Genomic DNA, 136,862 nt, shown 5'->3' with positions numbered 1-136,862 from the left:
CATTTACAGTACAGCTGGCCCCTGGCCCTGCCTACACAGCACTCAAGCTATTTGGTGTTGTTTTTCATACACTAAGTGCCAATTAGGAATGTGCTTGTATAATACTGTGGTGGCTGGATTCATGCTGAATTAATACATCATATTCTTAGGTTTTATATATATATGTACTGTATCTGTATTTATTTTCCACCCCGATTCTGTTAATTTTATTGCTCTTGTACCACTTTTTACATGATATAATGTAATATTATTGTCTTTCTCACAAGAGATTGGTTATTTGAATGTTGAATTGTTTTATACAAAATTTTAGTTTGAATGTAATTCTATATTATGTGGTACCTGGCAGATAATAATGACAAATCACTCCAATATTTCATCTTTTTATAGTGCCATCCAAAACCAGAGGTTCGAAAGTAATCAAATACATTTACTCAAGTATTGTACTTAAATACAGCCTTGACATACTTGTACTTAGGAGTGGAAATAATGAATTGCATTTACTCTCGTTACTGAAACAGTCATTTTTTTGTGTACTTGTACTTTTTTGAGTATTTTTAAATATTTGTAATTTTACTTTTCCTTAAGTAGGCTACTTTCTGTCTTAAGAATTGTACTTCAGAGTAAAATTCACGTGAAAAAGTAATGACAATAGTGTAAGATTAGATTTATTTTTCATAAACTTTGAAATGAGGACGTTTCATCCGAAGAGGGGGAAGAATGTAAGATTGGATTTATTTTTTTAAAGACTTATTTTGCAGATAACCTTAGATTATTATTTAGAATTTATGTAAATTAATTAATGGCAATCACACATTGTTTACAGAATACACATTATTGTATTCTGCTCCTTAATTTAGATCTGGAACTATATCATATGGCGCACCTTACTTGCTTGTAATGTGAGTGATGATGAAGATTAGCGGAGTGATATGATGTAAGAAGTAAGGTGCCACTTTTTTTGGTTATTGGTGTTCAGTTGTCCTACGCTGGAGGTCATTAAAGTGGATCCTGTTGCACAGACTAAGCTGTCCCCGTGCTCTTGCTTTACCCACAGCCCTACAGTAGTTTAATTGAGTAATAAATTTATAGTTAACGCAACGGGAAGTCTGCCTTACAATAGTGTGAAAATGGACAATAGGAAGGAAGAGGCCCCGGAGCTGTTGATGTCTTACACAGAAGGTTTATTGAAGCTTGATCAAGGAGCAATTGTCAGGTCTCCATCATTGAGGTGCTCTCTGCGTGAAGGCCTCACAACTCTGCCCTTCTTCCCTGGTGCTGAGTGTTTTAACCTTATCATGTTTTGACGGTTCCTCTGGCATCTCTGACCCTGGTTGCCCCAGCGACAGGCTCTATGGTCCCTACTACAGACACAGCTGTACAGATAACGGTGGCTCCCCTAGACAGGACTCCAACCCAATAATGTCAACAGAGGGACACTCTGAGAAACACTCTGACCTCCCGACCAAGGAGAGAGGAATTGACAGAAAAGTCCATCACAGTATGTACCTTAATTAATCACCACTTTAATGCACCACCCGGAACTTCCACCTTCAGTGAGGTGTTTGAGGACTCTCTGTTGTTATTATTTTCACCTCAAAATGTTTGAAAACGTTTGAGATCAGTGTGACAGAGAGTCTGGGACTATAGTGAGGTTGAGTGGACTGGATCAGCAGAGAAGTTGAACATGGAGCAGAGGAGGACTTCGCGGTGCACAAGACAGGTGAGTACAACGAACTTACCATGATGGTTGTAACTCTCTCCATTGTGTGCCCGTGTGTGCACTAAGCCATGTGTAAAAACTACAGTTCTCTGTTATCTTTAATGTGTGTTTGTGGCTGCAGCTGTTGTGGAGTTTGTTTAGACATCTCTGTGCTGTCTGCCTTGGGGATGTTTTATTCTACTGTTGATTGTATAAGAAGTGTTAGGTTATTTAATTTATGTTGCTTAATAATGCTCGCTGCACCCGCTGCGGTGTCCACAGCTTTTTTTTTTTTTTGGAGTTTTGTCTCCTTTCTGGTTAATTCTATTAAGGCTCTTACCTTTTTAAAAACGTAACAAAATAACATTTACTCTGACTACATTTTTACAAAAGGACATTACTTTTACTTGAGTACAGTATTCTAGCACTCTTCCATCCCTGCTTATACTTGCACTTGAGTATTTCCATTTAATGCTACTTATTTCTACTCCACTACATTGTAGAGGGAAATATTGTACTTCTTATTGTACTACATTTATTTTTTCATTTGTCATCTATAGATTGTAGTTCTTTTCAAATTACAATTAAGATTGCATACAATTTTAGATTACAAAAACACAAGATCATAAAATATGATAAAGATTCACAGATGTCTATGCTTTGCTAGCAGTTTGACTAAAGATGGATTTCCCCTCTAAGCCTGGTTTCATTTAAATAACTGTTCAAAAAGGTCAAAATATTATTATTTATTCGGATTCGGAACGACTGGACTGTATACCTATAACTGTATATAAAGAGTAAGATACTGCGAAGAATGTAATACATAATAATATATCAGTCAAGGGACATTTTCTGCAGAATACATACTTTTACGTAGATTTATTTTTGCTAATACTAATATTTTTTACTTAAGTAGGATTTGAATGCATGACGTTTTCTTGTAACTTCTGCGTTTACATTGTTGTATTGGTACTTTTGCGTAAGTAAAAGATCTGGGTACTTCTTTCACCATTGATCCAAACATCCATCTTTCCATCTTTAGTGAAGATTATGAGAATTTTTGACAAAAACGCCCAAATTTTCTGACCATGCAGCAAATACTTTCTGTTCATTATTGTCTAAACTGACTGAACATATTCTCTGAATCATTTACATGTGTCTCAGTTTGATACTGATCTGATTTTCAGACAGTCAGTTTGTGTTTTTACTGAGAAAAATGTCCCGTTGCCCGGCCTTTCTACTCATAAGTTATAAAGATGTGTATAAAGTCTTAAACCACCGTTACCATCAATATTACAGTAGTCTATCATCAAAGGTAAAATTAGACAGTCATGAGCAAAGGGAGCTCAGCAGAAACCTCAGATATAAAAGCCTCAGGGCCTCATTCATAAAAAATGTACTGTGAATAGACCTTATATCAACAACTGTCAACCTGCAGTCTTAATTGATCAAAAACACCATCATGGCTACAGACGAAGGGATTTGTTTTGTTTAGTTTATAAATAACACCACTGATTTGTTTTTTCATTTTTGGCAAAAACATATTTTGAAGGACATATTTTCTAATTTGTTGTAGAGATTAATTTGCTCATAATTGACAAATGAAATGTCACGGATTTTATAAATAAGGCAATTAATTGAAAAATGATCTTAGTATTTAGTTACAGATGAAAGCGATGGATATTTTTATAAACGAGACAGCATCTGACAGTCAGAGTGAGTCACGCTCAAGTCTCTGTCTGGACCGACGATCCACCGTCCAAATAAAAACACAAGTGCGAACAGGTTTGACACATTCTTGGGCACAAACAGCCACTGTTAAAGAAGCACATCTGCTCCTTCTTCATTCTTAGGTTGACAAAAACACACAACATCTTCATTTTGTAACGACAAAATTTAAATAAATTAAAATAAACCGAATATAAATGTATCTGATTTGTGAATAAGGTGGTTATTTAAATTTTTTCCTAGTCCACTTTTGAGTTGTTATGCTTTCACTTCTCTCTAGTCTTTCTCATAATGTACAGTACAGTATGTACTTATCATCTTCATATCTATGCATGTCTGTACAGCTATAATAATATGCAAAATATCTCGAAGTGTCTTGCATAATAATGAATGAGCAAAATGTGTGTGTGTGTGTGTGTGTGTGTGTGTGTGCGTGTGTGTGTGTGTGTGTGTGTGTGTGTGTATGTGTCCGCATGCATGCACCTCTGGGTGTGCGTGCACTTGCCAATTGTGTATGCCAATCGTGACGTTTCAGGCCCATCAGTTGTAGCCAGTTTCCATGGTAACATCTCTCTGAGAGCACAGACGTAGGAGAGAGGGGAAAGGAGTTGAGACAATTATGGTGGTGGAGGGTGCAGAAAAAGGAAGAGCCCGGGATGATGAGTGTGAAACAGTGTGAGCTGTGAGATGAGACAGAAACAGATGCATGTGTTGTGAGTGTGTGTGCGTGCGTGCATGTTGCTGTGTGTGTGTGTATCCTGGGATAAGCAGGTGTCATGCATAGAAGCGTTGGGGTTGTGGTTGTCATGACAACATACATGAACCTGTTATATATACGTACCGGATGGAATATTAATTTAAAAAAAAAAGTGTTGTCGCAGAAAAGCAGTGCTTCCAGGCATGTGAACCAACTTGAATTGGATTTTTCTGTGTTTTGAGTGAGAGCCTCATAGTGAGTCAACAGGAATCTCTAATACAATTTAGTTTCTATGGTGACAGCGACTGGACAGGGAATGATATGTCCTTTTCAAACAGAGGGAAAACGCCAGCTTGAAGCCTCGTTGTTGCTCTGTTTTCTGTCTGAATCATTATTTAGACAAGTGATAACCTGGCAAACCTTACAGCCCTTACAAATGACTCCCTGAGGCGACTTAGAGACATACTCAGCATTTTCTGCTGTGTCTCTTTCTTTTCTTCCTTATGAAACCAGAAGAAAGAAAATGTTGCTGAGCATGAAAATGTCAGAAAGTGTTCAATGTAATACAGCTGCAGTGACATTTTCATCAGTAATCTCTTGCTGTGGAGATGTACTTGTGTCAACTCGGTGTTGTTACGCAATCCAATAGGCATCCAGTGCTCTATAATTTGAGATGTTAGTATTCTGGAGGTGCAGACATTAATGAAAGGCTATCATCCTCTCTTTGCCGCCTCTCCAGTAGAAGCTCTTTTCACATCAGCGAGGCATTTTCAGGGAATTCAGTTATTTTGGTGCATTTTAAGAGCTTGTGCGAACGTCTCTGAAACCACTTCTAAATGCAGCTGTTTTTCAACAGCTTTCCATGTGGCAGTTCGTCTCCTATACTCCATCTAATGCACCACTCAGTATCCTCGCTCATAAAATCCCCTCATCCTCCTCAGAGTTTTATTTTTTCTTCTCCAGTACATCTCTGGTGTTGGCAGAGCGTCGCGTCTGCAAAGCTCCTCACAGATGGCCAAAACACTGACCCTCAACAGACAGGAAGTAAGAAGCTTGGAGATAATCTTTTTTGGCATTACTGTTTTATTAGAATACGGCATGAGAATCATCGCTGTTTATTAACTGTACATCATAGTGTAACCTAATAAATTTAAAGTAATCCACCAAATTTACTGTAGCGTACATTGATGATAAATGTATAAAAGACAGATACAAATAGATATATTTAAATACAATTTTCTAAAATGCTTTGTTTAGAGCAGAGGTTTTCAAAGTGGGAGGCGGGCCTCCGCAGGGGGGTTCCAAACTGTGTCAGGGGAGGCTCAGTGAATGCAAGTGAAACAATATTACATTAGATATAACATTAGTTATCACAAGACGATCATATAGAATAGCCTAAATGTGTGTGATTTGCTTAAAGAGATACAGTAGTTTTTTCCACTTTCCCAGAAACGAATAAAGTGCTGCATGAATGAGTCCTAAAACACGGAACTGAGTTAACATTTTAACACTTCCGGTTCCCTCGTCTGGAAGTCAATGGGTTTTTTAAATGGGTTTTTAGTTGGATGCCTGAAATAAGGTCTGTGGTTAACACAAGCTTAAGATATTTTAACGTTTTGTTCTATGATATAAAATAAATATCCCACTCAGGAATTCGTTTATGGCCTTTAACGTTAGCTTTTTACTTCTGGCGATTGCATTCACACTTTCAAAAATCATAAAAGTGGTGTTCATTCGTGGAGATTATTTTGCTGAACAAAACGTTAAAGTATCATAAATGTTTGTTTGCCACGGTGCTTATTTTCTGCAATAATCCAAAACCCAACGGAAAAATCCCATTGGCTTTTTGACGAGGGAACCCAGGGCGATGCTAAATTCCTGGTTAACCTACAAAATGACGTCATCCACTCTATGAATGCCTTGGGACAGACCTTTTTTATGTATTTGGTGTAGTCTGAAGTTATGTCAAACAGCAATATTAGGCTATCTTGGCTCAATTGTTGGGTGTCTATAGGATCAAATAACATAATCATGACCCCATAGGCATCCAGGAATTGAGTGAAACTAAGCAAGTAAATTAAGGCTGGGTGAGGGGGCGTCTTCTTCCAAGCTTTGTCTGAGGGGAGGCCCACAGTCTCACAATTTGAAAACCCCTGAATTCAGAGCATCTACATAATGACATTCAACCGAGCTGTATTTCTCCTCCTTCCCTCGTGTTCCTGTGCTTTAATAGTGATTGTCCAGACTCAACACGCTCACATTTGTTGGCAGAGTTTTGAGGTCTCAGGGTCCTGTGATTACTTTCGTGAGAACATCATTTGGCACAGCATGTACTGTCTATCTACGGCGTGTCTCCAAGAACACTGACAGATTAAAGTTGCTTCAGTCAAGTAAATGTTGCAATTTGGCTGAGATTGAAATCGGTTCAAGTTGCTCCCTCCAAACCCTTCATTAGTACCAAAGTGACATGAAACAGACTGTGATTGACACAAGAAGTGTGTGTGGTGAAGCTCTGCCACAGAGCTTTTTTAATTGGTGGCACTTGATTTCTAGCGATCAAGAATGTTCTGTCACATATGGTAAGACATATGATACAGAACGACTGCTGCAGCAGCACTGAGGACAAAATGTTATTTAAAGTCACTTCAAATACATTTTGAAAATCATTTGACAGTGATGTATGAATCACTTTTTAAAACATTTTTTGACTGTGAATGAAACTCGTGTTTAAAAGATAAGACTGGTGATATCCATTATTTTTCTTGCTGTCAACAAATCCTATGAAAAGATCAAAACCAACAATGCCTGTGTAGCAAATTATTGATCTAGCTTATTCCTCTTTGACATAGAGCAGTTAACTATTAAAACTAGGGCTGTCAATCGATTACAAATATTTAATTGCGATTAATTGCATGATTGTCCATAGTTAATCGCAGTTAATCGCAAATTAATCACCCATTTTTTATCTATTCAAAATGTACCTTTAAGCAAGTATTTTATACTCTTATCAGCATGCTGCTTTATGCAATTTATGTATATTTTTATTATTGGAAATCAATTATTAACACAAAACAATGACAAATATTGTCTATAAACCCTCACCCTCAACATGAGCACTGTAGTTTATTTTAAATCCAACCCACATACATCGTCCTACAGCTGTAGCAAATATGTATTAATCCGCTGCTGAAAATAGTCCCCTAGAAATGCTCCATTTACTCTTCTTTGAGTGACATTTCCTAAAAACTACAGTGCCCCGCTGTTTTAGGACATTCAGCCTTTAAGATTACAATACAATATATTTGTAACCTGTTTTTAAAGATTTAGAAACAAATAGGCATGGGGCTGAGTGCCACTGACAGGATAGGTAAGATAGAAAAGATATTAACACATTGTTGGTTTTAGTCCTTTCATGGGATTTATTGACACTAACTAAAAAATAGAACTTTGCCAGGTTTATCCTATTGCTTAAATAATTTTGGTATCCATAGTTGCTCCCAATTGAACTATAGTTAAACCTGTCATAAATATACTAACATACACAAAATGTACAGCAAAATGATTTGTGTAGCAAAAGCAATAATATGTAATATTCTGTTTTCTGTATTTAAGTTTTCAGAAGTCATTTTGCCAGTTTAAAGGGCCAGTGTGTAGGATTTAGGGGGATCTATTAGCAGAGATGGAATATAATATTCATGACTATGTTTTCATTAGTGTATAATTACCTGAAACTAAGAATCACTGTGTTTTCATTAGCTTAGAATAAGCCCTTCATATCTACATAGGGAGCGGGTCCTCTTTACGGAGTCCTCCATGTTGCTCCGCCATGTTTCTACAGTAGCTCAGTATACCAAACACTGGCTCTAGAGAGAGCCTTTTGAATTTTAACATTACCTGAAGGCCACCGTAGTTCTCTGACACGCTTGGAAAGGGAGGAGTGAGCGAAGGGTTTTCAGTTGGTTGCAATCTGCAACCACACCACTAGATGCCACTAAATCCTTCACACTGCTCCTTTAACAATGAAAAAAAAATCCTGAATATCAGTAACACAACTACTGTTGAAACTTCATCAAAGCTGTTGTTGAGGTGTAAATTTTAGTAGTAAATCTTTTGACAGAATTAGAAACTACTTCTAGGGCTTCAATATGCTGTTATTTTCCTGTATTGAGTCCCACAGTTTACATACCAGACGTGTCATCACCATCATTTACTACATTTGGAGCCGGCGTATTACAAACATCACAGTTTGTTCTCAAGCTCCAGAGATTCTGTTTTTCTACTGCTGTTAAAATCACACATTTGTACCACCACTTATCTACTAACAGATCAAACTAATGAACACATGATAGCAAAGGCAGCGCCAGCTGAGGAAAGGCTTCGCTGTTTGCCGGACGTCAGCAGCATTAATGTCTGTCCCTTCGGAAACTGCATGATTGTAGACGTATTTATTGAGATGACTTTAATGTCTTTACACTTCTGAAATAACCGAAACATTGTCATTATTGTCTCATCTGCCACTTTTGTCCCACTCACTGTTATTACATACACTGAATAACACGGCATCGATATGTCTCATGAACCATATCACATTGCTGTTTTTAATTGCTTTTTCGTACATGAGATTTCTATATTCTACCTCAGATCAGAGAAAAGTTACTGTGCTAAAATGACTATAGTATAGATGCAGATGAGTAAGAGCAAACTGGAAATAGGAATAAGGCGCTCCCTGCACACTAAAAAATACAACAAAACTACATTTTTTGTCTATTTTTTTTTTTTCAAAACATTGTGCCAAAATGAAATGCGTGTTACAGAAAGTGAAAATACAGACAAATGCACATCGGTGCATGTAGATGAAGATACTGCCCCATCATTTTTCTTTTCACTTGATTTCACTAATTGACTTTTAAATTGGCACAATGTTTTTCCATATATAAACTTTTGGCATTAAATGTCTGAGCACGAAGCTCTTTGGAAAGCATGAACCTAGCATGTAGCATTAAAATACCTCCTTACAGCTATGGACATACTTATTTTGAATGCACATTACAAACACTGACCCTTGAAGTCAAACTCTTGATTAACCCCTTATTGTTTTTGTTACAGTGTGAAACTGGCGTCAAGGAGATGCTGAGTTGGTCTATGCTCTACTCCATCCTGGTTAAAAGTGCACACACACCTATCTGTTATTTCCCTGACAGGCCTTTTCCATTTCTTACAGTGCTTTAAATATGTCCCGTACAATTTAACCTGCTTCTTAAGCTTTTATGTTCCTGTTAACACAATCAAAGCAGTGGCTTGATATTAGAGGTGCCTATCATCTTAAATACATGGAATGATTCCAAAACAATCCTGCTTTTAGTACATTGTCAAAGTCAAAGAATACAGACATATTATTTTGTCTTCCAGCCCCTAAGTGTTTGGAGATTCACAGTGAGTTGAGCGACTCTATCAGTAAGAGCAGCATGGGAAAACTCCAGCCCTTCAGAAATATATTGTTAATTCGTAGAGTGGGTCAAAGGCAACACACCTGCTGCGTGCTCTTTCTGTTTCGTTTCAGTCCTTCAAAACTTTGTCCAGTTGTCCGACAGCAGTATCTGGGTCAAAGCAATATAATTGAGTGGAGGCTTTTACATTCACATTATCAGTCAGATTGGCCTTCTCGTTTTGTCCAAGGTTAGATTGTTCAAAAACCCAAGTCAGTGATGGGAAGGATACATGGAGAGAGGAAGAGTTGATGTGTCCATTTGTTCCTCTGTGTCATTATTACAGATACAGATACTTCCTCTTATTTCTCCAGATATCCTGTCTGTTAGAAGCTCACCAAGGCGTAGACCATACTTCAGCGGCAAATAGACCGTGGCAGCAGATGGAGAACAAGGGAGTAAAACAGTAATTGTGCTGCCGAGTTCACACAACATCGCAACAAATCTGAAAGGCGTCGCTGAAACCTAATCAAACGACATTGAATTGAAAAGATTGTGAATTTGTACTGACCTGTAGAGATAATAGAAGAAAGAGAGCAGATAAAAGCCGAGTTTACACCAGGACTCCTTCTGGCAGTAATTGAGAATGTCGGCGTTCATCACACTGACGGGATCATACATGACCTCTGACCCGTCAGCTGGCCGATGAAAAAACCTGAAAAAAAAGCAGAGAGGTTTGGCTCACGCTCGCACCGGATCAACAGAAGCGTGTCAGACATCTGTTATGGGACTGTACCTCCACAGATGGTAGAAGAACAGCGGGGTATTTAGGCCAAGTGTGACCCACTCTCCAGCACACATGAACATCAGACAGAAGAGCCCATGGATGGAGTACTCCGGCACCACCAACTAACCAGAACAGACACAGGGAGTCAGGTTATGGGTCTGCGTATAACCACAGTAATCGGTAATCACACTTCAACAGCTGCTGGGAAAACACTAAAACGCTCATGGGTTGCATATTGTGATATAACTACAATCTACGAAACCAAAATCACACTGTCTGCAAGGCAAACACTTTCACGCAGAGGGTGTTAATGTTACTCATGGCTCGCTGCTGTTACTAGTGCAAATATAGTTTCATATACATGACTGGGTTTTAGATGTTAGTAGAAACTGATGTAGTTTGACATTGCTCAGATAACTAGCTTGCTTCCTGACCTCTGAATCGACAAGCTGTGAACACAACAGTGACATATTATCACCTTTTAAAGCTGATGTCGCAAACTTGTTAGCAAACAGTCGCTTATTTGCACATCCAGCTATACAGAACAACATTAGCATTCATTTGAAGTCGGCCATCTGGCCACCTGATGTAAATGGAAGTCCGATATTCACTCTTCTTTTGGCTCTGGCTTTTGGTCTCCACCAACTCCTTTAACAGCCCGGTCTCACCAAATGGCATATGAATGACACAGCGATTTAAGTCATTTTGCGTGCAATAACAATGCTGTTCTTGGCGCGTCATTTCACGCTATGTAGTCTGTAGGCTATTGACTGCAATGTAAACGCATCCATGTAAATATGCTACACTCAGAGCTAATAATGTAGAATAAATAGTGAGAAAGACTGCTTATGGTGGACGGGAGGGGAAGTGCATGGGTCAAACAAACACAGGACTTTCAACCAAGGGAGCGGTGTCCCAAGGTGTTCTTGACTTTTGAATTATGTAAGTGACGTTTGTGACATGTTTTCCGTAGGCTACTTATGTTATGTTGTTTCCATACGTATTTTACTTAGTTTACATACTTATTTTAAGCCTGTTGTTGACTTATTTTGGAGACGTGTGTTCCGTACTCATGTTAGGTGTACGTTGTTTACGTATGTTTTTTACGTAGTTTACATACTTATTTTAAGCCTGTTGACTTATTTTGGAGACGTGTTTTCCGTACTTACATTATGTTACACCTACATTGTTTACAGACATATTTTACTTGGTCTACATACTTATTTTAAGCCCGTTGTTGAGTTAATTTGGAGACGTGTTTTCCGTATTTACAGTATGTTACGTCTACGTTGTTTACAGACGTATTTTACTTAGTTTACATACTTATTTTAAGCACGTTGTTGAGTTAATTTGGAGACGTGTTTTCCGTACTAATGTTAGGTCTTTGTTGTTTACCTACATATTTTACTTAGTCTACATACTTATTTTAAGCCCATTGTTGAGTTACTTTGGAGATGTGTTTTCCGTACTAAGTTTATATACTTATTTTAAGTCCAACCATGATGTTTTTCCTAAACTTAACCAAGCTGTTTTGTCGCCTAAACCTAACTGCTGCCATAGTTTTGTTGCCTAAACATAACTGCGACTGTTTCACTGTAACAACGTGTCGTGAAATGACACGCAAAAAGCCTAAAATGCGTTAACATGACATGTGGAATGTCCTTAAAATGACGTGCTATTTATACGCCTTCCCATGAGAACAGGTTGGCTTTAAACAGCAACTTTTAAATCGGCATAATTATTTTGTTGACCCTTTAACCCTTTAATTGCTCCAATCAACAGCTTCTCTTTGACTGACAACATTATTGAATAGACAGATACATATGTCACCACCTGGATGTGGCAAAACAACCCTCCGGGCTGGTTTGGCATGAACACGATGTCAGACTGAATAATGGAGTGAAAACTAAATATTAAATTAGTTGAATTAGCAGGTTAGATTGATCACCTTTCTAATAGAAAATGGATTAGGAAACAGATTTTCTACTGCATCATGCTCTGCATTGGTGAACATTCTCATGGTACCTCTCTTACAGTTAAAGGTAATTGAAATATTTGCCCTATTAAACAAAGACGTGACATCTAATTTCTTTTTCAATTATGGAGTAGTGGAGTGGGTGAGTAATCAGTGGCACTTAAGTTCCTTTCACTGCACCACTGTGGAAAATAATGATTTAATAAATCAAACCATAAGTCAATAGAAAACATCTGTGAATCACTAGCTAAATACAGGTAAACCTTCAATAACCATTTTCCTCCTTTTGAACCTAATAAACTGACTCATTCAATCATAAAGATTTAAATATAGATTAAAATACATTATGGTTCAAATTGTGATCCCAGAGCTAACCTTGTAAGACAATACTGTACTCTGCATAAACAGTATGGGCCCCAATAGTGCAGTTAACATGCTACCGTCCCTAAAGCTCCCGTTGTATTATGTTTCTTTATCAATATAATAGCTTGAGCTCATTTGAAATCCTCTGTTGTACCTAATGGTGTTTCTAACACATGCACGTTCAAAATGGCCTGGACAGCATGTCGCATTTCTTTTCAGGGACAATGCGTTCTCTTTCTGAAAGCCTTGAAATGGGAAGAAATAACTACTTGACGGTGTAACTGTTCTCCATCTCTGTGTGACTGCAGAGCGGCGATGATGGGTTGTGAGGACGGACATGTGAAATGAATCACTGTGTGTCACAGCCCTCACAATGGTTAGAGAGACAAATTGGTCATGGTTGTCTGAAGCCCCTCTGTTGAGTCATTCACCATCAGCAGGTAAAAAAACAATTTTTTACTCACTCTGCGGAGCAGGTTGCAGATCCTTTCAATGTTGAGAATCCTTTCCCTCTGTGGATGTAAAGAAAGTCTGAGTAACAGTCTGCGTATTTCTTCATCATTCATCATTCACTAATTGTGTCTGTCCGTTAAAATGAATCTCAAGGCAGAAACAATACATGCTTTCAAAGCTTCAGAGAATTCTGTTTTTCAGCTGACACACTTCAGTGAAATGCAAAAACTTTGAGTGCTTTCAATTACAGAGATTCCTGCTTAAATATAAACATTATGGCCATGGCAAAAGATGCGTCTGTACAATATAAATTGATTCTGTCTGCCCTATAAGACCTTACAACTCCACCTTAGCCACTAAAAAAGTTATCGCTATTGGGATTGAAAAAGTTGGATCGGTGCATCCCTAATAATTGACTTACTAACCAACTTAATTTTCTATCTCTTAAGTTATTTTCCAATATATACCTAAAATATATATTTTACATGCAACCAAGCACAAAAAAATAAAATGTGGGTTGTTGATTTAAGCCAAACTGATGGAAACTGTTCAAGACATCAGCCACATTCGAAGCAATAAGGACAGTGATGCTTTTTGCACTAAAGACAGTTTGGTGTCCCCTGTGAGCCATGAGAGAAGGCTCAATGATCCGTTTTAGAAATGAAAGCCATCCATCTTCTACTAGCCAGCAGGTAGTGGCCTCTCAGGGTGATCTTTTATTTGGTTGTCCATTGATTAGCTAGCAAGGCAAATGATATGTTTTGCTGCATTTCATCCACCTGGATTAATCTGTGTCCATGGCCAAACAAAAGTACTAATAGTCAGGTAATTAACAGATGGACTGTTAATTTGTTTTGCTTCATTTATTCTGCGAAACAAAAATATATCAAGTAGTTAATTAGCATGGATATGCCATACTGGTGTTTGTTTCTTCTGTATTTAATGAAGCCTCAGCTGGAAAGACTCTCTCACTCATTTTGTGACATATTGAAGCATCTGTCTTAGTTACAGGGTGGTGGCTTCCAGTATTGAGGCCCCTGCCGTTCCTTTTAGCCCGAGCCACAGGCTGCACCTTTTATGAATCTGTGGACATAAATTCAAACTCCCCGGGTGACGTGAAAGTGGATGTTGCCCTGAATCTACAACATCCAGCCTCCGAGCCAGACACAGCATCACTGTCTATTTACAGTTTTGGTCTCTGTCATTTTCTTCTTTTCTATCTCTGTGTGACTCATGCACCGCATCCTTCCACGACACTGAGCTTTAAAATGCAAAGAGTAGGGATGCACTGATTTATCGCCCAAACATCGGTATCGGTCAATTTTTCGCTCATTGACTGCAATAGGGCATATCGGCAAATGAGATGACATTCACCGATGGCAGTGGCCGATGTTTGTGTGTTGTGTTGCATTCATTTTGTGCCAGCTAAATGTTGTGAGCTGCTGATATAATTACATTTAATTTATGTTTCACAAAATGTTTTTGTTGGGTCAGATAATAAATTCCTCTCATAGAGGTAGGTAGTTGTATGCAAGCTTAGGGGCTTTTGAAGCAGGTATTTTTAATATGAAAGAAGGTCATTTTATGGGTCGTTTCATAAATTTGTACAATTTGTGCTCATTCAAGATATGAATGAAGGGCTGAAGAGAGAAGACTGTTCAATTATTTTTTTCGAATGAAGATGTCTTTGTTTCCCTGGCACCAAAGAGGGAATAAACTGGTATTGGTATCGCCCATAATTTTGCAATCGGTGCATCCTTAGTAAAGAGGACAGCGCTGGACCTGCCAGCTAAGCTACTGTACAATTAATGGTTTCTAATTGCACTTATAAATTGCTGTCCTGCAGTAACGCCGCTTAGATTTTACAGCCTGGAGCCTCTGTTCGATGCCCTAATTAGTGTCAGATCATCCACTTCACTATGAATTTTTAATTGTTCCAACAAGGGAAACACGACCGAAGACATTAATCAAAGGCAGCAGTGAGGCTACTTTCACAATATAGTGAACAAATAAAAGAAACGCAGGGCGATGATTGCTGTCAAGTATGTAGAATAAGTAGTCTTATCAGGTAGCAGGAATAAAAGGATTGATTTCACTGATAAACAGCCTTGTGTTTTTCTATACAGCCACTAATATTAAAGAAGGCTTGTAATGAAGGAAAAGTCAAGAGCTTGACTTTTGTTTTATTTGTTATTTTATTAATAGAGATGTAATACTGCGGCCATATGGCACTGCTCTTTTCAAGGCATTTCAAGAGGAAATAATTCTACATATCAGTCACATTTTGTCAACCAGCCAATCACAGTGTTGCGTTCAATGACAGACTGTCACTGTGATTAATGGCTGTGCTCATAAACCTGATTTGGAAACACGTGTTTGTGTCTCTTCCGTTATATTCTTTTATAATTTCTCTCTCACTGACAAATATTTACAGCTTTTGTGTTCTTTGCAGATAATTGCAGTTGCGTGAACACGTGTTGCTCTCTGCTAACATCAGAAATGATTGCTGTTTATTTCCCAAGGCTGTTGCCATGTGTATATCTTCTTCTGTTTGTGCAGTTTATTGATTTTGGTAGAGACTGGCAGCATCACATTCTAGCAGATCATGTTCTTTCTTAACACATCTGCTGACAAGTATAGGTTGTTAGTTATAGATTGAAAAAACACCTCTTCAATGTACTGCAATCCAAGGATACAAATCCTGCTGCAGGTAAGCTTGTAATTTTCAATATTTGTTAGCTCTCCATCTTTGTCTGAAAAACGACACATTCCGCTTTAAACCGATTATTCGCATCAGTATTTATTTCGGAGCTACTGACTTCAGTTGCATTATACTTTACAGGTGTTGCAGTTATTGTGTCCACCCCCCCTTAGCTGGCGGGCCTCCACACTCCCACAGTCTGCTTTCACAGTTTCCTCTCCCACTCCTCATCACTCTCGCTTTGCAGTTCAGATGCAGGTTCACATGATTGCTAGAACATTAGCTAACTTGTGAAAAAGACATTCACAGCTGCTGGTAACTTGCTAAATGAATAATGGCCGTCGTTACTGACTCACGGTGATGTTGTTTTATGTTTCTGCAAAAAAACGATTGAGAGAGAGATTTTCGAATGTGACTCGAGTGAATAAGTTCTTGTTACTGTGAGGTGAAACCTCGTATTTGCACTTTTATTGTGGCGACAGCACAGTATCTCACTGTATAAACAGCGGCTTCATTTGGCATCAATCTCTTTAATTGATTAGGCCAACAAGCCTCCGGCTTTAAGGAAGGTTGATTGCTTAATCTGCATACAAATGAGTGTTCAAGGCAAATGCTGCCATGAATGCTTGGATGAATTGTTTAGTACAAATATTTGATGTCAACTAAATGTAGCTGAATAAAACATTCCAAAATCACAAAAACTTTCATTTACATAAAATAATAGCTTGTTTTTTCAGTATGATTACAGGCATAAATGGCTATGGGATTCCTCATGAAATTCCATTCTTCATAAATTCAGTCTGTTTCTGTACTCTGTTTTTGGAAATTTCTAATATTGACTGAGGAATTCAAGGCAATTTTTGGAGCGAAATCCTCAATTTGTTCTGTGTAGATCACTGAAGGCTCTTCTTGGAGCTGAAAAGAAGGGATTTTCTGTGTGCACGCGAGGGTTTGATCATTCTTGAAAGAAGGGAAACAGCAGGGTTCTTACCGCTCTGGTGGGATTGCTCTGATCAATGGGGTTTTTGAAGTCTGTGCGAAGCTCATCAAACGCAATGATCTGAAAAAAATAACAGACGTGAGTTTGTTTTCAATTAGTTACCTTTGGAGAGCACTAACGAATGCACATACTGTAACTGTAAGGTGTCAAATAAAGACATAGTTGGTATCTTTTCAACGCTACACTCTTAAGAAAGTGACTTGTCTTAAGTCTCAGCCTGTTCAATACTGTTTCAACTCTGCTAGAGCAGCTTACTGTGCTGCACACCCGCTGCATCTTATACAGCTGCAGCCACATCGCTCACTTTGCCCGAGCACACGTGGTAATTAAATGGTGAATGAGTACATATATAATTACTTACAGCCTTTCTCTTTTCCTTCACACTGTGTGTGAGCTCCGACATGCGTCATGTGTCATTATGTCGTTTTTTACTATTTAAGGTGCAAAAATTCTGATTTAAATTCTCCCTGTATTGTGTGTTGGATTTTACCCTTTCTGTTCTGTTTTTCATCTCCTCTAACATAATATAACAGTCTCCTTAAATTAAGCCTGATAATAAAGTTCACATTAGAAACATAGAATATCTATTGAGACATAGTCTGCTGTCAAATTAACTAATAACAGCATTTATTTACTCATAATATGGCAGGATTAAAACAATCACCACATTCAAAGTTATGTTTGGCAAAAATGTGTTATATTTAAGGAGGCTCTATCATGTTCACTTTTTGCATACTTGTATTTTGGGTTTCTACTAGAAACACTAGCTCTATTTGAGCCCCCCCGTAAAGCCCAGTCTGCTCTGATTGGTCAGCTGGCCCACTCTGTTGTGATTGGTTGACCGAACCAAACTCTTTGGACTCAACTCCAGGTCTGCCCATATCTAGCTGTGTTTGAGGGCGTGCCAAACTAGCCTCGAGGCAGGTTTTATGCAAATGTATTACTTGGTGACATCACTACGTTACGGACAAAAAGGCGGGACTTCAATCAAGGCGTTTCAGGCAGTTCAGGAGCAGTGTTTCTGTGGGGGAGAGTAACTCCCTTTGGCGTGGACTTTGGGGCTTTGTAACTTTGCACACCTTTTACATGCACAAAAAATCTATATAACACACTAAAGGAAAGTGATAAGCACAAAACTATAATAGATCCTCTTTAAAATGCAAGACTTAAACAATATGCGTTGTTGAGTTTGTGTTTTGAGGATTATGGTCTACTGGATGTCTGTATAATATCTTGCCCAATTTTACCCCTCTTTAGTATAACATCATAATATAATAAATTGAGGTCACTGTGGAGAAAGTAATGTCATTGTTTGGATAGACTACGCTGATAGCTCTCTAACTGCTCCCTGTGAGGTGAGTATAAGTGATAATTTTTCTCGCCAGCTTCCTGATTAATAGCTCTATAAAAATACAAACAATTCTCGGTGTAAAGGCCACCCGCTGTGCCTATCATCAGTTCGGCTTTTAAACAGCGGAGCTTATCTTTGACGGCTCATTGAAAAGCAATAAAAAGGCAGACATTATTTGCAGATAAGTGAGCATCTGATTTGCGTCAACAATGACTGACAATGTGAAAACACTGTGTGTTCGAAATAGAAACAGTCCTGGTGGTAATTTCCCCACACGAGTCTGTACGGCTCTCCCTCGTCTTCCTTCACACTTAGCTCTGTTGTAAACAGATGCAGTTTCCATGGCGACATGGTGAGCCCCTCAGTGGGCACCATGGTTACTATAGCTGTGAACTGATTGGTTGAGAGCCACATAGAATTGGGGTGCTGTGCCCGTGGGTGGAGGCAGACTGGGGGGAAGGGGTGATCATAGTTTGATAAGCGTTTCAATCACATGGCTGAATGCTGAGCCAGACGCACGCTTCTCCCCGTCTCTTTCACACACAGACACGCTGACTGACTCATATGTAGTCTCACCCACTTAGTCAATTGGTACGTTAGTCATTTCAAGTCTTATGTTCGTTATGATGTGTTTTGTATTTCACGTTATTCCTGCTTCCGTGGGTCTGATGTTAAAGGTGAGGGATCAAAGTATTTGTTCAGTCTGCACTGGTGTAAACCAGCAAGCCGAGCTCACCGGTGTCCGGCAATAGCTGTGTAAATTCCACTCAAAATGCCGCGGGCAGACAGATTCACAACAGTCTGGCGGTGGGATTTATGATCATTGTGTTTTGTCGCCTCCCTGTACTCATTTTGTGCAGTTTGCTGAAGCCTGAACACCTTGTTTGAAGAACTGTTTATTGTTAGTTACTCTGGGATCCTACGTTGCTTTACTGTGGAGAGATGGAGCCGGTTGGTCTTTTTGTTGAGTGTGTCAGAGGTCAGACAAGCTTCAGTTAATTAGTGATAAACCAGCATGTAAGCAGGTCACTGTAGGGAAATAGATGAAAAACAGACAAATAAACTTCTGTGTTTTTCAGGCTTATGCGTCTCCTCTGTTGTCTGTTTCAACCAATTATTCCTTCGCAGCGAGGTGTTTGACATTAAAGGGAACAAAGTGTCACTTGGTGGCTTTTAAAGAGGCAATTCAAGATGTCAGTCACAAATAGTAGGTGCAAATTCAGCTGACACCTTTATGCATGCCATTACCTCCAGAGTACCTGAGCGAGGTGTGCGTATGCCGTGTTCCTGTCAGTGTTCTACAAGCGTGTGTAGGTGGATGTGTTTGTCTGCCTGCGTGGGATGGAGCGTGGACCTTCACAGGGCCCTACTGTACATGCGCCTTATTTTAGTTTCTGTTCTGTGTGTGCAGTGGCTCCAGTGTGCTCAGTGCTACTCACCTGCCATATGACAAAGAAGATGAGAGCGGCGCACAGCACCAAGGTGAGCATGTAGCAGAAGGCCGCAAAGGTGAATGCCATGGCTGGGCCCGCCATCCTGACGACGGGATGGGTTGAGAAAGGGAACTTGTCCCGTTCTCTCTGTCTCTGTCTGTGGCTATTGCCCTCCCTCCTTTCAGTGGAGGTTATTTCCCGCTCCGATGCGAGCGGAGTCTGTGTCCTCCAGGCAGGTAGAGCGCTCAGTTTTAGTAACAATCAATAATCAGCTCTGCTTCACTGCTTCCACTCATGTCTTTGTCTCTTTTTGTGTATGTGACAGCAGGGCGACCCCTGTCTCGCCGTGATTTTAAGGAAGCACTCATATGCAGCCACAGTTGTCTGTCGTTGGCCTGATGCTCCTTTTTTTTTCAGTCTCTGACAGGCAAGATGTCTGTCTCCTCCTCCTCCTTCTCCATGTAGTTTCTCTTTAGAAAAAGCCTACACATTTCCCCCCCCCCCCCCCCCCCCCCCTCACAGTAAGTGTCTGACTGACGCGCTGACAACAGAAGCACAGGATTCTTGTCGATACTAAGCACAGCACTGCGTTGTAAAAAAAGGATTTGTCGTCTTAAGATGGTTATGGCTTGTGATAGTTCAGCAGTTTGTTGTATGGCTTTTCAGTTCATCTGTTGCTCTGAATCAAGAACACCATTAATGACGCATATTTCTAAAACACAGTTGTAAACAACCATAGTTTGCAGATTATCTGTGATAATTTGCAGAGACAGTCTCTTGGTATATTACTTATTACATTTTTGGGGAAATGATTTACCCCCACATGAATCTGATCCAAGCTATTGCTTTGCACATTTAGACAGTTATATTCTGACAAATTTCTAGTGATTTTGCAATAAAATAATGACGTATAAAATAATAAGTATAAATCAGTGAGGCAGCTAATATTGGAATTCAAATGAAACAACTATTTAACATTACAGTGCCAACATCACACAGCCAATAGGACTTACAAATACAAGATCAGAGTACAATATTAATGATAGTTTGAGTTAGCATGGATCAACATCTTGACCGGTCTTAATATCGAGTAGAGAATACCTGTGTCTGGTTGGAGACGTGTCTGCCACTGAACAGTCCACTCTTTCCTCGTCTCTGTCAATTTGGGTCGGCACCATGTCACAATTCTCTGCTCTGCATCTTTCCCTCAGACGCATCCCTCAGATTGCTCCAAAAACATTCAGATTTGTCTTTTGCTGACGTGCAGGGTAAAGTATTAAATTCTGAGGGGAGGAAAAAGGGGGGAAATTTAACCAGAAAGATGGAGAACATCTACATGTTGAGCCGCATTTATTCTGATTTAGAAATCTCTTCTGTTCTTAAGCAAAAATCTCCACAGCCCTCAGAAGTCATAAGTTAATTAGTCCACCTTTCTTTTCTTATTTGCCTTTCTTTCTTTCTAAAGTGCTCTTTCTTTTTATCTCTCCCAGAGACCTGAATGTGTTTCCTGAGTCTACCGTCTCTGTCTGTCTCTTCCTCTATTTCTTAGACTGCGAGAGAAATATTTCTATCACGCTTGATGTTATAACGGTCAACCAATAGCATCGCTCTGTCTCCCTCCCTCTCTTATTTGCTCTCTCCTCTCCTCTCCTCTCTCTCTCCCTCTCTCCTCCTCCTCTCTGTCTGTCAGTCGCCCTCTCTCTTGCATTTATACATTTCCATAATCCCTTGTTCCCCAGGGAGTGATGAGGGGGCAGGGCAGGCTGCAAATGTGTTTCCTTTTGTCTGCATCTCTCTCTCTCTCTCTCTCTCTTTCCATTTCTCTCCCTCCCTCTGTCATTCCCTTTCACCAGAGCCTTCAGTCAGCCGTCATTTCATGAAATGTACTGCGAGTCTGTTTCTTAGAGGGTGTCATTTCTTTCATTTCTCTGCTCTATTAGCGATTCACTCAACATCTATTAAATTGCTCAATTTCACTTTTTCTTCATTCTCTTTTTCCCCCCCAATCTCAGTTTATTGTTGAACAGATTTTAGAAACCACTTGTGCCATCTAAAGCACATAACTGCCACATCTTTTGTTACTGTAAGAATCACCTGCTTGACCACCCATTATGTTCCAAATATCTTCTCATGAATGGATTATAATCTGGTTATTTGACACTATTAGTTATAGAAAAGTGGTTACATTGTTACAATACTTTTTGAATTGTCAAAGTTTGGTCAAGCTTGAATTTGTACTATACTACCACCTGGAGTGGCAGAAGCTGGATGCCATTCATTACCTATTTCAACCGTTAATCCATTTTTTTCCGCCAACTATTTCAACTGTTTATCCAATACTTTTACCAATTTCAACCATTTATCCCTTACTTTTAGCTATCTATTTTAACTTTTAATTTATTACTTAAGGTGTTTCAACATTTATCCATTTTAGCTATAAGTATTTCCTCTTCTCTTTTGGCGTGCTAACTATTTTAACACACATTAAGTGGCATTAATGATTAACGTCACCACGATTCAGGCTGATGGACAGCTTACTAGCTATTCAAAAATTGTCTTAAGAGCATCACTCTAATTTGTAATCCTATTTGGCTGTTTATTTTCTTCCTTTAACACAAATATGTGAATAATCCTTTAATCAAATCACCATTTCTCTATTTTTAGTTGAGTGTAGCTGAGCTTTCCACCTACACCATGCGACTGCAGAAGGACCCTGATTGGGAATCACTTATGTGCTGGATCGAGATGAGGAGAAGCATTTGATCAGTACTTTGTGGGCGACAGGAAACAGATCATCTCCAGATCCTGTCAGCTCCTGCATTTCTCCTCCTTCCCTATTGCAATATAACAGCGTGTTAACCAGCAGCTGCCGACACTTGGAGTGTCATCCACATAATCATAACCCAGATTGCATAGATTATAGGAAATATTCAATCCCTGATCAGCATAGTGACCCCATATACTATATTTTTTATGACTTTTTTTTACGACATATTATACTATCACTTTTATATGACATTTGTATGGCACACTATACTATGACTTTTATGACTTTTTTATGACATACTAAGCTATGACATGTTTTTATAATATTTTTATGACGTAGGCCTGCTATGACATTTTTTTTGACATACTATACAAAGAGTTGTATAGTAGTAGTATTTTTATGACCTACTATGTGGTTCTCAACCAGGGGTCCAGGGATCCCACCGGGGTCTTTGAGGGAATTCCAGGGGTCCAACTATTTTTGGCCACTGGGAGCAGTGGAAACAAGCTGTAAACATGACACTGACATATCATAACCTTATTTTATATTAAACGTGTTAGCAAACAGTTGCCTCTGCACACAACCAGCAGATACAGAGCAACATCATTCATTTAGAGTCATGTTTCTGTCCACTTAATGACTGTAAGTCAATTATTCTCTCTGCTTTTAGCTCTGTTTTCTATTCCACTAACTCTTGAAAAATATATCTGTCTCTTTAGCTGCTAAATGCTATGTTCACCAGCTAGTCTTTAACTTTGTCTGTTTGCCATTTGGTGCTGAGCAGGTAGTAGTTAGAGTTGGTTTGTTATAGCTTTTTCACTGTTTTCTGCAGGGGGGTCTATGGGGATTGACAGGATGGCAGCAGGTTCCTCAAAGTTGGGAAATAGATCTTTATGGTGTTCATAAGAACAAAGAAATTAGATTATATCAACTTCCTTGTGTCAAATGTTTAGGAATCTGCGGTAGCTTGCTACATAAACATTTGCCTTGGCTGTTGTCAAAAATTCATTGACTCATCTTGTCAGATTTGATTTAACTGTATATACTGTATAAGGTTTGTTAGATAGCTCGAGTTTATTAGTGTGCATGACTTATCAGTAATTGTTTTTGGACATTCAGGATTCTTAGACACTGATCAACAGAAAAAGTATTGAAAGAAAGAATGTTATGCTGCATGTGTCCTAGTGGATACATTGCTGATCTGACTGTATACACATGGGGCATGGTTCCATACCTCTGAATCGCTGGCCTCATCTTAAAGTGAAAAGACCTGGAAATTCAGTCAGGTTATCAGGTTCATATGGACACAGCAGTATATATGGCTTGTCATTAAAATATGGTGTGAAAAATGCAATCTGGGTTACAGCACACAGCAGTGAATGGGTGGTATTCAGCAATCTGGGTTAGTGTGTTAGCCATCTAATGGTTAAGCAGAGGTTGTTGGTCTATTTTGGTTTACTGTGTTGTCAGTGGTCGGGGATTCCCTGCAGTCTGTTCAAACTGTGTCGAGATGTTATTTAAAAAAAAAATTACTTTCTCACTTATCATTACGAAAGCAATTTGGGTTGTTAAACTGGCTAAACCATAAGATAACAGTTATGATAAACACACAATTTGGTTGTAGATATTCACCTTCAGTTGCTACAGTAGCAAGTTTCCTCTCTGTGTCAAAGTGAGACACCAAGCGTAGTGTGCTTATGAGTTTCTTAGATTAGTAATATAGTTATATTAGCTGCAGTTAAATGCCAAAGGTGCTGAAGACTGCCAGACAGCCCTGGGCTTAGAGCTTTTGGCTCCCTCTTGAGCCAGTATTTTGGACCAAAACCACCGGAATAAGTCCAAGAACGTTAGTCCTCTGGCCTTCAGAGTGAACACTTTAACTACTGATCTTGCTCTCATTAAAACTACCTTACTTGATGTTTAGCCATGTAATATTATTAACTATAGTAAAGCACCTTAAATGCATTCTGCAAGTGTATGCTGCTTTGTCTAGCAAGTTATTGTCAAATTTGACTCAGGCTTTGACATTGGTTTGCCTGAGCAGCCTGTTACAGGGAAACCAAAAGAAAATCCAAAATTGCTAATATCAATATGGAATATGCTTATAGGGAGTGTATAAAGATGGGCCGTCTCCACTCTACATTATTTAAACTTAAAAAAAAAATAATACTTTGCCCCACTTGGGTTTTTTCATGTTTTATTGATGGAAAAGGATTAAAAAGTTGTATTTTGAAAAAAGGCATAGGAGGGTATGTAGAAAAAATCTGAAAAGAGTCATAGTATAGTAAGTTGATAAAAGTCATTATATAGTGTGTCGAAAAATGTCAAAGTATAGTGCATTATAAAGTCATAAAAAGTAATAGTATGGTGTGTCATATTAAGTTATAAAAAAGTCATAGTATACGTAGTATGTCGAAAAAAGTCAGAATAGTATGTAAAAAAAAAAGTCAAACCAAAATATGACAAAGAAAGTCATAAAGTCATAATATAGTATGTCGAACAAAGTCACAAAAAAGTAATATAGTATGTCGAATAAAGTCATAGTATAAATTGTCAAAAAAAGTCAATAAAAGTCATAGAATAGTGTGTAGAAAAATGTCATGGTATAGTATGTTGAAAAAAAATCATAAAATAGTATGTCGAAAAATAAAAAAGGCATTGAATACTATATCAAAAAAATTAAAAAGTCATAGTAAAGTATGTCCAATGACCTTTTTATCACTTCTTTCGACATAATATACTGTGACTTTTTATCACTTTTTTCAACATACTATACTGTGACTTTTTTTTGAAAAACTATACTATGACTTTTTTATCACTTATTTCGACATACTATACTACAACTTATTTATTTTTTCGACATACTATACTATGATTGTTTTCGACATACTATACTATGACCTTTTTATCACTTTTTTCGACATACTATACTATGACCTTTTTCGACATACTATACTATGACGTTTTTATCACTTATTTCAACATACTATACTATGACTTTTTAATTTTTTCGACACACTGTAATATGTTTTTTTTTCAACAGAGTATACTACAACTTCTTTATTTTTTCAACATACTATACTATGACTTTTTATGACATTCATATACCATGACCTTTTTATCACTTTTTTCGACACACTATACTATGACCTTTTATCACTTTTTGGACATCCTATACTATGACTTTTTTCGACATACTATACTATGACCTTTTATCATTGTTTTCGACATACTATACTATGACCTTTTATCATTGTTTTCAACATACTATACTATGACCTTTCGATGACTTTTTTCAACATACTATACTATGACTTTTTAATCACTTTTTTCGACATACTATTCTATGACTTTTTTCGACATAGTATAGTACGTAGAAAAAAGTCGTATGTTGAAAAAAAGTCATAGGATAGTTTGTCATAAAATTGTCATAGTATAACATGCGATACAAAGTCACAGTAAATGTCATAAAAAATTTCATAGTTTACTATTTAATAAAAAGTCATAAAACGTCATAATATAGTATGTCATGAAAAATCTCGCAAATGGTCATTGTTTAGTGTGCCATAAGAAATGTCACATAAAAAGTCATTGCACAGTGCAGTATTGTTTTATATTTAGGTTTGTTTCTAAATGAGGTTCAAAGAATACAGAATTAGCCGCTTTCTGTTTAAAAATTGTGATCAGCCTTTTAACCCATCGATGGTTGAAGATGGATTTGGATATCCTTCTGAAAAGTTGGCTGTATGGTTTGTGTTTATGGTCAATTTTAATTCTCTTTTAAGTTTCTATGTCCACTATGAATGAATATGCTATTTTGTAAAAAAGAAAGATGGTACGGTAAATATATATGGGTTATCTATTGGTCACATGATTGATCAATAGACTGCGAATAAGTAGAGTGGAAATAACGTCAGATACCCAGATAAAAGCAAGATAACTGAAAAGTGAACATTGATCATCGCTGTCAGTGCAGTGCATCATGTACTATGCAACTCACAGTATGTGGACTTGCTGTTGTTCCATTGCCGGCATTAGGCTTCCCACTAGTGGTGATAATAAGTGACTGCAGCTCTGGTATTTCCACATTCCTGTCGCACTGCAAAGACATAACATGAAACCTCTTGAGTGAAACCCCAATACTTTAACTAGATGCCAGGATAACTTACTTAACACATATGCAATATTTGTGGTTCATTTATAGTTAAAAAAAAAAAGAAGTTAAAGTCGAGGTACACACTGTCGATAATTTCATTTTCCATATTTCAGTGATGAGAATACTTTTTAAAATGACTTTTTTTGTAAATGAATTCCTTTTTTATTTTATTCAAAGAAGCTGGTAACTACATGAGACAGATGGTAGAATAAAAAGTTTTGAAATAAATGTGAGTAAAAGTACTAAATGAAATGTTACTGTCCCTCTTTATGATAATGTAAATGCTAACACCACCACTGACCACAGCTTTTTAGCCTTTAAGCCAATTATGCAGATCTCAAAATCCTGATAATGTACATGGCAAAGTGAGATTATTTATCTTATTATCACAAGTCTAACAGTAGTCTGGTGTGTTCACTGATGCATCACTGAAAAACTGCTGGTTTAATATAGTTAACACCAAAAAGCTCATATGCATTACTGCAGAATAAAAGCATTCTTATTTTTTAAATCAGTTTACAGTTGGACTCTTGACATGCCGGTTGTGTTGACTGCTACCGCTTCTACAGCAATGAAGACTGACGCTGTAATTCATTTAACGCACCTGGTTCAAATCTGTATATCTGAGAGCATTTTAATTGGTGGATTAGTGCAAAATGAAGACTGACAGATTTTAAATTGTCCACAAGATGGCAACATACGAGCAGCAGAGGCAGCAACAGATGGCCACATTAGGTGTCTAACAGCAGTATTGATTTACAAATGACTCACTCTCACAACAGAATTCTAAATTCCTCCAATGGTTTTATTTGCTGTACATTCAGGCTTTGAGGCATCCATACAAGCGCAGTTGATGGAGAGAGCATCCTTATTGATAATTCAGATGGCGGTGTTTGGTGGGATATTGCAGCACTTTCTTGACCATTCTGAGGTTGCAAAGAAGTCATCAGCTATGCTACCAATACATTAAGAAACAAGATGAGATCAATTTAATGTCTCCTGACAGGCTGCCCCTTGGGCCTAAATGAAATGTTTTTCTAACAGCTTTATTGATCATTTTAACAATGAAGACAAAAATAATCTAATTAAACTAACAGAGCACCCAAAGGGAACAGTGTGGCATAGACAGGGCCGGCTCTAGCCCCAGAAACCTAACTCTAGCCTTGTAAACCGCAACACACGTCAGACCTCGCAATGGTTTCAAGACAAAAATTAAGAATTTCATCAATTATTTATTTATTATTATTATTTGTATTTATTATAATATAAAGAAACAATTGGTCCCCAAAATTGTTGGCTTAAAAGTGTTAAGTCAGTTTCACCACAACAAGAGTTACAGGGGTGAAAAGTGTATTTCTTTTTTTATTTATTTCTTCATTTGTTACCTCAATGGAGAAAATGAGGAAGGTCAGCATTTTTTAAATTTCTTTTTAATTATTATTTATTTATTTTATTTTTTTAGAGGGCAACTAGCAACCCCCCCAGAAGGTGGCGCCCTAGGCGACCGCCTATTGGGCTTATGCCTTAAGCCGGCCCTGGGCATAGAGGTATTAAAACAAAATGCATAAATTTCAGCGCACAGCACATCACTGACAAGTTTACAATATCACACCTTTATATTTTGGTTAAGAAGCTGTTGGATACAGGATTTAATTGTGCCCAGATGCTGTCAGTCAAGAACAACAACAGGAAACAGTATTTCCTGACAACTAAATCACTGTGATACAGTGATGCTTTTTCTAGCTGCCCTTCATGCCATACAAACAAACATCTATAAAATAAATTACATAAACAGCTCACAGGTTTGCAGATGACGGCCCTTTTGGATTGTTGATGGACAAATAAAACGCAAACGAGTATGAGTGTGTTAATGGCGTGTTTATCGTGACCTCATGGCAACAAAGAGATTGCAGACATTTTTATTGACCTTGATGCTGGAAGGCAGCAGAGACTACACACAGAATGATGTAGAGCAACAATACGACAAGCGGTTCACTGAACATTATCCCATTTTTAATGAATTTATTCCAAGCTAAAAATAAATATACAAGTGTCTGCCAAAAAAAAAGCTCAGCAGGCCCACAACCGTAAAAACGTCCTCAACATCCACGGGTACTCAGTAGCGGAACAGTTACCATAGCAACAAAAACAAATCCAGTGAGGTAGCTTTTCAGCCTTTAACCAGAAATCTTGTGCCCTTTAAATACTGTTTAGATCATGCTTCAAGACCTTTCCATGTTTTCATAGAGGTTAGCTGTTGCTTTGCAATAACTTCTCTTTGGCAGAAGGTATGAAAAACTGAGAATAAAGCATGAAACATGAGCACACAGCAAACTGTACCGAGACAGCAGGAATTCAGATACCATGTATATTATAGCAATGAGTTATGTGTGTTTTACTAAATATATTCCAGTACCTGTCCCTCTCTAAACCACAGTGAACCTCATTACACCTGGCAAAGAAAAGAACAACTTCTTTTCACCGATAATGCAGCTACTGTACCTTCCATCCCACCTAATACCACCTATACCACCTGTTGCCATCAAGATTCTGAAAATTGTGCTTTAAAGCAGCAGTGCATAGAAATGGAGCAAATATGATTTAAAAAATATATATATTTTTATAAAACAGTCACTATATCCTGACAGTAGTACATGAGACAGGTAATCTGAAAAAAAATCATGTGCCTCCAGTGTCCTCCGGTGCTCCTAATGGCATCTGCAGGATTTTACAGACCGGAGGAAAACAACCAATCAGAGCTGATCTGGAGTCTGCCGTCCAGCTTCCATCTATGAGAGCCACGAGTCAATCACTTGCGAACTCCGATTAAACGGTCAAACTAGGCAGCGCTGATCAAATATGAATCAATAGTCTGTTACTGTAATGCCTACTGTGTACAGTGTACTGTTTAGCAGTTGTTACAACCCGGAGTTGGTGTAGGGGTAAAGGGAGTAACATAGAGCCGATGTTATCAGGCAATCACTTGTTTATTTGTGAGTGATTGAAATTAAAGCAAAATAAACCATACAATGGATGGAATTACTACTAAATGAAAACGAGGGTTTAGGGTGGCCGAAAAGGAGAAAACAAGGCACACACCCTAGCCCTGCACAATCCTAACACACAGACAAATTACACAACTACCTCAATGCACCATTAAGTATAAACAAACACGAGTACCTCAAACTAGTTAACATTCAATATCACAATCTAAAGTCCACTGACTCCAGTGGGACTTATACACAATTTCTGGTTAACAATGTCAACACACAATCGAGAGGCACGGGGAACAGATCGATGATAATCACTGCCCCCCTTGGTCTGGTCACAGCTGGCCTTTAATTATTTCCCCCTCGGCCCAGCCGGCTGGTGATTGGCTAATCACTTGTGTCGTGGCAGAGGCAGGACCACAAACGGCGGGAAACAAAGGGCATCCCCCTGAGAGCGTTCCGGAGGCGTGGCCCCGAAGGGAATCTCCAAGACGTGACGTCGTCTTGGAGCGACGGGACAGCTGGACGCACCAAGAGAAAAAGAACACAGGGAACAGCGCCGCACAGCAACATACCACAATACAATACTAACAATACCGAACGGTCACCTCGGCGACCGTAACACCCCCCCACATAAATACAAACCCACCGGAGTTGTCACAACCTCACATCCAACCAATACTCCTTACCCTCTGGACAAGGCGTCGGCCACAATATTTTCTGAACCCTTTTTATGTTTAATCACAAGGTTGCGTTCCTGTACCAGCAGGGCCCAGCGCATGAGCCGCTGGTTGTGGTTATACATCCGCGACAAGAACACGAGCGGATTGTGATCTGTGTAAATCACCAGGGGCAGAGTACAGGAACCGAGGTATACATCAAAGTGTTGCAACGACCACAACAACGCTAACGTCTCTTTCTCAATCGTGGAATAGTTGAACTGATGCTGGTTAAATTTTCTCGAAAAATAACTGACAGGGTGCTCTATCCCATCTGCATCCTCCTGCATTAACACAGCCCCTGCGCCCACGGCGCTTGCGTCTACCTCCAACTTAAAAGGTCGGGCAAAATCGGGGGCAGCGAGGACCGGCGCGTGACACAAAAGGGATTTTACACTTTCAAATGCACGCTGGCACTCCGGAGTCCATTTAAACTCTACCTTGGGACTCGTGAGACTAGTCAGTGGGTGGACCACGGCAGAAAAGTTCCTACAGAAGCTTCTGTAGTACCCTGCCATGCCGAGGAAACGCCGCAATGCACGTCGGGTGCTTGGAACGGGGAACTCGGCTATCGCACTAACTTTAGCCTCGATGGGCCGGACCTCACCCTGACCCACTTGACGACCCAAATACGTGACGGTGCCTTTCCCGAACTCACATTTGGCTAAGTTCAGCGTGAGAGAGGCCCGCGCAAGACGACTGAGCACTTCAGTTAAGCTGAGCAAGTGTTCAGACCAGGAAGAAGAGTAAACTATCAGGTCATCGAGATATGCGTTGCAGTTGGCCACACCAGCCAGAACAGTGTTTACTAACCGCTGGAAAGTGGCAGGAGCGTTGCACATACCAAACGCCATGACAGTGTACTGAAGAAAGTGGTCTGGTGTTACAAAGGCGGAGATTTCTGACGCGCGCTTAGTCAGCGGCACCTGCCAGTAACCTTTAAGTAAATCCAATTTTGTGACAAATTTAGCAGTGCCTAAATTATCCACGCAATCCTCCATCCGCGGCAACGGATATGAGTCGGGTACGGTGACGGCGTTTACTTTACGAAAATCAGTAATGAACCTGGGTGAACCATCTGATTTAGCCTCCAGCAAACAGGGGGAGCTCCACGAACTAGTGCTGGGCTTGGCCAGGCCATTTTCCAACAGATATCTTACCTCTTTTTTCATCAGCTCTCTTTTAATCTGGTTAACACGATAAGAGTGCTGCTTAATTGATCGGGCATCTTTTACATCTATGTCATGTTCTAGTACCGTGGTACGAGTGGGAACATCACCAAAAAGACACGGATACTCAGCTACTAAGTTAACAATGTCCTGCTGCTGTTCTGCGTTCAGATGATTAAGCAGATGTGGTAACTCTTTCAGCATCTCTGAATTTGGTAACCGCGCACTGTGCTGTGAGGAGGGGCGTACAGCCAAGCCATCCTCGTCACCAGGACTTTTTTCGGCTACAATGAGCGCGGAGCAACCCCTTACTGGAGAGGGGTCATGTCTTGGGGAGCGAGTTTTCACGTCACGAGAGTGATACATTTTGGCAAACACGAGTTTTGCGCTTTCGGTCAGGAGTATTTATCACGTAGTCTGTCTCACTAAGTTTCTTTTGGATACTATACGGTCCGGAAAAACGCGCAGAGAGGGAAGAGCCCGGAATGGGTAACAGAGCCAACACTTGGTCACCCACTTCAAAGTGTCTGGCAACAGCGGATCGGTCGAACTGTTTTTTCATCTCCACCTGGGAGCTGGCGAGTGCGTCTCTCGCCAAACTACGAGCGTGATGCAAACGGTCACGGAATCTACTTACGTAGTCAAGCACATTACTCTCCTCGGACAACTCAGCCACGAGGAATCTATCTTTCAGCACCTTTAAAGGGCCGCGAACGGCGTGCCCAAAAACAAGCTCCCCTGGGCTGAATCCTAGAGATTCCTGTACGGATTCACGGGCGGCAAACAACGCAAACGGAATACCCTCATCCCAGCTTTTGTCTGACTCCAGACAGTATTTACGCAGCATGGATTTCAAGGTCTGATGCCAACGCTCCAGCGCGCCCTGTGACTCTGGGTGGTAGGCACTGGAGATCACATGTTTTACCCCTAAGGACTGAAGAATCTGTCCGAAGAGCTTGGATTTAAAATTGGTGCCTTGATCAGTCTGTACTACTTTTGGTAGACCAAAGGTAGTGAAAAACTTGGTCAGCGCTTTAACTATGGAACTGGATGTTATTTGGCGCAGCGGCACTGCTTCAGGGAACCGAGTGGAGGCGCACATAATGGTAAGTAGATACTGATTACCTGACTTCGACTTCGGTAGTGGCCCAACACAGTCTACTATGACTCTCTCAAATGGTTCACCGATAGCAGGTATCGGGCGCAGCGGTGCCGGCGGGATGGTCTGGCTTGGCTTACCTGCTAATTGACAAACATGACAAGTGCGACAATGGTTAACGACCTCAGATTTTAACCCTGGCCAGAAGAAGTGTTTCAGAATGAGGTTGTACGTCTTGTTAACTCCCAAATGCCCAGCCCACGGGCTTTCGTGTGCTAGAGTTAAAACATGCCCACGATAACTAACAGGAACAACAATTTGGTGGATGACATTCCACTCCACTCCAGCAGTTATCGTGGGAGACCATTTACGCATGAGAATGTCATCGTCCATATAATACTGGGCATCAGGGTTACTGGATGCATCACTTACCGTGGCAGACAAACATTTCCTCAGGCTTTTGTCTGCCCTTTGAGCAGCGATGAGCCGCTCCCGAGTTACAGGCAGCCGGAGCTCAGGAGATGCGGTGCTAATATTTACCTGTTCTTTTACCTCCTTGGGAGGAGAATGGGACGTCACAATGGCGTCTAGTTCGGTCTCACCTGCAAGGACTTTCAACAGCACACTGTCGGTTAGATCAACATCATTACTCCTGTCACTCTCTGCAGCACGCTTCTGTTTTTGAGCGCGCGTAATTACGCACGACGGGAACAAAGCCAGCAGCTCCGACTCATCACTGTTAGCGGCGAGTCTTGGGCTGACAGAGAGTATCGGTGCCCTGTCTAACACCTCAAGCGTAGGCGTCACCTTACCCCCGGCAATGTCATTCCCCATTAACATTACGATGCCACGGATTGGCAACGCCGGGCAGACCGCTACCGGGAAGAAACCGCTTATTAATTTGGACTGCACATGCACCCGGTGCACTGGCCGCGGAACACAACCCATTTCGATTCCACTGAGCATCGTACTGTAGCCACACGCCGATTGCTCTGAAAATGGTAACGATTTTGCAATTATAACAGACTGGGAACCCCCGGTGTCGCGCAAAATCTGTATGGGACGCTGATCACCTGGCGCGCCGGTTAGCGACACTAAGCCCTCCATAATAAACGGCCTGAAGCAGGGATCAGGACTATCATCATCACACGGGTCTGTGGGATTTCCAATACGCCCTGATTTAATTAAGCCGATGCCTTTAGGCTGGCGCACAGCCGGAGACGGCTGCTGCTCCTCCTTACGTTTCAATAACAAACAATTTGCAATGACGTGTCCGGCCTTGTGGCAGTAGTAACACTCCCTCTCCTCTCTGCGCACGAGAGGAGCTCTGCTAGGACCTCTATCAACAGAGGCAGCGGGAACGAAACGAGGCCTGTCAGAAAAAGAGGACGAAGTGAACGTAACCTTGTGTGTAAGCATATACTCATCCGCCATAACAGCTGCAGCAGACAGAGTGTTTACTTTCTGCTCATTCAAATGCACAACCATGCGCTCAGGCAAACAATTTTTAAACTCTTCCAACAACATTAATTCACGAAGGGCAGAAAAATCATTACATTCCTTAGCGGAACACCATTTGTCAAAGAGACTTCCCTTATCCCTCGCAAACTCCACATAAGTTTGGGTGGCGGACTTTTTCTGGGCTCTAAATTTTTGCCTATAAGCCTCTGGCACCAATTCATAGGCGCGCAGAATGGCGGCTTTCACAGTGTCATAATCTTTACTAGCCTCAAGAGGGAGCGCTGCTACTACCTCTTGGGCTTTACCAGATAACCTACATTGTAGTAGTAGGGACCACATCTCAACAGGCCATTTAAGAGCCAGCGCAATGCGCTCAAAGGCGCTAAAGTAACAGTCCACTTCGGTTTCTCGGAACTGTGGGACTAAAGTGATGTTTTTACTAATGTCAAAAGCTCTTGGTGAATAACTAGCGAGCATTGAGGGTGAGCCAGCTGACGCAGAAGCTGCCTCTGCCGTAAGAGTTTCCCTCTGTAAATCAATCTCCATCTGACGTAACCTTACGTCTTTATCTGCCTCTATCTCCAGTTTTTTAACTTGCAGGCGGAAGTCAAGCTCTGCCTGACGTTCCTGCGCATGAGTCTGAGCCTCGAGGTGGAGACGAGCAAGGCGTACTTTTAAACGTGCCTCGTCTCGAGATCCTGCAGAACCAGGCGATAGGGGATCGTATCGAGGGAGAGTAACCGGCGTCTTAACCCGGCCCTCCGCCTCGAAGGCAATACCCGGGGCTGGTTTCGGCTCTCGCTCAGCCACAGTACTGGGAGTTCCACCCTCAGCCAGAGCGACTTCCTCCTGCATACTGGACTCTGCAGGCGCCAACATCTCAATCACCCTCAGCTCAACAAGTTTATTCACCACTAACTGCTTTAGTTCTTTCTTAATTAGCTGCCTCGATGCCGAGAAACAGAAGTGGCTGGCTATGCTTAACAGGTCGTCCTTTCTACACAGCGCAAGTTGATCACGGGTGGGGGTTTGAAGAAAACGCTCTAAATTGAACGCCATAGCACCCCCGGTGCAAACAATCAATCAATTAATTTAAACAAGTAATTCTCGGGAATAATTAATATCCCGGGACGAGCCCCCATTTATGTTACAACCCGGAGTTGGTGTAGGGGTAAAGGGAGTAACATAGAGCCGATGTTATCAGGCAATCACTTGTTTATTTGTGAGTGATTGAAATTAAAGCAAAATAAACCATACAATGGATGGAATTACTACTAAATGAAAACGAGGGTTTAGGGTGGCCGAAAAGGAGAAAACAAGGCACACACCCTAGCCCTGCACAATCCTAACACACAGACAAATTACACAACTACCTCAATGCACCATTAAGTATAAACAAACACGAGTACCTCAAACTAGTTAACATTCAATATCACAATCTAAAGTCCACTGACTCCAGTGGGACTTATACACAATTTCTGGTTAACAATGTCAACACACAATCGAGAGGCACGGGGAACAGATCGATGATAATCACTGCCCCCCTTGGTCTGGTCACAGCTGGCCTTTAATTATTTCCCCCTCGGCCCAGCCGGCTGGTGATTGGCTAATCACTTGTGTCGTGGCAGAGGCAGGACCACAAACGGCGGGAAACAAAGGGCATCCCCCTGAGAGCGTTCCGGAGGCGTGGCCCCGAAGGGAATCTCCAAGACGTGACGTCGTCTTGGAGCGACGGGACAGCTGGACGCACCAAGAGAAAAAGAACACAGGGAACAGCGCCGCACAGCAACATACCACAATACAATACTAACAATACCGAACGGTCACCTCGGCGACCGTAACAGCAGTAAAATGAGAAAGTTTGTGACAAGGCAGCCATGTTAAGATCTCTTGAGGAAATACCAAGCACCGCCCACCAGCCGGAGAACAGCCATAAGAACGCTCTCTCTTTCTCTGAAATGACCTGTGATTGGCTTGAACTTGAAGTTGTCTGTTAACATAATATCAATAAGTAAAAATGTATAAAAGCCGGAATCAAACTGGGAACCTTCAGATTACCAGATGACTGCTTTACCTCCTGAGCCACTGCCACCCCAACAAAAACATTAGAATACAAGGAACAAAATGCAAAAGATACAAGATACAAGTCAGCGATAAATGCTCACTGCTGCACTCTTAAGACCTTTTCATTTTACAGAGGCTTCACTCAACAGTTTTTCTCCTGAAAATGAAGCAGGAAGAAAACAGGATGTTTATATTCTCACCAGTGTTGCTACTGCAGCTGTACTGTCTTCATCAGATGAGTCATCATCACGGTCACCAGCTGTCTCTTCAAGGTCCAGTTCCATCTGCTGGGCCGGGGTCATTTCACCTTCATTCTGTATTCAATAGATTATGGTAGTCATAGACATTAATGGAAACACAATGGAAAAGTAAAAGATTACCAATAGCAATAGACAACTGTTGTGAGGTCCTACTCATCAGCTCCTCCTCTCGTCTGGTCATCGGCCACTTTCGACTTTTCTGTTCCCTCCTCTAACTGCCTGATGCTCTTATCCTGCGAGTAAAAAACAATATAGCAGTCAGGTCTCTGAGTATATTTAATGAAAACAACTGAGAAAAATCAATAGTATCATTCATTCATTTTGGGTGTGCCGTCTTTCTAATTACGTATTTTCACAGTTTTATACTTCAACAGTTTTACAAACTGAGACTTTCTTGACTTGCAAAATTATCTTTTAAATTGACAAACATCATAAGTGTGATTCATGGCGCAATTCAAACGAAATCCCAAAAATTGTGACACTTTACAATAAGGTACACAAAAATGTGAGTAGTTATTGGGGAACAAATGAGGAACTGAATGAGAAACTCCCTATCAAATGTGTTGGAGTAGGTAATGATTAGTCAAAGATTAGTTAATGATTACTTAATCAAAAAACAAATTAGGATCTAAATGCCAGGGAACCATTCCTTTACTGAGTAACTCCCAATAATTTTTTTAAGAGTAGGTAATGATTAGTTAATGATTAGACCGAAAGAAATTTGTAAAATAATATAGTACGTTCTGTTAAATTATATTTTTTGATTGTCTTTTAACAGTAATTTACTTTTGTGTCTGAACAAATACTACCCATGCAAACATAGAATCACTTTTTAACCACACATGCTTACCGACCTGCAACTGATTTCTATAATTTTACATGCATTTCTTCATTATCATGAACAGAAAAAATCTGTAAAATATTATCCCACATTTTATGTAAAATTACATTTACAAGCCTGTACAAATACAATAAACTTTAATTAAAAAGAAAATATAGATGTAATCTTAAACTATGGTTGATTCTAAAAATAAAAATACAGAATATTTCCGATAAAATTGCATTTTTTACATGGCGGGGAAATCACAGAACTCACAAATGGTTCGGCTGCAGCAACATGAATTTCTCTAATATTACATCAGAAAACTGAGGTCCACATATTCCAAGTTATTGGATGCTCATGCATAAGACAGTCACTTATAATGGCATTATAAGTGACAAGCTTATTGTTCCCCTAATGACACCTAAGGCAGTTCCATTTGCCGTGAAATGCAGTTGAAGGCTCTTAAGTGGACCTTGAGTTGACTTTTTTTGTTGAAGAATCTCCTACCAAGTCACAATTTTCATACAGGTCTGGGCTTAGCACCAATAATAATAATAATTACAATTACAATAAGTTCATTTATATAGCACCTTTTAAGAGCAGATGTCACAAAGTGCTTCCAAACAAAAGACAAAATAGCAAGTAAAAGAAAAAAAACAACAGATGTGAAATGCAAACATCAAGCTAAAAACATAAAAGCCACTAAACAAATGGGTCTTGTGCTGCTTTTTAAACATGTCCACCAATCTTAAGTCCAATGGAAGAGTGTTCCAAATTAGGAACTACAACCTCAAAAGCGTAGTCTGCTTTTGTGTTGAGCCTGGAGCGAGGAACAACCAACAGACCCCGATCAGAGGACCTCAGAGACCTGCTGCTGATGTAGTGCTGCAGTAGCTCTTTAATGTAGGCAGGCGCCTGACCACGCAAGGCTCTGAACGTGATCACAAGAATCTTGAACTGGATTCTAAATTTGAACGGAAGCCAGTGTGAAGAAATCAAAATGGGAGTAGCATGACACCTTTTGGAGGACTTGTACAAAAGCTTGGCAGCAGCATTTTGGACCACGTGTGGGCGATTTAGGGAAGTGTTGCTAAGGCAGGTGAAAAGAGAATTGCAGTAGTCAAGATGGGAGGAAATGAAGGCATGACTAATCATTTCCAACTCAGCTGGGGACACAATGGGCCTGAGTTTAGCAATGTTCCTCAGCTGGTAGAAACAGGAGCGAACCAAACAATTAACATGCTGGTCAAGGCTCAAAGCCTGGTCCATAGAAACACCTGGATCACTGAGGGTAAATGGCCTCCAACTTTCTACTTCAGTCACAGAAACACACACAGTTTTTGTTGACACTGTCGTAGAGGATTTAAATTATATGTTTTAGTTATATGTTAGTTATTAAACTGCATTACATTCAGATGTGTTTTTAAAGGAACAGTGTGTAACATCTGGTGCCATCTAGTGGTAAAGTTGCAGATTGCCTCTCCCGTGTGCCAAGCGTGTAGGAAAACTACGGTGGCCGACGTGAAAACACAAATGGCCCTTTCAAGAGCCATTTAGCGTAGGTCATTTGGAGAATAGCAGAACCAGTACGGAGAGTGTGTGTGTGTAGGTGAGAGGTGAGTGGTGAAGCAAGAGAGAGAGAGAGAGAGAGCGGTGGCGACTGTTTGCAAGCGAACAAGAGAGCCAGTGGAGCAGAAGACAGAGTTAGTTTAGCTCAGAAGTTGCAGTTGGTGCAGAAATAAATGCTGCTGCTCCTCAAGACCAACAGAGGTTTCCCGTGTCTTGTTTAACGGCAACTGAGTGGAATAACGGGGGTTAAAGCTGCAATAGGTAGAACTGGAGCAAATATGATTAAAAAAAGTTGTTTTTATAAAACGGTCACTATATCCTGACAGTAGTTCATGAGACAGGGAATCTGTCCTCCGGTGCTCCTAATGGTATCTTCAAGATTTCACAGACCAAAGGAAAACAACCAGAGTCGAGCTGGAGCCTTGCCGTCTTTGAGCCGGCTGTCAATAACTCGCAAACTCCGATCAAACGGTTAAAACTAGGCAGCGCTGATCAAATATGAATCAATATTCTGTTACTGTAATGTCTATTTCTCGCCTCAAATGTTTTCAGAAACATCTTGTAGTGTACTGTTTAGCTGTAAAATGAGAAAGTTTGTGACCTGGCAGCCATGTTGAGATCAGCTGAGGAAATACCAAGCACCACCCGCCATATTTGATCAGCGCTCCCTAGTTTGTCCATTTGATCAGAGTTCACGAGTGATTTACAGCTGCCTCCGTTGAATGAACAGCCAATAAGAACGCTTAATAGGACGATCTCTGTCAAAGTTAACAGTGTTTGGTTTGTCCGTTCTGGGCTACTGTAGAAACATGGCGGCCAGCTCCGTGAAGAGGAATCGCTCTGTATGTAAATAAAAACGGCTCATTCTAAGGTAACAAAAACACGATTCTTAATTTCAGGTGATTATACACTAAAGAAAACATACTTATCAATATTATATTCCATTTCTGCCAATAGATCCCCTAAGTGCTACACACTAGTCCTTTAATATTCTGCCACTCTATGTAGGACAAATCATTAGAGCTGCCTCACATAATAATACAATTCAGTACAACACCATCTTTAACCTCAATAATAAACATTGCATTTACACATTTCCGGCAATGTCACCAAAAACTGAACATTATAAACTAAATAAAGTGGCTACTGAGTGTATATTATACGTACTGTGCACTGGTTTTGAATGATTGTGTTGCTGCCCTATTGCTTATTTTCTCTCAGTGTTAAAGGAGGTCTGAGGTGCTGTCCAAGGTGCTGAATGACAGTGACTGAAATATGAAAGCCAGACACTGACATTGTTGGAGCTGACTGGCGTGTGACAGACACATCTGCTAATTTGAACACATTGGAGAATGTGATAGTTTGTGTGAGTGCATCTGGAGAAGGACCCGTCAGTATCACAGGTTACATCTCCTCCTCTCATGAGCTATGCATCACAATCTGCTCCCATTTAGTAGGTCAAGTAACTGTCATTTAAAAAGATTGCATTTTTCATACTCATACACATATATAATCTGATTAAATGAGTTTGAGTATGTCTCTCTGTGTTTATTGTGTGTGGAATTTCATTAAAGCTTTTGGCTGCAACCCATACATTTACAACACAAATGAGAGGGTCAATCATTTGACATTAATGAGCGTGAGTTATGTTAAGAGGCTCTCTCTCTTCTTTTAATACAACAGGGTGTTTCAATGTTGCAGGAAATATGTGCACAGAGTCAAAAGGAGAGACTACTCATGAGTGACTGTATTATCTCTTGCATGAGATGTGTTGGAATGAGCACAGTGTGGTAAGGGACTCGCTCAAATGAAGCAGTTCAAACCTTTCCATATGTTTCATTGTATGATTTTAAACTGCAGGAACAGAAGATTCCAGTAAGCTGCTCCTCCTGATGGTGTTTGGGTGTGTTTCCCCTCCCCCTGGCGCTTTCTGTCCTCCAGATCTCAGTCTAATCTCTTTTATTTCTCTCCCAGGCTTGCCATAATCATCTCTTCAGGTGGGTAATCTACAGCATCCATTCCACCAATATTACAGGCAATCATCCGCCAATAAAAAGTAAATTAATTTTATCCAAATGAAAGGTATATTTTTAGCTTTCCTAGCAGTGTAGCTCTGGGGATGACAATGTTGCACTGTCAGTCAGTGGTTCGACACTTCCAGAGTCAACAACTAGTGGATACAGACATTCATAGTACCCAGAGGATTAATCCTAATGATGGCGGTGATCACCTGACAGCATGGAAACTCCACATTTAATATTTCAGTTAATGACTGAACATTTGATAGGACTGTAAACATAGCATGCTGATTCTAATATGCTACATGCTGAATGTCAGCATGTTAAAGGGCCAGTGTGTAGGGGTTGGCGGCCTCTAGCGGTGAGGTATCAGATTGCAACCAACTGCAATTTTTACCGTGTGCCAAGCATGTAGGAGAACTACGGTGGCCGCGAATGGCCCTATCTAGAGCCAGCATTTGGTTTGTCCGTTCTGGGCTACTGTAGAAACATGGCGGCCAGCTCCGTGAAGAGAAATCGCTCCGGATGTGGATATAAACGGCTCATTCTAAAGTAACAAAAACACAATGATTCATATTTTCAGGTGATTATAAACTAAACGAAAACATACTTATGAATATTATATTACATTTCTGCCAATAGATCCTCCTAAACGTTACACAGCCAGTACAGCCAGTACAGCATACATTAATGAAGGTTTAGCCAATTCTGACAATATCAATACTTTTTTGGATTACTAGAGTGCTGCAGGAATGAGTCCTTAAACCCGCAAAATTAGTTAGTATTTTAGCACTTCCGGGTTCCCATGTCTCGATGTCACTCGGTTTTTTGAATGGGTTTATAGTTAGATGCCCGAAATAAGGTCTGTGGTTAACACAAGCTGAAGAGATTTTAACGTTTTGTTCTACGACATAAAATACGTCAGTAAATATCCCACTCGTGAATTTTGAAGCGTTTGTGTCTTAAAAAAGGCGGTTGCTAACAAGTGGCTAAAAGAGACTACTAAATGTCAGCACACCGACTCGTCCGCCTCTACAGTCTTGTTGTGTACTCACGTTGATGCGACCGTGGTGTAGTTCATTTATAGCCTATAATGGGAAATTACTATGTATGTAGCGATGTCTCTTTATGCAACAGTGGAAAGTTACTGTCTACTCTGTTTAATGTGTGCTCTTTGTCTCATGTATTGGGAAAGTACTGAGTGTTGACTCTTACTGGGACACTGTGTGAAAACAACTCCTTTTCCCACACTCCCCGTTGTAGATTTCTATATAATCACATTGTAATATTCTCCTGCAGTGAACTCTTCTGCAGACTCTGTGTGACTCTGTATAACCAGTGCCTCTTCTTTCAAGAATAAAATACAACAAAGACATTACATCTGTTTGAGATCTTTATTTCAACGTTCATTAGGACTCATCTAGGGAAATTGACAGAATTTCCATTACAAGCCTAACGTATAGCTTTTTACTTCAGGCGATTGCATTCACACTTCAAAACTCATAAAAGTGGTGTTCATTTGTGAAGATCATCTTGCTGAACAAAACGTGTAAGTATCATAAACATGTGTTTGCCACAGAGCTTATTTTCTGCAGTAATCCAAAACCCAATTGAAAAATCCCATTGGCTCTTTGTTGAGGGAACCAGGGCGATGCTAACGTCCTGGTTGGCCTACAAAAATACATAATCCCTGGAGCACTCTATCAAAGGGCAATCCAGAAATTTAGTATTGAACTTCCATAAAGTTAGGGGACTCATAAGACACAGATTTTAAAAAGAATGGTCAACATCTGTGCAGCACGGGCTGAGAAATCCTGACTTTTAGCTCTTAACTCCCAAAACACTGAATCCTACAATTCCCATAATGCAACTCAATCTCATCTTTTACACCTTCGCTGCCAATTAAATGTGCTCATCTTTTAAATTCCATGCCTACAGATTATAACTAGGGCTGTCAATCAATCCAAATATTTAATTGATTAATATTAAATATTTAATATTATTGATGAATGTCTATAGTTAATTGGGATTAATTGCACTTTTTTTTTTATCTGTTCAAAATAAACCTTAAAGGGAGAATTGTCAAGTATTTAATACTCTTATCAACATGGGAGTGGGCAAATATGCTTACTTTATGCAAATGTATGTATATATTTATTATTGGGGGTCAATTACCACAAAACAATGACAAATATTGTCCAGAAACCCTCACAGGTACTGCATTTAGCATAACAAATATGCTCAAATCATAACATGGCAAACTGAAGCCCAACAGGCAACAACAGCTGTCAGTGTGTCAGTTTGCTGACTTGACTATGACTTGCCCGAAACTGCAAGTGATTATCATAAAGTGGGCATGTCTGTAAAGGTACCATCTTCACTCTAGCTTTAAAACTGAGCCCGCTACAACCTAAGTTGTGTTAATGCGTTAAAGAAATTAGTGGCGTTAAAACGAATTTGCGTTAATGCGTTATTGCGTTAACTTTGACGGCCCTAATTATAACGCTGTTTTTTCTGTCAAATATTTGAAGTGAAACTCAAGAAGACCCTGGTGACATCATGATGACGTCACCAGGGTTCATTTTTCTGACTTTGGAAAGCCCCTCTAGGGCTACAGAAGATATGATACAACTGTTTGCATAGGCTGAGTAGTACTCCTCATGACAAGTAGACTGACCTTTATGTTTAAAATTGGTGGGGTTTTTATCTATGTCACCACCCCCTAAGGCCAAACTTTACATCTAATTGAACCCCACTAATGGTAAAGATCAGAATGGCAAAGTTGTCTGACCCGTGCAGATATCTTATTTGCTGGTGTGTAATGAACAATGTGGATTGCTATAGCTGCTATAGACTTTTAGCCACTTCCTACTCTCCCTCTTTTCTTTAAAGTCAAGTTTAGTTTGTTTTGTTTCCCCCCAAATAATAGATGCTGTTCCAACTTCTACATGTTTTATAGTAATGTATCATGAATTCAGGGAAAAAATATGTGTTTTTTTTCCTCTACTACATCTCTGTGTATGACCATCCAGACTACAATAATATCCAGCAACCCACAACAGACATATGCAGCAACATCTGGGATTTCTGAGTCTTTGCTGGAATAATATCAGATCTTAAGCTTTTAGCCACTTCCTACTCTCCCTCTTTTCTTTAAGGTCAAGTTTAGTTAGTTTTGTTTACCCCCAAATAATAGATCTTGTTCCAACTTTTACATGTTTTATAGTTATTAATTAAAAATATGTGGGGTTTTTTCTACTACATCTCTATGACCATACATATATGGTACAATAATATCCAGCAACCCATAACAGACCTACAGGCAGCAACATCTGGGATTATCTTTGACTGGAATAATATCAGATCTGTAGCTTTTTATCCCACAGCGGGTTTATGGTAATGAGCAAGTAATGAGGATTTCGGAGTGAAATGATCATTCATCCTGGACTCCTGATGCGCAGTCAGGAGGACCAGCCGTGCGTGTAGCTCTGTTACTGTTAGTGAACGTCTCCTCCCCTGTTTCTGCAGCAGTGTTACTGCTTCTTCTCCTTCTCGCTCATCGCTTTCTTGTGCCAATGCTGCCCACCGCAAGAAGAGTAAGACCAAGACTTCCATTTGCACATTAGCACCACACTCTCTCCTCTTTCTGTCTTTCTTTCTTGTCTGCTTCCACCATCCCTCTCATGCTTGATATCCATCTTTGTCCTGATCCGTTTACTGTGTGTTTGGTGTTTGCGTCCTCTCAATCTCAATCCTTCACCATTCATTCACGCCTACTCTTCATGTGCAGTTTGCGTTTTTCCAGCTCAGACAGACAGCAAAAGCAAGGGGGATTTTTTAAAATTTTTCCTAGATAAAAACACCCTGAAAGCTTTTTTTTTAATAAATTGACAGCTTTAGGGAAGAATTCCTGAGGACAGTCAGTCATTTCATTTATTATTTTTACGCATCAACAATCGCACGTATAGCCTGGAGAGGATAAAAGCTGAAAAACGCATTGTGGTTTTTTTTTTTGGAGAAATTACTTAGCTTTGCGGAAGGTGTCGCCGGTGGTGGAGCAGAGGGGGATTTATTTAATAAGAGGAACTAATCCGACTGTGTTAAGTTTGCTGAGGTATAGGGTACCTGTCAGGGAGAGAAAAAGAGAGATAGCACCGTGGAAAGATATACGCGTCATTTCCAAAGACACCAGCGCAACAAGCCAACACCATTACACCAGCCTGCTGTGTGGATGTGTCTTCCTCTGTTGAACTGGTGCAGGGTATCCACACTGTGGGACTAGGGTCCAGCTGAGATTCAGGGTCTTTCTGTGAGTATCTGTGGGGACTTGCTGTGCGCACCAAATGGACCAGTCTATTTGTCCCTCATGCACTGACAGGATAATCGGCTTTTTTTCTCCCTGCATCTCTAAATGTCCAATAATCTTGCTGCCTCAGTCAGAAACCCATTTGTAATTTTTTTGAATTGTCTGTTATAATTTGTGTTTCTAAATCTACTGGCCCACATATCTGGCTTTTAATAAGCTTCTTAAAAACTCTCTAATGTGGAATCCTTTCCGGCTAGTTTTCCACGGCGATTATAAAAAACTCTCTCTCTACACATTTGTTAATTTAAGATAACCCTGTCTTTTTCTACAGAGCGATATGAAAGATAAGTTCACCTCCTGAGGGCCACAACTTCCACACTGAGCTGACTCACTGACAACTGCACCCAGGTGAGTAATGCAGTTTCTTAGAATATTATTAAAAAATAGGGGAATATAAAAACAAAGTATGATGCATAAGCATCTTGGGTTTTTTCTCCACTATGCCCTGAAGCTCAGAGCTGCATGCAAACCAATAGTAGGCTCTGTTTTTATGTCGTTTCTTTGCTTACAGATTTCTCTTTGATTATATTTTTTAGTTCAGGTCTCAAGGAATTAATGTTGTCTGCTAACAGTTAGTTTTATTTTTTTGTTTACACATTGTTTCTGCTTCCTTCTGTTTGTTTCTTTTCATCACTTTTCATTCCCAAGATAGTAGAAATGACATTTATCAGGAGTCTCATTACAAATTGAGACTGCCACCATTTGATGAAAAAGAAAAACAGCACCATCTCTCTGGCATCAAAGTGTGACTCATTATGTACAAGTGTTTACTTGCCAACCTGAGACCCCTGCTTACTAAACAGGAACAAGTTTGAGGATTAAATCATCATAATTTTATTTGGGTCGGAGACATTTTTTTTTTAAGATTTGTATAATTTTGGAATTATTAAAGGTTAGATGAGAAACTTAATGAAATAGAAATGAGCTTGTCAGTGGTATAAATGTTGAACTGAGGTTGTTAATGAAGAAATGAATGTTAAATACAAGCAGTGCAGAGAATTGTAGTTTGGTAGAGGGGTGTTTGCATCTTTAGAATCTATCAAATGTCTTTGGTGAGACTCAAGATTTGCAAATGATCAAAGTAAGGTGAAAAACTTTCAGCTTGGTAGTGGCGTCGACTTAACAAATCCTGCATTCTTCAGGGAAACGAGACAGTGAGAGTGTCTCTACGTTTCTAGTGCCTTGTTAGCTTGTTGCTGCCTGGTGATTTCTGAGAGGAATGCATGTCAATGTACTGCGTATGTCACCACTAGAACGGATGAAAAGATGCAGACACCTTTTGTGTCTCTAGTGCTGTCAAAAGACGTGCTTCATTCCTGCATTCCGACCAGTTGGAGAGCTTGCTTTTACCATAGAAACGTCACCCACTCAAAATTTGTGCAGGGTTGTGTGCCAGACGACAGCAGTATCATATTGTGTTATAGGAGGAAATCAATGATATCACATGACAGCACTGTGAAATATTTAAATTACATGCAATCTTGTACTCTTGGCTGTAATGTTATGCACATATGATTCATCGCAAAGCTTTTAAAGCTTCAAACTCCCAGTGTTAAGAGTATCTGAAATGTGAAATAATTATGAAACAAACAGTCTTTGAAAAGCAGGCTGAGGGTCAAATGTGTCCTGTGTTGCTTCTGCTTTGTTGCAGGAGTCGCTGTCCACGGTGCTGATCCTGCTGATGTTTCACTCAATGTGATCAGCAGACATGTGTCGAGTTGTTGCATAAAGCTGTTGTTGCACAAACACAATCTGTTTGTCTTTTATTTATAAGGCAACAACAACAAAAATGACAACTTAATTTTTGACATCTGTGCTGCTTCGCCCTGAAATAAATGTAGCCTTTGATGGAAAACGTGCACTCCTGTTATGCAGGTCAGAGTGGAGATTGCAGCTTTTTCTCTGCTGCATGTCAATGAGAGCGTGTGCCGTACATAAAGCATTATCAAATCACCTGTGCTGTAGGTATGCAAGGCAACCTATTTTTGAGATGGAGGTGGTTTTGAAATTTTAATTAGGAAGCACCAGATTACATTCCTAGGCTTTTTTTCCCCCTCCTTCTCTGTCTCTCTGTTCACATTGATGCAGATGTTAATCCTCTGGACAGCATTGATGCTGCTTGAATTGCTCACTCCAGCTGTTGATGGCCACGCTGCTGCCAAGAAAACCACTGTGAAATTATTTTAAGTTGTCCCCTGACATAGTTTAAATTGCTCATGTAAAAATGCCAACAAAAAAAAAAGGTGGTTACTATATTTTTAGCATTAAGCAATAGAGTTGAGAGGCATGCTGCACTTCCATGAGAGACCAGGATTGTTTCTCCTTTGAATCATCTTATAATATCTTTATCTGTAGGTCTGGGAGAACAACTGCTACTTTCTTGTTATACTGTCAGTGAAGGTTATTTTTGGAACTTGACAATACATGGTGGACTGAGTCACTTTTTTCCCTCAGTACTACAGGTGCAGAAGGTAACATTGTTACTGCTGCTTAGCACAGAATGATCACATTGTATGTGTGGGAGTTCGACAGGGTACTTCAATACCAATGACTCAGTGATTAGTGCTGTAGGTGCCAATATTTCTGGCTTTCCAAACTCGGACAGACGAAACTATTGGATCCCACGTCATTTGCATACAAAAAGACCGTGAGTGCTTCTGCGATGTTATACTTATTGCGGTTATTTCAAGAATAGAACCCTGAATGACGAACATCTGACGTGTAGTGGATGTGACGATCTCATCCAAATTTCTTGTTCTTCTGTCTTTCAGAGGTTTTCGGATAGACCTTCACATGTGACTGAACTCAGAAGACTCCAAGCATCATCACCGCCGCCATGTTTCTGCACAAGCGTATCCTGGATTTCACTCCACCTGTCACGCCATGTATGAATGTCATCTCCTATCTGCTGGTTCTGCTTCCAGGGGTCACTCATTTCTCCCAGGGCAGCGCCAGCCCTGAAGATGGTATCGGCGGCACACCAGGCAACTGCTCCAGTGAGGATAACTGCACCGACGGCGTGGTGCTGCCAATGTGGAACCCACAAAACCCTGCGGTGGGCGACAAGGTGGCACGCGCCATTGTTTACTTTGCGGCCCTCATATACATGTTCCTGGGCATGTCCATCATCGCGGACCGCTTCATGTCTTCTATCGAGGTCATTACCTCTCAGGAGAAAGAGATCACCATCAAGAAGCCCAACGGTGAGACGACGACGACTACCGTGCGCGTCTGGAATGAGACGGTGTCCAACCTGACTCTGATGGCGCTGGGCTCATCTGCGCCAGAGATCCTTCTGTCTGTCATCGAAGTGGTCGGCCATAACTTCGAGGCTGGATCTCTGGGTCCCAGCACCATCGTGGGCAGCGCTGCATTCAACATGTTCATTATCATCGCTATCTGTGTCTACGTGGTGCCAGAAAACGAAACCCGCAAGGTAAAGCACCTGCGGGTGTTTTTTGTCACCGGCGCCTGGAGCATTTTCGCCTACATCTGGCTGTATCTCATCCTGTCTGTGGTCTCCCCCGGAGAGGTGGAGGTTTGGGAGGCCGTCGTCACCTTCCTCTTCTTCCCTGTCTGTGTGCTGCAAGCCTGGATCGCAGACCGGCGCATGCTCTTCTACAAGTACATCCACAAGCGGTACCGCGCCGACAAGACTCGCGGCATCATCATCGAGTCAGAGGGAGATGCCATGTTCACTAAAATGGACTTGGAGATGGACGGCCAGGGTGTGAACTCCCACACTCACCCCAAGGAGGCTCTGGATGGGATGCTGGAGGGGGTGGAGGAAGGTGGAGGGATGAGTGCGGAGCAAGATCAAGAGGAAGAGGCCCGACGGGATATGGCCCGCAACCTGAAAGACTTGAAACAAAGGCACCCGGAGAAGGACATGGAGCAGCTGATTGAGATGGCCAACTACCAAGTGCTGGTCCAACAACAGAAGAGCCGGGCCTTCTATCGCATTCAAGCCACGCGCATGATGATCGGAGCTGGGAACATCTTGAAAAAGCACGCCGCTGACCAGGCCAGGAAGGTGGTGAGCTGTCATGAGGCCAGCGGGCAAGAAGAAGATCCCAACACCATCTACATGCAGTTTGACCCCTCTCACTACCAGTGCTTCGAGAACTGTGGCTCACTGAAGCTGTCAGTGGGCCGGCATGGAGGAGAAAGTGGCTGCACTGTGAAGGTAATAAGAAGTAGTGACAAATATTGTAAATGCTCTGGGTCAATTTAAAATCGAATTTAATCGCTTGAGGCATAAAATATATTAATAATTCAGCATTTCATTAAAACTCCCAGACTTTTAATAAAGTTTCTTTTTTTTGCTTGTGCCACTCAGGTGGACTACCGTACAGAGGATGCGACTGCCAATGCCGGCTCAGACTACGAGTTCGCCGAGGGCACGTTGGTCTTCAAGCCTGGTGAGACAACGAAAGAGTTCACCGTTGGCGTTATCGATGATGATATTTTCGAAGAGGACGAGCACTTCTACGTGCGCCTGAGCAATCCACGTATCGTGCACCGAGCCGAGGTCTCCACCCTGGAGCCAAACTCCATCACCTCCAGCAACAGCACGGTGGGTATCTCCCACGTCCCTCCGAAGGCTGCCCTGGGCACCGCTCACACCGCCACGGTTACCATCTACGACGATGACCACGCTGGCATTTTTACCTTTGAGAGCCCCTCCACAAGGGTTAGCGAGAGCGTCGGCAACATGCAGGTGAAGGTTCACCGGACGTCCGGGGCGAGGGGGAAGGTGGCAGTGCCCTACCACACCGTTGAGGGCACCGCCAAGGCTGGGGAGGACTACGAGGAGGTGTCCGGCAAGTTGGAGTTTCAGAACGATGAGACCATGTGAGTGACAATTCTTCTTCTTTGATGTGATGTCGCTTCACATCACTTTATCAAACATCACAGCCCACACGCTGGTATGTTAAATGGTCCTGCTAGATTACTGTAAGTTATCTCTTCTGGTAAAGGATAAAAGGACTATTTTTATGAGTCATAGATACGTTGGCTCTGAGAAGTTTAGATCTTTCAGAGGGATGACGTGGGAGGATAAGAGGATAAGAGGATATAATTGTGAGGCAGATAATGAAACAACGCGGCTGATGTAAAAAAAGAGGAAGAAAAAGGAGAGGAGGAAGAAGAAGAAGAAGAAGCTATAGAAGCAGCTAAATTATGAATGAATTAACACGCAGCCCTTTGGGATTTCTGCGGAGTTTATAGGTGAGTTCATTGTAATGCAGAGAAATGAAAACTCCACTGCAGAAAACAAAGGATGTGTATGTTAGCGACGGAGCAGAGGAAAAGAAAATCAGGCAGGTGGAGGGGATGAGGGTTGAGCAGCCACTGAAACAGGCGTATACGATGAAACCTGTATGACAATTTGAACAAAAGGGTTCATGGATGCACCAACCGAGATGTGTATAAAAAGAGCAGCGGGGAAGGGTACAGAGAGAGGTGAAAGTATGATGTTTTTCCAGCTTTTTCTCTCGAACGTTGCGTGGAAGGTTTGGCTGAACGATGAGTACACTTGTGGTGTTTGTTTTATGATGTGATGAGCAAAGGACTTGGCAATTATCCACAGCAGTGATTTTTTTATTTTATTTTTGTACTTAAAAAAGAAAATGCCCTGAACCGTATCAAGCTCATCACATCAAAATGATTTATAGCACACCAAAGGACAAAACAAAGGAATAAAATGTGTCAGATGAATCCGTCTGTGCGAGGAGGATTTCAGGGTTCGTGCGTAGGTGTATTGTGTAGGTTGGCTGAGTGGGAGGAAAGGCAGGTGAATACATGGTGTCAAAGAGAATGCAGATCTCCCTATTTGTCTTTTTTTGCCTTGCATTGCATTGCAGGTGAGATTTGAATATATTCATCTGTTGTCAGTTTGCTTGTGGACATTTATCTTGCTTTTTATGCGATTGTCTGAGAGTATTTCTGAGAGCGCATATCTGTGCGCCAAATCCACTTTAAAACCACATCAAACAAAGCGTCGCTCCAAAGGGGGAACTCGAAAGAGCTTCTCGAGCATCCGAAGCAATTAAAGAGAGCGAAGAGGGGTTAAAGGAGTCCCAGAAGTTCCCTGCACAGCGCGGGCAGCTGCAGAAGCTGCGGTTAATGAGACAGTAGTGTATAGCAATGTGAAATGAGAGGCTGGCAGCTTGTATCTGCATTCAAACGGAGACTGAGCGTTAGATAAAAACCTCACCTACTGAGCCAAGACTCGGTTCATCTGACTGTGGCGAGCTGACAGTGACACAAGCATCTGCACACTCCACATTATCTGGAGTCATGCTTCTCTCTACAGTTGCCGTGCAGCAGGAGAGGAAGGGCTGTGGACAGCATGTGTCCAGCAGAGCAGGACAGTTGGCTGTACGAGGAAAAAGCGATGAAAAGAAAACCCAAAGGCGACGGGAAATGCCAAAGCTTTGCTCAGCTGCTCCTGTGCTCCCTTTGAATAGCAAACAAGGACTGAAAGTGGAATGCAGGCGTATTCTGATCATGGGTACAAAGGTTTCACTCAGATCTCGAGTCAGAATTGCCAGGTCTAGCTGGGTCAAATCACAGCAGCTTACTTATCTCTTTAGCCAGCTCTATCTAAGATACCTGTTGTCAGAAGGTGAGAGATAGAAAGGCAGCATTCATCTCTATCTATTTGCCACATGAAAGTGTAAAACCGAACAAGCCAAAGTTCCCCTGTTGAACAGATTTTCAAGGACCTAAGTCTTTGTACAATATCAGATATTTTCGCTCCTGCTTCATGCTACTCGAATGCTCGAGTCAGACTGAATTTTTTATGAGGTTGTTTAATTTGGAGGGCTCCGGCAGTCCTGTTAAAAGATGCAGGTGAAACTTCATCGCCGTGTGTCTTTGCGTTTTCATCTTAAAGCATTTCTGCTTTATTGCATCCATGCGTGTCCTTGTGTCTTTGTGCACACGAGCTTGCACTTTTGTTAAATGTATATCTGTAATCCTTACTGCTCAGCAGGCTGCCAAAGTTCATCCTTCAAAACCAAGCTGGCTTTTCTTACTCGAGTGTTTCCCTGGGCGTCCAGGACAAAGAGCTGACACTCGGCAGCAGGCCTCCAGGCAGCTCTGTGTGCGTGTGTGTGTGTGTGTTACAGCGCCTCTTGCTTTGTGTGTCTCTCTGTACATCTGCCTGTCCCGGTCGATGTTGGAGCACGCAGAGGAGCAAAAGAGGAGGAAGGCAAGTTTTTAAGCTTTTGACGTGGAGCCAGGAGAAAAAGGTTTAAAATCCGGGCGCGCAGTAAAATAATAATTTACCATCTAAATTCTGCACTGCAGTAAATAGATTATGATACAGACACAAACCCCTGAGCCAAAATAAACAGGCTGACATAGAGAAGCGTTTTACATTCTGTGTCTATGGATTAGAGGCAAGATCGGCACAGACCCCTTTGATGGTTGTGTGTAGCTTCCTCCTGTATCTGTTTTTGTTAGCGCCTCAAAATGTGTGGCTCTACACACTAGTTGAGGCTGGGGTGGATAACGGGGGCAGTTACATAAGCTAGTGTAAGATGAAAGAGATGTGAAGGGATCACTTGTGAAAAGGAAAATCAATACCCTGATATTCTTTATTTCTCACGCTTAATGTAGTCAGGATCAATAACATCCTGAACTTCCTTACAAACATGGATACAAGCGAAGCGGTAGCAGAGTCGGGGTTGGGTAATGCTAACACATTTGGCACAGTTAAAATCTTTCTTAAATAGCATGCTTTTTCTGTAGACTCATCAAAGTAGACGAAAAATGTTGCTCCATGTAAGCGGCACGTATGGGCTTCCTTTTGTTAAATGTTCGTTCTCATATTGAATGTTTTGGTTCAGGCTGAATATCTCAGCAACTATTGGATGGATTGCCATTTCGTACAGATTAAGATGTATGAGGATGAATCCTAATGACTGACTTTTCCACACACAAGTCAAATATTTAACTTATCCTGTGAAATATCTGCTACATTGGATTGGCACGAAATTTGGTACAGACATGCTTGGTCCCCAGATAATGTATTTAAATGACTTCTGATGGATCTCCTGAATTTTCCTCTGGCACCAGCAGGAGGTTGAAATTTGTGGTTTTGAGTAAAATGTCTAGACAACTATTAGATGGATTGCCATGAAATTTGGTACACACATTTATGTTTCTCTGAAGATGAATTGATTGAAAGACTTTGGTTGTGTGAGGGCTATCAATCGATATAAAAATGTACCTTAAAGGGAAATTTGTCAAGTATTAGATACTTTTATCGACATAGGAGTGGGCAAATATGCTTGCTTTTTGCAAATCTATGTATATATTTATTATTGGAAATCAATTAACAACACAAAACAATGACAAATATTGTCCAGAAACCCTCAGGAGTACTGCATTTAGCATAAACAATATGCTCAAATCATAAAATGGAAAACTCAAGCCCAACAGGCAACAACAGCTGTCAGTGTGTCAGTGTGCTGACTTGACTATGACTTGCCCCAAACTGATTAGCATAAAGTGGGCATGTCTGTAAAGGGGAGACTCGTGGGTACCCATAGAACCCATTTTCATTCACATATCTTGAGGCCAGAGGTCAAGAATCCCCTTTGAAAATGGACAGTTTTTCCTCGCCAAAATTTAGCAAAGGTTTGGAGCGTTATTTAACCTCCTTTGCGACAAGCTAGTATGACATGGTTGGTACCAATGGATTCCTTCGTTATTGTACAGAAGTCTGTCTCAATCACTAGTTTCAAGTCTTCTTCAATACAGCATGATGTTCATTTAGTAAATTATGGTCCCATTTAGAGTAAAATAGACATAAAGTACAGTATGCTTTAGGTCATGGCTACTTACAGGTCGCTACCATGGCGTTGTCCCGTCTTTGTGTTGTCCTCAATTTCGTCTTACAGCTTTAACCCTTTCACAGTGTGTTTTCAGTTCAGGAAAGTTTGTTATAAGATTTTGGTCGCCTAAAAATGTCTTACTTAGCACTCGGTTGTACTTAGCTACACCCTCTCGTGTCACTTCTGGACGCAAAAAGCCAAGATGGCGACAACCAAAAACCAAGATGGCGACAGCCAAAAACCAAGATGGCGATGACCAAAAACCAAGATGACGATGGCCAAAAACCAAGATGGAGACGACCAAAAACCAAGATGGCAATGACCAAAAACCAAGATGACGATGGCCAAAAACCAAGATGGAGACGACCAAAAACCAAGATGACGATGGCCAAAAACCAAGATGGCAATGGCTAAATACCAAAATGGCAACGGCCAAAATGCCGAACTTGAGACTTCAAAACGGCAGTCCACGTCCACTTATTATAGAGTCGATATGTTTAATTTATCAACGTCTCACTTGCCTCCTCCAGTGCTCATTAGTTCAGATATCATTAAACAGCCCTTCTCTGTTATGTTGCCACACAGTATTTGCAAGTACAAATTATCAATGTCAGTAACCTTTTGTTTCCATATAAACATCCTGTACATAATAACTCAACAACAACAAATTACAGCGGAGGCAATATAATGTTCATATTTCATCTGCTGTTGATATGAGAAACATATTTCTTCATGGTGCTGCAGCTTTGTGTTCAGCAACAATGCAGTCTCTCTGGAGCCGGTTGAGCTCCAGTATCTTGCTCAAGGACACTTCAGCAAGCCAGACACATGCTGACACATTGGTTTGAGACATGATTCTTCAACTGAAAGGCAGTGCCCCTGTTCAGTCTTGGGCATTTGACATACTGTCATGCATTTATGCATTCACTCATTCTCCCTACTGGCTTAATTTTTGTCAGGCTCTCCGGAGGGCTGGAGCCTATCCCAGCATGCAGAGTGCATAAAGTCGAGATACTCTCCCAGGGTGAACATAGAGGCATAAAATCACTCACACTTGTACCTTTAGGCTGTTCGGAGTCTCCAGTCCTCATGACTTACTGTACTGTATACTTTTTTCTGGCTGTGGGAGGAAACTGGAGCATCCTAACCAAACCACACACAATATGGAGGAGAGGGAAACTCCAAATGAAAAAGGTCACCCAGCTGACAGTCTCAGCCGCAAAGCCATACCACCCAAGGGTCCCAGCTGACTTTCCCTCTACTCAGCCTTAATTTAACAGGTTAATCCAGCAAATTAATGTGCGGACACAACATACACTTTCTTTTTTACAGTCAATAGACTGTCAGAGAAAAATCGAAGTACACTGACACCTTATACTTTTTTATGGATCTTATAAAAAATAGCCAGTCAGACTTTCTACACATACTGTAGAGCAGAGATTATGGTTGTTTCAGGTGAAACACTGGTCACTCTCCAGAGCTCAGACAAAACAGTCCTGACATCCTTCACTTATGTGTGTGACAGATACAATAACAGATAAATTACCCGCTATGGCTTCTCAGAAACTATGGAACCGACAGGCGGACAGAGATGATAAACTGTGAAATGTGATATGCAGTAAGTGAGGGCTTTACTGTCCTGATAGAATCCAACTGTGCCTGTTGTAATGAGAGTTTAAATCGACCTGCAGAGATTCGGGGCTCAGGAAGCAGAACTGGATGGTGCTATTACACCTGTTAACCTGATTCTTACAATGACCATTTCAACCTCTAAGGGAGACAGTAGGACGACAAATACAACCACCTCATGAATTTGTCACCAATTTCACAGGATAGAAAGATATTTTTGGAAATATGCTGGAAACATGCTGAGATATCAAATTGTGGTTTTACAAGGAGTTACCTGCTAGAACAATTTCATAGAAGTCACTGTTTCAGGTCTTAATGCTAAGCTAAGCTAACAAACTGCAACTCTCGCTTTATATTTAGAGTACAGACATGAGAGTGGATCTTCTTGTCACTGAGCAAAAAAGCAAATTTCCCCTGTTGAACTATTCCTTTAACTAGTTTATTAGCCCATATGCTACTAGCTAGCTACATTGGTTGGTTTCTGGCCAGACCTCAAGAAAATCTTTGCGTTCCAATACCCATATACTTCCATACTATTTAGTATGCCAGAAAAAAGATTTAGTGTGTTCCAATACATAGTATGTCAAATGCAGTATGCCAAAAAATACCAGGATGTCCTACTACATTCGGTCACATTTTGCAGTATACAGGCCAGCATGCTTTTCTGGCTATTCTGACCCACAATCCTGCGCAGTGCATATGAACAAGAGGGTCAAAGTTCAAGGCGCAATGTTATGATGAAGTAGTATGTCTCAATTGTATGCATACATGCAACACTACGTACTTTGTATGGACAGCTGCAGTATGTACTAAAAGTCAAAAGAAAAAGTATGTGATTTGGAATACAGCCAAAGAGTTACAAACTTCTTTTTCCACACTGTGAAGACACATTTATTTTTAATTTGAACCTACTTCAGCAGCCACATAACTTAACAATAGCTCCACTGGGTTGTATTACTTCAACTGGTAATACCTTTTCAATTAGTTTGGTATTTTGATGAGCCTCATTGGGCCTCATTGGACTTTGCTGCAAGATCAGAGTTCTGGCATATTCAGAACTGATTCAGAACTTATCGCGTCTATAGTGTTCAACTTCTACATTCATCATATTAGCATATTAAAGTTTTATTTATACTTTTAATAATTTCAATGAACCAGAATGTTTTCATTGCTCATACTTAGGGTTGAACCAGGTGAAAAAAATATTTTACTTGTAAGACTTATTCATAGAACTGATCCAGACTGGCCACAGGAAAAGGTGTGTGAAAACGCGATAATGCGCAAGGCAAAAAGCGTGAAATCAGAACGCTGTTCTTGCTTTAGGCGTGTCATTTGTGTGCTATGTAGTCTGTATTGACTGCAATGGAAATATGTAAATATGTTACGCTCAAAGCAAGTGAGGTAGAACAAAAAGTGAGAAAGACTGCTCATGGTGGGCGGGAGGGCAGGTGGATGGGTCCAACAAACACAGGACTTTCAACCAGGAGACCGGTGTTTTGTAAGTAATGTTAGTGAAGTGTTTTTAGTGGCATTTCTGAAGCGTTTTTCGTACTTATGTTACATTGTTTCCATACGTATTGTACTTAGTTTACGTACCTATTTTAAGGCCAACCATGACGTTTTTCCTAAACCTAACTTAAGTGGTTTTGTTGCCCCACCTTATTACACGGCTTTGTTGAATACTGGATTCTGATTGGTCAAATCACAGCGTTCTATGATCTGTTATTTCTTTATAGCAGACCGTTGCTATGTATAACAGACCGTTGCTATGGACACAGTTCTGATGTCGGACTCTGGAGGACCATTTTTGCGTCAAATTATTGACTTCTAAAGTAAGTAGCTGTGTAATAAGCGGGATAATGTACAGCTAGTGGGTCATTATTGTGAAATAAACCCTGACAGGGCGATGCTCGGTGTGCCGCATTGCCCTGTCTGGGTTTATTTCACAAAAATGACCGGCTCACTGTACAATATCCCTTACTTAATACATGCATGTAATATTCCAGCCACGGCAATGCAAAACGTGACACCGATAGGCTATCCTCTGGTGGACAGACGGGTCTCATTACACGCTTTGGCGTAACACAAGGATGACTAATCTCAACTCAGTCTTTTCCCCCCAATCTATTTTGGAATCTGTAGTCAGTTTTGATTTGTTCACCTGTTGTGTTATTATCACCCACCTTTTGTCTGAAATGAGTGCAAATTAGACTGGCAGAGGCTGAGATTTAAATTGCCATCTAATCAGCCTAATGCAGCATGCGAACTTACTTCCCTGCTGCTTTTAGACAGCCTTCCATTTCTAGCTTGTATTTCAGTGAGAGGTCTGCGAAATATAAATGTTTGTATGATCCCTGCTTGTTATATCCTGCGTATCTTCATACACTCAAGCAGGAGAAACTCTATCTGCCCAAAGTGTGATGTAATATCAAAATGGCTGCTGCGTGAACACAGTCCATAGCAACCAAACCACCACGTTTTATTTTAAGGCCTATCCGCGATGCTTCAAAGTAACCGTGTCCTTGTACATATCGCATTTGAAATAACACCTTGTTTAAAAGATCAACTCTTTTGTTTCCATTGTAAGGACTCTAGGCTACAGTATGCTGCGATTCCCTTTGCTCCCACTTACATGACTCTCCTTGACATTAGACAGCCGATGACGTATCGTTCATGTTTAAAATAAACTTCTTCTTCTCTTCTGCAAGCAAAGAGCTCTACCGGCGTGTTGTCGAATCCTGAGTGTACATGAGTAGACAGAAATAGACAGCCACCCACATATCATTAGGGAGATGGAGAGAGAGGGAGAGAAAAACTCACTGTGACAGTGTAGGAGAATGAAGCGGGCTGAGGCAAATATGTGTCGGTCACAGTTTGACACCACGTCCTCACGTGTTTTTGTAGCACTCGGGTTTAACAATACAAAAGCTGTATTTCTAAATATGTCTTAAGATGTCTTTGCATAAAACCTGCATGGTTTCCTAGAGAGGCAGTGCTTAATTTCCACTGAGAACAAGATAATAATTCAATTTCCCATAACTTGGAGTGTGTGGGAGGAGTGTGGGCTATCTCACTATGCTTCTCTTGTACTCTAATGGAATTAATGGTGTAGAAGGAGTCCGCCCTCTTGTGGGGTGCTGAGAAAAATATATATATTATTATTTCATGTTGTAGAAAGTGTTCTTTACTACAAGATATTTGTAAAAAAAATCTCAAGCTTCCATCTTCTTATCTAACATCTCTGTTTTATGATTCATTGTGTAGGCAGTCTACCTCTTGGCTTCACGGTTTGCATTCGTATAAAAGCACAGGCTTAGCGTTAAACCCTGCTCTTACTGGATGCCTGAGATCTATTTTTGATTTATTTTAGGTAACAAATGCATGCTGATATTACTGATATATTCATATTGACAGCTGCTGTTATTTCCTAAATAATACTAATGAAATAATCCACCCGTCTCTGTTTGGCTCTATCCTTTCCTTGTTCTTTGACCCCTCTGCTTACAGGAAGATGCTGAATGTAAAGGTCATCGATGACGAGGAGTACGAGAAGAACAAGACTTTCCTGGTTGTGTTGGAGGAGCCCATCCTGCTGGAGGTGGGACAGAGACACGGTGAGCTGAGGACACAGCAGAATGCAACAGCAACAGCAGCAGAGAGATTTTCCTCATTATTTTATGGCTGGAATAAATCTGACTTTGCATCCCCCTCTCATTTATATTTAATTTAAATTCTTGGGCTAGAGCAGTTTATATTCATTGATACAAATTCCTCTTGACTCTGGGGCAACTCTAAGGTCTAAGATGTGATCTCTTTAGTCCCTTTGGTGCATTTCATGGCCAGGCTTTATGCTGGGGGGCTCATGGTTTAAGTGATGTACTTTAAAATAGATTGGATTAAAGTAGTTAGATCAGGGTTAGAGCTAAAAGGGACAAAGAAGTTATTCATAATTTCTCCATTTGCCGACATACCTTGCACAGTTGATCATATTTTATATCTGTTCGAAATGTACCTTAAAGGGAGATTTGTCAAGTATTTAATACTCTTATCAACATGGGAGTGGGCAAATATGCTTGCTTTACGCAAATGTAGGTATATATTTATTATTGGAAATCAATTAACAACACTAAACAATGACAAATACTGTCCAGAATAAAACAATATGCTCAAATCATAACATGGCAAACTCAAGCCCAACAGGCAACAACAGCTGTGTCAGTGTGCTGACTTGACTATGATTTGCCCAAAACTGCATGTGATTATCATAAAGTGGGCATGTCTGTAAAGGGGAGACTCGTGGGTACCCATAGAACCCATTTTCATTCACATATCTTGAGGTCAGAGGATAAGGAACCCCTTTGAAATTGGCCATGCCAGCTTTTCCTCGCCGAAATTTAGCGCAAGTTTGGAGCGTTATTTAACCTCCGTTGCGACATGCTAGTATGACATGATTGGTACCAATGGATTCCTTAGGTTTTTCTAATTTCATATGATCAGTATCTTCACTGTAGCTTTAAACCTGCTACAACCACCAAAAGATCGATTGCATTAATGCGTTAAAGAAATTAGTGTCATTAAAACAAATTTGCATTAATGCGTTATTATCACGTTAACTTTGACAGCCCTATTGATTTTACAACAAGCATGCCCATACACACCACAATATTTAATTCAACAATGTCACAAAATGCTTAGGTCATGCAGCATTTCTTTGGTTGCATATACACACAAAAAGCATTTTAGAAATAATCAAAAACTAAAATTGAATAAGAAAAGATGGTTTGCCAGTTTTAGTAAAACTACCTGAAATGAATCAGGCAGTACTTTGAAATATAACCAATATGTCCCGTTAACAGCAAATGTTTTAACACGAATCCTAATGTCACTTGTGACTCTTAACATGCCTAATTCTCAACAGTACACATGGAAGACTGGGTTTCATTATCAGTGGATACGGTATCTCATTTTGTAGCAAATCTCCCATGGGGGAAATACGTGCTGATAGTTTGCACACCTGTCTCTCTGCCGCAGGAGACACCAACGATAACAAGACAGCACTGGGACCGGAGGACGTGTCAAAGATGGGCTGCCCCTGCCTGGGTGAGCACACCAAGCTGGAGGTGGTAATTGAGGAGTCCTATGAATTCAAGGTAACGCAAAATAAACAGCTTTCTTTTTTTTACCTCCGAGCCACACTCACCCATCACACTGATGTTTGCATATTTTGTTTGTTCATAAAAGATTTACCTGCTCGCCTCCTACTGAATACCAATCACAGCAGTTCTTTGGACTTCAGAGAGGCCGTCACAACCTTCAAATCCTTAAACTATTTTATAGACACTATGAGAGCTCATAAACAAACCAACCATGACATTTAAGAATTATTCTCCATTAATTATCCTCAGTCCAGCCTGTCCTTATTCAGTTGTTAGTTTGTTTCATTCTGCAGCACAGAGCTGGGGCAAAATGAAACACTGATATTTTCACTTTTTCACTTCACTTATGTCACAATATTTTGGGTATGACTTTATGGAATTCATATTTAATCTAATTAGAGATGGGTGATAAATTATTAATGATGTGCATGGAACTAATGGCTTTGCCAGTAGAGTAAGTCACTCATCATTTCAACCAGCTTGAATAGTCAAATAAGTTGAGAACATTTTATCATTTAATCGTAATTCAGCATTTTGAAGGGCTACTCCATCAATTCAGTATTGCACTTCCATATATTTGGGGGATTGGGGGGTCTTGCGAGAGACAGATTAAAATAGAAATGCTCAAAATCAATGCAGCAGACGCCGAGATATCCTGACTTAAAACAAACAAACAAAAACTCTGGATCCTACGTTTCCCATAATGCAACTCTCATGTTCACATTAGACCCTCCCTGCCTGTTAAATCGTTGTGTCTAGAAGGTAACCCGCAAATTACGGAAACGTGCAAAAACTCGAGCGAGACTCGCTGCCCGACAACATATCCTAACAATAACTATTTGAGGTCAATGCCTAAACTTAACCAGTCAAGATCAATACCTAACCTTAACAATTCAAGGTCAATGCCTAACCTTAACCATTCAAGATCAATGCCTAACCTTAACTATTCAAGGTCAATGCCTAACCTTAACTAATCGAGGTCAATGCCTATCCTTAACTATTTGAGGTCAATGCCTAACCTTAACCATTCGAGGTCAATGTCTAACCTTAACTATTCAAGGTCAATACCTAACCTTAACTAATCGAGGTCAATGCCTATCCTTAACTATTTGAGGTCAATGCCTAACCTTAACCATTCGAGGTCAATGTCTAACCTTAACTATTCAAGGTCAATGCCTAGCCTTAACCATTCGAGGTCAATGTCTAACCTTAACTATGTGAGGTCAAATCCTAAGCTTAACCATTCGAGGTCAATGCCTAACCTTAACTATTCAAGGTCAATGCCTAACCTTAACCATTCGACGTCAATGCCTAACCTTAACTATTCAAGGTCAATGCCTAACCTTAACCATTCGACGTCAATGCCTAACCTTAACTATTCGATGTCAATGCCTAACCTTGACTATTTGAGGTCAATGCCTAGCCTTAACCATTCAAGGTCAATGCCTAGCCTTAGATATTTAGTTCAATGCCTAACCTTAACCATCTCGCAAGAGTTTCCCAAATTGTGGGTTAGCTTCTAGACCCTACAACCCTGTTAAATGTTCATGTCTGTCATATTCCACGCCCCTGTTTGTAAACCCCACATTGCAGGCTTTCTGTTATAAATGTATACTCTCCGATACCCAAGCTGAGAAAACATCACTATGACATCATCAGGGTTATTTTTGTAGACTTTAGAAAGCTCCTGTCAGAGCCATTTTCAAACTGTTTTGTGTAGTATATTCTTGAAAAGTAAACTGGTCTCCATGTATAGAATTGGTGATGTTTCCCTTTAAGACCAATTTCAGCCGTAACATGATATTGCACTTATACTCAGGGCTCCAGTTTCATGTGCTGATACCAACGGCTCTACTTTCTGCACTGGTGTAAAGCAGCATCATGCTGGCAGTGTGCCTTTTTCCTGAGGGACAGTGGGGATTTGTGCTACCCTGCATCTGTTTCGGTGCCTCACTGTGCCCCACAGTGGTATGAGTGGCACGGTTAATTACACCATATTTCACCACAGCAGTATCCCTAGTCTCATATGACAGTGTTAAGATTATATTGATACTGCATATTGCGTAACTGTAAAGAGACGGCCACCTCCAACTCGTCTTTTTGCTTTTGCTTTGTTTGTCCTTGTGGCCGTCTGCAGAGCACAGTGGACAAGCTGATTAAGAAGACCAACCTGGCTCTGGTGGTGGGGAGCAGCAGCTGGAGAGAGCAGTTTGTTAGCGCTGTCACTGTCAGCGCAGGTGAGTCGCAGCGTCCCAAAATGTCTCATCTGTTCATCCCTCTGAGACCAGACCTGTGGAAGATTGAGACTGCAGGCTGGATCGAGCCCACCAGCTGCTTCTCACCAGCCTCGCTGTTGTGCTGGGGTTCTTTTTTTTAGATACTTCTTTAATAAAATCCCAAATGCTCCAATTTGACATAAGCTGAATTTAAAGAAAAGGAACAATTTAACAGATAACAAATGAAAGAGCTTACAAAAAAACAAAGCCTGTTTTAATATATTTTGGCAATTCTGTTGCTGTTCCCTTTTAATCCCGACAGTTTATTAAAAATGCATGATGTGGTGAATCCCTCGCGTGGCTCACCATAAAAACTAAACTGGCCAGCTCTGCCTGGACAATTAATGGCTCTGAAATTTTTATGTAGATGAATGTGGTATGGTGAACCCTTTTTATTTTGGCCTTTCAAAAGCCGGTGACTTGGCTTTGTGAACCTTTTAGATCTGCACTAGTGCACAAAACATTTGGGCTAAAAGCTGATTTACAGTAGACACCAGAGATGTGTCATTCTGTTAATACGCTCTCTTCTCTCAGTTTCTCTCTCCGGTTGAGGTCACTCAGATTTGCAGAGTACATATATACATATATATATATATAAATAGAAAGTATGCTTCCTGCCTATATGTATGTCTCAATCACTGAGTCATAGCTATATTTACAGATTTAATGTAAGGTTCACTCCCACACATTCGTTAAATGAATTATAGGGGTTGATGGTCTTGGCTGGATTTTTCTATCAGACATGTTATCTAAGCTTGATTGAAGCATGAAGCTGGAACTATTTACCGTTTTATGATTTAAGATCAATTTCTGAACCGAGATGTGATGTCACAGCTGGATCAGGTGATACTTAAAGGTCGGGTTGGTAATGCTGAGAAACGAGCAAGAGTATGTACCTATGGCGAAAAAGCTATGGACACCACGGTGGGTGCAACAAGCATTATCAAGCCACATAAATGAAACAACCTGACACCTCTTATAGAATCAATAGTAGAATAAAACACCAAGGTAGACAGCACAGAGATTTATAGACAAACTCCACAGCAGCTGCAGCCACAAACACACATATTAAAAGGCAGGTTCGCTGATCTTGAGAAACGAGCAAGAGTACACTAGATTTTAAAAAATGATCCAACCAAAAAACCCAGCCCAGTGTTGCCAACTCTTTTCTAATGAAAGTAGCTAGCAGCACTAGCTCCAAAAGTCCCTAAATCTAGCAAGAAAATCGCCTCCAAAGCCACTCCTCCAAAATGATCATAATGAACGTAAACAACGAACATGGCTATTGTTAGTACTCACGGCAATCATCGTCGTTCAATCGTTTCATTTGGGCCGAATAAAATAATTGAACAGGCTTATTACAGTAACAGATACCAGATTTTTTTTCTTTTTTTGTCAGAGCATTTGATTTATTGATTGCTGTTGGGATGTTTCAACAAATATAACAAAAAATATATTTGAACAGCACTATCAACCCCCTTTAATATCTAATTCTCTGGTCCGATTCAGTTTTGTATACAACAGGATCAACAGGGAAGGCAGACGCAGCAAATCTATGTACGTATTTTGCATCATCCTTCATGCATCTATTCTGTCTCTGCCAGGTGACGATGATGAGGAAGAGAGCGGGGAGGAACGCTTGCCCTCCTGCTTCGACTACATAATGCACTTCCTGACAGTTTTCTGGAAAGTCCTCTTTGCTTTTGTCCCACCTACTGAGTACTGGAACGGCTGGGCCTGTTTCATCGTGTCCATTTCCCTCATTGGCGTTCTGACAGCTGTGACCGGGGACTTGGCCTCTCATTTCGGCTGCACCGTCGGTCTCAAAGACTCGGTCACCGCTGTGGTGTTCGTGGCCCTAGGCACCTCTGTTCCAGGTGGGCGTCTGTGGTGTCTATCAGCTCTAACTGCGGACCTGTCCTGGGTTTCCGTTGGGGTTTGTGTGTGCAGTAGAGGCAGCTGCTTTGGGAAGACTCGTGTAACCTCTGCCTACGCCTGTGCTGTCACAGTAATTCTCTACTGAGCTCTTGTCTTGAACATTAACAAGCTGTAAACAAAGAAAAAGCCTGTTTCACTTTGTTATTTTCTCTGTGCTGCCTAATTGTATTCCCATTCCACTGTGTCCTACACACTGCCACAGAGAGGCACAAATGAGAATATGAAAATTAAGCTTTGACAGGTCAGTAAGCTCTGTAAGCTCCACGCACTCCTTCAAATTGGCAGAGTAGTTATCCTGGGAATCTCCCTACATGAATTAGTTAGAAGTCAATTATCAGAAAGTTACAGTATCAGCAGTTAGTGGCAGTACTAGGTTATAAGTTCATTTCAGTGGGCAGAGACTTTCAGAGACATTATCTTCTTTCTACATTCGTAGTGATTTACTTTCTAAAGGACCCGTGTGTGATGCCAAGACGGGCTTTAAAGAAAACTTTGGTCCAGTTTAAATGTGTAAAATGTGTGCATGGTGTGGTTTGTAAGTAGTAATTAATGGCTTTATTAGTGGTTATCAAATTGTTTACAAATGCTCTATAGATCAGTCAGAGCCATTTGTACGTACAACTTTTGGGTGGCCATGTCTCAAAAAATCCTTTTGGCTGTGGATTATTGTCCTCATTCACATCACCCTTTCTTTTTAACCCAGGAAACATGTTTGTTCGCTTTCTGGTAGAGACTCAAATGAGAAGATCGATACCACTTTCGGGTAAATATGAAGCTAAAGCCAGGTGACAGTTAGCTTAATTTAGCAACAACACTGGAAACAGCTAGCCTGGATCTGTCCAAAGGTAACAGATTCTGCCTACCAGCACCTTCTAAAGCTCATTAATGAACATGTTATACCTTGTTTATTTAATCCGTAAGTCTAAAAGCAACAATTTGCCGTTTATTTGCTGGCAGCATGCTGGTTGACCCACCAAACAACAAACCAAGAAATCCTCTTCAGCTACCTCACCTTAGCAAGGAACAAAAACACACTTTTGTCTATAACATCACCAGCTAACACCATCTAAGCTAAACTGACCAGCTGCTGGGCGTAGCTTCATATTTAACAGACAAATACGAGAGTTATCTTCTCGTCTAACTCTCCGCCAGAAGGCACATAAACTTATTAAGCTTATTAGAAAGTGAGACACCGATGAGCATTAACTAATGATTAGACACCAGCCAAAGGGATTTTTCACAACTTGGCAACCTAAAACATGTTTTTATTCATGGTCTCTAACTGATCTATAAAGCGTTAAGAAATGATTCGGAGTGTACATTTGCACCCGTGTGATAATTGTCACACGGCAGCCATTCGGCTATTTACACCTGGTGATAGTATTGGTAATATAAAGAGCGACATTTTCAGTTTTCAGTCGCAGTTTGGTTAGGTTTAGGCACCAAAATGGTTGGGTTTTAGAAAAATATACATAAAATGCATATACTCATACAGTATCTAATGTGTGCCCAGGTTGAGTGCAAATAGCATTGTTGGCTGCAGATACCTGGGTGCTCTTCTCTGCCATGATATATACACCCCGGTGTAAATAGCCACATTAGATATTCCACTCCGGATACAAATTAAAAAATAACAACAATAAAAAAGTATTGTTGGCTATTGACACCTGGGTGCTAAAGGCATCTTAGCATCTGCTTAAATGATTTATTAACCATTAATAAAACAATAGTGGGGCGTTAGAGGTTAAAACACCAATTATGAACCGCGGCGTTCCTGGTTTGAATCTCTCTCTACTACACTATCGCTATCTAATAAAGGCATGCCTGTTTACTACTTAAACATTTATCTAAAGGGTGCCTTATTATAAAGTTACCACTTTTTACCACAAAAGAACATTTATGCTCCATATCTCTTGGCTTATTTGAAATGATCTGAAGCCCTTTGTGCCCCAGAGTGACATTTTGAAGTTGTTTAATTTGCATGCGGTTAAATACCTGTAATTTGTGTTCTAAAATCCCTGGTAGTGGTGGGGTTTAAGGGAGGGTCCCTATCAGAGTCTGTGCACACCACTGATCTCCATCAGTAGCTGATTTGCACAAATTCACCAGTTTCTTATTTCTTTCTTTTTGCTTAATTCATCTCTCTCCTTCTTTTACAGATACATTTGCAAGCAAAGTGGCTGCCATCCAGGACCAATACGCTGACGCCTCCATCGGCAACGTGACGGGCAGCAACGCGGTGAACGTGTTCCTGGGCATCGGGGTGGCGTGGACCATCGCGTCCGTTTACTGGCACACCAAAGGCATGCCGTTCAAGGTGAACCCGGGCTCCCTGGCCTTTTCCGTAACCGTCTACACCGTCATGGCGCTGTTTTGTGTGGTGGTGCTGCTCTACCGCCGGCGTCCCAGCGTGGCGGGCGGAGAGCTCGGGGGCCCACGGACACCCAAGCTCCTCACCTTCTTCATGTTCCTCTCCCTCTGGGGCGTCTACATCATGTTGTCCGCCCTGGAGGCTTACTGCCACATACCTGGCTTCTGAGACAGAGGGAAACGCACAGACACGGCTCCTCTCCTTGTTTTTACAGTCTACTGAACGTGTTTTCTCTCTGTTTTTGTCTATTTTCACAAAGGTTTATAACTATTTGTATCATTAGTTATTATTGATACCGCGCAATATTTGATTGACTCTGAATCTTTTGACTTTGGAACTTTGCTACCACCCGCTATGCTGTGGAGTATAGCTTTAGCCACTGAAATTAAACCTCTTCTCAACTTTTCTTCCTTTTTTTTTTTGAAACACTACTGGACATTTACTATCTAATCATTGCTATCAGCATAAATCGCATCAAACCTTCTGTCACTTGAAACGTAAAATTTCTGGCACATGTCCTCTCTCTTTGTGGACAATTATTTGACTTCTTAAGTGTTAAGAAAGCACAAGAGTAAAGCAGTATTTTGAGGGAAAATTAAGGATGGCGCATGGGATGACATTATACTTGACATTTGCGTACAAGGAAAGCCATTACCGAGGCCGAAGTGACATATTTGTGTGGATATTTATTACTCAATCTATACATTAATTATTCATTGTATATCATGTAAAAGATGAACATTGTGCGTGGGAGTTTTGTGAAAGAGTAGGTGTGTTTACTTTTGCACGTTATCAGATTAAGAGTTTCTCTTGGTAATCTATTTTAAAGTACTGTATGTAATATTTTGACATGGCTGTTGACGTGTTGATGTGTACCTGTACATGTGAATCACAGCTGTATCATAATCTTTTCACTGCCTGGTCCCCTCTCCCACAAAGCTTTCTCAATCAGTATCATGTTTGACATAGCCAGGGTTAAAAACGCCTTTTTTTACAACATAAGTCTACTATGAAATATAAATTCTTTGAGCACATTTAGGATTTTTTGCGCGTGTGAAGTGTGGGTGTATGTGTGTGTGTGCGCGTGTGTGTGCGTGCACCTCTGCTCTCGAGCACAAATTGGCGAAAAGCATGGCACTATTTCGTCATTGACTCCACAAATGGTATGGGTGTTCATGACATTCAAAAAAAAAGTGCAGTCTGAGTACGGATATGAGAAGGACACCAGTTTTCGTATCTGTCACGCTGACACTGTGAACATTTTTCAACATCACCTCTAGAAAAAGCACAGCAGAGAACAAAGGGTCACTTTTCAGACGAGTGCAGGAAGAGTTATTGGGTCCTAATCATAGCACAATCACCGAACGGGTCCATCATCTGGGATGAAAATTGTGCTAAAAGAGAAGACATGTACAGCATTTCCTGAGAGTGTCTCCTTGTGTCGCACAGCAGTTGATATTGAAGTTTATTTTAAATTTAACCTAGAATCTGTAGAGCCATATTTATTGTAACTGTATTACAGTAAAGGTATTTATATGATCAACTTTAGTTTTATTGATATGCACGTTTAATGTACAAAAAGTGGAAATAAATGTTGCTCATTTATGATGCTGTAAAATGCCTTGTTGTCTTCATTCCACATTTCAATCAATGAATGCTCTCTCAGTCTTCCAAGATTATGTCTATACAAGCACCAAAGCACATAGCTCACACATGTTATTTAGATTTAGAATGAATTAGAATGTTAACTCTTTCATTAAAGCGACGTATTGCCAAACCAGCTGGATTGTTGTCTGGGAAAGGGAACAAACACCTAAACATTAATAACAGACAAAACAAGATTTTCTGACAATATAAAGCAACCCAGTGCAACTGCTCTACAAATGACAGCTTTATAAATCACCATGGTCCAAACAACACTGTAACAGTGGTGGAAGAAAAAGTACTCAGATCTTTTACTGCAGTAAAAGTACCAGTACACCAATGTAAAAATACTCTATTACAAGTAAATATCCTGCAGCCGTACATTGGTAAAAGTACAGACGTATTACAAGCAAAAGGCACTCACAGTATCAAAAGTAAAAGTATAAAATAGATGTGAGGTGAGGGGGTTTCTGAAGCTATTTGACCATCTGAAAAGCAGTTTTGATTGAGTATACATGCAGTTTAATTCTGCAAGAAAATGGTCAGTCAGTGATATATTACTGCTTGATCAGATTGTTAATACTAATGCATCACGTCATAAGCATGCAGAATTGTACTACTCGTCGATGGTCGAGGTGGAGCTAGTTTTAAATACTTTACATACAGTTAGGTAGTTTAGTCCAGGTTCGCAAACTAGGGGTCAGACCCCCCTCTGAGGGGTCGTGTGACAATTAATGAGGGCTGGAAAGAAGAAAAAACGAAGTTCTCAAATTTGAATTCACTTTTTGGACTTGTTTTTCTCTTTATTTGTGATAAATTTGGATAATTTTACCACTTTGGACTTTGAGCAATTATTTAAATGAAACCACGTCAGAAGTTTAAAGAGGAAATCACACACTGGTTTAATCCTTAACAATACAACAATGTATTGTATAAGCTTATTATATGCTAAAGAACCGATGTGTAGAATTTAGTGGCATCTAGCGGTGTGGTTGCAGATTGCAACCAACTGAATACCCCTCCACTGACCCCTCCCTTTCCAAGCCTGTCGGACTATAACGGTAAAACGCGAAAGGCTCTCTCTAGAGCCAGTGTTTGGTTTGTCCGTTCTGGGCTACAGTGGAAACATGGCGGTGCAACACGGCGGACTCCATGAAGAGGACCCATTCCCTATGTAGATATGAAGGGCTCATTCTAAGCTAACGAAAACACAAACATTCTTCAGGTGATTATACACTGATGAAAACATGAATATTCCATTTCTGCCAATAGATCCCCCAAAATCCTGCACACTGGACCTTTAAGTCTTAATATGACATGTAACTATCTGTCACATAAATGACAATATTTCACTGTGAATGTAGTGGAATTTAGGTATAAAAAGAGCATAAAATAGTAATACTGAATAGAAATAATGAGAGGACTATCATTGAAGACCACAGTTAAGGTAAACTGTATCTGATCAGGTGTGTCTTTAATATATATACAGTATATATGGACCTCTGAGCTCTGTTAGGTGATTTTAGGATTAGGTTTCATCATGTTGATGAGTGTTTATCCTGATGCTCCACAGCAGCATCACATTACAGAAAATAATTTGAAAGAGAGAAAAGTTTGATATATGAAAATTATTTCATCACTTTCCCCCCTGCAGATTACACGGTGTCTTGATAATTGTGCCTTTTTTATTGCAAGCATTAAGATGTACTAATTCCAAACACATTAACTGGGAAATTAACCCCAGCTGTGGCAGAAGATTATAATTATTCTTTGTGGGCACTCTGTCACTTTTACGGGTGTTTTTTGGGACTGTGAGATTACCTTGTGCTTCGCTCAATAACTCAAAAAAGTCATTTTTAATTTTCTGGATTCTTGACAACTGAAAAAAAGAGTTCTGCACGCTGTCAAACTCTCCAGCGGGGTTCATATTAAAGGTCACTCCTACTGTATATGGGGAATGTCTGAGGGACTGAACACTGTTTGGAATAAAAATGTTGGAAGCAGATAAAGCTGCAGACCTTCTCGTTCTGTGTATTTACATCAGTAATTTGCAAGTTTGACAAAATAACTAAAACAAAAAACATTATAAAGTCCATAACAGTACATTTCAGTGCCAGAACCAGATTATTTTTAATAAAAAAATTCATTACAATTGTATTATTTCCCAAAAGCAAGATAAATTAAATTAAAATATTTATGAAAGATGTATTTGTACTGGTCTGTTGAAATCTAATATAATTTACTAAAGGCTGGCTGGTCTAAATTATTGTTCTGTTTACATCAAGGCTTATTACTTGTCATCCATATTTCCCAGCTCTACCATTTCGCTGTATTGAGCAAGAAATGAGCCATGGACTTAATATGCATACACATGCTGAGCCTGGATGGATTTGGTACTTGCTGCCAAGGGCATGCTGGGATATGCTGCAGCCTCCTGAGAAGGAATAAACTGGTAAAGACAGTGTCTGGTAAAGAACGGGCAAAGAGTTATGTGATACTTTATTGATCATAAATCCTCTGTTTTTCTCTGTTTTGTTCTGTTTTTCAGGGTCGAAGCAGCAGCCTGTGAGACCATAACAAAAGAGGTGCATTTGACAGTTCTCTGATCTGACATATGGTTAAAGTTTTGTTAAAGCTGCACCAATAAATATTTTAGTTAGTAAGTGGAGGATAAAAACAGCTAAAAGGAGAGTAAATATTGGACTCCACCAGGTGGCCAGAAACAGGACTCCAAATTAAGCTAATGATGTGTCTCTGTGTCTGCTTTGCCCCCCAGTGGCCAAAAAAATCAGTTAATGCTACTCAAACCATAGACTGTATACAAGAAGTGGACGTAGTCACCATGACATCACCCATTGGTTTGTGGACTGCCGTTTTGAAGCCTTGAGCTCGCGAGCCTTGAGATGGACATCGCCATGTTGTTTTTTTGCAACCAGACGTGACAAAAGAGGGTGGAGTACAACTGAACGCTGAATAAGACATTTTTAGGTGACCAAAATGTTACAATTAACTTTGATGAACTGAAAAGGGTTAAAGTTCTAGGATAAGAACACGGACAACTCCCAGACCGGACAACGCCGTGTTAGTGACCTGTCAATCACAAGGTAGCCACGCACCCTAAAGCATACCCTGCTTTATTGTCTATTTGACTCTAAATGGGACCATAATTTACTAAATGAACATCATGCTGTATTGAAGAAGACTTGAAACTAGTGATTGAGACCATAAACTCATGCTTACAATGTTTACTGAGGTAATAAATCAAGTGAGAAGTAGGCTCATTTTCTCATAGACTTCTATACGATCAGACTTATTTTTGCAACCAGAGAAGTCGCCCCCTGCTGGTTATTAGAAAGAATACAAATTTAAAATACCTTTGCATTGGCTTCACTTTTCAGACACAGAGGCTGCCCAAAGTAGCCTACTCAACTAAACTGCAAGGTTAAAGGAACAGTTTGACATTTGTAAAATATGCTTATTTGCTTTCTTAGTTGGATACAGTAAGAAGATCAATACCACTCTCATATCCGTACGGTAAATATAAAGCTACAGCCAGCAGCCAGTTAGTTTAGCTCAGCATAAAGACTGGAAACAGGGGGCAACAGCTAACCTGGCTCAGTCCAAAGGGAACAGAATCTGCCTACCAAGCACCTCGAAAGCTCACTAATTAACAAGTGCACAAGTGACACTCATCCTTTTTCATTTACTTTTTCATATATTTAGGTAGTATTTAACAGATCATACTTAAAAATCCTCCATACAAGGTCTCTTTTGCTACTTTAACAGGCTTACAGGAGGTGTCACTTACACCTCCAGGGACAGGATGAATTAATAGAACTTTGGCCGGAGATCGTGAGCTAACTTCCTGAACAGATATGAAGAGGTTAGAGAAGCATATTGATATTCATCACTATCCTTCCATTTACTGCTGCTCTGAAATGAAGGAGAACTATGTGAGTGTGAACCACTCACAATGAAAGCTCTGTTGTACAAGACACGTCAGGACAAGATATTCAGCAAAAGAGAATGGGTTAATAAAGACAGATGTTATGGATTCTTTGTGCAATCATATGTAATTTCTACTATAGCTTACTGGCATCACTGCAGTGTTTGATTGTGACACATTAAGAGGGTTACAGATGTTTTAAAAACACACCCTCACATTATCTAATTTACAATGCAGGTGTCAAATGTGATAATTCACATTATCAGATTTACACATCATTACATTACCAGCAGGCAGCAGGTGCAAACACATCCCTAATCATCCACTGGGATGTGAAATGATGTTAATTTGGGAATCTGAAAGACTTTTATTTACACGTAACAGTCACAGCTGCGAATGGGCCCGAACTGAAGTGTCTCCAGTGTGAGACAAGTGGATCAATGTGTCAAGTAGTAGTATTTGTAGCAGTAGAAATACAAGAAGGACGAACTGTGATTGTCTGTGTAGAGACTGTGAGATACACCTCAGAAGTTACAGTAGAAATGCACAGCTATAATAGGGGAGACCGGGGAGCGTTTTGCCACTGCTCAAGGCTAGCCCACACTAAAAGATTTTTCAAATCTTAAGAGATGTCGAAAATGTGAGAGACCCCACACATAACAACATGTTATGTTAAATTCAACAGTTTTGTTCCTGTAGTGTGTTGGGAGCAACGATTTGGCCAAAACACCACACACACTAACTGATTCCATTCATGAACAAGTAGAGTCCTGACTCTCAAAACCGCAAATCTTGCAAAATCCCGCGCAATCAAACGTGACTTAGTGTAAACAAACATAGCGGATGATGGGCAGGAAAAATTAGCGCCGTTAGTTTTTGCTCTAATTTGTACTGAAATTTTACAATGAAAATAAGAAAAGAATATGGATGAGGTCATAGAGACATGTTAAATAAACACCTGTGTTGTCGCCACAAATCAACACGTTGATCCTCCCTTTCTGAGGTCCATCTTTATGCTTCGCGTTTTGCATTAGCCGCAGCCATTACGGGGCGTTATAACAGCGGTTGTTGTCCTTCCCTCTTCAGTCAGCTTGGTTACCAATTGGCTATCGTTCTTTCCTACGTGACTGCGTCATCGGCTGTCCTCAGGGTTCCCCACACAACAGGATATCCGATCATGAATTTTGAACATGTTTAATATTTGTAATTTGAAATTGGTGTGGCCAGGATGGAATTCCGAGCAGATCGGGGGATGTAAAAAACGTTTTTAACTGTGCTTTACTGGCTATCATCGGGGGGCAGGGAATCAGGCCCAAAATCGACTTGATTCTCGTGTAGTGTGTGCCAAGCATCAGTTACAATTCCTCTAATCGTAAGCAATCTTGAGTGATCAGAGGTGTCGATGCAGAGGTTGCATGGGGTGGGCCATCTTGAGAGACCCTCAGCCAGGGCTTTTTTCCAAAGTTGCAAGTGGGCACAGGCCGTCAAAGTGCCAGCTGGTTGGCATACTGTTTGTGCCAAATTGCTGTTTGGCAACAGTTGGTGATGTCTTTATCGAACTAAAACAGCACCTATGAGACACAAACCCAGGCCCAGCCCCTGAATGGGTGGAAAGATGATCTAACAACAGAGGAACATCTACCTGGGGCTCTTGCTGACCACGCACCTCTGCCTAAGAGCAAAAAGGCCGCAGGGGGGAGGGTTGTCAAACCAATAGAAAAACCTATTAAATCCGGACATGTCACTCCTAGCAAGGCTAAATGTTTCTGCTTGCTGCCTCTCTCTGCATCAGTGACAGCTAAAATTTCTTTAACTGCTAAAATTAGTCTCCATTCTACTTCATGATTTCACACAATGACAAGATCATTTCCTGGTTGTCATGACATCCGTGTCAATCATCTCCTCTCCTTGTATGAAGAGAGAAATGTGGATTTTTCTGTTCAAGCTAAGACAGCTTTGCCAGAAATAACACGCTGATACAGATAATGGTGTCAGTGTGTGTGTGTCTGTGTGTATTTCAGATTTCTTTTAATAGAAATCAAATTAAAGAAAGAGCGAGCGTGACAAAACCGATCCAACATGCATATTTTGTAAAAAAATGTATTACACTTTTATCAGGAAAATAATATTCCACCTTTATCATCTTGAAAAAAGCATTCATCAAAAAAAAAGCACAGCAAATAAAAAGTTTATGCACCATTTTTTAAAAATTCACTATTTCACAGAAACATACAAATTTCTTTTCATCCTACAAATAAAGGTATTAGTAAAATAAAATGTATGATTATTGCTAATCATAGACTGTATATAGGTACTGGACATAGACACCGTGTCATCCCCCCATTGGTTTGTGGACTTACGTTTTGAAGCCTTGAGTTTGGCATTTTGGCCGTCGCCATCTTGTTTTTTTTGCAACCAGAAGTGACAAAAGAGGGTGGAGCTAAGTACAACCAAATGCTGACTAACTTTCATGAACTAAAAACGCATTGTGAAAGGGTTAAGGTTCTAAGATGAAAACAGTGAAAACTCCCAGATCGGACAACGCCGTGGTAGCGACCTGTCAATCACAAGGTAGCCACGCCCTAAAGCATACCCTGCTTTATGGTCTATTTGACTCTAAATGGGACCATAATTTACTAAATGAACATCATGCTGTATTGAAGAAGACTTGAAACTAGTGATTGAGACCATAAACTCATGTTTACAATGTTTACTGAAATAATAAATCAAGTGATAAGTAGGGTCATTTTCTCATAGACTTCTATACAATCAGACTTCTTTTTGCAACAAGAGAAGTCGTCCCCTGCTGGCTGTTAGAAAGAATGCAGGTCTAAGGCACTTTTACATTGGCTTCACTTTACAGACACAGAGCCTGACTGTATTGTGCTATTGTAATTAGTTTGTTGGTTCATTAGCTAATAGCTGATAGAAAACAGAAAGTTAAAGCAGCAGTAGGTAGAATTAGAGCAACATTTTTATATAACGGTCACTATATCTAGTGGTAAACTGAAAAAAATCATGTGCCTCTGTGTCCTCCGGTAATGGCATCTGCAAAATTTCACAGACCGGAGGAAAACAACCAATCAGATCTGAGCTGGAGCCTGCCGTCTCTGAGCAGCTGTTAATAACTCGCAAACTCCGATCAAACGGTCAAACTAGGCAGTGCTGATCAAATATGAATCAATCTTCTGTTACTGTAATGTGTATTTCTCGCCTCAAATGTTTTCAGAAACATCTTGTAGTGTACTGTTTAGCTGTACGATGAAAAAGTTTGTGACCCGGCTGCCATGTTGAGATCAGTTGAAGAAATACCAAGCACCGCCCACCAGCCAGAGCACATTTTTCTCATTTTACAGCTAAACATTTTAAGGTGAGAAATAGGCATTACAGTAACAGAATATTGATTCATATTTGATCAGCGCTCCTTTGACCGTTTGATCGGAGTTTGCGAGTGATTGACAGCTGCCTCCATTGAATGAACAGCCAATAGGAACGCTCGCTCTCTCTCTGAAATGACCTGTGATTGGCCAAAGTCAAAACACTTCAATTATAATATGCTGAAAGGTTATTATGGAATTTTTTTGCCCAATGATGCCAAAAACCTTGTGCCTAATGCAGGTTTAATGTGCTAATTTTGGTAATGGATTTATTTATTTTTTATTTTGTGGATCAGACCAATTAAGAAAGCTTATTGGCTAATAATATAATATATTAAAATATAGCTGTTAAAGGGGCCACTCTGCTGCAAAAGTAGGCCTATAGGCTACTTTTATTTGAGGAGGGGTTTGCAGGTTGTCAGTTCAACATCACCCCCCTCCTCTTCCTCCTCTTCCTCCAGCACGTGCTGCGTGCTCGCCCCCCTGAGCCCTCCATCGCGTGTGTTTCGCCATTGGTCTGGGATGATGTCATCCACAGTGGAGACAATAGAGCCCACCTCCCCCGTCACAGTGTCTCCTCACACACACACGCACAGCGGCTCAGAGTGACACACGCTCAGACGTGACGCTCAGCTGAGTTAGCCAAAGCACTGACATGTATTTATTCATCTGCTTCTCTTAAAAACCCGGAGCTGTGCATCTTCTATTCAAGCCAGCTCTTTTTTTTTATTATTATCTTTTTTTATTTATTTTAAAAAAAATACATGAACAAACGAGTCAGGCAGGCAGAGGAAGGTGTTACACATCTGGATCATACCAACGCAGCGGGTCGTGCTACTACAAACATGAGGATCTCTCATTCTGCTGCGCACAAATGATGGAAACACTACGGGAAGGACTGCCACGCTTGATGTAAGTGATGTTTCTTTTTGGTACCGTTACTAGCGATCGGCCTGCAGCCTGTGAGACCCCCATCATCATCATCATCATCAGCAGCAGCAGGCTGTCACAGCACTGCATGTTGGTCAGGTTTTAGCTCATAGCACCGAAAAAAGCGCGTCTCCTCAATGTCTTTCACAGTCAAACTGATGCCACATGTTAAAAACATGTATCAGCATCCACCGCTGCTCGAAGAGGAGGTCAGCAGTTCGGATTGTTTGCCATAATAAGCGTGTATTATTATGTATTATTATTTATGGGATAAAAACTGCAAAGAGCCAAGTATGGAAGAAGAAATAAATCTACACATCCACACTTGATGAGAGTGAGTGAAGGTATAAAGGCCTGCTGGCCACACATCAGCTTTATTTGTCATTAAAGGTTCAAAGAATGTGCAAAAAAAATACGGGGGAATTAGGCAGTGCGCCATCTAGCGACTGTATTTACACAGGAACTGATAGATTTTCCATTACTGGCCCTGCAGAACAGCCTTGTGAACAACAATGCAGATGAAGAATGTAAATATTAATAGCTGCTTTTATTTGCGGTGCTGATGCTGCTGCTGCTGATGATGAGATGCTGCAAAGAGCTGATGAGAGAGATGTGAGCACATTATTTTAAATAAGCATCAGCAAGTGATTTATTGACATGCATGTCATAGTGAAGCCTCTATAGTCTCTGTCAACATTATCAGTTATGCACAGGCAGAACTAAAAGGTGGTGTAAGTAAAATGATGTGATGAAGGAGGGGGACACACAACTGACTGATAAGAGTGATTTTTGGAAGACTCCATTTGGATACGGTGTATTTATGGTTGAAGCTTACAAACATTAACTATGATAAGACTATGGTTAGTGTGAGGCAAGCAGTATAGAGGCACTAACTTCACAAGCAAGACACATACACAGAAAAACCACTGCAGTGCATTTGCAGGAAGACCAAGCAAGCAGTGGAGGGACACACAAACCAGTTTAAAAGCTTAAACCTGCATTAAGCAATATTTATGATTTTAATATGGCTCAGTAAGGTGACAGGGTCACTCGTAGTGTAGTGTAGACTAATCACACAACCCTGCAGCTCACAGCTTGAAGCTGCTTTTAGTTCAGATTTGGGTTTTCTGGTCTGAACTATATAGAGACAGTAGCATTGATTCAATGCTTTCTCCCATATAAAACCATAGGCAGCCATTTCCGGTGACGGTGTAATGTTTCAGTGGAACAATAATTTAATTGACTTTGAACCTCTCAGGAAAGACGCAGTGTATAATCAGATCTTGCAGTCTACATGATTGGTGAAAATGTAGAAAAAGAACTACACAGATTTACTCAGTTCAATGAGTCTATCAGTCTATTGACAATGAAACAAAGGGATTGCTCAGGGAGATGAAATGATTAACTCTGAAAGATATTTATGAAATACTGTATATTCATGAAATATACAGCTATTACGATAGTAATGTGTAAAAGAGGTCAAGATCAAACACAGAGCCAAAGATTTCACTAAAATGATTTTGTGGAGTGACACCATGGCGGCTCAATGAATAGCATTTCCTCCTAACAATAACAAGGTCGAAGCCCTGGTCTTCTCTGTGAGGAGTTTACAATAGGGCTCCAATTAAAGCTTATTTTCTTGATTAATTAGAACTTTAGAAAATAGTGAAAAATGTCCATCATAATACCCCGAGGTCACATTTGCAAAGCCGAGACGACATCTTCAAATGGCTTATTTTGTCCAACCAAAAAGTCCAAACCCAAAGACTTCAGCCGGTTAGACAGTTATCAGGTCATTAAATGGGCGTTATCAGTGGTTGTAAGCCTCATAGATGTGGGTCAGAAGGGGCCAGCTACACCCACGAGTTGGCTTTATCATCGATTCACATGGGCGATGACCGAAAGAAGGAATAAAAGACGACAACAGCGATTGTAGTAATTATGACAGGAGCAAAAGCGGGAGTCAGGGACGGTAGTGTAGACTATGTGAAACTCTTTACGGGGTGAAGGTCGGGGGGGGGGCACAGGACTTTCACCCAGGAGACCGGGGTTCACATCCTGTGTGAAACCAACAATGTGTAGTTGTCTTTGTGTTCACAAGCATTAAGTTTCACTTTTCAAATGTAGTTATATTAAGCCAAAACACAACGTTTTTCCCTAAACTTAACTAAATGGTTTTGTTGCCTAAACCTAAAGTTGTTATGTTTGTGTTCAAAACGTAACCTTTCACTCAGTTTTACGTGTTGGAATTAGGTGTAGTAGGCACCTACTGACCCACATCTATGGTTTTAGTTTACCATGGTGCAAGACACTGAAAGGCGGCTTCACTTATCAATATAGTTGACAGTTAATTTTCTGTCAATCAACTAATTGTTTCAGCTCTAGTTTGCATATTCTAACATTTTCTCTACAGACAGGTCAGGTAGACTAGAAACTCTAAACTGCTTACAGATGTGACTGTGTTTGTTTATGTGGTAGCCCACGGACTGGTGGCCTATCCTGTTTCCCTGCTCCAGTGCATGCTGGCATGGCCTCTGATCGACTCTGAATAGGAGCGAGCAGGTAGAAAGTGGATGAATTATTTGTGGACCGCCCAAGAGAAGTTAAATTATGCGGTGCTTAGAAGCTGAAATTTAAATTAGTCATTTAGCATTTAACCCTAGAATCACTCCCACCATTAATAACGATAATTACATTAAGCGCCCCTTCTTCTAAATGATGATGCTGCAGGCCGACTGTGACAGCCTCAGGGTGTCCTGTGTTGTTGTTGTTTTCATGCACACTCATACTTTCTTGAAGGTTTTCTTCGAGGATATGAATATGGTCTTGCATAATTTTCCAGAGGGGGAATAGAAACAGACTGCAAACTGCAAGCTAACAGATGTTGCTGTTGATTTTTGTTGTTGTTGTTGTTCACGTTGAGCAAGCTTCTGTCCAATAGAATAGCGTCAGATTGTTTTTGGTGTTATTTTTCGGAGGGGAAAGGCCTGCAGGGGACCATATGTTTTGGGGACTCGCTGCTAGACCTGTGCTTGGTCGATCCAATATGTTCCTGGATTCTTACAAAGCAGTAACTCCTTCCCTGGTTCAGATCAAAATACACTCTGAAACAAACATCGATCAAATGCAGAGCGCACAGTGGCTTTCAGTGTGTAATATTAGACCACGTTTGTTCAGCTGTTGTCTCGTCCAATTAATATGAATATGTTTTTTCTGTCTTTTTGACTGTTTGTTTGCAAGATCCAGCTTGTCAGAAAATTACCGATTGGGAGGACATTTGGTTGACAGAAACGCCTTGGCACAAGCAGCAGACTACATTCTGGCGGTGTTCAGATCTGGGATTTCCAATGTCGGCTGATTACATAGCAATCACTAACAACGACAGTGTGCTTTTTAAAATTCTTCAATGATTTTTTAAATATATTCAAAGTGTATGCTTATCTTTATGTGACAGAGAGCTCAAATCCCAACCAACCACAAAACCTTTCTCCAAGCTGCTTTTGTCACTTTCTATTCTTGGAATTCTATTTTAGGATTTAGTCATTTTTTGGATTTCTTATTAAAACTGAGCAGAGGTCTTATTTTTTAACATCACAATGTGCCATTGGCATCATTTTTTAAAAACCATTGTGCTGTTAGAGGTGCTGTGTGTAACTGATTTGCATTGGTTTGCTCCTTGATTCAAATATTTGATTTTTCAACATGTCTAAATTGGGGCATATGCAGGAAATCTGGGCCACCCTGAAAAAAATATCACTCTGCAGCCAAAGTACCACCGATCCCATTTTATCTCCTATAAAATAACGTAATAAAAATGTTGTTTAGCCATGGATGTGTGGGGATTATGATACTGAATGTGCTAAAAGTCAAGTGTCAGTCTCAGTGTAAAATCAGTTTGACTGAATAGTGAAGAGAAAGGCGAGATAACTCACGCTGCCCTCCGATTGGTCAGTTTGCGCAGTTGCTTCCATCACTTTGTGTCCGCTGACTGTGGAGATTAGGTGATGTAATTGTTCTGACTTCCCCTCAGCAGCCTGTAGTGGTGTGAGTTCTGATGAGACAGTGAAACAAAGCAGATTACAATGTGAAAAAAAACCATTTTGCAATGCGCTAACACAGATTAGCAGTAAAGATGTATTTGTCTTTTCAAGTCATTTGGGATTAATGCAGTGTTGTGAAGATGTTGATGATGATTAGAGCCAATGAAAGAATAGGAGCAGCATTTTAGACAAGAAGCAAAGTCAATTTGAAGAATGCTTACTAATCAACTCAAGGCTCATCCCTGTGTGTCATTATTGTGCCATTATCATGGCATTGTTGACAAAACACTTTCATTTGGGCTTCTGAGTCACAACCAAGTCATCACCAGGAAGTTGCGAGTCATTTAAGTAAATCTTACATCATTAGATGTGTGACTTAAGCCTGCGTAGAGTGTGAGTCATAATGACTTACTGTAAGTCCACATTCTCTGTTACAACCCAGATGTATCCTTTTGTTCTTTAACTCCACTTGGTCGGACAATTTAACATTAATTTCACTGTGTTTCTACCTGACACTATCTTCAAATCATTTCAGATTTGTTTTGAGATGTTCCTGCTTCAGATATTAAAGGAGCAGTAGGCATAATATTTTTAGCATCATTGGGCAAAAATTCCACAATAACCTTTCAGCATATTGTAATTCAAGTGTTCTGAGAGAAAACTAGACTTCTGCACCTCCTCATGGCTCTGTTTTCAGGCTTTAAAAAATCTAGCCCATGACAGGAGACTTTGGCCAATCACAGGTCATTTCAGAGAGAGAGAGCGTTCCTATTGGCTGTTCATTCAACGGAGGCAGCTGTCAATCACTCGTGAACTCCGATCAAACGGTCAAACTAGGCAGCGCTGATCAAATATGAATCAATATAACTGTAATGCCTATTTCTCGCCTCAAATGTTTTCAGGAACATTTTGTAGTGTACTGTTTGATGTAAAATGAGAAAGTTTGCTCTAGCTGGTGGGCGGTGCTTGGTATTTCCTCAACTGATCTCAAAATGGCGGCCAGGTCACAAACTTTCTGATTTTATAACTAAACAGTACACTACAAGATGTTTCTGAAAACATTTGAGGCAAGAAATAGGCATTACAGTAACAGAATATTGATTCATATTTGATCAGCAGTGCCTAGTTTGACCGTTTGATCGGAGTTAGCGAGTGATTGACAGCTGCTCAGAGACGGCAAGGCTCCAGCTCGGCTCTGATTGGTCATGATGTTTTTCAGATTATCAGTCTCATGCACTGCTCTCAGGATAGTGACAGTTTTATAAAAATAACTTTTTTTTTAATCATATTTGCTCCAATCTGCCTACTCCAGCTTTCATAATAGAGCATCATTTGTACTATTTTTAAGTACTTGAGAGTTGAAATGGTCGCCGAAAGCTTTGTGAGCACAATCATTAGAGAGCTGCAGTGTGAATATAACTGATTCATTTGTATATAGATAAAGCTGATCATACTTGACACGGTCAGAAACACTTGGCATTCACACAATGAAACACATTAACATGCTTATTACATTCTTGCTGTCGGTAAGTAAATGGCTCGAGTTATGGAGGTTTGGGGTGGAATATCTCATTCAAATGTGATTTGGCAAGCAGACGTCTGTACACGATGCTTTAGTAGTCATTATCATTCATATCATATTTGTGATGGGCACGAGGCGCTTCACTCTCTGCCACCTTTACCCATGTACGACCCAGTCTGCCGCAGTTACAATTAACATTTCCACCCTGGCGGATGTTAAACGGGAGACTCGACACGCTGCTGTAACATCAGTGTCAATGCACACTGGAGGGTATTTGTATTTCTTAGAAGTAGACTTTAACCTCATTTGTGAATTTGGTACTAATTTGAATGCTACCCACAAAGCTTTGGTGGTCAGGCAAATGGATTTAGCAATACATCAGAGAGTCTGTTTTTTTCTGATGTTTGGCTTGTTACATTTTCAGGCCAAATCATGCTCGAGTGTTTAAATCCTGATAAGCTTGATCATTTTCTGCTTCTCTGCTGATTTGTAAATTAGCTTCTTATCTGATATCAACATCCGTGCAGGCCAAGGAAAGTATTTCTATTCATTTGTGAGACCAACATTCACTTTTATTCCCATCATAACATGTGCAATGATTTGTCTAATTCTGCTTTATGTCTCAGCATTACATCTGTAAGTCTGATGGTGCATATTCCTGAAGATTACAAAAACTACCACCGTATGAAAACAAAAAGGGAACAACTTCCATTTATTTTTCGATTTAGTTCCTCATCAATCAAGTGGTCAGGTTAAATTATTCAGTAGAAAACAGACCCACGCGCTCACACAGGTTATTTTCAATCAGCAGGTGGAAACAGCAGCCAGCCTGGCTCTGTCCAAGGTTAAAAAAAACATCTGCCTACCAGCACCTCTAAAGCTCATTAATTAACCTGTTTATCTTGTTTTTTTAATCCATACAAAAGCTGAAATATCAAACCGGCAAGTTGCGGTTTTAACTGCATTGTTCTGACAACGTGTAATTGCGTTATTTAGCCCATCTAGATATGTAATAATCAACAGAATTTTGTAATTTTGTTATTAATTTACCAATTTGGCATACATTTTAAGTGTTATTGGTTTTATTGCGATTCCACAACTGTTTTTGCTGCTTAAAGAGGACCAATTATGCTTTTGTGCCTTTCCTTTAGTGTGTTATATAGTTGTTTTGTGTATGTAAAAGGTCTGCAAAGTTACAAAGCCCAAAGTCCACGTCAAAGGAAGTTACTCTCCCCCACAGAAACACTGCTCCTGAACTGCCTAAAACACCTTGCTTGAAGTCCCACCTTTTATTCTGTAACATGGTGATGTCACCAAGAAACACATTTATATAATACCTGCCCAGCAGCTAGTTTGACACGCCCTAAAACAAAGCTCGTTAGAGTCCCAAGAGTTTTGTTCAATTGAGCAAGCACAACAGACTGGGGCAGCTGACCAATCAGAGAAGACTGGGCTTTTCGGAGGTGGGAAGGGCGGGGCAGCAGCTCAAACAGAGCGTTTCAGACAGAGGGTGAAAAGAGGTGCTGCAACACAGCCGATATAAGAAAAATAACAAGTTTTTTTTAACATTAAAACATGTTAACATGTTCTAATAGAAACCCCATATTAAAAAATATATATATGCACCTGAGAATAAGCCTAATAGTTCCTCTTTAATATATCAATTTGGCATACATTTGAAGTGTTATTGGTTTTATTACAATTCCACAACTGTAGGTGTTGCTGCTTAAGGAAGACAAGGTTACAGTAGAGGCCAGAGACACCTGAGACACACATAACGCCGTCCAGCGCCGTTACATTCCTACATTGGCTTAGCTCTGCGACAGAGCAGGTCAGTAACCCTTGTCAGCCTGCTGACAGCACAAATCCATCAACACTCGTTTTTTACACATTACATGTTGACACGGCGGTCTTCTGCGCAGGAACCCGTTCATTGATTGAACCTTTTCATTGATTTTCAGTCTCATCAGCAGCTCCACAGCAGCTGAGTCTGTGTGTGGGTGTACAATCTCCTGTAGGATCTGTGACACCAACTGTTTGACCCGCACTGCTGTTACAGGTATATTATTGTGAACATCCTAGTGCCTTTCTCCTTCGTGCCCAGTGTCCATCTGTCAGTTAGGTTATGTGATGACTGGATAACCATATATATAGAGAGAGGTGGACCGCCTCCTGTCATTTTGTGCTAAACACAAGCAGATGCAGATTGTCCTCTGACAGAAACGGCCTGCTCATCAGCCTCTGGAAACAAGTAACTCTGATGACTAATTTTCCTGCCATCCACTATCTCGAGATGCCTTTTTTTTTCACTGTGATGAAAAGAAATCTTGTTCATGCAGCAGAGGAAGAGATTCTCTAACTCAAGCAATTTTATAAGCCAGTAATTGAGCTGCACATCTTCACATTACTGCCTTTTGGTTTTTGCTCCGGTGCGGTCCACTCTGCTGCCTGCGTGGGTGTTTGGCAGTCAGGTGCCTTTTGATGAAGGAGCCGCATAAAGCCGGGGCGGGGAGAGGGAACGGTAAGATCGCCATCAATCTTGCACAGCCAGACAACCATCTGTTCCCTAAAAACATCAGCCCCCTCAACAGCTTGTCCCCAAAAACACTCGCTGCACCGCCTCTGCAGCTGAAGATGCACTGTGTGTGCATCAATAAATCTACACTGTACCTGATTACTGAAGTGCACAGTGAGATTCTTTACTATAAGTCATGCACTGTCCTGTCTTGTATGTGACGCTCCATCACTTCATCAGTACACACTGTGTTCTGTTCCTGTCCTCCTTTCAAGACAAAATTAATGACTTCTCAACACGTAAAATGACTCCAACTCTGATGGGATTTTGTTTTATGAAACATTACACAGTTCAGATGCGCTAAGCGAGCAAATTAGAACAATTTATTATATAGCAGGTTTTGCTCAGGTGTTTGGGAAAGAGTTAAATCATCTGGAAAAAAAACATTAGCATGTGTACCGGTGCTCTCCTCTCTCTGGCTTATGCCTGTGACTGTAAAGCTGTTATCTGTATTCTGCTGGTGGGGTAGCAGCGAGCCGAGGGAGGGCGTCATGATCTCCCCCGTAGGCTCATGCAGTTCTCGCTAACAGGAACTGAGTGGCACTCTTCTTCTTTTTTAAAAAAATATTTTCTTTTTATCAGTGGGAGTTTGCGTTTACACTTTCATGTGCTCGAATTCTGAAGCAGCTAACGCGATTGAAAAGCTTAGCATGCGTTAGCCTTTCCCTTAAATATTAATACACACGTAATCATGCGCATACATTTGCATTTGCCTCTCCGCTCCTTGATCCACCCTGCAACATATGTTCTTTCAGCCTAATGTAAGTAGCTAACTCTGTCGAAACTTTCACATCCTCAGCGGCTGTTATGCCTCAGTTCTTTTGAAAGGAGCTCATAACTTATTCACTTAACTGTAAACTTCTGAAGTCATATATGCCTAGCAAATATATTATACAATGTCACATACGGATATGAGTCGTCTGGTGTATAATATTGTTCAAAGGAATGAGTTATGTCTTAAAGAGGACCTATTATGCTTATTTTCAGGTGCATACTTGTATGTTGGGTTGCTACTAGAAAATGTTTTCATGCTTTAATGTTCAAAAAATGCTTTATTTTTCTCATACCAGCTGTGCTGCAATACTACTTTTCACCTATCTGAAACGAAAACGCTCTGTTTGAGCTCCTGACCCCGCCTCCCTAATAGCCAAGTCGGCTCTGATTGGTCAGCTGGACCACTGTTGTGATTGGTCAACTGAAAACAAACTTGTCGGACTCTGCTCCAGCTCCGCTCTAACTAGCTTTGTTTGAGGGCGTTCTAAACTAGCCGCTAGGCAGGTATTATGTAAATGTGTTACTTGGTGACATCACCATGTAATGGAAGAAAAGGCAGGACTTTAAGCAAGGAGTTTCAAGCAGTTCAGGAGAAGTGTTTCTATGGGGGGAGAGAAACTCCCTTTGGCGTGGACATTGGTGCAGACTTTTACAACTGTAAACTATACACACACTAAAGGAAAGGGAAAAAGCTCAAAAGCACAATATGTCCTCTTTAAGTATGAACACACATAGGTTTAGGAGTTTATTATTGTGCTGGGTTGTAGCCTGGCTGTTGTCAACAATATTACAGTTATACATCACAGATTGTCTGACGGCCCCGGACTCAATTTTGGCCATCAAACTGACCAGAGTTCCCTTTTCTCTCTGTTGTGTGTTAGATTGGCTGCCACCTCAGTTCTGGGATCTTGTAACTGAAGCTATTAACAAGGGGGCAATAATGAAAACGATGCAATGTACACACTTTGTACACTTTGTTCTGTTTGGCTGCAACTGTAAAGTGAAGCAGATTGAGGCGGCTCATTTTTGAAAGACAATCACTGCAAACACACGTAACAGCCCTCAGCATGTGCTGTATATTGGCAGAAGCTTACAGCCTTTTATCAGATTCCATTAATGCGTTAGAGAGACCAACCAACTGGAGGGATTTCACATGAACACAGTTAATTAAACACGATTTTAATTAACCTCTAATCAAAAAGACACACATTTTATAGGTGGATCCTGTCACTAGCTGCCCTCAGGCCTAGATAACAAATGCACAGAGATGACAGGATATTTGAATTCACAACAGTACTTGTCTTGTTCTGTCCAAATTTTAATTGTCTTAAACCAAAAGTCCTGCAAAACCAGATCAACTGACAAGATCAGATGAAGTACTCAAATACTTTACTTAAAGGGGAACTACACCACCCAAATTAAGAATTCCAGTATGATATTTCCACGGCCTAGTAAAGTTCAATCAATATTTGTGAACATGAGCTACTCTCTCTCAAAGCCAGAAACCAGAGAAGGAAGTTTCAAACTTGTGATGTCATAGGGTATAAAGTGTGGCGCTGCTCCATAGACAATGAATTGGAGACTGATTTTATGGACCCACAGAATGTTTTTATACTCATGTATGAGCTTTATTCTATTGTAGTGATCTCAGTTGTGAAACAGAAAATGTTCCCATATACTCAGAACATTACCCTGGGTGCTCTCAGTTTCATCTATAACATCTCTCCCAATTCATTGTCTATGGAGCAGCTCCAGACTTTATACCCTATGATGTCACAAATTTGAGTTATAGCAGCCTAGTTTTGGGATCTGGGAGAGAGTTGTTCATGTTTATATTTTTGTACTGTCTTAGACCATAGGAATAACATGTATGAATCTTGAAAATGGGCGTTTTTGCCCTTTAAGTAAAAGTACTAATACAACAATGTAAAACTCCTTAATTCAAAATCCTACTTAAGTAAAGGTACAACAGTATTAAGTGCAAGTGTACTTAAAGTGCTAAATGCGAGATTGGTATCATTTCTATTGCCTCTGCACGATTGTCAACATGGTGACGGTTGAGCCGGTGGCTTGCAGCAAACGGCGCTAACGGTGAAAACAACAGCAAGTCTGCTGAGAGAGCAAATAGTGTTAACCTGAGGGGGAACAGGAGGGTGGGTGCTACGCTTCCACAATGGCGACGTCGGTAGGGACGACGTTATCAGTTGTAACAGTGGGGTGGGTTCACATGCACTAACATGCAGTAAAAGCACACACAGAGCACAGAGAATCTCGGATTATAACACACACAGAGGGAGAGTGACTTCTCTCTCTGCTCAGGTAGACATTACTCCACTATAACTTTACATAACAAATAGTTGTTTGGTGCTATATTAATGCTCTGGATATATAGAGCATTAAAAGTGAATTACTCATTCTACAGAAAACTGTCCCCTGTGACTGATATTTTATTATAAATTATATTAGATTGTTAGATAGTTAATACCAATGCACCCATGTGTACTAGAAAGAGCATTTAGCTAGTCAATAGTCGGGTCCCCTCTAAAGGGTCATAAAACAAACTGTGACAATTAGTGAGACAAGAAAGAGGGGAGAAAAAAGTTGTATACACAATATATTTTAATGTTTTGGACTTTTCTCTAATTGCTTTTTGTGAAATACTGGATAATTTGAACGGAGAAGATTAGAAGGGAAATATCTCTTTGGTGGCACTTCTAACAACTCACACATACATCTGAAATGAGACAAAGTACCCCAACCAGACAGACTGTTTTTTGTGTTTCATAAATATTTTCTCAGTAAAATCTTAATCTGAAAAGTAACTCATAACTCTGGCTGTCATATAAATGTAGCGGGGTAAAAAGCACAGATGAGCAGACACGACACAGGCACCAGACTATTTCTGTCTTTAACAATGAAGCATATGAACACGAAAAAATATGCAAATAAAAAAACACTTTTCTTTTTTTTTTTTTTTACAATTTCTTAGATTTAACTGAAACGTCAATGTCAACGGTTCCAGATGACAAAGTAGATAGTTGTAATCCTTGTCTTCCCATTTAAATCCTGTTGCAAATTGACTGTAGTAATGCTGCCAACACCGAAACTTTTATTGTCACAGTAATTAGCCCATCAGATGGTGTGGTGTTTCTAGAGTAATGCTTCACTATAGTCTGTATTGCATTATATTTCATTCTTGCTGTGAAGTGTCAACATATGGCAGTGAAATTTCAAGAGGCATCACTTTGTTTTAGTATTTTACATCTCTCTCTCTCTGTGTCTGCTGAAGCTGTGACTATGAGTGAGTGAAAAGGCCACTGGCCAGCCTGCAGTTTACAGTGTGTGAGAGAAAAGTGATCAGAGTGATAGTGACTTCCACCATGATAAAACTGGGTCAATGTAACCCCCACCCCCTCCACCACAGGCAAGGCTGAAAAAGGGGAAAAAAGATGAGGATACCATCACCAGACTCTGTGCGTGGATATAAGCATGGGGACACTGGAGCGTGGTTTGCTTTCTCCATGGGTCGGTATCAGTGTTGTGTTGGGACTGAAGGCATCCCCAGATTATTTTGACGTGTTCCTGCCTCCCCTGTAATCCTGTGGTTTTACAGTGTCACGTTATAACCTGTCCCCCTGTATTTTCTCTCTACCCGCTTTGTTCCTGTCAGCCAGTGTTGTCCTCAGTATCTGTTCCTCAGTCCCCCTTTTAACGTTTTGGTCTTCCACTGCCTGAGAGATTCTCGATAAATATGGCTTGAAGGGATAACGGTTAAAATGAAAATCCACCTTAGAGAACACTGTTTTAAATGTATGTTGCATTACAGGCTAGTTGGTTGTTTGGTGGCCAATCTGAACAATATTATGTGAGGTTGGTAAGTCTCCACTTCATCTATTGTGGAGTTAAAAGGGTGGCTTTATCTAAATGACAAAAAAAAAAAGATTTTCCCACTTACCCTAGTGGTATTTAGCCATGCACATGGATTCTGTTTTACTTGACCAGGTTTTGAGATATTTATCTCTGAAACGTCTGCCTCCATCCCAATGCTAGACATCACTAGGAGTGCATGACAAAATATGTTTTGTAACGGGAGTAAAATTAAATACAATTTTAGAACAATGAAGAATCTGTGGCCATGCTAGTGGCTCTATAAGGCTGTATTTAGGCACAGCTGTGCTTGAGCTGAATGCTAAAGTCAGCATACTAGCATGCTCACAATGACAGTGTTGATGTTAAGCTGGTATATGTTTACCATGTTCACCATCTAAGTTTTGCATGTTAGCGTGCTGACATTTACACTAAATACAGAGTACAACTGAGGCTGATGGGAATATCAGTTTTGCAAGTATAACGACAAAGCTGCTATTGAGCTGAAGATGACGCTAAATGAAAAGTTAAAGGATCATCAAAATATTACATTTCATCCCAGGGGGACATAAATCCAATAGTTTTCAAGATGTTTCACTAAAAAAAAAAATGTCAACCTCATGATGGCGCTAGAGGAAAAGTCAGGGAATCACCAAGTCATTAGGATTCATCCTCTGGGGACCAAATTGTCATGGCAACCCATGGATTAGTTATTGGGGTACTTCCGTCAGGACCAAAGTGGTGGACTGACAGACAGACAACTTTCCTTTCTCTAGAGCCGTGCCACTAGCATGGCTAAAATATGCCCTTTTTGTAATGTGACCTGACACTTGAATTTTAAATTTAGTACAATTTTCAGTGATCTAAAACATCAAAGGTAAGCCTCAAGTTTTTGGTGTCAGCCCATTGCGATCAAAGAGCAGGTGCTTCTTTCTAGACTCATCAGTCTACAGCAACGTCTTACAATCACACGGGGAGAAATCCATCGAACACGAGGCAGGGATACAAATAGCCTCGACAGACTAGAGCTGCATCTCATTTCAGCATTTTTCGCCTCCTCGACTCCTCGCTCCTCGATCCTCCGGCTGTGACCCGGAAATCGATCTCAGTCCTCCATCTTGAAGGACGTCCCAATTCATAAAATGCGCATCGAGGAGCGAGGATCGAGGAGCGAGGAGGCTTGCTGGAGGAGCTATGAGCGAGGATACACCAGTGCATCCTCCAGTGTTTCCTGCACGGAAGTTTATCACCGACCGACACGCCCCCTTATTGGATATCAGTTATTGATTGGACGCTGCGCCCGATCAGACTGATCAGATACATCAACATCACTAGAGTTTCATACCAGAGTGAAGACGGATCACAGATTAACAGTTTTATATTTTAGTTGTCTTCTGATTCACCGTCTAGTTATAACCTGTGTTAACTGTAGGTGTGAACAGCAGACGGACCATGTTGATGGTGAAGTGTTCCAGCAGCAGAAGGACCTGCAGTCTCTCTGCTTCACACACCGTCACTGAAGGAGTCTGACACTGAGAGGGGTTTATAAAAGCTGACAATGAACAAACTTAAAATAACTTTCTTCATTTATTAGAAAGAGTTTTCTTTTGATGATCTGTTATTTCACTCATTCACTTTTATTAAGTATCCAGTTAAAGTCAGAGAGAGAAGGAGAGTCTGTCTTTTATACCTTTTACATAATTTATCCTCATTTCCATTCAGTCACATGAGGCTGATAATTCCTGAGCGTCGGGTTTGATATGAGTTATATCATTTCACTTTCCCCTCAAACATTCAGACTAATACATAACTTCTACTGTCAGAATATAAATTAATACAGACGCTAATAATGAATAAATAATATAAAGATATTGTGCCAGTAGAGATGGTTCCTGGTTCTCTAAGCAGGACTCAGTCCACAGTAGAAATACAGACTGCAGCTGTTATTCATGTGCAGGTGTTTGTTAAACAGGTAACAGGCTACAGAGAGGAAACACTGCTGCTCTGATAACTCTGTTTCTTTATTACTATTAGATCAGTTCAGACATAAACAGCTGTTGACAAACTGCACACTTGTCATGTCTGCAGTAAAATGCATCACTTTTCTTTTCAGCCGGGAAATCTCACACTCTCCTTCAAACAGAATTCTGTACTTTGTCAGTCTCAGCTGTGCTTCGAACTCAATGCAAACATATCAATGCTAACATCCTCTCAACAAACAAGTATTGCCACCCCTACAGCAACTGTGGCAAAAACTAAATTAAAGTACTTCATCAACCAAGCAACTCCTGGGTGCACTGATTGATTGTATTTAACAGTTTGTGTGTATCAGAGGGTGGATTTTTACTTTTAACGACAATAATTTTTCATCTTAACGTTGAGAGCAGCCTTATAATGAATGTACCGAATTAATATAAAAATGTAAAGGCTAAAGTCCTGTAGTAACTGTACCAACCTGTTATTAATAACATTAATCATAAGGGCGATTTAAGGATACAAAGAAAAAACTTCCATAGCCTACAAAGGGCATATTTATAAGCTACATTCAGTTAATCTCTTTTTGCTGTGTCATGGTGAGAAAGCTTTCTCTCCAGCTGAGTCGTATTATTGTGTGCGTGGTGACCTTCTGTTTATACCATGGCCTGGACAAATGCTCATTTCTAATTGGCCCAAAGGATTCAGCTAATTTAGTTTATCCAGAGGCAGGATGAACAGGCCAGATGTCTGGGAGCAGGAAATGTTTCATTTCAGGTAATCGTATGGTTCTCAAGCATAAAACAGTCTTTAAAGTGAAGATTCCCACTGAGCCATCAGCTATTTTTGAGAGTCGACGTGTTGTTTTTCACTGCAAAGACAGCAGTGCAAGACAATCTTTGTCAATTTGAAGTAGTGCATCAACATAAACTGAACACTTCACAGAAGCATTCACATACTCGTAGTTTTAAAACCTCTACATCGAGAGCAGTGAACACGTACAGTGCAGCTGTGTTTTACGGCATATTCAGCTATTTTTACCATCAGCCTTGGCTTATTATTTCATGTGACTGAATGTGTCTTGTCAAGAATGAGGACTCATCAGAGGGATGAAGGTTGTTGCGGCTCATTTGATGCAGCTTTTGTGACTGAGCTTTTAAGAAGCCTCACCGCCATCAGGATTAGCTAGGATTATTTGCTGCTAACAGCAAACAGGTACACACTCTCGCACTTTTGGATTTGGGATTTTATGCCCTAATGGTAATGATATTGGTGGGAAAAAGTTGAATGTCAAAGTCCTACAAATATAGATGAGCATTAAATGTCTGGCAAGTGGCGATGGTATAAGCAGGTAACAGAGTGTGATGTGCATGTTGAAATGGATTTGGTAAACGCAATCACTGCAGTGTTATCCATTCAAATCAAACATGCACCTCGGTGGGTTTCCTTTTTATACAACTTCTCCTTTCATTTGCAGCAAATGTGAAAGGAAATATGTGTGACATGTTTATGGTGAGAACTGAGATTGTTGGAATTCGGTTTTGTATTTGTTCTTGGTGTGTTTTGCAAAAGACACCTTAGAGATGGCTTACAAAAATATGCAAAACAAAAAAAAATCTATTCTTGTTGTCAACATGTGCTGCTGTGGATTTGGGGTTTTACTTTACATTTCACAAATAATTTACCTTTATTCTTTTTTAATTTAATTACACAGTATTGTAACATACTATATATCAAAATTATGAATTGTATCATAAATATTTCATAGCAATATTCATAATTTTGCATCAGCATGTGCTGTTTTGTGTCTGAACAGATGGAATGTAAAGTGCGCCCCAACATTTCCAGTGTTTGAGAAATTACAATAATTTCCTGACTTGTCTCTTTCTGTCTCTCTCTCCATCTTCACTGGACAGCTTTGCATAAACCCAGATGCCTCCCCTCCCTCTTGATGAGCGCATAGTGGTCATTCAGCGCCCTAAACACATAGGCCTATGTGAGGCTTCCCCGCAAACCATCCCGCAGCACTCCTCTCAAATATCAGCCACTTCCAATGGACACCCTCCTCATCTCCATCCTTCGCAGTGCCATTTCTATCCACCCGTCTGTAAATCTCTGACTCTGGAATGCAAGCGCAGACCCTCTCGTGTGCAGAAATTCAAGAGCGACCAACCTGTCATCCCAGCAGCAGGTGTCCGACACATCCCTAGCCACTGCCACAGCAATGGCACAGTAACCCTCGGCCCACGGCTGCCCTCCCACACACATACTATCGATATCCGGGTGACGGTGGACAAAGGAGGTCGGGGAGGAGGAATCAGCAACTCGTTGGGGCGCAGCGGAACTTTAAAAGGTGGCAGAGGGAAATGTGTCGCTTCACAGTTGGATCAAGGACAATGTGAGAAGAGAACTGGAACTGCAGGGAGGCCAGGTGGTGCCGAACACAAGTCACAGCGAAGTCGCCATAGTCAGCTGTCATCTTCCCCCGGAGGCATCCTACAATTCGTCCCAGCTCAGGCGCAACAGCAGAGGTTCAGGAGTGAAAAGGAAAACACTAGTATTCTTAACAGAAGCAACCAGGAATTTCCCTCTCTAGGTCCCAAGAAGAATTCCAAACTGGGAACTGTCCATCAAAGCCACAACAGTCACAGTCTGCCCTACCACCAAAACTCCGTCCCTGTACCCCATGCAGCCATCCTAAACTCCAACTATCCGTCACCCCCTCCCTCCCAACCCACCCATGTCCCAGTCCCATTTCAGCAACTCAGCCAGCCTCACCCGTCCCGCACCAGGGATCTCCGCCCTCACATCCTTCATGGTCTTTCCCTCTCCCCCTGCTCCTCCCACGCTGGAGCGTTCCCCAGCCCTGACCATACCTGCACCATCGACTGCACCCACCCGTTCAGTTGTGGCTGCTGGAGGTTGGTAAGATGCAGAGGGTGTAAGGGGCACACTGCCAGCTGCCAAAGAGGTGGAGGAAGCTCTTCTACCTCGTTCTCCTGTGTTCATAATGTCGGAACAGTGAAGAGAGGAGGCAAAGAAATGGGCCTGAGAAATCTGGGTGGGTGTCTCTCCACCGCCTCCACCTCCAACACCTCCTCTTCTAACAGCACTGTGTCTGACTGCCGAGCAAGCTTGTTCAAACCTCTCCGCTGTGCCTCCTGCTCCGGTGAGGCCGGAAACTTCGAGAGTCCTGCTATCCTTCGTAAAAGACTGGTAGGGGGATGCCTGCCCTGTACCCCGCTGTCCTCCTCGGCCCCTCTCCGGGCGATACAGAGCTGCGTCACAGGCTGCAACCCAAAAGCCTCTCAGACGGGCAGCTCCACCTGCAGCTACTGCAGCAGCGACCCCATAGTGGTGACATTTAACCCCCGCAGAGGCAAACCGCCAGGAAGAGGCGTTGGAGGAGCTCATCCGATGGGTATGTTCCAAGCTGATGATGATGACTACAGCGTGCGTACTATCTGGCCTGAAGAACTAGCCAAGAAGATGACCCACTCTAAAGCCCAAAAGAATCACTGTGCTGGGATGGGAGTAGGAGTCGGGAAGACCTGTGCGACCCAGGCCCAAAATGGCAGTAACGGAACAGGCCTTCTCCTGGACTGTCAAAACCTCCAGGAATACGCGCAGTCTCAGCATACAGACCGTGCTGGCCGACGGCGGCTTCAGCAGGGGAAAATGGCTGCCCTTGATTTTATGGGCCGTAGGTCAGGATCTGGGTACGACGAAGGCCGGAACTCGCTGAAGAGGCTCTTGAATAAAGGCGAAGACGGTACTGAGCAAGACGGAGATGCACCATATCCACGTTCCCCCTCTCCCCGCTCTGCCTCTCCACCGTCACCTGTGTCCTTCTCGCCTCCACCGTCCGCCCCTACCACACTCATCAAACCCAAACCCTGGCAGAGAGAAAGGGAGGGAGGACATTCCCTGCCAACGGCTCAGTCACTTCACCTGGCCCTCAACTCCCTGAATAGAGAGCAAGACGAGGAGAACAACAGAAGTAAGAATATCTTACAATACACCTTAAGTGCAAGTGGTACATTTGACATAATATCTATGAAGTAACTCAATTTCCACTGCAATCACTGACATAAAGCTGGGTCATATCGGGCTGAAGGCCATTTAGCAGTATTTTTCCATTATATACTGCAGATGTTCATCAAGAAATCCCTGTTGGTTAGTTTTTAGTTAGAGATGTGCAACCTGTCAGTGTTTGGCATATGCTGTCATGATTCTGAGCCCGTTTCCCTTGACGTGTTAAATAATTTGCTGTGTTGTTAACAGATGCAAGCACATTTGGGAACATCTTTGGATCTCAGCAAGTTGTTCCATTTAAGTTTTAAAATAATGAAAGTGACAAACCAGGCCTCTTTTATAGCCAATACATACGGCTAATTAGCGTTCACACTAATATGACCCACTTTTAAATCAGTGATTTCATTGGTTTTGTTTGTCAGTTGGTCACCCTGTAAATTTTTTCTCTCTGTCTCGTCTTCCTCCAGTGCACCTTTCTCTGCCGCTCTCGTCTTCTTTGCCGGCTTCTCTGTCCGATGAGACCGCGATGACTCCTGATGCGGAGAATGCCGTGGTCAGTCCCATCCTGCCCTTCCTGTTTCTGGGGAACGAGAGAGACGCCCAGGACCTGGACCTGCTGCTGCGCCTCAACATCGGCTACGTGGTCAACGTGACCACACACCTGCCCCTCTACCACGTCAACTCTGGACTGCGCTACAAAAGGCTGCCAGCCACCGATAACAGCAAGCAAAACCTTCGACAATACTTTGAGGAGGTTTTTGAGTTCATTGGTGAGAGATATATGGTTGTATTTTTGAGTTTTTTTTGACAAATTCTACTCAAAAAAAGAGAAAGAATGCTTTGATCTGTAATCTGATCAACTTTTATACAAATATCAAATATCAACAGTTAGTTTATTTCCTTTCAAAGCTGTGGCACTGACTATTACGTTACTGTCCCTGAAGTGAATTCCTGACCAAACTCACGCCACCCACACTGTGGTAGAAGAGATTCACCTTCAGACAAGCTTCTTTAGTGACTGGAAGAACTTTGTTGTATTTGTCAAAAAAGGTGGTATATGGAATGAAATGTTGAGAACTATCGGAGAATGCCAGTTCAGAAGACAGTCAGTGATGTTTTACAAATAGGAACATGTTGCCATCCTACATTTTGGTTCTAAACTGGCTATTTAGGATGTAATGATACCTGTCGTAGGGCTTGCAAGATTTATGTTTCTTGTAAGGGGAAATGGAAAAGGAAAATTTGCCACCTTTTATGTGGATGTCCAATCAGTGCTGATTGTAAATGTAGTCCACTGAAGAAGTAGATTCCCCAGTGCGTGCCATATTTATTTTTAGAAAGCTGATTTCTCAACCCCGTCTTGGTTAGTTGCTCCACAGTTACGACAATCAGCAACTCTGGTTTGGTCGAAATAAATCCTTAATTCACAGAGTAAGATGTGAAAATACGCCGGCTCTCCATATTGCCGGCTTCTACAATGACAAAAATCGCCCCAAAATCAACCTCTGCTGGTCTCAGTTGTTTTCGGAATCCTGAAGAAAGTCTCCAGCACACCTCTGTCCCAGTGAGGAGTAAAACTTTAATACATAGTAACGCACACACGGCTCGGTCTCTCAGGGGTGTGGTCGGCGACAGCATCCAACAAAAACTGCCCACGCTGACATTCGTTACAGCGGAATGATTCTGTTTCTGTTGGCATCGGTTTGAGCAAAGTCTCCATCAGTCGGTATTAGCTTCCGGCAGCTCGGGTTCTGGAGGGTCCCTGCCGGCCATATCCTCTCCGCTGCAGCTGCAGCCTCAAGCGGCATCTCTCCGGCTGAATATGGCTACATAAGAGTCTGTAAAATGTACACTGTAAAAAAATCCTCGTCCTTTACATCCTCTGCACTCATATTTTGGGACGCCATTTATGCTGTTGGAAACTTAATACAAGCGAAGAGGGCAAGCACGTTTTCGAGAGCGCGAAAGATGAAGTAGCACTCTTCCTTGCCTCCAACGACATCACTGTCACAATTTTGCAGCTGCGCCCCAGAGACACGGAGAACATTGCTAAGAACTGAAGGCGTTTTTCACACTATACATCCCTAACTCAAATAGATAGAGTTAAGGTTGAAAATCTGCGAATTTTCCTTTTTAATGACAGTAATGATACTTTCTTTATTCACAGATACTCACAGCTGGCCAGCATGCAATGTAAAGCCAGTTTTTGCTTCTTTAATACAGAAAATTGAGCTCATCTGTTTTATTGTTCTCATCCACAGAGGAGGCATATCAGAGTGGACAGGGAGTGTTGGTCCACTGCCAGGCAGGCGTGTCCCGTTCTGCGACCATCGTCATCGCCTACCTTATGAAGCACACCCTCATGACAATGACAGATGCCTACAAATACGTGCGGAGCCGTCGTCCAGTGGTGTCCCCGAATCTAAACTTCATGGGCCAGCTATTGGAGTTCGAGAGGGACCTCAACTCCGGGGTGACTCCTCGTATCCTGATGCCTAAACTTAACGGCGTGGAGACGCAGGTGTGAGGAAGGTCAGGAGCGTGTAGAGGTTACTGCAGGTAACGAAGAGATTAAAGCGGCACTGATACCCGTCAGAGAAAGAGTGCAGCACATTTTGGAACAGAGACACGATGAGAAATATTACAATTGGAAAACGGTGGTGTGTTTGGCAGTTAGTGCACTTTTAATACTGTGAAACATGAGACAAAAGACTGGATGCTTCATTTGTTTAAGTAGTAACTCTTAGACAACATGATCATCGTCCAGTATACTGTTTATAAGATAATGTGCCAATATTTTGTATAGACCTAACATCGCTCTCAGATATCTCATTTCTTTTTTTTCTGATGCCTCTTCCTTTTTTGTTCCCATCATTTACAATCACAACCACACACGGAAATACAATGACTTTGTGGCCATTAATCATAAATGCATGCAGAACGGGTACGCAAACATGGAAAAAGGTTCACTGATGATGTCCTACTTCATCTACAAAATCCCTCTGATGTTTCCACCACATGTAGCAACACACAGGTTATTACAACGCACTTTACTTCCAATGCATTTGCTTCATTATCATCAACTGAATTGTCACAAAGACGAGAAGAATTCATCACACAGACCTCAGTCACTGTATTTGGTTAATATTATCATGTATATGGGTTTTTGTTCCTATTTGGAAACTGTGCAATAGAGCGGCACGGGCCGAGTAGCAACGTGAGTAGCATTAACCTGGGAAACTTTTCGCAAAAGGGACAAACAGCTCATGGAAATGTGTAAGAATGGTTTTATTTCAGTGAAGCGGCCTGTATATTAGCAAAGAAAAAGCATTGCAAGATGGACATAATGCTGTGCACTCACAGGGCTGGAGTGACAATACAACACTGTGTTAACGTGTGGGAATAAAAACTACATTTTAATATGCAGGTTATTCCACTGAAATAAGCTCATTATACACACATTTACTGCCGAGCTTTAACCACAACTCAGAGATTTCTTTATGCACATTATGATTCACATTAAATCCAACCGGATGTGTGGGTTGGCGGTTTTTATCCTGCAGTAATAATGTGCTTTAAAACAACAGACCTTCTCCAACTGTGCGGTATTGATTTCGTGGTTAATTCATAAAAGAAATGCATTATTTTAATTAATTTCTTATGACGTAAAAAACGTTCTTGTTTGGTGTTTAGCATGAAACAGTTCTGTCATGGTGCACGGACAGATATTTCTATAAATATAAAAAGCACATGGTAGTTTGATTTATAGGAGATGACACAGTAACAGTAAAGACGAAACATTTAACATCCTGCTTAACCTGTCTATTCAGGAACATGGAGCCAAACTACTTATTATGTGTTATAGTGAAAGAAACTTTTATTTTGTAACTCTTGATTTCTGATTTCTGATTTGTTTTAACATTATAAGTGTTATTTCCCACAGTAGCAGAAAGGGACTGACAACCAAGAACCACTTTGAAATATGTATAGTTTCAAATCGTACACTACCTTACCTAAGTCATGAAAATTCTTAAAGCCAAACCTACTTTACATTTAGTTATTTTAATACTTTTGTGAAAGAGTAAAAAAAAAAAAACATCACAGTTTTTTTTAATATATGATGTCTGATAGCTGATTAGTTGATGTCTGATATTCCCTAACTGTTCTTTTGCCTTATTGTCCTTACTGAACTTCTTAACTGTGTCCCTCGTGACTATGCATTGCTTTTATTATGAAGGCTTTGGTTTGATTGACTGTGAACTCTTCCACAGTATTGTTAAGGTCGAGGCCTGAGTCCTATTCAATACACGCACAGCCAATCTGCACAATCAATCTTCTGGTTTAAGGTTAAAGCAAAACATTACTAGCCATAGGAGGATATGAAAAAAGGAAATTTTTAAGGAGGACCAATTATGCTTTTGTGCTTTTTTTCCTTTCCTATAGTGTGTTATATAATTTAGTTTTTTGTGCATGTAAAAGGTCTGCAAAGTTACAAAGGGTGTAACCGCCTACTCTTCCGTAACGTAGTGATGTCACCAAGTAACACATTTGCATAATACCTTCTTACTGGCAAATTTGGCGCGCCCTCAACAAAGCTAGTTAGAGCGGAGCTGGAGCGGAGTCCGAAGAGTTGGGTTCAGTTGACCAATCACTACCGAGTGGGCCAGCTGACCAATCAGAGCAGACTGGGCTTTTTTTGGGGGGGGGGGCGGAGCTCAAACAGAGCATTTCAGACAGAGGGTGAAAAGCCGGTATGAGAAAAATAAAGCGTTTTTTTTTACATTAAGCATGTAGAAACCCTTAAAGTAAAGTATGCACCCAAAAATGAGCATAATAGGTCCTCTTTAAAATCTTATTATTATAAAACAGCTCAAAACTTTGGCTCATAAATCAACTATAATGTATGAAGTCAATGCAGATTGACACTTCAACTTGGGGCTGTAAACGGCGTGAAACAATGTGACACAAACTGCAGTTTATCCAGCTTTTCAAAGCGTCATAGCTTCCTGTTAAAACTCCATATTACATCAGTTCATTCACTCTATGGGAAGAATCAGTGATTAATGGAGAACTGGTGTTTTCTAATCTGGTAGCTAAGGATCAGAATTATTTTGCACATTTTTTAAACTGATGCCATACACAATTTTTTGATAACATGCTGTTAATATATACAGTAATTTATGACTTAAGCATTTGCAAAAGAAATACTTGTAAAGAAAGATTGAGGTGTGGGAAGAGGGGAGACTTGTGTTCCTTATTATTTAATTTATTAGTGTTCTTTTCTCTTAGATAGAGGCAATAAATAGTTGTGCAGTCTGACAAGGACGCACTCTGATAGTCCAGGGATTCGGCACACATAAATTATTGATTAAAGCTGACTTGAAAACACATTGGATTTAAGAGGGAAGGTTCACCTTGTGTGTCCATAAAAACCCAAACAAATCAAAATCTGAGTGACTGAATATAAACTTTTACACCTAAGTTAAGAGTTCACAAGCTTTGTTAGTGTTTTTGTAGTATTTAAAAAAATATTCCAGTTGCCCCTTTTCCAGATTTCAACTAAACGCCCTGTCCCTAGTTTCTACAACCAAAATGCCTTCAGTTTAGCCTTGTGTAATCTGGTCCTCCCTTGTTGTCATTATATGAATTTGTAAAATTATCCTGAATTTTGCTCGTTGGATTTATTTTCTGTCGAAGTGACTTTGATATAGGCTATATATTTTTCTACAGTCAAACTTCTTCATCGTGTTAGGGCATTTACTGCAACTGTGTAGCTACAGTTTTTTTTTACATGAATCTTTGTTTTGTATGAAAGCCTGTTAGGACAGAACGCCATCTTCCAACTCTGCCGTGACAATGAGGATCTTGAGGCGTGCTGTGCGTTGCAGTATTACGGTTTCACTGTTATCAGACCTCAGTTAACGTGGGTCAACATACCGCATTCCTGTTTTTACCTCTCGCCTTTATTTCAGCTGGAGAGACTTCAACCAAACAAGCTGTTCACTCCTCCGGTCTCTCCGGCTTAGCTCGCAGTAGGTGTAGCGTTAACCTTTGAAGAGGGCCTGTTGCTATCTCCTCCTTGATTTTTTTATACGGACTTTATATGCAAAATGGCTGTCGAAGCAATTTCTTTAATTCCAGGCTGTATGGACTTGCTGAGCAGTTGAGTCAGTGCTGACCTCAGACGTTTGTACTCGAGAGACACATCGAAGGAAACATTTTCTCTTTAATTCATATAAACCGAAGGGCCAGTGTCTCTGTGAGTGTCAGTGTGTGTAAAAAAAAAAAAAATCTTCCGTTTGTGTTTTGCACTTGAAAAGAGGAAAGTTGTTACAGTGTGTATGATAAGGTTTTGAGAACATTGTATATCCGTGCATTGCTTATTTGTGGGGACTTAATTATTCCTGTTTGTACTTTATTGCTCATTTTTAAACATTGTGTTATTTCCTGTACCAAATATTGAATTCAAGGATTCATTGGACTGATGATGATGATGAAGAAAAAAAAGCAGATCACCTCCTTCCTTCCTAACGGGGGTAAGAACTCTTCAGGTATGACTATCATAGTAACGCTGTAGTGTTTGACCCCCACCACCCCGCCTCCTCCAGAGACCCAAAAACTCATGTTATCTAACCTGTGATGCTCTTCCTTTTCATGATGGATTGTTTCTCTTAAGCAAAATGTAATATTTTCATATTGTAGTAACTGGTCCTTGTATTTAGACAATGTTTTTACCTTCATGTACCGACTATACTCTTCATAAATCTTTGAGGTGCACTGTGACTAATACAATGCTGCTATATCACAAAAAGACTTTTATTTTGTACGTCACGTTTAGCCGATGCAAAGCGGTGGATATCGCTAAAATGTGACAGCTACAAAGTGGGCCTCGGATACGGAGGCCCTGCTTACATCGTTCCAATTCAATCCAGGCTTTATTATTGTGCTGCCTCTGTGCAGTGTGTTAACCTCAGAGCGGCTGTGTGCACAGCAGAAGGATCTGTAGCTGTTCCTGTTGGTCTTCCTTTACACGCATGATAGAAAGAAAAGAGAGAGTCAAATGTAGCAGTAAAGCATTTTTTTAAAAGCCCATCTCATCGCTCACTGTGGTCAATAAAACTGTGATGTTGCTTTTTCTGCAACTGTGTTAATTTTGTGAGAAATGTTGTAAAGGTTCGGTCATGGTTTTATGATTGACTTCAGTTACAGTGTACGAGGAAATGTCCATATATAGGAATATTTGACACGAATCTAGACTGTCCTCTATCAGCACTTATCAGAAAAAAATACGAGGATCAAACGACTTAAAAACTGTTGAGTTAAAACATTATTCCTGTAACTGAAATTTTGCAAAGATGCATATTTGTATCACATGTTGTTATGTATAATACGGTGTTGACTCAGCCTGTGTATTGGCAAGAATCTGGCGATACGATACGTATCATGATACAGGGGTTACAATTCAATATATTGTGATACTGTAAGCAAGATATATTGCGATATGTCAGTAAAAAGAAGCTTTACTTTTTTAGTCAATCAGAACAGTGGGATCTGCATTTGCATTAATCCCAGTCCCTGTAACATTCAACATCAAAACAACAAAAAATGGACCACTCTCTGCCACATTTCTTTGCATGTTAACTATTAATTAAAAATCAATACATTGTTTTTCAGAATCGATTCAGTATCACAAAACACAAACTCAAGTCTATCAATATTTTTCTTACAGCCCTCTAGTGTTGACAAGCGCAGCATATTACGATTTTTTTTTAAATTTTAATTCACAATTTGAGTGAAATCAAATCCATTCACAGGATTAAACACAAATTTAAATAATAATTCAAATTATTTTTTTAACCATGTTAGCAACATGGCTCTAGGGATGGAAATGTTGGTCGGTAGGTCGGTCCACCACTTTAGTCCTGAATTAAATATCTCAACTATTGGATGGAATTAAATTTGGTACAGACGTTCATGGTCCCCAGAGGATTATTTGTTACAAATATTACTCCCCTGACCTTTTATATAGCGCCATCTGCAGGTCAAGATGTCTGTTGCTGATATTAGCATTTAGCTCAAAGCAACGCTGTGCTTGAGACCACTAGCATGGCTGTACACACTTTTTCTTGTTTTTAGACATACACACACATCCCCAAAAAAGTGATATGTATCTGTCAAGTGAATTTTACCGTGCATATTAACAATATTGTGATACAAATCTGAACATGTTAACATGCATTCACAACCTGCATATGTTTCAGTCGCAAGATTTCAGTTGATTTTAACTCAATATGATAAAACTGCTTGTCATGATTGTTTTGTTTTTGACAGCAATTCTTTGGTGTGAATGGCAAAATTCTGTTTAAATTAGGGCTTCACGATTTTGAAAAAAATATCTAATTGCAATTATGTTGACTGATATTGCAACTGCGATATGTTTTGCGATATTAGAGGGAATGATCATTTTTATTTATTATTTAAACATATTAAACTGATTATGATGCGATTTTTGCAGAGATCTCTATCAAACAAAGAAGTTTAATATGATGTGTAGGTCAGGACATCTCTGCAGCACGACAATATTTAATTTTAAATGGTATTTTGACACATATTTCGACTTTAACAAATATTGCGCCTCCTGCGGTTTGAAAATCGCAGTTGGCTTTATTGCGATTTTGATAAAATTTCAATTAATTGTGCAGCCCTAGTTTAAATTCAGTAGCATATATATAAAGTATATGTAGTTGATCTGTGTATCTCATGTTATGATGTGATGTCAAGTACAAGACAAATGAATACTGAACAACAATAATGCCTATTACAATGTCAGTAATACAGACAACAAAGTTATAAACCCACATTCATAGAGAAAGATGAATTAGGGGTCTTTTTTATCAAATATGTATGGACCTAGTTTAATTGGCCTCCTTATATAACAAAATGTATTCTTAGCGTACATGGGCTTTGGGCCGTATAAACTATGAGAGTCGATCTCAGAAATAAAAGCCTGAAAAAAGCATCTCTAAATCATCTTGTAGCACAAAATAATATGCAAAACGTCAAGTGGAGTTATACTGAAATACGCTTCAGAGAATCCGTAGCAAGTCAGCCAGTGTCAAGATTATCATTTCAAATATACACAGGCCTTCCATGCCTCCATGATGGCTCCCGAGAGAAGAATGAAGTTTAGATGCTCGAGGTTTAGACAGCGGCAGCATCTTTCCCCCGTGGAGTTACAGTACAAGGATGTAGATGACAAGAAAAGTGATGTGTGTGGAAATTGATCATCACAGTAGATCACGTGACTATACTTTGTTGGCATGATGACGTCAAACTCCCAGCCAGGCAGAACAGTTGTGCAATACATAGTCACACTAGCTGCATAAAGAGGTTTGAGGAGGTGCTCTCTGGACAAACACATGTACTTCCTCTTCCAATTTCTTATATGTTCGATTAGCCGCAGCTCTGATTCATCTGGTTCCTGTGTTGGTGACATGACTGATGCTTTCCCATCATGTGACTTAATTGCTGTCTTGTCTTCTTCTTTTGTTGGTTATAGCTAAATATGATAAACTGTTACCATAATAGCATCCTAAAGTGTGCAGTACAAAACCTGATGGCTGGATTGTGAAGTTGTTCTCCATGTTAATTTCTAGTAAACACACAGGAACTGGCTCTTTTCATTAAAAAAAAAAAAAAGAAAATAATCATTCTTGGGAGTGTGTTTTAATTTTGTTATGATTTTTTTTTTTCTGTGAGTGCACTAAAAGCTTTGGTGAACTCAAACATCAAAAAAAAAAGCATGCGCTGTGATAGGCTGAAGCTCGCTCTGCCCACAGATCACCAGCACTCTCTGAATGAAGTCGGGAGTGTCTATTTGGAAAGTATTGAGCAGTTGCATTACCGTCGATACAAACGGTCAGTTGCAATTGATGATTCAGACGATCACCCCACCCAGTTCTGCTTTGCCCATCATGACATAAGAGCTGGTTTGTGATTCACAGCTGTGTGATTGAGCACCCGGGGCGGATCGATCAGTGAGAGAGGTTAAAGCAAACTCACTGCCTGGCAATAACTACTGCAAATAAAACGCATGAGCAGCGTGGGGCAGTACTGTATTTAACTGTGAGGACCAGGCTTGTGTTTCGTAATGACTCCTTAATCTTTAATATGAAAATCTGAGTGCCGGTGGTAATTTCAACTTTTCCTGTTTAAACCTTATTTTAATTTTTAGCCATGCTGGAGGGATGTTAATGTCGCTCTGCCAATCGATCCACCACTTTGGCCCAGACTGAAATATCTCAACAAATATTGGATGGATTGCCATGGAATTTTGTACTTACATTCATGGTCCTCACAGGATGAACCATACATACTTTTTGTGATACCCTTGACTTTACCTCTAGCGCCACCATGAGGTTGACATTCGTGGTTTTGAGTGCAATGTCTCAACAACCATTGGATGGATTGCCATGAAAACTTGGCACAGATATTTCATGTCCCCCCTCAGGATGAACTATAATAACTTTGGCGACCCTTTCAGTTTTCATCTAGCGCCATCATCAGGTCAACATTTTAATTTGCTCCTACAATCATACCAATATTGGTTAAAGACAGAGTACTTGCTAAACTAATGACATTCCCATCAACCTCGGGTTGGACATCACACTGGTGCCATCTTTTTTTTGTCAGATATGCTATGTTAGCCTAGAAAACAGTGTAGATATATCTTATTTGAATAAGTGAGTCAGGGTTTTTTTTACATAAAATGCTGTGATGACATTTCCTCCAGAACATATTGGACAAAACCCTTTAGCAGTAGGAAACAGGTTTGCACGAAAAATCTATCTAATTAATCTAATTTAAAAAACAATCTAATTATATATCAAATCATATTTTGGCCAGTGCATGCATGCACCAAGGCACAACATATAATAACCTTTTATCCTAACCTAATTAAATGTACAATTTCTGATATATTACTAAGTGGAGATCATCCTGAATGTTTCCATAGTAATGTTTTGTTGGCACCATAGACTGTATATAAGAAGTGGACATAGTCACCGTGACGTCACCCATTGGTGTGTGGACTGTGGTTTTGAAGCCTCAAATTCAGCATTTCGGCCATCTTGTTTTTTTGCAACCAGAAGTAATACGAGAGGGTGCAGCTAAGTATAACAGAACACAGAATAAGACATTTTTAGGCGACCAAAAAGGTTATAATTAACTTCATGAGCTGAAAACATGCTGTGAAAGGGTTAAAGTTGTAAGACAAAAACACGGACAACTCCCAGACCGGACAACACCGTGGTAGCAACCTGTCAATCACAAGGTAGCCACGCCTTAAAGCATACCTTGCTTTATGGTCTATTTGACTCTAAATGGGACCATAATTTACTAAATGAACATCATGCTGTATTGAAAAAGACTTGAAACTAGCGATTGAGACCATAAACTCATGTTTACAATGTTTACTGAGGTAATAAATCAAGTGAGAAGTAGGCTCATTTTCTAATAGACTTCTATACAATTAGACAACCAGCCAGGTTTAAGGCACTTCCGCATTGGCTTCTCTTTTCAGACCCGGAGGTTTCCTACTGTTTGGCACAAACCTCCATCCCAATTGCTAGCAAATCTGTTGTCACCTCCAATACAGTATATGGAGTAGATTATTTCTTCACTACATTGCATTTATAGAGAGAAAGAAAGAAAGAAAGAGAAATACGTCTGTAATCATCCATCCACTGGACAATCAAAGTGCAGGAATTGTACACAATGGCTCATCAGCCACTGCCGCATGATTGGTTGTTATCGTGGGCGTTTTACTGTGGGTCGATTCTGGAGAATACTGAGATGCAGCAGCTGTTAAAAGCCTGACATTACCGCTCAGAGTCACACAGATAACGCATCGAGCATTCTGTTCTTTAATATCAACACCACAGTTACCGCTGAGCTTGAAACACATCCAGCATTTCAGTGTCCGTTAACTATCGGGGTCCAATCATGGAATCAATGGCCCAAATGGGTTGAAATGAAAATCAACATTGTTTCAATTATTTATTGACATCAACCTCGAGGCAGAGAGCTGCTCTATCTGCTGCATGGATTCAAATCAAAATGTCAACAAAGGACTGACCGGGTCACACGAGTTTTACGTGAAAGAGCAGTTTGTCTGAGAGGGGGGATGATAATCTGACGGCGTTACATGCGGGGATAACAGCAGAGCTCATTTTGACTTCCGTTTATTTTATGAGACAAATCAAACTTCACTAAAATCTGTCAAATTTCCTGAACTGCATGAATGTATATTTGTGTTGCAGACTAAAGCTTGTTTTCTTTAATCGAGTGAGTGAGAAATGAAGTGTGAAAACTCAGGCTGTTTCTCAGCTCTGAGGTCTCCAGACTTGAAAGCTCCAGTGTGCCACAACAGTAATTAAGTTCAACTTAATTAAGGGACATTAATTAAGTGAAAAAGGAAGTGTATAAAGAGTTAATTAACTGTAACATTTATAGCATAATAGATAATTAAACATAAAAGTGAGTTAATAATTGAAATTCAAACTATGTTTTTTTGCTCAAAACATTGCTGGGTTTATATATTAAGCATTTTGCACTCTTATTTTGGAAAGACATTTACTTGTACCTACTTGATTTACCATTTAAACTTTTAACTGGGACATTATTGTCATTATGACAGCATATTATTAAATGACTTATTTGCTGGCTGGCGCGCACCCACACTAATTACACCAGAGCACAACCTGCAGAGATGAAACAGGAAGTCTCGTGGACCATCTGGGGAGCGTTTTAGACACGGCCCTTGCAGCCATGTACTGATTTGTACCTGCTGTCACTGTTTTTCAGAGTTTGTGCCAGGACCAGAAAAAAATGTTTCACAAGGATTAAAGCTGGTACTCAAATTAAAAGCAACGTTGCCAAGTCCCTGCTGAATTAAAATGTGGGTTTTAAACTGTAGATGTGTTGCGTGAAACCAACCTGCTCAGCAGACAATACATGCAAAACAAACTGGCTTTAAAACAAACCTAAAAACCAGGGACCATAGATGCTATTCAAACAGCAGCCACAGGAGAGATCATTATTATTCTATGTGCTCTCATTTAATTCAGAAACTGAGATACAGGGGTACAGGGGTATATATTGTATATGATATACAATGTTATTAAGCATTCGTTAAATATTTTTACACACTGGATTTTTCATCAGAGGAGTTATAGTTGTTGAGAAATACATTAATGAACACTTTAAATAAAATATTTTATACGTGCTTAGCTACATTATAGTGTATTAAAAGCATTTAGTAACTGTTTATATACTGACTATAAATGAAGTGTAACCTGATAAATTGATAGTTTTTCTGATCTTATTGACTATGTTATTGACAAGGCACTGAATCAGAAATATGGGGTTTGCTCATCTTAACAATACAGTCTTAGTACTGCTTTGTTGTACCGAGTGCACACATGATAAAAGCCAAGACTGCTCCATGTGGAAAAGCTGTGTCAAACCCAGGGTACTTCGAGCCACGGTATTTCTGTTTCCTGTGTTCGTTCCGTTGTTCTGCCTCCTGTTCACATGTTTTATCAGCAGACATTTGACATATCATAACAGGAAAAAAACAGGTGTAATTAATAACATTATTATTGGCTGCACAACTGAATGGAACACAGACATTAATAATGCTATTAATTACAGCTGTGCAGTTTCAGGCCTTGGTTTTGTGTATGCTTACTTACTGGGACACATTTAGGACACAACAGAGCCATCTTTTATGTTATTACTTACTCCGGTGTGTTTCCTCCTATGACAAGAAAATACTTGTGGGAAAAAGACCTAATGATGTAGGACACCTTCTACAGTTTACGTTACAGATATTATAAACAGGACTTATATGTTTTTTTGAGTATATTTTAAATACAATTTGAAATTAATGGCATTTCTGTTTAACTAACGTGGGATGTCAATATATATTACTATAGAAGTAAATCTCTTACAGCTGGAGATACATTATGAGCTCTTTGGTTATGAACTCATGGTTCATAACCAAAGAGCTAAAAAAATGTTGCAGGTACAACTTACAGTAGTTGGAACTTGATTCGAAATCCATGATTTTGTGCCTCAACCTCAACCTGCAACTGTTTTATAAAATGTCACTTTTTCAAATCATTCCTTTTTGCGACCTGTTAATCGGTTGATCTGGTCATAATACCAAGACATAGTCATTAAGATAAAAGCTGCCAAACTTCATTTGGCCCTTGTTCAATAGCTTGTTTACTGACACACTGACATTTCACCATAATTAAAATTAATTACACATTTTATCTCTGAAAATTAATTGAGATTTCCTCCAGAAAGGTGAGTTGAGGTTCACTTGATTCATGTAAGTTTTATACTTGATTACCCTCCTAAAACTTTCTGTAAATTGTACGGTCATTTATTAGTCTACTGTCTGTTTTTATTAGAATTTGGACACTTACCTTAAAAGAAGCTAAGGGTTCACATATCTCCTGGCTGGTTCATCCATCAGGAGCAGACTTGTTGTCACTGGTCTTCGCAGATCAGTGATGCAGTCAAACCTGCCAGCATCATCCACCAGATGGAGTCCTTAAACTGCAGCCGCAGTTTATAAATCCAAATATACTGCTGCTCACTCTGCCATCATGAAGTTCCTCTGCAGTCCCTGGAGGGGTAATCAGGATTCAAATCAGTCTCTTCCAACACAATAAAAAGCAAATTGTTGAAATCAAACAAAGAGTATGGACACAGTGTGTGTGTGCAGCTCTTTGCTCTCTGATGTTTGCACCATGCTGGAAAATCATCCCCATCTTACATTGTCATGCATCCATAACAATTTCATTTGCACTCCCAACATGCACAAATAAATTAGTTTTTATGTTTTAGTGAAACTGACAGGATCAAACTTTAAAAAACAATTACTGGATAGTAGGCTACTAATAAGAACGAGTAGGCCTAAACTATGTTGAGATCAACTATATCCAGCTAAAAGAGAAAAGAAATGAATGAAAGGAAGAAAGAAAGAAAAGAATAATAAAAGGACTATAGCCTATATCTAGTTTACATTTGTTTAGTGGACACACTAAACACCTCGTCATGATTTTATTAAACTATTCTTGTTATTTGACTATAAAATATGTTACATTTCCCAAAAATAAAAAGGAAATGTTGCTTATAGTGTGTCAAATGTTCTCAATAACCACTTAAAAAGCCACAACTGTACAAAGTGGTATTTACGACGGCAAGCAGGAAGGACAAATAACCAAGAACGCGAAAAAACTGCCTCTTCTCTACCAGAGATAGTACAACAACGGCAAGAGAGGTCACCGCCGAAAAAGACAAGCGGGGGGACATAACCATAACGCCATTAAGGCCGAGGAAACACTAGCCTAGCAAAGATGGCGTCGGGCAGTTATCGAGAGCAGCCTGTCTGAATCTCCACGATAGAAGATGTATGACGTTTACTGCGATGTAGTTTTTTTGTGCAACATCTTTATTTACACACATACAGAGGATTGCTATTCATTCAAATAGCGTTACGACCCAGAAAGAGCTGTTGTGTTGCGTCGTGCTTAATGAAGCTCTTTCCTCCACAGGGTCTTTGGTCAGAGAGCGTCATAAGAGCTACTGACAAAAATATACATCCTTTTCTTTCAAAGACATTTCAATTATCTCTCTATTATTATAGTATAAATCAGACACTCCTTTCATCTGTATCAAATACAACCACATTTTACAGTAAATACCAGCAGAAATTTCTAATTTTTTTAAAACTGTGATGCAAAACCACTAAACCAGACTGCAGCAGTCCCCATAGCAACAGAGGAGGAGAGGGAGGGCATCACTAAAGGCACTAGACGTGTGATGAGTCAGGCCTCTTGAGTTCACATCCCAAGCTGTAGAATATCTTTTAGCACTTAAAACCCCAAAACCACATAGACCGTCCTGTTCTCTCACAGAGATTGAAACCTGAGAGATTTCACTTGGCCACAATTTCCTACAGGCACTGATATGGTACAATCCACCCTCATAAGAAAACATTTTACCAGTGGCAACCCCCTCCCTCCGTCTGGCAGCTACCACTCCCATGCAGAGGGGGGGATCCTCTCCATCCACCACAAATCTAGTGCTCATTGTGGCAGAATTTGCAGTGCACTGGACTGTACAGAGCAGGGTAGCATCCAGGCTGTTGTCTGTGAGGGGTGGGGTCCGGCTACACTGATACCACCAAATCTAAGCTTTACAGAGGGTCACAGAAAGGCAGAAAAAAGAGAGAAGAGGGGGGAAGATTGCACCTGAGGAGGACTTTAATACGGGTAAGGAGAAAGGGGGGAGGATGGAGATAGACAATGGAGAAAGGTCCAGAATGTTTCAAATGGATTCGGCTCCTTTTGCTGCTTTGCTTTTTCTCCCCCCCCTGTTGACAATCCATCCTGCTTGATTCCTTTTCCATCTGTGACACATTTCTTTCAGTCATATGCATATTTATTCATCATTTCATAAATGTCTGTAAGGCTGCAGTGCCCATTTCATTCTGAATTTGATAGCTCTGTGGTTATTCTTGCTCGTATAGTGGGAGAATCTGTGGGCCATGGTGAATAAATGTGGCCCAGTTTACATGTTTCCTTTGCATTTGATAGAATATACTGTATATGCTTTTGTTCCCATATTAGACGACATAATGTAACAGCTGTGTCAATTCTATGACAGAATGTTGATTTATACTTCATTATTTGACTGGTTTCGTGCTTGTTTTGCTGCCAAAATATATGATAAGCAATACATACTATGATTGTTGAGCATAGCTTTTATCATATATGACATAATAGTGCTGCATAATATAGTATTTGTCTTAAAACTATTAGTTCACACATACTGTATATTGTGGTTCAATTGTTCAACCACCTAGTCATGTATTAAAAAGCTAACTTTGCAATCAAACCTAGGTGTGTAAATAGGAAATAAATCATAACGTATTGCTACCTATAAACATTATTTATGCATTTTTATTTTAAAGTGATATAAATTGTATTTCTAGGACTTATGAGTCAATCACTTTTGGAGAAGCAGGGTTATATGGAAAATATTTCAATAAATTAAATTTAAAAAATATCCAATTATATTTACAGAATGCATTCTCATCCAATTCAAATCCATAAATGTTGCTGTGTTTGTCGCCAGAATGAAAGTTGACACCCCGGTGAACAGCAGCATGAGCGTCGGCCAAGCCAGGAAGTTGGTGGAGCAACTGAAGATAGAAGCTAGTTTCTGCAGGATAAAGGTAAGACAAGCTGGACGCCTCACATTCAGACAGGAATCGTAACAGTGTGATGTTTTAAAACACACGATACAAAGGGGGAAATAGAAGCAATCGATGAGTATAAACAATACAGTGGATTATTAAATAACTTGACTTTCTGAAAAGCAAAAAAAAAAGTCCAGGTATTATACTGCCCAACACTGTTATCTGATGTGTTCTTATGTTGCAGAAAGTCAAGTTTATGTCTACACAAATCATAAGTAAAGAAGTTTGATTTTGCTCTTTTGTACACATAAAGCCTCACATCAAAGTTGAAAGGACAGCACTGAAGAGGTTTGACATCCACATTGGTTTGCAGTTTGTTTAAATCACCGGTGACCCTCTCAAATGCACTTTGAGTCGATGCTTTCCATTTGGAGAGTTTCCAAATGGTATTGGCTTCAGTCGTGCTCCTAATGGCATCGAAAAACACCTTGTAGAGGCACCTTGCAGTGTAGAAATTAAGTAGGGGACAAAGTTATATATCACGCTAATGATATGGTGATTGTCAGCTGCTGTCACCTCTGGCAGAGTAGAACTTTATGGAGAGATTGGGCTGAGGGAAAAAGACATGAGAAAAAGTTTGAACCAGCAGTGTTCAGAACGATGAAGTTTCTTTTTGCAGTGAGGAAGAGGTGCGTCCTTCCATTTACTCCAAGAGTTTGCAAGAACCAATACATTATAGCAATCTAATGTGAACCTGTAAATCATATTAGATAGAAATCCATAAAGCAAAATAGGAGGTAATCACACATTTCTATTTTTCAAAAACTACAAATTTAAAGAAAACCGAAATATTTGTGTCTTGATTCCCATACTTTACACTCAGACTCTACTGTTACTGATTCTGTATTATTTCATTGTCTATTTTTGTGCCCATGCTCTATTACTCCTGTGTTCACCGCTGTACTGTGATACCTTTTGTAACTGCATCCTCTTAGTATTATTTATAGTAGTTGTATACACATTTGCATTTTCTGTGTCCAGACACATTCAAATTTCTTGGTCGAGAAACATTTGATACAATTCAATTTTGGTTTTGACTGATGTGTGTCGTTGAGTCTTCATTCGCCAAATTTGAGCCATGTCGCTGAAAGACACTAAAATGTAACCCAAGTAAAATGAAAAGCATATGAAATATTATTACGAATACACACTTTATACAATGACAACGATGGACTATGGCTGCATGATTTTGACAAAATATCTAATTGCAATTATTTTGACTGATATTGCAATTGCGATATGATTTGCGATATTCAAGGGTATGATCATTTTACATAATTATTCTCATCTTCATTGAAAAACATTCAAATGATTATCGTGTGATTTTTGCAGGGATCTGTACCTAACAAAATATGTTTTCTTAAGTCTGTAGAATATGATGTGTAGACCAGGACATCTCTGCAGCACAATATTTCACAAAAAAATAGTATTTTGACACACATTTCACCTTTAACCGATATTGTGATTTCCTCCTCATCCTGTGATTTGAAAATTGCAGTAGGCCATATCGCGATTTCCATAAAATTTAAATGAATTGTGCAGCCCTAGCAGAAACAACGGCTGGGAAATATATATATTCTGAAGTTTTAAATGAAAACCGGGAGATTATACCCATCATTACTAGAGCTGCAAGACAATACACAAATGATCTTCATGAGGGTCATACAGACAGGCATATTTATAAACTGATAAACTGAAGCTAAATCTGCATGACCCTTAGCGTTTACATTCTGCAGTTAAGTAAACAGCTTTACCTGCATCACATCCTACAACGAAAAAGAGGACAAAAAAAAAACATATTATACATACATACTGTATTAAACCTGCAGTAGGCAGAATAACCTTTCAGCATATTGTAATTCAAGTGTTCTGAGAGAAAACTAGACTTCTGCACCTCCTCATGGCTCTGATTTCAGGCTTTAAAAAAGCTAGCCCGTGACGGGAGACTTTGATCAATCACAGGTCATTTCAGAGAGAGAGTGTTCCTATTGGCTGTTCATTTAGCGGAGGCAGGCAATCACTGTCAAACTCAGATCACACGGTCAAACTAGGCAGTGCTAATCAAATATGAATCAATATTCCGTTACCGTAATGCCTATTTCTCACCTCAAATGTTAAGCTGTAAAATAAGAAAATGTGCTCTGGCTGGTGGGCGGTGCTTGGTATTTCCTCAACTATTCTCAACAGGGCAGCCGGGTCACAAACGTTCTCATCGTACAGCTAAACAGTACGCTACAAGATGTTTCTGAAAACATTTGAGGAGAGAAATAGGCATTACAGTAACAGAATATTGATTCATATTTGATCAGCGCTGCCTAGTTTGACCTTTTAATCGGAGTTTGCGAGTTATTGACAGCTGCTCACAGACGGCAAGGCTCCAGCTCGGCTCTGATTGGTTGTTTTCCTCCGGTCTGTGAAATCTTGCAGATGCCATTATAGGAGCACCGGAGGACACAGAGGCACATGATTTTTTTTCAGATTACCTGTCTCATGCACTAATCTAAGGATATAGTGACTGTTTTATAAAAATAACTTATTTTTTTAATCATATTTGCTTCAATTACCCACTGCAGTTTTAACAAAAAATGACAAGACAGCTAAAGAGATTCTACGAAGACAACCAAGATGAGGGTTTACAACATGTAAAAATATCGTAAAAGTAGAGAACATTTGTTTCTTCTTAAGTAATTCCAATTCCAAAGAAATTTCAAATAGGTTACTTGCTAATTATCACCTAATTACCATGAAATTCGCGGACCTCTAAAATGAAGTGTTATCTGGCCTCTAAATCCAGAAACGGATAGATACATGAAACCACAGGATGAACTTTGACTTTATTTGTGTAATGAACTAACGGTTGAAAACTGTATAACCTGATGTGATTATATTCATGAGCCTCCCTAAATGTGATCACCCTCATCTCCAGGTATCAAAGGCAGCCGCCGACCTGATGGCGTACTGCGACGCACACTCCTGCGACGACCCGCTGATCACCCCCGTGCCCACCTCAGAGAACCCGTACAGGGAGAAGAAATTCTTCTGCGCTCTGCTTTGAGGCCAATCAGGGATTGTTGTGATTGACGGTACAACTGTACAGTATGTACATGTATGTACAGTGTGTACATGTACTTCTGATCCGAATAAGACATCAATGTACTATAGTAACCTTGCATAAAAAGCTGCCGATGTACAGTACACAATCAACTACAAAATATCTTGAACTAAATTCAGTCGCAATGTCGAGAGGGGGAGAACAAAAAAATAACAAAACCCACATGTGCAATCAATACAGAGTCATTATGAAAAACAAGATTAAGAAAAGAAATATAAGAAACAGCTTTCATCTGGTTGAAAACACATTTCATGCTCATTTATATTACAGGTAACTGCCAAAAAGGAAACAGCATCAAGTGTCTTAATAGGCTCCACCAGTCACAGGAACACACTCATATGGATTTAGGGCTGGGCGATAATTTAATATGATCATTTATCATCTTTCAATGGAATTGTATTGTGATAAAATCATATATCGAGATATCGTGATACACAAATATGTCGACGAAATTGATAATTGCGAGAACATACAATCTCAAAATTCTCAGAAAATCGGATGTGAAATATTTTGAGGGCATTTAAAGACTGCGGTTTTGCTTTTACATCACACTTTACATTACATTTCAATGTCATTAACAAATGTGTATATATGGAAATATTTAACCGTTATGTTCATTTTGCACTAAAGATCTTAATCAAATGAGAAAACACTCTGTACTTTTCATTTGTCAGGTATTTAATTCACACAGGAGTATACAAAAATAGACTTTAACGTGTGATTTTGGACTATTTATTTATTGAACTACGAGAAAACATGCTATATCGTGATATAGTTATCGAGATATTGAATTACCTGTATCGTGATAAGAAGATTTTGGCCATATCGCCCAGCCCTATATGGATTCTGCAGCATGACACATTTAACTGGGAGGCTAAATTCCCACATTAAATCTTTGGATTGTGGTGGTGCTACATGTCTAAGATGCTGCTCTGATTGGTCAGTTCTCTTCATAGAAATTATCCGTACATTTGAGATCTGGCATCTGAGAAAAAAGATAAGCCTATGTTAGGTTATTAAGTATGACATTTCCCATATGGTGACTGCTTGTAGATGGAGGTAATAATAACAGCCTTCTTCAGATTAGACATGCTTTACTTGCAGGTAGAGCTCTTCATTCCGTCTCCCATCAACATTTAGATTGTCCTTTTAGTAGAGCTACATGCCATCTATTGTCAATATATTTTGTATTTACTCGTTGACTTTCCTCTGTTTTGGCAGTTACTTGTACTTCCCGAGGACAACAGCTGTTTATGAGTGGAGAGTAATCATTTAGTTTCAAGGTTTTATTAAGACGTTTGCTCATTTCTATACTGTTGCTGTGGTGTGGATGTGGAAGTGTGTGTGTGTGTGTGTTTGCATAGGTGCTACTGTGAAACAATTCTAAGCATCTGATCACTGTCAAATCAAGATTTTATAGTTCAATAGCACATAGACCCAAAAAAAAAAACATTCCAGGGGTTATGGACATTTAATATACTATAATCTAAGCCATTAAAGCAAATTATGAGTCTGTCACATGAGCAATTTTATATTTCTTTGAGGCAAAAAAAATAAAATAAATACAGCAGTTATATTGTACTTTTAAAGAAAGGTGTACATTGTCATTTTAACCAATCAGATCTGAGAGGTTCTCCAGAGCAGAGGGGTCCTTTAGCCAAAAACGTTGCTACTCATTCATGTGAATGACTTGAGAATTCCTATTTTAATTAAAGGTGTCACTTTCTCTGTGGTTATTTCTCCATCTACAGTACAGGCAATGGTTTAGTTCTGTTGAATCATATCCACAAATTGCTCCTCCCTCAGACATGGTGCCATCTCATGAGCTTTTGGGAACCCCTGCTCTGGACCATTTAAAAAAAAAAAACCAATGTATTTTCAATATCTTGCAAAAACATTTGGAGCTTTGGCAAAAGAGTAACCATCAAGTATTGAAATAAAAACCTCCTGTTATCAAAGTTTTCTCTCATTTGTGATTTTATTTGATAAAAATTGAATCTTTTATGAACATGTACATGTGTGTCCAAATGTGATACTTTGCCTTTTTTATTTATATTTTTAATAATAAGGGCAATATATAAAAACCGAAGAGTTTTCACAGTCAAATACAAAACACAATCTGCCAGTGTTTAACAAAAAGCTGCTACACAACGGTTACATCTTCAAACAGCTGGTGGTGGTGTGTGTGCGTGTGGAAGATTAAGTGACACAGCCTGGACATGCACTAACGCAGGTGTTGTGGATAATGTTTACACTAACATGCATTAAGGCATTTCATGTTTAGAAACACAGTCAAAGATATAATATCAGGCTCAGTTATGAAAGCCTGACCTACATCAGGCTTGTTGGTGTTACAAAATACATACTACATATACTTCATTAAAAGCCACTGGGAACTGAGACTCAGTGATTTGAGACGAGCGATAGATGGGACAGGTTTTTGCCTCACTCTTGTTGGGGGGTTTTGATTTGCAGAATGAGAAATGAGGTCAACTTCTACTGAAGCTTTAAATACATTCTATCATACGAGTACAGCATATCAACTACTTTAGCCTCTTAACTGTTAACGGACAAACAGGTTGTAGATTGATTTACTGTATCATGGTAATTGGTTTTGATTTAAATGGTTGTCATATGACTCTAACAGTGTTTAATCAAAACCTTACATCCTGGTAGCCGTCTAAGCACAACTCCACACAAGTTGCATCAATATGAATGTGTTATACTTGTTGCAACTCCTTGACCTCCAGCACTTCAGGCAGGTACAAAATGCTTTGTTCACTGCTGACAAACTTAGCAGTATCGCCAAACTTATCTGGTAAATACATACTTGTAAGTTAATTCATTAATGTAAAGGCTGCAGCCCGCTCATCAGCAATAGACCGACAAGTTTTTTGACAGCGTTTGAATTTGTTGCATCTTTATTTTTTATAATTTTCAGGTTCAAACGAGCTTTGAGCAGACCAGATGTGGGGGGTCTGGCCATGTTGCTTCTTATTTGCAAGATCAAATGTTAAAAGTATTTATAATAAAACATGTTACTTCTCTGATAAGACCAGTGTCCCTTTAGTTTTGAGGCTTAGTTTTTGTGGGTCACATAAATCAGTCAAAACACATCAAACAGACATTCCACCTCTTCTAGAAACCCTTTAAAACATTGTTGGTGGACCAACAGTACATGATGCTAAACTGATTAAAAAAAAATACAGCTTACATCAACTTTCCAATGGTTTGGAAAAAAACGGGCCAAGAGTTGAAGGTGAGTACAACTATTAGTCTGGATTGTAGTGAACTGGTAAATCATCACAGAAAGAAAAATGTGTGCTGAACTGAAACACGTTTAAAATTTGTCTGAAGGTAAAGGGTTTAATCACAGAACAAACCAGCCATGTTTGGCTTAAAAATGTAAATTCCCAGTATTATGACCAACAATGAAAGAACCACACATTTAAAATTCAACCTTTAACAGAAAGAAACATGCAATATTTCAAAGACCTTAGACAAATTTAATAGTATGAACATGAGCAGACTTTTCCCAAAAAAGGAAACTAGACAGCTTCAGCCTAAGGCGCCTCCATAGACTGCATTATATTTGGGTGTCCTTGTGTCACAGCCCTGCTAATATGCATGCTAGCTCAGTGACATGACTTAGACCTAAATGGACAGAAGTCATCATTATTGTTATTAGTTACACCGGTGCTTTTACTACTACAAGTTAAAATTTCTGCGATAAAAAGGGCTACTGACAGTGAGCAGACGTTACAGGCAGATAGAATTGTCCAATTTTTAAAAGAAAGAGTTGGCGAGTATTAGTCTAGATCTTGACCATGAGGAAGGACATGTGTGAATTGTTTTGGGAAGGGGTCAAAGGATTTCAGAAATACACTTTAAAACAGCTTTAAGTATAATTTAAAAATAAATTGACTTCAATAACCTCATTAGTGTGAAAAGTGTCAGTCCATATATATGGTGCAGCTGCATTGAATCAAGATCACAGAAGAGGTAATGTACAGTTTGGACTTCAGAAGTAGAAAACGACGACCGAATGCTTTATAAGAAGGCATCGCACCATTCTTTAAGGCAGCCGTAGCAGTCACCTTGTTGTTTGACATTTGCCCCGCAAGTGTCCTTCAGCCAGTCCCGGAAGAGCTCCTCGTCCTTCTTCAGCACTAGAAACTGCCCGAGGACGACATACGCCTGCGGAGGGAGAGACGAGCACACAACAGAAAATCGAATCAAGACAGGAAATGTTGAATGATTTACCACATTAATAGCCCTGTTGCCAAGTAGCCAAAGTATATCTTTCCAGTCCTATAGTGATGATTGGATGAATATGTGATTGGTATGTAGTAGCAAAGGGACAGCTTGACACACCTTACAGTACAAAGAGAACAGATCTTAAGCAAGACTTTTCACATACAGAAAAAGTTAACAATGCCTAAATGATACCCAGACAGAGCTGTGGCAGCCTACTGGATAACAGGAAAAAGAATATAACAAAAAATTAGGAGGGCACTTATTTTTACCCCACATTACAGAATTTAGTGCAAGCTTTATCATTTGCTGTGTTAGCTGTAAAATGAAGCCATTTTACTTTACACTAGAACAGAATGATGAATAGCCTGTTGACCAAGTTCTACTTGATTTGAACCTGGCGAAGGTGTTAACACAACAGTTGCAGCAATTACCGTATACTGGTTCATACTGCTTTTACACAATGAATTTTACGTCATTTGAAATTTACAACATGACCTGGAAATTGTATGTTACTTTGATAGAGAAGGGCTACTATGGCAGATGGGAAAATAATTACTTTGCTAAGATAATAATCTGCTGTATTCTTAATTTTTATCCATTGTTTTGTTAAATTGATTTCAAGACACAAATGCAAATGAGAATACCAACAAAGTACCCTCAATAGACAGTGCATTTTAGATGTGTGGTATGTACCAAATAGGTTTATATTGCATAGAAGGCAAAGAAATCAAATCTCCATTACCTTGTCAAAACCTTTGTCCTCCAGTCTTTTGCCGAGAACCTCTCCGATGCCTGCAAGAGCATTCACGGCCTTCTCGCCCATGGGCTCGGCCACAAAATCTTTATGTTTTTGGGATGTCGACGACATGGCTGCTTTGTAGGCGGTCAAAGATCACCAACCACTGAGCTGTAACACAAAGACAACAATTGAAATGTATAGAATGTTTATGCTATAGAGAGAATGCTTCCCCATAACTTATCTAATCATTTTGTTTCCCCGTTCACCATTTTTATGCATTTTTTTCTGAATGAATGGGGAATTGACTATGGGGTTAAACTTCTGACTCTCTGCTTTCTGTTTAAAGTATTTTCATTGACATTAAATGAACAGTATAGTAATTGTAGCCATTTTGTATGCAGTAACCGTGTTCGATTTTTGGTTCAAATAAGTCTACAACCCACAGAATCAGTTGACACTTGATGTCTTCCCCTGTGATGGTCTGTTCTGAAGCAAGCTTCACCTTTACCCCGGATGTCATGTGTCACAATAAAACTGGGCAATGACCGAGGGAATATGCTTTAGTTTTTGATGCAATCCCTTCTGGTGTTGTGCTTTTTAGAAACTCAGTATCTGAATTGACTTTACTACCACTGGAACATATTGTTACGACCGGTGGCCGGATCTGTTTCTCCTCTAAAAAGAATAATAACTGTGATATGTGTGCTTTTTCCCCCAAAAATAAATGGTCTCTGTTCCAACTGCTGTTTCCTCCTGGAATAACCTTACATCAGACCTGGAATGGAAGACAATATGGTGCCTACCTTATAAATATCTGATTTTAAATAAGGTTAAGGAAGTGACTTTTAAAATGATTCATCGCTTTTATCCCTCCCAATATACTGATAAAGAATTTTCCCTCTCCTATGAAAATGTATTGTTTGGCTTCTTTTCTTGTTGTTTCAAATATTTTTATTAAGAAGCATGTGTATGTCAGTGATACAAACTTTGTGGGGTGTTTATCATGCCTCACTTTTTATACATAACAACAAAAACAGACAAAACTAGGAACTAAGGGCAAACAAAATGGAGACAAGCAAATACAAAAAACATACGTAATGATAGGAAAACAAAACAAAACAGAAAAACTAAAAAAAACACAGACAGCACCCTAAGGCAAACAAATCAGGGAGACATTGGCGACATACAGTATATACATAAACCGGTGTAACCCACCCCCCCTCCAGAACCCTCCCATCCCTGAGCAGTGTTTGGCTTCTTTTCTTACCCTTCTACCAAAGCAAATATTATTAAATTGATCCTATTACTTGCAAAATCTCACATTCATAAGTCTTAATTTTCCGATCATCAACCATCCTTATTCATCTTTGAAAATTAACTCAAACAATACATGGCTTCAATCTTAAATTCCAAAAATAGATAGCCTATCAAAACCATAAATATATGTACCCTGTATTAAATATTTTATGAATTGATTTATGTTTCTATCAATGCTCTGATCCCGTGGGCATTATCTGTTTTTGTATTTGTTCTGTGTAATGTAATTTCCATTTACTGCAATTTCATCAGTTTCATTTGAAAGTCAAACCCAGTGTGCCAATCACACACAATGAAAACTACATCACTATCCTATTACTTGACTGCACTGAATGCAAATGTTTGCTTAGTATTCAAACAGTCAGACACACCACACTGGATAAACAGGCACGCGTTTACACTCATTGCTAATAGCAACAAATGTATTGTTTGGCTTCTTTTCTTACCCTTTACCAAAGAAAATCAATATTATATTAGTAATTTGATCCTATTACTTGCAAAATCTCATATTCATAAGTCTAAATTTTCGGATCACAAACCCTCCTTATTCATCTTTGAAAATGAACTCAAACAATACATGGCTTCAATCAAAACCATAAATATATGTACCCTGTATTAAATATTTTATGAATAGATTTATGTTTCTATCAATGCTCTGATCCCGCGGGCATTATCTGTTTTTGTATTTGTTCTGTGTTCACTTTGTTATTTGTCAATAAAAGGCGATAAAACTGGGCAATCAGTCCTTGTGCTAAATCGTTGTGGATTTGAATGCATTTCTAAGTGGAGGGGTGGGGTGTTCAAGTTAAAACATTGTGTTACGTTTCCGTTTACTTTCATTTGAAAGTGAAACCCAGTGTGCCAATCACACACAAGGAAGACTACATCACTATCCTATTACTTGACTGCACTGAATGTCAATGTTTGACTAGTATTCAAACAGATCCGCGCCTAGACACAGCACACTGGAGAAACAGGCATGCGTTTACATTCATTGATAATAGCAACAATACGGTGCAGGATACAGGGTCTAGGGTACAGGATACAGGGTCTAGGGTGGAGGTGTACAGGGTCTAGGGTGCAGGATACAGGGTGCAGAGTACAGGGTATATGGTGCAGGGTCCAGGTACACCCCCAGTGTTGAATTGCGCGCCCAATACATGTCAGTGCTAACAACTTTAGCATGACGAGCTAACGTCCAACAGATTGAGACCATCGTTTATTCCCTTACAAGTCACCACTGCTTGTTACCAGGGTGTGTTAGCCTTCTTTTAAAACATGACGTGATCCTTAAACTATCCTCGCCGCAGCGTAGTGGCTGAAGCAACAGAGTAGTAGCTTAGCAATGCTAGCTCACAATTTAGGCGCCTTCAAAGTTGCTTCAACAGTAGCTTCAGATAATTACTCTTAACTTCACTGCGCTACTGTTTTTGTTTGCGGCATATTTTAGTTAATGAGAGCCGCTCTGTATTATGTCTGAGTGTTATTAACTTACCTTGTATTGTCCTGTCCTGGCTGATGTTAGCGTGGTTCGCTGGAGAGCAGTGTGTGCTTTCTGTTTCTGTCAGGCACCGGCGACCACAATGCAATGCGTCCGCCTCTTGCGTCCTTACGTCACGGGATGCCGTTCACCTTGTTTTCTTCGCCCTAATTGTTGACTTACAGGATAAACAGACCAGCCCCTTTGCATTTGAGCAGTCATTTGCACCAACTTCTCAACAAGCCAGCAACTTCTGATTTCTTATGATCATCCAAGTAGACTACCATATTATGAATGTTCAATATCTATATCTGGTATCATGACAACTTAAACATGCACTATCTGCAACCATCTTGGACTCTAACCACTGGCGCACTCTACACTTACTTTACACTATACATCCTATATACCACTTTATAGACTGCACATATGTACATATTACATTTATTTATTGTACATACATTTATTTATTGACGGACTGTACACACTATGTTCACCCAATCACTCTGTATCTTTTATATCTCTTTTATTGTTTTCATAATTTTTGTACACCCTTACCTCTCCTGTGTTTCACTCTGTTTGCTGATGTTTGCTGATGTTGCTGCTTTGACACCTGAATTTCCCTCCGGGGATTAATAAAGGTTCATCTTATCTTATCTTACGCCCCAATTTTGCATAAATGTGTGAAACTTAAACACTTCTTTGAGGCACACTCTTATAGGCTACCTTTCCTAGCCACAGATCTATCAAGTATAATGCACATGTAGCTCAGTGACATCCAGATAAATACAATAGTATAAATTCTGTTTAAAAACACAACAAAAAAGTTAAGTTAAATACTGCGAATTTGCTAATAAGTCAACATGCATTTCAGTGTATGTGGTGTCAAACCTCAAAAGCCCTTAAGTGGTGACAGTGATACATACGTTTGTATCAATACTTGCAAAAATGTGCTTCGAAAATCTGATTCTACATGGGTGTGTAGGATGGATTAAACTCTGTTGCATAAATATTGTTCATATAGTATGTTCATACAATGTGGTTGTCTGCCCCATGCCACTCAAAATTCAGATGGCCACATTATGACGCTGGGCATTTTGTCCTCTTAAGATAAGATATTCCTTTTCTTAGTCCCACAGTGGGGAAATTTGCATCATTCATCATAAGATCACAGCTGTGGGACATTTTATTAACACACACTAAATAACTTGCACTATGAGTAATACAGGAAAACAGTGATTATTGCTTTCAGGGTGAATTTTATTTACTAACAAGTATCAGTATACAGAGGATTATGTTAATTCCTTTGGATTGCCGGTCATGTCAAAGTTGTGCGCATTATTTACGTTTAAGCTCGGTTTTCGACATGTGACTTTTGCATCCGTCTTTGGGAAAAGGTTGAAGGTTAAACAGGGTGCTACTGGGCTTTGTTAGTGCAGCTTTTACAGTTACTCAGTGTTTGCAGTTGGGTTAAATACGCTCTAAATAAGCCTACAGCTCAGACAGAACATTGGAAGCCAGGCTGCAGGTCAGCCCAGTGCCGTCCGGCTCCACATTGATCTTCTTCACAACTCCATCTTCCACCAACATAGCATATCTGAAACACAGGATGAAGCACATTTATAGCTATGGACTTCTAATGTACCAGTAAATGCCAGACAATGACTATGATGCACCTACTTTAAAAATTGATTGAATAAAAGATGGGTTATTATATGGGTGTTAGTCTAGAAATACTGTTATAATGCACCATAAAGAGAGTGCAATGGTAGAGGTTCAAGAACTCTCACATGCTTACATGTGTGTCTGCCTCTTAAAATCAAACAAAAAGAGCTTCCATGTCTGAGGTTGTGTTCGAAATCACTCATTCACTTGTTCCTATATGAACAGACACTCAATAAATATTTCTATAGTGAGCAGTAAATTGAGATTTATGAAGCACGCTTATGAATAACTGCAATTTTTTGCATCTATTAAATGCAACGCATTGCATAGTGGTATTGTTAGCAAAAACTAGTGCTCATACCATGAACATTACTTTGTTTGTTCCATTTCAGAAATTTTTGAGGGCCCTACATTTCCGAATTCGGACTCTCAAATAAATGATGGACAGTTAATAGAGTGGTGCAGGGATGATGTATTTTTGTAGGCTAACCAGGAAGTTAGCATCGCCCTGGTTCCCTATGCAAAAAGCCAATGGGATTTTTCCATTGGGTTTTGGATTATTGCAGAAAATAAACTCTGTTGCAAACAAACGTTTATGATACTTGCACGTTTTGTTCAGCAAGATAATCTCCACAAATTAACACCACTTGTGATTTTCGAAGTGTGAATGCAATCGGCAGAAGTAAAAAGCTAACGTTGGGCTATAAACAAACTACACCACGGTCGCATGAGCGTGAGTATACACAACGAGGCTGTAAAGGCGGACGAGTCCGCGTGATGACGTTTTGTAATCTCGTTCAGCCACTTGTTAGCAACCGCCTTTTTGAAGACACATAAAAGGCTTCAAAATTCACAAGTGGGATATTTATTGACCTTATTTTATATCGTAGAACAAAACATTAAAATCTCTTCAGCTTGTGTTAGCCACAGACCTTATTTCAGGCATCTAACTGAAAACCCATTAAAAAAAAAAAAAACATTGACGCTAATCGATCACAATTCTTTTTTTTAAAAAGCGATCAATCTGTTATTGTAAAACTGACACAGGCAAAAGGATCATTACCTCTTGGATCGCTTGTTCCCGAGTGCCTGCACAATCCCATCACTGTCAAGTAGCAGGTCGACTGCCTAAGAGGCAGCAAGAAAAAGACAGATGATGAGTACACACACAGCCACATTAAATAGAACTGAAATCTACCAGACATTTAGTTTTACCTTTGTAAAAGCTCCAGTAGCATCCGCCAGCATTCGAATCTGCAGGAGAAAGTAGCAGTAAGCTCAGCATCCTTATCAAAATGTATAATAAATGATATCTGCTGAGTCATTAACCTCTCTATTCTTAACCAAGGCCACTAAGTACAGTACACTAAGTAAACTGACTTTACAAAACACAAGGATAATGTCAGTGAGTTTACAGTACATTAAGAGTGTGACAGCTCGTCTTTGCATCATCTACTGTGAGCATCTTATTCTCAGAGGGACCAAAAGGTTGTGTGCAGTTAGTTAGGATTTCTGAAACGCCTCCATTGTGCACCATAATAATGTTGAGCAGATTGCTGGGGTTGCCTACTGGTGCAGGCTGTCAAAGAAATTGCTCATCGCACATAAATTATCGTCCATACCTTGCCATCTGTTCCGTGCTCCTTTCCCCAGGCAGCCATCACAAATGCGTCATTGACAGCAATGCAAGCGACCTCCTGCACACCTTTGCTCTTCAAATCCGCAGCCTGCTCCACAAAACCTGGGAGGTGAGTCTGAAAGCAACAAGATATTTATACAGCGTCAGCTGATGCACTGATGATCGTGAACAAGACACAGCAAAAACAAGAGATTAAAAAGTGTGGACTCAACCTTGGAACAACCAGGGGTAAAAGCTCCAGGTACAGCGAAGAGGACTCCCTTCTTCCCCTTGAAGAGCTGGTCCATGGACACCTTATTTCCTGGCTCCCCCTCCTGGACTTCCACTGCAGGGAGACGTTCACCAACCTGTTGAGGATTGAGGAGACAATAATACAAGAAAGTAGACCCACATTCTCAGATTACAATTGCGAATGATACCAATATTAGAAAAAATATGCACAAAACATATATGAAAAGATATATACATTTAAAATATATGAATTATAAGAAACTTTTATTCCTACAGAGGTTATTAAAATAAACCAGTCTCCAATTAGACTACTCAGTAATGCTTAAATTAGAACCTGGTGGTTTAGCACAGTGGTTCCCTACCTATGTATTTTTCCCTACTTGTATCTAAGAAAAGCTGAACACCCCCCTATATTTTCTGACATCATCACCTTAAAAAACAAAGTTCTCTCCAATTTGAGTGATTCAGTGTATTATATGAGTTAGTTATTTTTTAATAAATCAACCTTCTTTAATGAATATAACTCATCAGTGCGTGTCTCTCTTTGTGTGTGTCAAGCGGGAGAGCAAACAGTGAAAATGTTGTTGTTGTTTTTGAAAGACTAAACGCCAACAAATATGGTGAAGCAGTTATATGTCGTTAGATAAAAAAAACATGTTGTGAATTTTGGAAATGATTACATCTATCTTTTTTTTTCAATAAATTTTGACTTTTGGACTTTACAACGCTCTGGAGTTATTGGAAATGTTTGGATCACACCAGTTGGAAACAATCCGATGCAGCCACCACTAGAATCTAATTCTACAAATAGTATAATACTAATAATATTAGTGTAGCCTGATCTTTTTTCTGCATTTGAGCAGAAATACCAGGTTTAAACAGAATATGGTCTATACTAAGTAGGAAAAAAAATCTTTTAAAATTGTTTTTCAAACACACTTTTGTATGAATTATCCAATAAGATGATGATTTTCTGATCTGAACAGGATAGAACTTTGAATTGTAATAGGCGCACACTTGCACGGTGGCCACTGGAGGGCGACAAATCACCACATACAGATGCATGTGTTCTGTTAAAATGGCCGAATGACTTAACTAAATTTAATACTAATATTGACGGACTAATACGCAACACTTTATCACACTGAGAGCCCTTTTCAATAAGCTCTAATAAATATACATTACACTTTAACATTGCCCTGGAAGATATTTAAATAAAACTAATACACATTTGTGCAATATTTGCAGCTGTGTAGTTCAGGCACGCTCAGACAACCTAGCTTTAAATGTACTTGTAACTTGGAGAATAAGTACATGCCAATATATACATTTACTGACGCTTTATTAAACAAAGAAACTAAGACAGGACAACGTAAATTTAATGTTATAACTACACAGGTCTTTAAAAAAGTAACGTTATCAGTTTCCGAGTCGGTAACTTTGTGTATAAAAAGGCATAATCTGGACAGCTGTTAATCACTGACAGTTTGCATTATGCTACGTTCAAATCACCAACAGGTGCTCGGAAACGGCAGGTAACGTTCTGAGGAGACTGTAACAATGTGAAAAACATACAAGCACATTGCATTAGCTAATGACTGTCATGGCGACGGGGTTTCAGAGCACAGTGAGCTACAAAGATGAAGGCGACGCATGTAGTGGTGTAGTTTAGTGAATTCTCAGTGAAATAAAACCCTTACTCCTCTCCATCAGCCATATGGAGCACACACAGCTACCGTTAACTAGATAAATGCATGCGAGTCTCACCTTAATCGGCATGTTGACAACGGGAGAAGTGTGCAGCAGTCTTACTCGCTGGATGACACGGGTGCTTTTGATGATAGAGCTCGTGATAGACAGCATTATGGCTCGCTATAGCACGGATGTCCTGCGGCAGGTCTGCAGGTTGTGGTGTCCCGTGCTGAGTGTCTGCTCACAAACACACCTCAAGCTGTCCCTCTAAATTTATCTTCCCCACAGTCACTAGTGCTTTACGTTGAGTTTGGCTGCTGGGACTTAACCTAGCTTCCAGATCTGGGCCTGTTAAATCTTTATTTAGTGCGCCATCTGCTAGCAAGAAGCTAAATGTCTGATGTAATATTTCTTAGACTGGTACATGTGCAGAGGTGGAAGAAGTCCTCAGATACTTTACAAAAGTAAAAGAAATACCATAGTCTAAATATACTCATGTATATATACATACAACATGAAAATCTCACTTTTTTTAATAATATGGGACCTTTAAGCAACATTTTGAATTCAAAATGTTGCTTAAAGGTCCCATATTATAAAAAAAAAAAAAGTGAGATTTTCATGTTTTTTTTATTATAAAGCAGGCTTAAGTCCTATATAAATACTGTGGAAAGTATCGAAACACTCAATCCACAGGGAAATACACACAGCCCGTATTCAGAAACTCTGCGTTTGAAACAAGCCGTCAGGATTTCTGCCCATTCGTGATATCACGAATATACAATATTTAGACCCTTGACACAAATTTTTAACATAAACATTCTAAATGTGTCCCAGTTTATTCCTGTTTGCAGTGTGTGTGAATGTCATCAGCTGACAGGAAGTACACATGGGCCCAAGCTGTTGCCTAGCAACGTAATTCTGTTGCAATTCCGTCAAAATGCGCTAAAACGGAGCGTTTCAGACGGAGAGTAAATACAGGCATATTCAGGCTGACAGTACGAGGAAAATAAAGGGTTTTTTGAACATTACAGCATGTAAACATGTTCTAGTAGAAACACAAAATACAGGTATGAACCTGAAAATGTGCATATTATGGGACCTTTAAGTAAAATTGCATAAGTATTATCAGTAAAATGTACTTTAAAGTGTCAAAAGTAAAAGTACTCATTATGCAGAATGGCTCGATTCAGTGTTATATTATGATAGAATATTATATTATTCTGTTTTATCATTAACACACAGAACATTTTAATATTGTTGTTATTGTGGAGCCAATTGTAGATACCTTTTTATACTAAGTAGATGAGCATAGATCATATCATATAGGCCTATAATATGTTTTTTAATGTAAAAGTAACTAAGTGTCAAATAAATGTGGTGGAGTAAAAACAATATTTTTATTTTACAATATTTCCTTCTTAATTGTAGTGGAGTAGAAATATAAGGTAACATAAAAATGCATGTCAAAATTGTACTTAAAGGTACAGTGCGTAGGATTTGGTGGCATCTATTGGTGTGGTTGCAGATTGCAACCGAGTACCCCTCCGCTCACCTCCTTTTCAAGACTGCGGTTGACGTGAGCCGCCGACTCTGAAACCGTGGAAACGCTGTTTGCCTCGCGCAGAGGTCATCCTTACCATTATAACTCAACTACTGGCTGGCGGTACCAGCTTTGCACTCTGCATCTCACGTTACTGTAGTTTCACAAGCTTGTCGGAGAACTTGGCCTTGTTCGTGGCCTTCAGGTAACTTTAAAAATGTGAAAGGCTCTCTCTAGAGTCAGTGTTTGTTTTGACCGTTCTGGGCTACTGTAGAAACATGGCGGAGCAACATGGCAGACTTCGTGAAGAAGACCTGCTCCCTATGTAGATATGAAGGGCTCATTCTAAGCTAATGAAAACATAACGATTCTTAGTTTCAGGGGATTATACACTAATGAAAAGAAATTAATACTATATTCCATTTCTGCTAATAGATGCCCCGAAATGTTACACACTGTTCCTTTAAATATGAAGCAAGGGAAATTGCATTGAAGTGGTGGCAATGTGATGAAAAATACTGTCACAATATTAGCAATTGTAAAATTGGTCAAAATTGCAAACCCTTGTTGGCAAATTCTGAGCCTGTAATACTTTAGCTCATGCAGACTCTTTGGCAACACTACACAGACAGACATGACAGAAAAATGTAGCCACAAAGGTTAAAGAAATGAATACACAAACGCACCGAGGCATTGTTTATAATGGCAATATGGTCAGGTATGCAATCCGTTACTAACATCCATGGATTGTTTCATTCTTGAGTATTCATTTCTCATGCTCAGGAACTACATGTGTAGTCTGTCCAGCATTAAGGTTTTGCACAAGTGTTCCTCATCATCAGTTAAGAGTATGTCCTAATGTGATATGTGCACTGCATGGTCAAAATATCATGAATAATAATAATGAAATTGACAGTTTCAACAGTAGTCTTCATCACACTGCCCCTATGATGGGTTCCCATCTAATACACACATAAATAAATATACACACAGGGAGAGATGAGACCAATGATATGTGGTGGTGGTGTGTCCATTTATTACACAACACAAAGCACCTACAATAATCCACTCCCCGTTTGTGTCAGACAGTGGAAGATCTCACTTTTTTCACAGTGATTTTTTTTAATGTGGACATGTTTAGACAAGGACATCAAACTGTTTTTATCTAAATGAAAAAAAAAAAAAAAAAAACTACACACAGAAATTCACAGCCAATATCACACGCAAAAAAATAAAGCAGTGTCAACAAACAACAGTAAATTGAGTAAAAAATAGAATTTAATCATTTAAATAGTCTTTCAAAATACAAACATTTATTTGAACTTCTAAATAATATAACGTTTAGTAGCTATTTCTTCATTATAACTGGCAATGTTAAATGTACACTGTGGCTATACAAGGAAATGTGTGAGGTTTGGTAATTTTATTGTATTGCTCATTTTATATTAATGCGCACATATTTAATAAACCTACAAATGACTGTATAATTTTAACAGTGACACTGCAAATGACCCTGCCTTCGTCCTTACCCAACGTACCTAAAACATAGTTGTATGCTAATGAAAAAGCTACCGTCGTGTAAATGAACCAAGTTAATATGAAGAACTCGACCCAGGCATCTAGATTTAATTGTTTGCTAGATGACAGAAATATGTAAGTTGTAACTTATGAACAGCTGTAAATGACCTCCAGTGTTTTGTGTGAAACCATACCAACTGCAGGCTTGCCCCCACCACTGTGAGACACTTTGTACAGTACCATGGGGCATCTTGATTAATGAGCCACGTATGTTATGAAAAACAAAAAAATAAATGATCTCAGGTGTTTCTGCAAACCCAAATGTTCAAATTTAAGTTGACAAATCAAAAAGATCAAGAATTACATTTTGTCTCCACAGTTATTTGGCCGTCTGGCTTCACTCTGCCTCCTGAGGTAGCCCTCTGTAGCCTCACCATGATGCTAAATCTATAGAGCCATGTAAAATTGATCCCTAAAATGGCAATCAGCTTCAGAAAACACACAACTGCTTACATAAAAAAAAAAAAAAAAATCATAATATCCTGAATGGAAAGCTTCGTTTCAATACCAAACCCACAACAGTGTCACAATGTAAATAAAATACCCTTAAATCCTAGAAAGGAAAATGTATGAAAAAAAGCAAGTTTCAAGTCTTTACAAATTTCAGAACACTGTAAGCTGCACAAATATAATTGTAATGGGGAATTTGTATCACATTTTGCTGGCTTTATTATCTATAAATTGCATGTTTCTGTTTATTTAAATGGAACTGTACATGGCTGAAAGATTCATGGCCCTTTGGCCACTAAATACTATATCTGATTTTGACATCAGATACTGTAGCCTTTGCATTGCATGTGAAGCTTACTATCATGATGGTTTCTACTGTAACCTGCTGAACAATGAGTGGGACTTTCAGGATGTTGCCAGACAAGGCTTCAACATCCTAAAGGCAGATGTTGCATATGTTGCATCCTGAGCCCGTTACGGGCACTTGCAAGTTAAAGTTCAACAGATGTACGAAACGCAAAGGAGGGATCTCTCATCGGAACAATGGAGCTCTTTTATGCAACGACTGCGGAAAATGCAGCAAAATCTCACCATCGCCTATCAGTTACATGGATTAGTGTTATAGCCCACAAATCAAATAGGTCACACCGTTATTTTTTTAATCAGCACAGCTGCTGAAGTTAAAAATAGTGGTTCGATCTAGAGGAGGACAGTATAAAAAAGCAGATGAGGCATTTCTTCTCTGACCACCGTTGTTGCCGCGCTTTAACGTCGAAGACGTTCTTCCCTGATCTCAGTGTGGCTCACTGGTTTAGACTGCACACGAACGCACACGCTTGCTTGTATGGAAGCTAGTTTTTTTGTGTGCCAATAGGATCCACATACAACACTGTATATATTACCTTCCAAGTAGCGCTTTCTATGAGCACACATATGCACTTCTCCTGGACTACAAATCAATTGCACAACCTTTTATAAAGAATCCTGCACCTACTATGTACATCAGTGGTTCCCTACTCCAGTATTTAACCCCAAAAGTGCTGGTTTTCTCCATTACCAGGTTTTTAAATGAACTCCCCTGGCAAACCAGTCTCTACTGTCAGCTCTCAGGGGGTCCTGAGAGTGGAGAACTACCGATATACACGCACAGCTAGATGTCTTAACCATTTAATCCACATTTTAAATGTGACAGACAATAATCAAGTCGTTATATTGCTTTTTAACATATTGCAAGTAATTCCTATGAATTTGCCTACAACGGCACACTAAACTATAGTAAATACAAGCACTCCGTGTGTATGTTAATCTGACCCTATGCTGGACCCTCAAGTCTTTTTGCCGGATATGTTATTATGGCTTTCATGAGTAGATGTTGCATTATTTTTTTTAAAAGTTCAAAAGCCACGTTTGCAGTCTGTTTCTTGTGTACCTAAATGTTGTTCTTCAGTGGTTATGCAACTGCACATCGATGCTGTGATGGAACACACCATGAGACTATTCTGGCATTCATGTTAATTCGTGTTTTCACATCTGGGAGCCTTTTACTGAAGTGTGGCAGTTACCTCTTACTGTAAATTCCCACTTGGGGACATGATTACATCAGCTTTTTATTTTCTCATATTATTTTCCTTTCTTCATGTACAGCCTATGGAAAAAGGGAAAAAAGACCATTTTCCTCATTATTAATTCTCTAATAAAATCTTTCATTTCTCACAACTCATCCACTCTCGAAGACTAGATCTCTGTTGGGTCTTTCTCTGCATCCTATTTACTGCTGCTTTTCTGCTCTAGGGGGAGTCCATCATGGCTTCCAGCATCTCCAGAAATAGTTTGTGCATGGGTACACCACCGCGGGTCTTGATGCTGTAGAAGGTGGTAAGAGCACGGCCAGCAGTCTGTCGGAGGAGAGGCAATGTTAAAAGGAGGCGTCCCGCCCGCTGGGGGTCGTCGGGGCGCCGCTGACATTCCAACTCCAGCAGGGCCTGGTGGAGAAGGTCCCGCAGCTTCTGCACGGCCTCCATGTCCTCGATGTAAACGGAGTCTGACAGAACAGCAGGGAGCACAAGGTAAGGCACTGTGTAGGGGGTTTACATTTTCTCAGCTTTTGTCGCACAAAGAAAGTGTGTGTTGCCCAGCACCTTACCACAAATACAAACTAATGGCAGCCTTTATTTACAAAACAAACAGTGGATCTGTAGTGGAAGCAGGACATGTTGTATGATCTACTGTTGACAGTAATCTTGAGTGAACCTCTAAGGGAAGACTACATAGAAGGTTACGACTGGTGACCTTGCAACAACTATTAAACTATGTGAGATGTAGTATATTGTTATATAGAGTACAATGGCGTAGCATGAGACCCGCTTTGTCGTTTCGCTTCGGAGTATGTGTGGCGTATGAGCATGGATGATCGTATGGGGCGTGTGTGTTTTTGTATCTGGAGGGAAGCAGGCAACAGGGAAAGAGCCTGGAGAGAGCGGAAGAAGTGAAACGCCAAAGCGAGTTTATACGTGTTGAGGATGGAAAAGGTGACGGAAGAAGCCAGAAGAACTGGCTTCAAAATAAAAGTGACCAAGAACTGACTTCAAAATAAAAGTGATCTTCCGGCGAATTTGAAAGTCAGTCAGTAATAAATAAAGAAATAAAACAAAATTAATAAATAATAAATAATAAATAAAATTAATGATCATTTTAAAAAACACCTGCAAACTGTATTTCGGAGAACATTTGAATTTTAGTTGTGTGTATAATTATTCAAACTTAATAAGAAGAGATTTCCAAAGATCAATCTGACTTCGATATGACAGTACACCACCACCTCAGAGTGTTCAGATTAGTTTGCTGGAATAATCACGCTGGTATGATCATACGCATCAAAGGGTCATTTTGATGGCTGTGGTTTGTGGTGCTGTTGAACTGCATTTCATTATGTTGCGATTATATAACTGAGGGTATATTAAATATTACCTCTGAGTATAATATAATACAATTTAGCAGCAGCACAAACTGCTGCCTCCAAAATGATCATAAAGTTTAATGGACACAAAAACTGAACATTAGAACCTTCATGGTGTCAAATTTCATTGCAGGGCCGCTGTATTAGAAGCCATTAGTTTTAGCTATAAACTAGCTAATAATGTCCCTAATAAACCGGAAACAGAGTTGTTTTTCATTTACACTATGAATAATCCACTTAGTTTGGTGTAATGTTTCCCATGAAATTTGTTAGCAGAGGTTGGTGAGCACTGCCCCTTAATGCAGGAAACCCTCATATGATCAATAATACCACTGGTGAACCCTAGTTTGATACCAGTTCTATGAGATGCAAGTAAATAGTGCTTTGTCAAACAATCAGTATGTCTGCTTCTGCTCAACTACACAAGTGTAAGTACCTGAGTTAGTGAGTGCGATGGCTTTTAGCATGACAAATTCCTCCCGGTCCACGTTTAGCGCCCGGAAACGGCGAGCGAGTTGACTAATTGCTGCATTTAGCTCTGTCAGTCCAGCAACACGTGACATCTCCTCGTCAAGGACAAAATCCTCCGCGAACACCACCTCGTCCTCGCAGCCGAGCGAGCGGTACGCTACGCCCAGCACCAGCACCTCCAGCCACACCGACTGCAGCACGGACATCTGGTCCGCTAGGGACAGCGACAGGAAGCCTGCGGAAGAACAGACAGATGGAAAGACAGAGAGAGAGAGAGAGGAGGGGTTTAAATGAAGAGGAGGCAAACTGGCAACAGGTTCACATTGCTGCACAGGTCCCATGTCTTTTATAGTAGCCAAATAATGGAAGCAGGTGACCCAACTCTAGCTTGTAATGCAGTTAAGCACTGCATCAGTTCAG

The 136,862-nt window shown here is 40.1% G+C and overlaps 6 protein-coding genes across 9 annotated transcripts in view; 2 read left to right on the top strand and 4 right to left on the bottom strand.

Annotated features, from left to right (window-relative positions):
• Window positions 1–5,187: 5,187 nt before the first annotated feature.
• On the bottom strand, window positions 5,188–21,299 carry cnih2 (cornichon family AMPA receptor auxiliary protein 2). Of its 2 annotated transcripts, XM_074611105.1 has the most exons (6): window positions 19,620–21,292; window positions 16,821–16,889; window positions 13,140–13,187; window positions 10,347–10,459; window positions 10,122–10,265; window positions 5,188–9,964 (listed from the first exon to the last, which is right to left on the bottom strand). In XM_074611105.1, the coding sequence occupies exons 1-6, from the start codon at window positions 19,713–19,715 to the stop codon at window positions 9,937–9,939; spliced, it is 498 nt and encodes a 165-aa protein (XP_074467206.1). In that variant the 5' UTR covers window positions 19,716–21,292; the 3' UTR covers window positions 5,188–9,936. The 2 variants fall into 2 exon arrangements, with proteins under 2 accessions (XP_074467206.1, XP_074467204.1); XM_074611103.1 differs by having other exon boundaries at window positions 5,188–10,265; window positions 19,620–21,299.
• A 22,758-nt stretch (window positions 21,300–44,057) lies between these two features.
• On the top strand, window positions 44,058–68,292 carry slc8a4a (solute carrier family 8 member 4a). Of its 2 annotated transcripts, none has more exons than XM_074610939.1 (9): window positions 44,058–44,304; window positions 45,346–45,422; window positions 47,846–49,260; window positions 49,414–49,928; window positions 59,057–59,163; window positions 60,581–60,699; window positions 62,843–62,942; window positions 64,586–64,858; window positions 67,079–68,292. In XM_074610939.1, the coding sequence occupies exons 3-9, from the start codon at window positions 47,911–47,913 to the stop codon at window positions 67,456–67,458; spliced, it is 2,844 nt and encodes a 947-aa protein (XP_074467040.1). In that variant the 5' UTR covers window positions 44,058–44,304; window positions 45,346–45,422; window positions 47,846–47,910; the 3' UTR covers window positions 67,459–68,292. The 2 variants fall into 2 exon arrangements, with proteins under 2 accessions (XP_074467040.1, XP_074467039.1); XM_074610938.1 differs by lacking the exon at window positions 44,058–44,304 and adding an exon at window positions 44,311–45,017.
• Window positions 68,293–76,858: 8,566 nt separating this feature from the next.
• Window positions 76,859–116,379, top strand: LOC141752517 (uncharacterized). The gene is made up of 6 exons (XM_074610521.1): window positions 76,859–77,169; window positions 93,856–95,939; window positions 96,442–96,744; window positions 98,236–98,497; window positions 113,189–113,288; window positions 116,239–116,379. The coding sequence occupies exons 2-6, from the start codon at window positions 93,872–93,874 to the stop codon at window positions 116,365–116,367; spliced, it is 2,862 nt and encodes a 953-aa protein (XP_074466622.1). The 5' UTR covers window positions 76,859–77,169; window positions 93,856–93,871; the 3' UTR covers window positions 116,368–116,379.
• A 2,004-nt stretch (window positions 116,380–118,383) lies between these two features.
• Window positions 118,384–124,302, bottom strand: banf1 (barrier to autointegration nuclear assembly factor 1). Its single transcript, XM_074609922.1, has 3 exons — window positions 124,233–124,302; window positions 121,424–121,588; window positions 118,384–120,621 (listed from the first exon to the last, which is right to left on the bottom strand). The coding sequence occupies exons 2-3, from the start codon at window positions 121,547–121,549 to the stop codon at window positions 120,475–120,477; spliced, it is 273 nt and encodes a 90-aa protein (XP_074466023.1). The 5' UTR covers window positions 121,550–121,588; window positions 124,233–124,302; the 3' UTR covers window positions 118,384–120,474.
• Window positions 124,303–125,456: 1,154 nt separating this feature from the next.
• prdx5 (peroxiredoxin 5) lies at window positions 125,457–129,814 on the bottom strand. The gene is made up of 6 exons (XM_074609921.1): window positions 129,520–129,814; window positions 127,734–127,868; window positions 127,505–127,636; window positions 127,098–127,136; window positions 126,946–127,010; window positions 125,457–125,814 (listed from the first exon to the last, which is right to left on the bottom strand). The coding sequence occupies exons 1-6, from the start codon at window positions 129,613–129,615 to the stop codon at window positions 125,709–125,711; spliced, it is 573 nt and encodes a 190-aa protein (XP_074466022.1). The 5' UTR covers window positions 129,616–129,814; the 3' UTR covers window positions 125,457–125,708.
• A 2,433-nt stretch (window positions 129,815–132,247) lies between these two features.
• esrra (estrogen-related receptor alpha) overlaps window positions 132,248–136,862 on the bottom strand; it is a 16,509-nt gene continuing 11,894 nt past the window's right edge. For both annotated transcript variants that reach the window (XM_074610357.1, XM_074610358.1), the window contains 2 exons: window positions 136,408–136,677; window positions 132,248–135,056 (listed from right to left, as the gene is read on the bottom strand). In XM_074610357.1, coding sequence (XP_074466458.1) covers window positions 134,803–135,056; window positions 136,408–136,677 — 524 coding nt within the window. In that variant the 3' untranslated portion in view covers window positions 132,248–134,802. The remainder of the gene's footprint in view (window positions 135,057–136,407; window positions 136,678–136,862) is intronic.

The sequence above is a fragment of the Sebastes fasciatus genome, chromosome 16, assembly GCF_043250625.1.
Source record: "Sebastes fasciatus isolate fSebFas1 chromosome 16, fSebFas1.pri, whole genome shotgun sequence".
Taxonomy (NCBI): domain Eukaryota; kingdom Metazoa; phylum Chordata; class Actinopteri; order Perciformes; family Sebastidae; genus Sebastes; species Sebastes fasciatus.
This window is presented reverse-complemented; position numbering and strand designations above follow the sequence as displayed.

Excerpts from the sequence above, each read along its gene's own strand:
- slc8a4a (XM_074610939.1), top strand. The coding sequence starts at position 47,911 with ATGTTTCTGCACAAGCGTATCCTGGATTTCACTCCACCTGTCACGCCA. Across the intron at positions 49,261-49,413 it reads AAAGTGGCTGCACTGTGAAG|GTGGACTACCGTACAGAGGA; the intron begins GTAATAAGAAGT and ends TGTGCCACTCAG. Across the intron at positions 60,700-62,842 it reads AGGAGTCCTATGAATTCAAG|AGCACAGTGGACAAGCTGAT; the intron begins GTAACGCAAAAT and ends GGCCGTCTGCAG.
- prdx5 (XM_074609921.1), bottom strand. The coding sequence starts at position 129,615 with ATGCTGTCTATCACGAGCTCTATCATCAAAAGCACCCGTGTCATCCAG. Across the intron at positions 127,011-127,097 it reads CTACTGGAGCTTTTACAAAG|GCAGTCGACCTGCTACTTGA; the intron begins GTAAAACTAAAT and ends GCTGCCTCTTAG. Across the intron at positions 125,815-126,945 it reads GGGAACAAGCGATCCAAGAG|ATATGCTATGTTGGTGGAAG; the intron begins GTAATGATCCTT and ends CCTGTGTTTCAG.
- banf1 (XM_074609922.1), bottom strand. The coding sequence starts at position 121,549 with ATGTCGTCGACATCCCAAAAACATAAAGATTTTGTGGCCGAGCCCATG. Across the intron at positions 120,622-121,423 it reads AGGACAAAGGTTTTGACAAG|GCGTATGTCGTCCTCGGGCA; the intron begins GTAATGGAGATT and ends CTCCCTCCGCAG.
- LOC141752517 (XM_074610521.1), top strand. The coding sequence starts at position 93,872 with ATGCCTCCCCTCCCTCTTGATGAGCGCATAGTGGTCATTCAGCGCCCT. Across the intron at positions 96,745-98,235 it reads GGAGGTTTTTGAGTTCATTG|AGGAGGCATATCAGAGTGGA; the intron begins GTGAGAGATATA and ends TCTCATCCACAG. Across the intron at positions 113,289-116,238 it reads CTAGTTTCTGCAGGATAAAG|GTATCAAAGGCAGCCGCCGA; the intron begins GTAAGACAAGCT and ends CCTCATCTCCAG.
- cnih2 (XM_074611103.1), bottom strand. The coding sequence starts at position 19,715 with ATGGCGGGCCCAGCCATGGCATTCACCTTTGCGGCCTTCTGCTACATG. Across the intron at positions 13,188-16,820 it reads AGAGCAATCCCACCAGAGCG|AGGGAAAGGATTCTCAACAT; the intron begins GTAAGAACCCTG and ends TTACATCCACAG. Across the intron at positions 10,460-13,139 it reads TCTGCAACCTGCTCCGCAGA|TTGGTGGTGCCGGAGTACTC; the intron begins GTGAGTAAAAAA and ends TGTTCTGGTTAG.